The 138,079-nt window shown below is 52.5% G+C and overlaps 3 protein-coding genes and 1 long non-coding RNA gene across 4 annotated transcripts; 2 read left to right on the top strand and 2 right to left on the bottom strand.

The window, feature by feature from the left end:
* Positions 1–15,002: 15,002 nt before the first annotated feature.
* CBX8 (chromobox 8) lies at positions 15,003–20,104 on the top strand. Its single transcript, XM_067717459.1, has 5 exons — positions 15,003–15,431; positions 15,811–15,854; positions 16,040–16,105; positions 16,232–16,298; positions 16,751–20,104. Exons 1-5 carry the CDS (start codon positions 15,363–15,365, stop codon positions 17,606–17,608), a joined length of 1,104 nt encoding a protein of 367 aa, XP_067573560.1. The 5' UTR covers positions 15,003–15,362; the 3' UTR covers positions 17,609–20,104.
* Positions 20,105–23,599: 3,495 nt separating this feature from the next.
* Positions 23,600–33,125, bottom strand: CBX2 (chromobox 2). Its single transcript, XM_067714566.1, has 5 exons — positions 32,990–33,125; positions 32,875–32,918; positions 31,783–31,848; positions 29,411–29,516; positions 23,600–28,002 (listed from the first exon to the last, which is right to left on the bottom strand). Exons 1-5 carry the CDS (start codon positions 33,059–33,061, stop codon positions 26,698–26,700), a joined length of 1,593 nt encoding a protein of 530 aa, XP_067570667.1. The 5' UTR covers positions 33,062–33,125; the 3' UTR covers positions 23,600–26,697.
* A 169-nt stretch (positions 33,126–33,294) lies between these two features.
* ENPP7 (ectonucleotide pyrophosphatase/phosphodiesterase 7) lies at positions 33,295–77,057 on the bottom strand. The gene is made up of 5 exons (XM_067714236.1): positions 76,805–77,057; positions 75,374–75,519; positions 73,565–74,191; positions 72,630–72,897; positions 33,295–33,668 (listed from the first exon to the last, which is right to left on the bottom strand). The coding sequence occupies exons 1-5, from the start codon at positions 77,055–77,057 to the stop codon at positions 33,295–33,297; spliced, it is 1,668 nt and encodes a 555-aa protein (XP_067570337.1).
* A 28,833-nt stretch (positions 77,058–105,890) lies between these two features.
* On the top strand, positions 105,891–118,305 carry LOC137212070 (uncharacterized). The gene is made up of 3 exons (XR_010937342.1): positions 105,891–107,239; positions 114,239–114,698; positions 114,861–118,305. It is a non-coding gene; the product is annotated as an uncharacterized lncRNA (long non-coding RNA).
* Positions 118,306–138,079: the final 19,774 nt, after the last annotated feature.

Genomic DNA, 138,079 nt, shown 5'->3' on the forward strand with positions numbered 1-138,079 from the left:
ATCGTTCTCCGTTCCCCATCCCCCACCCGAGCCAGGTCTCCTATGCGACCCCCACCTGCGCCGGGCTCCAGGCACAGGCTTCCCAGTAGGAGGCATCGCTCAATGCCTGGGCTAGGCGGCAGCCCTAGAGGCAAGCTCGGTCCCAGGGCGCTAGGGTTGTCTTAGCCGTCCCCTTTGGTTCCCCTGGGGACAGGCGCGAGTCCCCGAGGCGGTGGCTCTGGTTGCCTCGGCGTCGCTAGGAGGACAAGCGCTTCGGAACCGGTTACCACTCGGGAGGGGTCAGCCGGACACCTGTGCGTGCGTGCGCGTGCTCGCGCCTCTGAACACGAGGGAGGGGCCGAGGGGAGCCCCGGGAACCGCTGTGCGTTTACTGCCTGAGTTTTAGGGGAACCGGAGCCTCATCTCCACGGGAATAGCGACGTCTTCTCCCTCCTCGGGCTCCCGTCCAGCGGGTGGGCCCAGCGCTGAGCACTTGACCTGCATCCCGCAACCACCAATGCACTGCGTTGTGCCTGGAAACCCGAGGGTGGCTCTATCAGTACATTTTTCTCCCGCACTCAGCGTTCCCCCCAGAACGATTGGCAGGTTTTTAAAATAAGCTTTAAATGAGACATCGATTTATCATTATTATGATTGCATTCAGAAATCCAGCCCGAAGGGACACCCTGGGGGATGGTAATTTGGTGGTACCTAGGACTGTTTGTGCTTTAGCACATCCCTAGTTCCGCAAGCACATTTCTTCGGCAGCTAATTGCTCTGATTACCTTTGGGGCGGGGGAGGTGAGCGTGTGTGTGTTGCGGGTGGAGGGGAGACTCGGACTGTTCGCAGAGCCCAGTGCGTGCACACGGTGGACCTGATGCTGCGGCAGCAACTGCAGCAGCGACGCGCGCGCCCGCGCGCGCACACACACACACACACACACACACCTTCCAGCTCCCCTCCCGCATCCGGGCCTTCCCGCTCCTCCGCCTCCGTTCGCCGAGGTTTGGGGAGGGGGTGCGTGGGATGGAAGTGGGAGCTTGCGCGAAGGGGGCGAGGACAGGCCGAGCGGGAGGAAGAGAATGACAACGAGGCCGAGGGGGAGGGGGACAACGGCGAAAAGAAAACTTGGGGAGAGGGTCAGGCAAAAATGGGGGTAAGCAAGGAGAGGGGTGCCGAGACGAGAGGCGGGGATGCTGGGGGAGAAAGAAAGGGAGGGGGTGGGGAGCGGGCGGGGGCGGCTGGCTCGTTTCCACTCGTGAGAGCCGGTTGCTGAGAGACGCGCGGGCCAATGAGCTCGCACCAGCTCAGCCCGGCGCCCTCCGCGTGTCCTTATATGGTGCGGCCGCTCGGCTGGCGCTCGCGCACATCGCCATATAAGGGCAGGAACCTAAATACAGGCTATACCTTGTTCTCCGCTCGCCCGGCCGCGGCCCCGGCGATCGATGAGCGCGCCACCGAGCGGGCTGCGGCGCGCGGGCCCCGGGAGCGGGCGGGGAGGGGGCCGCGGCTACCGCGCGGCCGGGCCAGATGTGGACTGCGCAATGGCAGCCCGGGCCAGCTGTGGCTCTCGGAAGGTGTAACCCGCTGCCGCCAGTTTCCCGACTCCTTCCCTCCCACTCCCTCCCCACTGCTTCCGAGGTGCAAATGCAAATGAACCGGGATTGAAATCTAATTGCTTTTGTTTAAAAAAAATTGTGTGAGCCAGTCTGTGTTGAGTCTGAGCAAAGGCCCAGAATCACGAGAAACCTAGCCGAACGCCTGGAAGGTGGTGGGGTGGGGAGGAAAGAGACCTGGACTGTGATTTGGAGGTTCAGGGTCCCCCTCAGCTGTCTCCCGAGGCCTGGCCCATGGTGCCGTCAGCTGAGATCCTGCGCCCCATTTCTCCGACCTCCTCGGCGCCAGGCCTGGCGGAGGTCCCAGGCCGGGTCTCGAGAAGCGGGAGCTGCGTGTGGCCCAGGCGGCGAGGACCCACGGGCTCGGTGCCCGGGCGTCCCAGGCAGCCTGGAGCCAGCCGGGCGGCGGGAGGGAACGGTGAGAGGCATCGCTGTCACACCCCTCTCAGCGTCTCCTCTGTACCTGCCTGCTCCTGGACGGCAGGCTAAATGCTGCCCAAAGTGACAGGCCCGGCGGGTCCGCGGCCCAGCTACGCGATTGGGCCCAAGGAGGCCGGATCAGACAGCTGCGAGGGGGAGGGGCCGCAAGGGGTGTCTTTGGGAGGGGAGGTTGGCCAGGGTGGAGCCTCGGCCATCTCGGGATCCTGCGTAAGTCTTTGACCCCCAAGTCCTATCTCCAGCTTGTTGCACCGCTTGCCTTTTCCCTCCTCACTCTGGCCGGTTTCCTTGCCCACCTGGAGAAGAGTTTTGGCCTCCTCCAGGCGACGGTCTGGACAAGGGAATGGCCCCTGGTCAGGTTGTCTGCCAACCGGGGAGGAGCCTCAGTGGTGTGGTGACAGTTCTCCTGCCAGCTGGGTGGGTGGCACAGCATGGCTTTGCCAGTGAATGTTGTTGGAGACCCCAATACCTCACCTATCGCTCCCCACTGTGTACTGGGCTGAGGCCTTTTCTTCCCACCGTTTGCAATGGGCATGAGACTCCCAGAGAGTCTTGCCAGAGGCTGATGGTCCTGAAGAAACCTATGCATCTGGACCAGTGGCCCCCAGAGTCTGAGAGAACGATTCCTCCTCTCACACTCCACGGGTGCCTCAAGTGCCCCTCTCTTGGCAGTTTGAACTGGGGTTGTGTCGACCTTGCCTTGGCTTCCCCAGTGCCTGGAGATGCCACAGAGGGAGCCTCTTCCCTCTAAGGAGGCCATTTCCAGTAGCATGATGCCACCTATAGAATGTACCTGGAATTAGTCCCAGCTGTGGCTATGCCTCCAGCAGCTTGGCACTGGTACTGGAGCTGGAGAGAAGATAATGCCCCCCCGTTGTCCCTGACTGAGGTTGGGACTGGAGAGGCCATCTGGTCACTCAGCGCTTCCTTCAGGACTCTTCCTCTTTCTTCCTGGGCCCCCTAACTATTTAGTAGCTCTGAGCCTGGCATCATTTGAGAAACTGAGACCAGTACCGGGCACAGCTGGGACAGGAACTCCCAGCTCTCCTCAGGAGTCCCCGTGATTTCTAGGCAGTCACAAACTCCAGGGTTGTGTGCTGGCTGAGGCAATGCACCAGTGGCCAGCCGTCAATGGTTAACAAGTATTTTCTAAAGGTTTTGGAATCCCAGTAAACCTGACCACACGACCCCAAATGTACGGAATGTGGAAACTAGACAGGCTGCTCCAAGACTACCTGCTCCAAATGACCCTTTTACAGGAGAAACTGAGATCGAGAGAGAAAAAAAAAAAAAAGACTTGTCCAAGGCAGCTCAGCCAGTCAGGGGTGGAGCAAGTGCAGGTTTGGACCCAATTCTTTCCATTCCCAATCCAATCTTTTTGGATTATGCAGGCATGTCTCAGCAGCAGCCCGGGCACTGGCTTCCATGTTTGCATGGTCTGGTGGTCCTGGAACCCTGGAGCTGGTGCATGAAGACCCATAGTGGCTGCCTGATTGGCTCTGCAAGCACTTTGGAACTGACTGCCTTTGATGGCAGCCAGTGGCTCTTCCTGGGTGGCTGGGGAGGAGGGGGGCCAGAGGCAGGAAAACTCTGTTGGACTCTGGCCCCAGGCTGCTGGGCTTCTGGTCTGGCCAAAGTCTGGGAAATCCAAGGGCCAGTGACCCCAGCTGCACCCCAGATGGCTCTCTTGTGCCAAACCCCATGGCTTGGAGCAGCAGGAGGGCGTGTCTAGCTTCCTGCCGAGCCTGGTTCCGCTACCACGGCACCTCCTCTTAGGCACCTCAATTCCTGGGTGACAGACCTAAGTCGAGCCCTGTCCTGCAGCTTAACTTGGTCACTAGCAAGTTACTTAGCCCCTCTGAGTCTATTTCCCCAGCTTTAAATGTGGTTAATAAAGTCTCCCTCTAAGGGCTGTGATGAAGAATAGAAGTGAAGAGTTCGGAAATCATCTAGTCAGAGCTTGCTATGGAGCCAGCAGCCCTTGCTCAGCGGATGGTAGCTACATCTATCCACTCCCACCACTCCTGCACACCCTCTTGTACCAGGCTGGGCACAAGACTCTGGGATACAAATGACCATAAAACATCATGTACATTTGAGCCCATGTAGAAACAGGTACTCCCAAGCACTCCCCAGCAGGCTCCCTTGGGCAGTTGGTTGGTGGGTGTCAGCTCCAGCTTCCTCCCTACCCTTGAATAAATTCCTCCAGTCAGTGCTCTCCAGTTCCAGCCTGGCTCCACCCTCTGCCCTGCCCCACCCTCTGCTGCAACTCAGAATCCAGCTGTCTATCCCTTGGCTGGCTTCCCTGAGCATCCCTGGGAACTCTCCAGTGTAGACAGCCCCGGGATCTTTCCCTCTGGGGAAGAGAATTGCCTGAACCCACAGAAGCTGGAAGAAGCACTACCTTACTGTAGGAAATTGAGCCTGGGACCTCTTTCCCCATCTTAGAAAAACAACACGTGTGTGTGTGTGTGTGTGTGTGTGTGTGTGTGTGTGTGTGTTAAGGAGTCCTGCTTTCCTGGGATCCGAAGTACTCTCCATGTGGGTCCATTATAGGTACCTGTCATAGCAACAAAATGGGGAAGAACCTGCCAATCTGGCAGGTGGGAATACTGATTTTCCAGAGAGGAGAGGAGCCTGCTCTTCTTGCAGTGCAAGTGCTGAAGGCACTTTCCTGGATTCCCCTGAGCTGGAAACCCGGGCTGGACAGCATTGAGAGCCTCATCTGGAGGGGGCACCCGGGTTAGCCTACAGGATCTGAGTACCCAATGGTGGGGAGGAGAGGCTCTGACTGAGGCTCCAAGTCACTCCCCCAAGCCACCTCTCCTCCACTTCTGTGCCCAACTTTCCTTCTCTTCCCCCACACTTGCCTCTGGCACACCCTCACCCTCAGACTCCCATCTCCACGCTCGCTGTCGGCTCACCCCTCAGCGGAGACAGGCGACTCCTCCACCCGCTTCTGAGTGGTCCAAGCGCCTTTAAAGCCCAGACGGATTGCTGAGATCCCCGCACCCACTGCCCTCACTCTCTCCATTTCCACTGGACAAGTCCGCGCGGACCCGACTAGTGCAAAGTGCGGCGCGAACTTTTCGCCTAATCAGACTTGGGAATTTGCTCTTAGAAGTTTCCGACTCCAGGGAGGAAAGCTCACCACCCTGCTGCCCCGCACTGGGGCTTGCGACGGTGACTCGCAGCCCGAAGCGTGGCGCTCGGCGCCCCCAGCCCGCGGGCGCCGTTCCAGCGGGATGGGCAGCCCGTCTCTCTGCGTGGGCTGCTCTTTGTTCTCGGTCGGTTGGGCCCGGGTTGGCTCCGGCTCTGGGGTCAACGAAGCCATTGCTCCGGACCTTGCAGGCTGGATGGTGTCCCCCTCAGGATGAGAGGCTGCTCGCGGGCCGGGGAGGTCCGACCCCTCCCCTAAGCTTGTGTGTGCAGGGGTGCGGTAGTGGGGAGGACTGTTCCGAGACCCACGGCCCGGGGCTGCTAGAACACCCAGAGCGGCCGGAGAACGAGGTCGTCTAGAGACCTTCTCCTTCAGACTTAAGAGATTTCGGAAGCAGTGGACCCAGCAACGCCTCTGGCTCCTTTCTCTACTATTCATTGGGTGTTCTCCCTACTCTCCTAAATGGAGAAATTGAGGCTGAAACCTGGAGCTATGATTGGGAGGCCTGGAATCCCAACTCTCCCTGCGTTTCCTAGCGAGGAAAAGACTTGAGAGCGGCTAGAACATTTCCTCCGGTATTCCAGGGGTGCCCTTCCCCCAGGGCGCCCCTGCCCCCAGGGAAGAAGCTGTGATATCACACCCACCGCCAGAAAAAAGATAATACCTCTGGGGTCGAGCTGCGCCACGCAGGGAGGTGTAAAAAAGGCAGAATGGAGACTGCGTCCAAAAGGCAGTGAGAATGAATGCAGAGGAAAGAGAAAGGAGATGGAGGGAGGGCCGGCTTCCTTGTCCCAACCCAGTAGTCCCAACTCTCAGCGACACCCTCTCCCGCGCCCCGCGGTCTCTTGGCGCCCTCCTCCTTTTCCGCGAAAACAGCCAGTCCTTCGACCGTGGGCTAATCCTCCGCCCATTTTCCCTCTCGCTTGCTCACTTCACTCTGCAGGTCGCTCCACTCTCAGCAATTCGTAATCCGGCTTTCCCCCTGCAACCCTGATTTTAAATGAAATGTAAGAATTATTTTAAAAGGAGTGACCGCAATGATGGCTTCTTGGTGGCTAAGCTGAACTGGCGCCACTTCCTTAATTAAACATAAAACTTCTGTCTTCTTGGAAGAGATAGGGAGTTCCTGTCCACAGCGCGATGTGGGGGAGGCCGCGGGTGGATCTCCCAACCTTTTGCACTGTGCTCTCTCTGCACTGTTTACTGGGAGAGGCAAGACTGACCTTGGAGGGGACAAGTTCTGCTGCAAAAATCTTCTGGAGCCCAGAATAGCCCTGAAAGTGGCCCCACGATGACAATTCTGGTCCAAATCCATTTGCCATATTTATTTGTGGATTTCTCCATGCCACTCCCCTTCATATTAAAAAAGATCAAAAAGATGTTTTAATGTATAAAAGATGCTTCCTCCACATAATGCCCTCCTGACTATCCACACACCCGTTTTCTGCTTTGAATCCAAGGATTTCTGCTGCCCCAGTCGTTGCGGCGACCAATCCCAGAGCAAGGAAGTGCTTCCTCTTGATCTGTCCAAAGGGTGGGGAACTGAGCCTTAGAGGGGCCAGACCAGAGGCCCAGAGCGCTGATCAGCCAGATACCTCCTTAATCCAGTCGGGCCGCTGGTCTACTTTCTCCCCTCCCCACGCTACCTTCAACATCGACCTCCGATACCCCCAGCCACAGTCCATGCTGCCCCCGTTTCCCGAGCCACTGAACATCCCTCTACTGTTGAGGTGATAGAGTGTTTTCCAGGACTCTCACGGTGGCTCAGCCCTTGACCCGTTTGGCCCAAAGTAGATAAACTCCAAGGGTGAAACTAGAAAAACAACAGAAACTCAGCGTGAACATCACATTTCCACTACTTTAAACTTCATCTCTCCCTGGTCTGGTCAAGAACCCCACACTCACAGCAAAATCAGTTTTTCTTGCCGTAAGCTTCTGTTTTCAGGATCTCAAAGACTAGCTGAAGCAAAGAAAATTAATTTTGCCTCCATTTGCTGTGTCATTCTAGATAAGCCATTATTATGCAAATGAGAGAGTGCGGCTTTCAAGATGAATAAGAACGGTGCCGGGTAGCGGCGCAGGACAGCCCCAGATGTTTGCATAATTACTTCTGCCCCAACTTCAAGAGTGCAAAATGTCAAGGGAGGAAGTGTTGCGGGTAAATACGGTACCACGTTCCCTGAATTTGATTTCCTAGAGAAGGGCGGGGAAGTCGATCTGAGGCTTTCATCTGCAGCGAGAGAAGGCGTCCCGACTCTCTGGCGAGAGTGGCCCGGCCTGAGTGGCCGTCGGTGTCCTCCCCCTGGGGGGTGAGCCATCCCGCAGACAAGGGTGGCCGGAGAGACGGGTCTCGCCCGGGCAGTGAGGCGCTTGCGCGGGGACAGAGCCACCGCTGGCCGCGCGCTTTCCGGCAGCCCCGGAACCAGCAGCACGGCTTCTGGGCGTGCGCGGAGCCGGCGCGCTCTGGTCGCGCAACCTCGACGCCCGCCCGGCCTCGTCCGGCCCCCAACAGCGCCCACCCTTGGGACTAACGCTGGGGGCGCACCGCGGAAGTCCCGACCGGGGGCTACAGGAAAAGGCACTGATCAGAGTGGAGGACGCCGAGGTTCCACCAGGGTCCATCAGAAACAAGAAGGCCGGACCCTCCCGAGCACCGTCGCGTTTCCTCCGTCGAATCCCAAACGTCTGCCCCTAGGGTTTCCCGTATGCCCCGGTGAGGGCGAACGCCTCGGCCCCCTGAGGTTCTTTCGGAGTGCTCAGACTCGCTCCCCACCCCCACCCCTCCAACATGTGCCTCGTCAAAGGACCCGGCAGGCTCCTGCACTCGATTTTTCCGACCTCTAAAAGGGGAGACTGGATTTTGGCTCTTCTCAGCGTGAACAACCTCGCGAGGAAGTGGCACTGACTGAAGGATCTCCAGTTTGGAACTAACTTGAAGTCCCCTGAGTCACATCAAAAAGTCACTTCAATTCCTTCCGCTTGGGGGCGGGGTAGGAAGTGAGAATGAACGTGAAGCGCCAGAAGGAGTCCCAGGCGTCCCTGCAGATTCCCTGGGGCGGGAGAGATCCTGTGGGGATGGACAGGGCAGTGTGGCGACCAGTTGGCCACCATGGCTGGCGGCCGAAGTGCCAATCCTGACAGAGGTCGGGTTCTAGGGAGCCAGGCGACCTCGCTGAGCGCAGGCTCTAGGGCCACCAATCACTGCCCAACCTTGTCTTCCCTTGGGAAGTGCGTGTTCCCTGCCTTCTCGATGGATGGGGTCACGAGCGGGAAGGAAGCACACACGGACCCTGTCGAGTCACTGCGAGGTCAAGGCCCTCTCCGTGCAGGCAGAATCCGGAGTCAGACTCTCCACCTGGGGCATCTTATATCACAGGCTGCAGTCAGTGGGTCGAGCCCGGCGGCCAAGGCTGACGCAGCAGCAGAGTTCGCGCGTCCGGGGAATCTCGGGGCCAGGAGGCTTCTGATAACACCCTCCTCTCGGATGGGGCGCAGAGGCCTTGACCCTTAGGCCACCCATTTTTCTCAGGCTTCTCTGCCCCCACACCCCGCTGCCCTCTTCGCTTCTCCCAGTCCCGCCCCGGCTGTGCGTAGGCCGTAGAGTCTGACGCCCTTCCAGGGACGACGGGAACCGAACACCCAGACCTATCCGCTCTCGGACCCCTTTCATCCTGCGGGTTAGGCACGGAGGTGCAGCCGCTCAGGTCTCCCGTCCACCTCGGAGCCATCTCCCCTTGCACCCCGCCAGCCGAGGGTGCCTCCAGGCTCCCGGAGCCGGACTTCGCAAGCAACACCAGGCAGCCTTCCCGGAGAGGACTTGGGGGGACCCACCACGCGGCGCGCGTGCGCGCATGCGCGCATGCGTGCCGGCCTCATCTCTGTGCGCGTGCTCCTGCAGCACCGCACCCGCACGGAGCCAGGCCTCCGCGCTGCAGGAGCCGCGGTTGCGTTTTGGTAGCGAGGCCATCTGGTGGGACGCATCCCGCGGCAGGCCGTGCTAAGGGGCGAGTCTAGACTGTGTCTGAGGAGCACACAGTTTCCCTGGGAGGGTCGGTGAGCACCCGGCTCCCTCTTTGTGGGTACCCCTCATAGGAGGTAGGGAAAGTTCGGGCTTGATACCGGGCTCCTTGGGGAAAGTCACCCAACCCAGACCCACCAAGTCCCATTAGCCTGACCTGGCCCCAGAACACTAATAAGCGACAAGTGTAACAGTAATGATGAACATTTATTGAGCATTTGCCTGTGCCTGACGGTGTGATAGTGCTTACATGACAACTCTCTGAACCTGTCCATTCACCCCCTGGGGTAAGCATGTTAATATTTCTTTTTAAATAACAGTTATAGGAGCTGAAGCACAGAGTGGTTAAGTAACTTGCACAAGGGCACACAGCCAATAAGTGGATTTGAACCACTGGCCCTAGAGCCCACAATTTTAGCCACTGTGCTCTATGATGAAGGAAAAACAAAGACTTCCACCAACATCCAGCCTCCAGCTGAGTCGACTGAGCTCTGAGAACTCCTCCCTCCCTCTGTTGTTCCAGCATCAAATTTTATGCTAATGGCCCAGAGCAGCATCTCTGCTTAGCACAACCAGGTTGCTGATTCTGGCAATAAGATCACTGTCTTCATCTATGGCCAGTTCCATGAGCCTCCATTAGCCCTTTCTTACCTTGAATAATTTCCATAAGCCCTGGAGGAAGTGAAACATGCAGAGTGTCCAAAGCCACTGCTGTAGATATTAGAGAGCATTGGGCTTGGGACTCCTCAGGCAGAACCCGTGTTGTATGTCCTTGGGCAAGTTACTTGCCTCACTGTGCCTCAAGTTTCCTCATCTATAAAATGAGGATAATAGAATTGCTCTTACCAGGTTGATAATGGAATGGCTCTTACCAATGGTAAGTGGGATAATGCAGGTGCCCAACAACAGCTGCTCAATAGATGTTGCTTGCCCCTGTGGGGCTGCTATTCCTCCTGCGATTTCAGGGGGCTGAAGTCAAAGGCTATGTGTCATCTAGAGTGTGTGCAGGCTTGTGGGAAATTATTGTAACATGGTCAGCCCCTTAGTATCCTTTGCAGCATGTTCTCGTGTTTCTCTGACACCGATGGTCTGGGTCTGAAAGTCTACTCGGGAGGAGAAAACGGGACAGGAGAAGTGGGAACTTCTTGATTCTGGGAAGGAGTAGAGGCTAGAGCCCAGGCCAGAAACCATGGCAGCCTCACCTCCAGTCACCGGCCAGTCTGCCTGGGCCGGGTCTTTGGGACCTCTTTGCCGGGTGTTCGGTCACCCCTGCCCTTCCCCTGTAGCGGGCGAACAGCGTCCCGGAGATGTCGGGCCCTGGCCCAGGCGTGGGGGCGGCAAAGTTGGAGGGCGCCCGCCAGGCTCCGGGGCCGCCGGTGGTAAGTCACGGGCCGCGACCGCCACACACGCGGCCACGGCCCACGCGGCCACGCTCGGAGCCACCCGCGCTCACTTCACAGCCGGCCCGGCTGTCGCGCCCGAGGCAAATGGTTGGGTTCCAAATCCGCCCGCGTCCGCGGCCAAGACCAGGCAGGTCCGACACCCGCCAAGCCGTGGAGTTGAAAAGCTCCCAGTGAACGAGCCAAGGCCCGGTCTCACCCTCTAGCTAGAGGACGCGCTGGGGCTTGCTGGTCTGGCGACCCAGGAGCCCAGCCCCTCATCGCGGCCGCCCTTCGCCTTCCCTCCCCTCGGACCGCGCCAGCCTCGGGCCTCCTCCCCGGGGGCTGAGTCCACGGGCAGCGGACACAGGGAGGCCTAAAAGGCCCCCTGGACCGGGGGCGGCTCCCCGGTGAAGGAGGCGGGCGCATGGAGCACAGGGTCCGGACTCTTTCCGGAGACTGGGCCGAGGGCTGGGGCTGGCTTCCAGGAGTCGGGAGCAGGTTGGAGGCCCTTTGTTGGGAAGGGAAGTGGCAGGCGCGTCCCCAGTTCACCAAAACGAGTGCAGAGTCGGGCAGGAGACCCAGGCGTTCGGGAAGCAGGTGTCCCAAGGTGGGCGGGCGTCTATAATTCCATAAACAAAGAAACTGGGCAGCTCATCCCCGGAACTAGGGGGTGGTGGGAAGACTGCTAAAAGAATCGCCGACAATTTCCTTCATAAAAATGCGATCTGAGAGCATTTGATTTCCACTTTCACTCCCCCCCGCCCCGACACACGCACTGTCTCCAAAGACACTCAAATTGCAGCCATATGGGGCTAAAGTAATAGGAAGCAGTTACCTTATTTACTGCAGTGGCGGCGCACTCGAACCTGACAGCCGCAGCCGAGGACCGCCGGGCAATGAAATTAAGAGCAGAAGGTTCTTGTTCTTTGAAACTCTGTTTTGTTTACACCCAAGGGTGCACGAGGGAAAAGCAATTATCTAACTTTGAAGGATAAAAGAGGTTGTGTGGAGGAAAGAAGGGAGGTGGCGAGAACTGAGTGATCGAGGAAGGCAGGTTCAATAAGAAAGGTGGAGAGCGGGGTTCCTTCTTCCCTTGGCTTCTAAGTGTCACCGGCTGATCACTTTGAAAGTCTCAGCGGGAAGGACGCCTCTACCACCCCACGCTAGCCCCCTCTCCCGGCAAGTACAGGCATCTTTCTTCACCCACCAGAGAGGCCCCAGCTCTGGGTCGCGCCAGACTACAAATGTATTTCTCAGACTGCCACCTCTCAGTCTCCAAACTGTCGGGGAGTTGAGGTCACCCAATGACTGGTGTTCACACTCTCTGCAGCCCTGCTCTCTCACAAACAGTTGGCAGCAGTGCGCCAGTCAGGAGTGAGACACACCCCCATCACTAAGTTGGGGGTTGCTTTCCCCACCCCGCGGGACTGAGTTTCTCTGCAGCGGACAAGAACTGGGCTTGGTCTGATTGTTCTCAGATTATTCTATGCCTCTCGTTTCCTTCTGGATCGAGTTCCACCTTTGCTATAGGCGCTGCAGGCAACCCGACGTTTGAAAACTCAGACAGCTCGCAAGCGCTAAGCTAATTTTGTTCAGAACAAGTGTTTTTGCCACCAGACATAAAGACAGGCGGGAAAATGCGACGGGGAAGCAAAAAAAAAAAAAAAATTACTAAATACCCCTCCGGAGGAGGGGGCCATGCACGGCAGCGCTGGGGTTTTCATTTCCCACTTGAAGCTTCGGAGGCACTTAGGCAAGGAAGAAAAAAGAGAGTGAGAGAGGGAGGGAGAAAGAGAGAGAGGGAGAGAGAGAGAGGGAGGGAAAGAGGGAGGGAGGGAGAGAGGGAGGGAGAAAGAGAGGGAGAGGGAGAGGGAGGGGAGAGAGAGGGAGAGGGAGGGAGAGAGAGAGGGAGAGGGAGGGAGAGAGAGAGGGAGAGGGAGGGAGAGAGGGAGGGAGGGAGAGAGGGAGGGAGGTGAGGGAGGGAGGGAGGTGAGGGAGGGAGGGAGGGAAGGAGGAAGGAAGGAAAGAAAGAAAGAAAGAAAGAAAGAAAGAAAGAAAGAAAGAAAGAAAGAAAGAAAGAAAGAAAGAAAAAGAAAGAAAGAAAGAAAGAAAGAAAAACACTGGGAGGGAGGAGCTGAGCTAACTTTTTCAGCGTGAAACTGATACCATCGACCTCTGCACGCCTCGTGCAAACTCCGGGTCTGTAAAGGCACCCAACGCAAACACAACTCCCGGGAACAGGGCTCCAGAAACCCTATCAGAAGGGAAACCACCACTCTTCTCTGGCGCAGGCCAGCTTGCGAGGGGTGGGGGAAGGCGGGGGGTAGCGAAGCCGGTCCGTTCCTCCAGCCCGATCGGGACAGGCTCCCTCTCTTCGGCTCCAAGGTGGCCCTGGGGCTGCCCGGGAATTCGGGCGGCCGGTGCGTGGCTGGGACAGCCTGGCAGCCATCGCCCACAGCGGGCAGCGGATTCCAAGCGGGTGCGGGCGGGGTGTGCAGAGCGACCCGGGCCCAGGGCGGAGGGTGGGCTTTCTCTGGGCGGGGAAACCAGACACTTATAGGCGGCTGAGGCCGACTTTATTTTTACTGCCCAAACTGTTGGAAAGTATTTAAGCTTAAACAGAAACAGCTGTATCGCTGGCACCGGCCAACGAAACTATTTGTTACCGGGAATGACTTTTTATGATTAAGGACGCGGCCGTCGGCGGCCTCTCGCGGGCAGCCCGCGCGGGTCGCCAGAGCGATCTGGGCGTCGCCAACTCGCTGTTCGCTTATAAGACCAAATGGCCAGAGAGAGGAGACTGTACACCTAAAGCCCACCTTGTAAAGTTTGAGCAAGGCCAAAAACTGGAACCCCGCGTTTCCAGGGGTGGGGGCGGGGAGTGGCAGGGAGGGTGGGCCGGGAGCCGCGCCTGTCCCGCGCTTCCAGGACGCGCCGCTCCCGCCGCGCACCTAACTTTGGACAGGAGGCCGGTTTTCCGCTCTGGGCTTTCTGCCCTTTCGAGTCAGACTCCTTGGCTTGCCTTTCCTTCTCTCTCTCTCGTTCTTTCTTTTTTCTCTCTTCCACCACATCCCTCGCCAAGGGAAACTGCTTCCAATCAAGTTTATCAGCGATGTTTTAACTAAATCGTGGGTTCCGAGGAGTAGGTGCTGTTACTTGCAGCTTGGTTGGTAAGAGAAAAGTGTTGGGGATTGCTGGGCCCGGACTTGGGCTGCTGTCCCCGCCGCCGCCGCCCCAGCCACGGGTCACCTCGAGCTGAACAGGAGCTTGTGTTTGCGTGTGTGCAAACTCGAGGCTTCTAGGGCCCGGCCCTCGCCCCCTTTCCTGGACCCCGCCATTTTCGCCCCTCTTCCTCAACCCGCACTAGACCCCGCGACGCTCCCCGGGTTTTCTCGCGGAGTGTCTGCCACGCACGTTGGGAAGAGCTGTGGACAGGAAGTGCGCGGCGCAGGCCCAGCGGGTCGCCCGGATCCGGGGGAAGCAGGACGCTCCCCCAGCCGCGCGCCCCAACCCCAACCAAACTCCAGACTCTGCTTGGTGGTCGTCCATGCCCTCCCCCAACACACCCAGGCCCGGGGCACGGAGCGGCTGGGCTGTGGCTGGCGACCCTTGGGGCCAGGGCCTGGCGGGGACGAGCAGCGCGGGCTGGCGGCAGAGGCAGGTGGCTGCGGGCGTCTGGGACGGGTGGGGGGGGCAAGAAAAAGGCGCGCGACGCCCCCCACGGGATCCCGGGGTGTGGGAAGAGTCGGACGGCAACAACGAGCCGCCACTGGGTCTGCATTCGGCTTCCAAGCTGGGGGCGAGCGCTCGAGCCCAGCCCGGCTCGCAGGGCCCGGAGGGTGGCCGAGGGCAGGGTTGCGCGACAGGAGAAGGAGACGCAGGCACATTGATTTGTTAGCGGGATGGGGCTGGCGGCAGCGGGGGAGGCCGTTGCCATGGAGACCGAGGGTCGGGTGTGCAACTCGGGGGGAGGGGGCCGGGTGGAAGAGCTGGCAAGGGGCGCGTCGCCGGCTCTTGGGGTTCGGGCGCGGCCTGCGGCGCCCCAACACCTGTGCATTGTGCATTGTGCGGCGCGGGCGACGGCGGGGGGAGGGAAGGGCGCGAGTCCGGGCGGTGGGGGTGGGGCGGGCTGGGGGTCGCTGAGGGGGCGTGGCCTGGCTGACACCACCGCAGGGGTCCCAGCGAGAGCTGTGAGGGACGCTGAGCACCGGAGGGACATCTTGGCGGCGGGAAGGGGGCCCCGGCGGGGACAGAGGGTGGACAGCCCCCCTGCCAGCCCAGCAGACTGACAGCGGCCGAGCCCGCCCTCCATGCGACGTCACTTCCGGCGGCGGCCTCCCTCCCTCCCTCTCTCTCTCTCTCTCTCTCTCTCTCTCTCTCTCTCTCTCTCTCTCCCCCCCCCCCCCACCGCCAGCGCTCTGTCTCCGGAGTCGCTTCGGACTCCGCCCCCTGGCGATTGGAACGCGGGTCACGTAGCAACGCGGGGGAGAAAGCGAGAGGGGCGTGGCCCACAGCTCGCCCAATCAGAGCGCGGGAGAGCTGGCCCTGGCCGCTCGGCTTTAGCAACGTCGTTAGCAACACGTGGGGCGGGAGGAAGAGTGGGGAGAGAAGGGAGGAGGGAGCCGCGCGCGGGAGGGGGTGGGGAGGGAGCGAGCGCGCGGGAGGGGGAGGAGAACTGACGTCAGCGGGAGAGTATTATGGTCTGTCGTGCGCTGGCTGCTGCTTTTCTGCTCCTGGAAGCGGCCAAGGGGGGAAGCGGCGAGTCAACATGGAGCTTTCAGCGGTGGGGGAGCGGGTGTTCGCGGCCGAAGCCCTCCTGAAGCGGCGCATACGGAAAGTAGGTGCCCCCAGGCCTTGGGCCGAGCCCTCCCCTCCCGGCCCGGGTTCCCTCCCCCTGCTGCAGCCCAGCTTCCCTTCCCCCAGGTCCCAGCAGCGGCCGCGGCCGTGGCGGCGGCTCTGAGCCCAAGCGCTTTCCTTAGACTTGCAGCGATGCACAGATTGCATGGGTGGGGGGTGGGGGGCGGGGTGGGGGGAATGAATGCCGGTGCATGCACTTTGTGCAGCGTTTCGTGCAGGGGTGATGCAGCGGGCGCTTGCCTTTCGCGGTGGGATTTCGCGCATTCATTCGGTGCATGCATTTTTTTGCATGTATTTCTCGTGTCCTCGTCATGCATTTTTCCCCGTGCACACATACATTTTCCTTTTTACATCCTCAGGGACGCATGGAATACCTCGTGAAATGGAAGGGCTGGTCGCAGAAGTAAGTAGGTTCTGTGCAATTCTCAACCCCAGACTGTTATTTGGGAGCTTGCTTTCTTCCTCTTTTTCCCTTTACGTTGAAATACAATACAATGCAACAAGAAAAGTTACAGACATACACACACCTACCCGCGGCTCTTTCCCTGCTCCCGGGACTGATGCCCACTTCTTCCTGATTCCTTTTAGGTACAGCACATGGGAACCTGAAGAAAACATCCTGGATGCTCGCCTGCTCGCAGCCTTTGAGGAAAGGTAGAGGCCCCTCCAAGCTTCGACTTCTCACTTAGAACATGAAGGGTGGCTCCTATCCAGCTTGAACTGGAGGCCCACTTGGTTTCTTTACTCACACACCCCTTTCTCCCTCCTTCCTTTCTGCAGGGAACGAGAGATGGAGCTCTATGGCCCCAAAAAGCGAGGACCCAAACCCAAAACCTTCCTGCTCAAGGTAGGATGGCAGTGTCCAATGGTGGGCAGCAATGTTATGTCAGTTTGTGGGAAGCGGGCCCTGAGGGCTTGTGAACCAGTGGGGTGTCCTATTCGTAATCTAGGAGGGAGTCCCCAGACAGGCTGTCACCAAGTCACTGGCACTGCTAAGTGTGTCTTGAGGGGAGGGGTATTTTAGAATTCCACACTAGAATTCCTTTATCGGACCCCCCAGCCATCCCAAATAGACATGTAATCAAATACAAGAAGTGTGCTTGGTGTGGATGGCTGCTTCCAGATAGATCGTCTACTCCTTCCTCCAGACTGCTGCCCCTAAGCTTCACCCCAACCCATATAGAAATTCCAAGGCATCAGAGAGTGTAGCAGGGAGGGTGGGGCTGGAAGAGGGGTGGGGAGGTGGGGGCGGTGGACAGGGCACTGCTCTGCTCTTGACACTGCATTCTCTTCTTGCAGGCCCAAGCCAAGGCAAAGGCCAAAACTTACGAGTTCCGAAGTGACTCGGCCCGAGGCATTCGGATCCCCTATCCCGGCCGCTCACCCCAAGAACTGGCCTCTACTTCCCGGGCCCGTGAGGGCCTTCGGAACATGGGTCTTTCGCCACCGGGGAGCAGCAGCACCTGCCGAGTGGAGCCCCCTCGGGACCGTGATCGAGAGAGGGAGAGGGAACGAGAGCGTGAACGGGGTGCTAGCCGCACAGATGACAAACCCAGCTCGCCAGGCGACAGCTCCAAGAAGCGAGGTCCCAAGCCCCGGAAAGAGCTCCTGGACCCCTCACAAAGGCCCTTGGGAGAACCCAGTGATGGCCTTGGAGATTACCTCAAGGGCAGGAAGCTGGACGACACTGCTTCCGGGGCAGGAAAGTTCCCAGCTGGCCACAGTGTGATCCAGCTGGCTCGAAGGCAGGACTCGGACCTGGCCCAGTGTGGTGTGGCCAGCCCCAGCCCGGCTGAGGCCACGGGCAAGCTGGCTGTGGACACCTTTCCAGCCAGGGTCATAAAGCACAGGGCCGCCTTCCTGGAGGCCAAAGGCCAGGGCACCCTGGACCCTGGTGGCCCCCGGGTCCGGCATGGCTCAGGCACCCCCAGCTCTGTGGGGGGCTTGTATCGGGACATGGGGGCCCAAGGGGGAAGGCCCTCCCTCATCGCCAGGATCCCAGTGGCCAGAATCCTGGGGGACCCAGAGGAAGAATCCTGGAGCCCCTCTCTGACCAACTTGGAGAAGGTGGTGGTCACCGACGTGACCTCAAACTTTTTGACCGTCACAATTAAGGAAAGTAACACGGACCAAGGCTTTTTTAAAGAGAAAAGATGAATTGCTGGGTGGGTGATCCCAGGACAAGAGAGCAGGAGAGAGAGTGAGAGTGCAAACTTGGCATAATGCTTTTTATTTCTGGGTGGGAGGTGGCCTTCTGGCTGGTCCTTTCCCATCCCTACCTTCACATAACCCCCTTCCTTTCATCCCTCCCCCTCAGTTTTGGTTGGAAAGATTATCTCTAGAGTTATATTTTCTATTAGATGTAAATATGTTATTTAAGAAAAAATATCTAAATATATATATTTCAACTCTTGAAGTTGTTTTATTTAAACGAGGAGAGAAAGAGAGACTCAGTGTGGTTCAGTTGGGGCAGACAGGCTGAGATGGGCAGGAGGGGCCTGACAGCCACCCAGGGCACTAGGGAGGATGAAGACCTGGGCACTGGGCCTCTGATGGTGTCAGGAGAGACTCAGCCAGCCCATCTAACCCCTCCTCCCTTTTCCTACAGCCCCAGGTCACACCCCTGGAACCAAGGCAGGATCTGGATTTTTTCTCTCTTCCCATTGGTGGGCCAGGCCAACAAAAGGTTGGCTCCCCAATCAGAAAGGAAGGGGGTGGGGTCAGTCTGTTATTCTTTTTCCTAATTTTTTTTTTTTTTAAGATTAAGAAATCTGTTGCGGGGAGAAAGTATTAACTGGAGTAACATTTTGTGTGTGAGGTTAAAGATAAAAAGTTGCGGGTGGTTGGGGAGCAGCAGATTTCTCCCAGGACCACACCAGAAAAAGCACTTTACGGGAGATGTGTGTGTTGTACACGCAGATCGGATCGTGTGTATGTCATGTGGACAAAATCTCCCAGTTCCCTCGATTCCTTTCCTTACTCCACAGAAAGAAAAGAAACCCAGCGAATCTGTTTACATTCCCGAAATGCCAGGATAAATTGGGAGGATTGCATGTCAGTGCCCAGAGTTCGAGGCGCTTGTTGTTTTACAAGAAAAGTGGTCGGGGTGGACTTTTCCTTTTCGCGTCCTCTAGTTACGCCAGAAGAGACGGTGGCCCCCACCTCCCAGGAAGAGTTGGACTAGCCTCCCTCCCTCGGGGAGGGCGGGCCGCCAGCTCTCAGGAGAATGTATGGCCAGACAGGCCCACCCTGCGGGACCCACAGAGGGAGGGGCGGCTGGGAGCGGGGGCCGCAGCTTGGCTGGGAGTGCGATGGAGGGTCTGGGCTTGGGGCTCGGGGCTCGGAGCCGGCAGGACTCGCATCCCGGCGGTTTCGGCTGGGAGAGGGGAGGGGCGAGGGGAGGTTTCCATCCAAGAGTGCGCATCAGAACTTTTCCTTTTTTTTTTTTTACCCCCTTAAAAGCAAAAGCTATAATTTATAGGCCTTTTCGATTCGCGGAGTGTTCTCTATTTGAACTCGACATTCAAACTCCGCCAGAGGGGGAGGGAGGAGCGGGAGTTGGAGAAGAGACGGCTGGGGAGGCCTTGCGTGGCGGCGGGTCCCGGGACGCCCCCGCCCCGGCCGACTCCTGACCACGCTGTGCTCCAGGGTCGCAGAACGTGCGCTCCTCTTTTGACTCAAAAGCACAAATTTGTCCCCCTCACATCCCGGTCCCTTCGAGGAATGATCCTGCGGCCTCCCCGCCCTCCCCCACCCTTAAAGGGCCAGCGGGGATCTAACTTCCCATTGCTAGTGGAGGGAGGGGCGAGGGGGCCCCGAGCCTTGAGAGGAAGCACAGATTCCGGGCGAGCGCGGCGGGGACCCGGGATTGAGGGGGGAAACTTCTCGATGCTGGGGGGACAGGGCGGGAACCCCAGCCTGGTTTCTCTTCCTCACTCCCCGTATTCCCACCTCCCTCTTCTCAGCCTCTCTCTCCTCCAGACTTTTGCCTTTGAAGTGAGGGGGTAAAAAAGAGGAAGACGGTGTACTACGTGATTTTTTTTTTTAATTATGAAATTGCGCCTGTAAAGAGAAGCCCCTGGAATGGGGATTTTTAAATGCTCGCGTTTGTAAAACTGGTATTTTAGACTTTGTATAAAGAAGCGCCGTTGACCAAGTGTATCTATTTAAATATCGACGCTATTTTCAGATGAAACTTCATTGACGGGACATGTCTGTTACCGAGTGGAAGGTCACTCCGGGACACGTGTCTTCACCTGGCTGCCGCCTTCCCTCCCTCCCTTCCTCCCTTCGCCCTCATCTCCCTCCCTCGGGGCTGACTTTGCCCCTTCCCCCTGACCTTTCCCGGCTAGCGTCGTTCTGCCCCACCGTCCCTCTGTCCTGCCGTCTGTCCGTGGCCATTCGCTCGTCTCTTTTACTCTCTTTTGCGACGCTGACCTGGGGGTGGGTGGGCAGGGCCGGGGCCGCGTGGCTGGGAGTCTGCAACCGCGCGGGATGTGTGCGTGTTGGGTTTATTTAATTCTAAGATTTGTACAAATCTCGACTCGATCTCCGCCTCAGCTCGAGTGAAGGTTGGCACCTATCTTCCGCGGTTGTGAATGTCTGTATCCAATACCGCTTTTTACATGTTTAAATATATACTTTGTAAATAGAGACGTGTCTCGGATTTATTCCTTTTTGCTGGCCCTCGAGAAGAGGGAACAGGCGCCTCGCGGGGGAGAGGATCCTTCCCTCCTCGCTCATTTCCCATCCCACCCCCCTCTCTCGCCCTGTCGGCCCTGGACGATTCCGTTTCCAGTAGGCCCTTCCCCAACTGAGGGGATGCCAAACCCGGCGGTGGAGAGGGGTAGGCTTGGGAGGGAGCGGGATGTGACCCTTCTTAGCCTTCTATAAGGGGATGGTCCTGGCTTTCCTCACCTACGGACTGCACTTCTCTGCGGCCTGGGCAGAACTCGGGGATCTCGGGAAGATGGGCCCGACCTCTGGGTTCCCTTTTCTTCTGGCAGGACTCCCGCAGCGCACCCCACCCCCAGGCCTGAGGTCCTGGTCCCTGACGCCCGGCGCCTCTGTGCCGCGCTCCCCCGGCTTCCCCGCCAGCTCACCAGTGCTGTCTGGGGACCCGCCCCCCAGACCCACCTAGCCTCGCCAGCGCTCCCCGAAATGCAGCGCCTCGCGCCTATTGATTGAGGAATTGAGTTCGCGGGTATTGCTAGGCAACTGGCTGCTCCGAGCTGGCGCAGAGCGCGCTGATGTGATTAGTGAACCCGGAGCTGCCGCGGCGCAGCCCCGCGCCCCCGCCCCCGCCAACCCCCACTGCCTCTCAGTCTCCGGTCTTCTGGGGGGCAACACCCCCATCGCTGGGCGAGGAACGGTCTGGGGTAGAGCAGAGCACAGGGTGGGGTGGGGGTTTCTCAGATTTTCCTGGCCGAAGACTGCAGCAATGGGGCGGGGTCGTGAAGCCGGCACAGAAGAGCCGCCCTTGGGACCCCAAAGAGGCCACCACATTGAGCTCACTTCCACCCCCATAGCCCTAGCAGGCGTCGCCCCGTGGAGAAGCGCGGATCTAGGCGTACTTGGCAGAGCCCGAAGGGAGGCGTGTGGGCACGCGTAGGCTGGCGCATCTCCTGCTCTTGTCCATCGAATCGGTGACCCCACGTTTGGCGGAGCTCTCCCCGCCTCCTTTCTCTAGTCTGTGGCCTGTGTGAGGACCCGGGAGGGAGGGCGCGGCCAGGAGCCTGGGCTTGGGGCAGTGGGTCACCCTTCGGACGTGAGGGACTGGGCCGGCGGGCAGAGTCAGAGGGCGGGGAGTGGAGTGGCTTGGCGAGGGTCGCGGCGGGCGGCCAGCCCCAAAGCCCCAAAGCCGTGGCCCCGCTGCTCCACCAAGACTCCCTCCCGCATTGGGCAGCAGAGTGGGCTCGTGCTTTGGGAGATAGGGAGATGGAGGGCACCGACTCTGCCCACTTTCCCCAGTTGTTTGGCCACCACCAGCCTCGGCTTTGATCTGGTGCTTTTTCCACGAGTTTCCGTTGCCTGGGCAGATTCTCTGGGAAAGAGACCAGGTGTGGAGGCCTGGGCCTGTGGTGCTGCTTCCGGCTGGGGCATTCCTTTGCCTCCGGATGGCAGGGCCGCCTCGTGGGGCCGCCGCCAGCGCGGAGCCTGGCCCAGCACACACACTGGTTGAACTGGAATCTTTATGGCTCTTCGGAGAGCGTCGGGTTGGATTTTTTTTGGTCCCTTTGATGCTTAACAGTACAGATGCTAGTCGAGGCCCCGTGCTGTGTGCGGGAGACCCAATGGCGAACAGGCCTGCCCTCGCACTTTGGGGGCTCGTATTCTGATTTCCTCTTCTCACCCCAAAGTCCCCTGGGACCAAAGGGGTGCTTCGGTCCAGCTGGAGTTCTAGTTGGAGCGTCTCAAGGCTTGCTCGGGCTCTACCTCCAGCCTTGGGAGCCTGGACACGGCGAAAGAGGCTGTGGCCTGGGGCCGGGGCTTTCTTCGTGAGACTTTGGAAACGGAGGCTGCTGGGGGGCATCTAAGAGCGGTTGGGTTGCGGGTCGTCCAATTCGGTTCCCCTTAGCAGCTCGGAGCCCCGGGGTGGGGAATGTTCCCCGCGCGTCCAAAGAGCCCTCGGCCCGATCTTCGCGGGTCGCGCGCGCCCTCTAGAGGCGATGGCCTCAGCCCCGCTCCCTGGCGCCCACCCCCTCCCCGGCGGCGGTGCCTTTCTGGGTCCCAAAAGGAGAAGGAAACGCCTCATCTCCCCTACCCAAAAGTACTCTAGAGTGGGCCACCGCGGGCTCCCCCTCTGCGCTCTCCCTTCGGCCAGGCCCTCCAACCACAAAGGTAGGGAAGAAGGATGTGTCCAGCCCGCCAGATCCACCAGGCGCCCTCGGGCTGGACCAGGAGGCGCGGGGCTGAGCCCCCGGGATGCCGCGGGCCAGGTCGGGCCCCTTGGCAGCCCAGCCCATTCTTCTGGGAAGGCGGTGGATTAGGCGATCAGATCAGCAGCGCAGAAACTAACAAAGGCCAGTGTGGGTCAGGGCCCCCCCTCGTGCACGTCTGCCCGGCGCTCTGTACAAGTGGACTCGGGCCCGCCACCGGGAAGGGCGCGGGCTCTTACTCCCTCTAGCCCGCTTTTTCCCGGCCATCCCCAACCCCTTTCTGCTGCTCTCAAAGGCCCAGGACAGGACAGCTAGGGTCGTCCCTGCCCACCTCCTCCAAAAGAAAGCCGCTGCAGCCACCGAAGGCACAACAAAAGAAAACATGCCCGCAGCCTTCCCTGCAGGAATCTGATTGCAAATTCGCAGGGCGAATTCTGGAGCCGGGCAGAGCTGGGGGGGATGCACTGCTGTTTGTATTGGGAATCTCCTCCCAAACTAAAACATTCAGGCCTTCGCCCCAACTAGCCTTTCAATCAGTGGTGGCCAACATCCAGGCCCAACTTCTCTCTTTACTTCAAAGGGAGCTTCATTCTCCCCAGAGGCTGAAATTTATGAATAAATTCATGCTGAGGGTAATGCAAACCTTAAAGGACCAGGGAAGGTTACATAATAAGCAAATCATCTCTTTATTATGAGCCATGGGTTAGGAGTCACAGTAGCACCACTGATTCAGTTTCTTGTGCTTCATGGCAACTCCCCTGGAATTTTATTGCTGTGTCCTTTAGAAGTGTTACCACGTGTGGTGGATTCAAGGGGTTAAGCAGCTTTCCAACACAGTATCATTGGATACTGGGTGTGTGTGTGGAAATTTTGTTTTAACCTAAAGTGTTAGTTTCTGGGAGATGTCTCAGAGTGAGTTTATAATGTATTGCAGCATCCCTGGCCTCTACCCACTAGACGCCAGTAGCAACAACACTCACCCCTGCCCCCGAGTTGTGGCAACCAAAATTGTCTCCAGGAATTGCCGAATGTCCCCTTTGGTGCCAAACTGCCGTCCCTGGGAAACGCTGGTGTAGGGACTCATGACCAACCCCACCTCTTTGCTTAGAACATTTTTTTTTTTTCCATCCCAGGAAAGTGGCTGAGCCTTTCCCAAAGCCTTTAATTTTTTCACCCCATGATTCAGTTCAAGTCCAGATAACGATTTTGCCTCAAGAAAGGGAAAGTGAAGACTGTTGTTTCCAGGTATCACTCATGACATACACCAGGCTGAAAAGTTAAGAAAAGAATTTATTGATATACTAAGAGTTAACAAAAAGTTAAGACAAAAATCCTGACACCTTTGCTAATGACTCTCCCCTGCAAAATAAATTAACATCAGTCTAAAAAGATCTGCAACCTATTGCTAGCGTTAGTTCTCCAAAAATACTAGAAGATCCACAGAATCTTTAGATGCACTTGAGCAAAAATCTGGTCCTCTAGGCACTACCTCTCCCCTCCTCCCACCCCTTTCCCCCAGAACCATTGTGGGTTTCCTGGGGGAAGCATTTCCTTTAACTGGTCCTGATTGAATATGGGGGCTGGGCTGCTGTGCTGTTTCAACAAAGATCTTAAGTTTCCCAGGGCAATAACATATTCACTTTTGTTCTCTCTCTTTTAAAAAAAGCAAACAAACAGCCACACTTTAAAGTAATTAGAAGTGGCATACATGAATAATTTGGCTTTTTTTTTAAATTAAAAAACACAAATCAAGCCAGTGATTGGCAATGGTCCAAAGCTCTGGTTCTCCCCCCTAGTTTCCCCCTAATAAAACCTCTAGGCTCAGAGCTCTCTTAGTCAGGTCAGAATCTTGAGTGTAACCAAAAACAAGGAACACTCTTTTTGGTACCAAAAAATATATATAAAAATATGCCAAATCCTCTAAAGAAGAAGATAGACTGGCCCCTTCCTATCCGTTACAAAAGCAAACAGAAAAACAGGATTGAAACACCCACTCAACATACACTGTGATGCAGTTCGCATAAGAAACCCTGCAGGATAAACAGGTCAGATGTGTGACCAATGCCTAGCCACACCCACACACACACCCACACACCCACACCCACACCCACACCCACACACACACAGCAGCAAAAAAAGTACTACTTTTATTTATTGGTAAACATGACGACCAACTCTGAGCACCTGTCCAACTCTTCAGCGAAGGCTGTCACGCCTGCACATGTGTGTACACACACAAACACACACAAACATGAACCTCTTGGAGTCACAAACACCAAGAAAGACACACAACACAGCAAGAAGGCAAAGTGGCTGGGAGTAAGGTGTTTGCAGATTCAAACTTTGGGATTGAAGTAGCTGGTAAACAGAAAGGCACCTAATCAGGGTTTGGAGACCTGGCTGCTGGGGCTGTCAGATCAGCCCAGATCAGGGTCACCCTGAGGGCTTGCAGGGGAGAGCTGCTACTGGCCTGGCTCTGCAGCCTCTAAGGCAGCAAAACTTGGAGGTTATGAGCTCCTTTGAGGGGGAGGCAGCCCAGAAGAGCCCCTTTAGTCTCACCCAGGGACATCTGGGGACAGGAGGGGAGGTTGGTGCCAGGGGCCCAGGGTGCTGGCACCCCTTCCTTCCAGACTGTGCAGTGCACTGGCATCTCGCCATCTCCTGCTGGGGCAGTGGAGGGGGCATTCTCCCCCTTTACTGCCCACTTTCCAGTTTCAGCCTGGCTGTCCAGGACCCCCAGTCCTCAGGTTTGCCAGGGTGGGCACCACTCCTGCTGCAGCCAGCATGGCTATCACGTACAAGAGTCGGAAGCTGCATCTGGATGCCCCTCAATGAGGTCCTGGATGTGATCTGTCCCCAAAGGCACACTGTTGAAATCGATTTGGCTATGCAAAAGCCATCTCTTCCTATTTGACGTGGAGGGTGAGGGACTGAGGGGACTGGAGTTCTGGCAGGCCCACCCTCAGAAACCAGAGCCCACCGTGTCCACTGCACTCAGGGCTATGGGGACAACAGAAGATCCCACACCTGCTGGCTGATGTTAACCGATAATTGAAGCAGAAATAAAGTTCCCTGCATTCCCACTTTTTTTTTTTTGGCATAAAGACCAGTGACCCCACTCACTGATGTACCTCTCTGCCCCAAATCAGTAATGGCAATTCTGTTGTTGGTTGGAATTGCCAAGACAGCTGCCGGACTCAGCCATCTGGGGGGAGGCAGTCGGGCTGGCAGCTCTGGCCTTTCCGAAGGCCAGGTGGGTCACTCAGATTTTGTCCCATTTCCAAAATGGTACAGGGATACAGCTTCTCAGCTGGGTAAGAGAACATGGAACCCCCAGAAGTGGGGAGGGATTGTCAGGGGAAGGTAGGTGGGAACTGTGGGAAGCACCTGCACAGCAGCTGGAAGCCAGCGGATGTCGGGAGGGGGGACCTACTGCCAGCAACTGCCCACCTCCCAGTGGATCTGGGGCAGTTTGTGGGGCCATGATTAGGACTAAGACAGTCCTTGAACAGGTTGACAGAAAGGAAGGCAGCAGCGGCCCCCGACACTCGGTTTAGGTGGAAGAGCTCTGGGATCAGCCCCCTCCCTGCCCATGCTGGACTCTTGAGTCATCTGGGGGCTGCTGTTGTTAATCTGAATCAAGGTTAGATCGCACCAACACCAACCTCTTCAGGGTTCCTGATCCCAACTGCCACACCTGTCCTCTTATATTAAGGCCACAGCCCTCATCTGTCCCGGGTGGGGGCAGGGACAGGGAGGTGGACAGTCCCCTCACCCTTGCCAGCTCAGGCATTGCTGAGGGGGGAGTTCCGACCAGAAAGGCCCCTTTCCTGCTCCCCCCACCCTTCTACACACTGAGCAGAGTCCTCCCTGGAGCAGCTCCCCAGGCCTTACCTCCCCCCAGCCCTAACACCTTCTCTTCCAGCAGCTGGGCAGAAACAGCCAAGCTGGGCCAGAAGCCCCCTCCTCTAACACCTGTGCTCTGGGAAATTGGGAGGCAAGGTGACCACCGTTGTCATCACAGGCCACGAAGGCAGTTCAAACAGCGAACATGGTCAGGCTCAAGAAACACAGGATGCTCTTGAGAAACATTTCGCTGAGCCACAGGCGGCCACCTAGACTTCCTGAGGCAAATGGAGAGCAAAGCGAAGGCCCAGAGGTAGGAACAAGGGCGAGGCCGGGTGGCAAGGCATCACGGAGCCTCCCCTGCCAAAGTGGCAGGCAGGGCTGGGTCCAGGGGAGTTCCCATCCAAGCCTGCCCTTGAAGGAGGCCACCGGCCCCTGGAGAGGGTTTGGGAGGCGGGCCATGTATCAAAGCAAAGCCAGAGGCCAGAGAGGGGAAGGTGAGACCCGGGCAGCCAGGGGGTGTCAGTAATGTCTCAGGTTGAAGAAGCCCACGCTGGTGGGAGACTCCTTCACCGTGACTGTGATGAGGTTGGCGGTGACGTCGGTGACGAAGACGTGCTCAATGAGGCTGCGGGTGGGCTTCCAGTCCTGGCTGGTTTGGACGGACACTGACAGGTTCTGTCCGGCACTGGGCAGGGAGGCCGAGTCAGGGTCCGAGTCAGAGCTGCTGTTCTCTTCGCCGGTGCTCATCTCAGACAGTGTAGCTGTCTTCCGCGCCTCTCCCGGAGTCGGGTGGCCCTCCTGCCCTGGGGCCATGCTGCCCTTGACAAAGTCCCTCTTGCCGGCAGGCGTGGGCAGGGCTGCTGCCCTGGAGGCCAGCTTCTCACTCTTGCTGGCGTCGGTGGGCAGGCCAGCCCCACTCACCGCAGTGAGGCCACCCCCGGCACCCTTCCCAGTGGCTGGGTGGGGGGCAGGGTTACCCTTGGTGGTTGTGGCATGGCGGGCGACCATGCCCAGCCCTGGTGTGCCGTTCTTGACACTCTGTAAGTCCAAGACCTGGAGGCTCAGCTCCTGGGTGGGTGCAGGCTGGGGGCCCAGGCACCCGGCAGGGACCTTGTTGCCACTGTGGACGTGTGGAGGCCCTCCTGTGCCCCCCACTTTCTGCTCCAGAGCACCACTGGGGGCCTTTGGGACTTTGCTTCCCGGGGGGCTTATCCCCAGCTCCCCCTTCTGCGTCCTCACCTTCAGGTCCAGCCCTAGGCTGCACTTGTTGGCAGTTGGGGCCCTGAGAGCCAGTCTGCCAGCGGCCTGGGCCTGGCTCTGGCTCATCCGGTTCATGTAGTGCACGATGGAGCTCTGCCAGCTGATACCACCCCGGCTGGGGCTGCCGGCCATGCCCTTCATCAGGCTGGCCAAGTTCTCCGGGGTGGCCATGGTGCTGGGGCCACTGCAAGCCTCCTTGGCATGGGCCTTCAGGGCTGCCAGGCCGGCCACGGGGGCACTGAGCGGGGGGGGCAGCTTGCCGGCCGGTGCCCCTAGGTCCTTCCGGGCCGTCTTCAGCACCTTGGCCAGGCTCACGGGCCTCCGGGCCGCCTTCTGCTCTGGGGGCAGGGGCTTGCGGCCCCGCTTCTTCCGGATGGGATCCTTCAGTTCGGGCTTGGCTACCAGGATCTGGGCCTTCTTTTGAGGCACTGGGTGAGTCTCACGGCCCCGGGGGCCCCTCTTGGCGTCTAAGTCGCTGTCATCCTCTTCATCTGAGGAAGATGAGGAGGACGTGGAGGAAGAGGAGGAACTGCTGGATTTGGATTTGGAGGGGGCGTCGGGTTCCTGCAACGACAAAGGGGTAGGTGTCACTTCTACAGCCTGGTCTCCAGGGGCATCAGACACCTTGGAGCCAGCCCCTCCTGTGGCTTCCAGACCCGAGAGGCAGCCAGGAGGGAGCGATCTCACTGTTTGGTTCCAGAAAGGACTGAAGAGGTCCTTATGAGGTCCCAAGAAATGCAGTTAAAAGTGAAAGAGAACAAAGAAAAATAGGTGGTTCACAAAGTGAAGCCAGAACGATGGAGGGAAACGCTCACATGCTGACAATGGACGCCGAGCTTTCCAGGGACGCACGGGGAGCTCCTGGCCCTCGGCAGACACCTGGAAAAGGGAAATTCAGAGCAGCATGATTCACGTGTCTCGGAAGGGAAGGGTGGAGTGAAGCAGTGTGTGTGAGAGCTTGGCAACCTAAAGCAACCGGACATCTTGCTTCCATCTCCCCATTTCCAAAGCTGACCCCTTCAGAACCTTCCAGCACATAGGAAAACAAACCACTGCCCTCCTCATCCTCTGGGTGTCATCCCAAACACTAATTAAGCACACCTTACTATTTCTCAGGTCCCTGTGTAAGAAGTGTACTTTAGGTAGACAGAGCCAACACCTGCTCCTGGTCGCAAAGCTCGCCTGCCCCGAACTGGGGATGATGGAATCAAACCCAGGGAGTCTGGGGCCTCCCTGCCTGGCTGGCCCCCCGCCTTGCTGATGTTCCTCAACGTACATGCCCCACATTCTCCTGCAGTAAAGCTGAATCCTCCAGCCCCACTATCCTGCTCAAAAAGAACATTTTGAAGACAAAACCAGGCCAGCGTACCCTAGCCAATAAGGCTCACGGCAGGGTTCTCCGCCTCCTGGAAGGGCAGTTTTGTAAGAAGTGACTGAGCTCCTGGCCAGTGTGTGGGTTCAGGCCCCGGGGGCAGTGCCTTCAAGAGAGAAATCACAGACACATCTAAGACTGAGGCCGGGACCCCTTCCCCATCCTGCCTCTGAGCTACTGGAAGGAGGGACTGTGCCATGGAGCCCAGGTGTGTGTGCCCCTCTTAGCTGCGCCTACCTGGCAAACCTATGAGCACCTACTGTGTACATGCTTCCTGTTTTTGTTCCCTGTAAGCCAATGGAGGTGAGAAAGTAGCAGAGTGGACGTCACAGGACCAGGAAACCAGCTTGGGGGGCTTAACCATTGCAGGGCCCTCCCCAGAGAGACAGGGCAGGAGGTGGAGAGCTGAGGTTTGCTGTTGCCCCCTGCTGGCAGAGGCTCACAGCGGCAGCCTAGAGAGAGGCAGAGTCAAGGTCTTCTGAGCAAGGGAAAGACTTGGAGGTGCCAGCTGGCCCCCTTCCCCAAAGCCCGCAACCCTCCCGCCACTGCCTTCCACTCAGCCGGCTGAGGGCCACTGCTGGGAGGGGAGCAGCCACCCACCTTAAGCTTGGAGTGCCGGCTGCAGGGGGACATCACCGTGTGCTTCCTCGGCCTGCCCCTGGGCCGCTTGCCTCTCTTCCGGTTCTGCACCTCCTTCTCGTGTTCCCTGAAGACAATCAGCAATCAGAGTCACAGACTTTCCTTCTGCCACCCTGGAACCCCGTGGTTTCAAACACCCCCAGGTAGCTTAGCACCAGTTTCCCTGCAAAAACATATCCTGTTAATTAACACATCCCAGGCAGAGGTCCAGACCCCCATCTTTGCATTAGGGTTCAGTATTATTTTTACCTCCATCTATTTCATCTACCTTTGGGTAAAGTCAAGTCACGAAATTCAAGTAAAGCTGGGAAAGGAACGGTTCCCAGTTTTCTCCGACTCCTCTTAAAACCCTGTGCGGATCCTGGCCACTTTCTGCAGGGAGATGATATTGTGGAAATTCTACAATACCACAACTAGAAGGAGGCTTTGTGCTCACGTGGTCCAACCCCCTCACTCCAAGTAAGAGAGTCCAGAGGTAGGGAGTTGAGGACCACTGCCCCCCATTCTCAGTCTTCTAATGCCCGCACAAAATCTCACGGTCGTCAGAGCACTGGGGTAACCAAGGGCTCCCGGTCCCCACACGGTCTACCCAGAGCCAGTGCCCCTGGCTCACATTTCTTTTCTGGTTTCCTCTTTCTAAGCCCTTTCTGTTCCTACACTCTGCTCTAGATGGAAGTACTGGTGACGCCTGATTCCGAGGTGGCCAGGGCTCAGGGCTCAAGGCTCAAGGCAGGACACCATTAACCAGCTCCATGACTTGGGGTCAGGGAGCCAAGAAAGCCGCCTCCACCCACCAGCCCCAAAAGCCTCTATTCCAGGCTACCCCCGGGGAAGAGGCTCTATCTGGAGCAGTTTCCTGGTAATCAAAATGGGCAAACATCATTGCATTGAGGCCTGTAAGGTGATCTCTTAAAGAAGCCAATTAGTACAACGAGACAGAGCTCATACTCAAAGCAGCCCCAACATGTCTCCTAAAAGTAGAGGAGTCTCTGCTGACACATTAACCTGTACCCGTGAGCTCTGAACCTGAGACTTCCCCTTACAGTCAAAGGTCACATCCCCACACCAAGCAAATCACCACCAGTTCCTAGTTCCCAGGGGGATCTCTGGGGTGGACAGGAAGACAGAGCACCCACTTTCCCAGTTTTCTCTCCCCCGTGATGTAAACCAGACCACCCCATGGCTCTTTGTAACTGCTGCATCTATCTCTCTGGTATTTGCTAACCTCAGTTCCTGTCTGCTGTGCTGTAAGTAAAAGTGACGTTAAGGACACACACTCTCTCGACGGTCAGGACACTGTCTTACAGAGAAAAGTATCAGCTCCCACCCTCTGCGACTTACAGGACCTGAGTTACGGAGTAAACAGCAGACAGCTTGCTCATAAGCTTCTTCAAAGGTACTGAGGCAAGCATATGCTCGATGTATTTTCTCTCACCCCCCCCACCAAAATCTATCTCTATTTTTCCCCATTGCTCTGGCCCTTCTGAGAAGACCCAAAATGTCCTGCTATAGTAAAAAAAAGTGGACACAGCTTGAGCTACCAGAGAACAGCTGGCCGGATCGACCCCGTCTGGGAAAGATTTTGAGCACCTAATTTATCAGCCTCTATCAACAGGGCAATCCCCACACCTTGCCCCCACCAGCCTGCTCTGGAATAGCACTCCCTGGAACCTTATGCCATCACATGCCCCTCACCACCCTTTCCCCTGAGTATCTCAAAGAGGTCTCTTTTAACCCAAGTCTCCTACCTAAAAACAGATATGACATCTAGAATTACAGAAGTAAATTCAGCCCGAGACTGGTAAAGGGGCCCCCGGGGTGCTCACTTGGTGCTAGCTGTTTTGCAGCAGAGAAAAATGAATGTGTTGTTCTTGGTCAGACACACCACAGTAGGCATAGCTTTCTGCTGTGTGTCCCAGCTCCCTCTCTGAGCCTTCTCTTGTTCAATGGCACCCACAAGGAGGACTGGGAGGCCAGGTCTGCAATTTTTAGGGCAAACCTGCCATCCTTGTTTTTAACCAGTGCTATTTGCAAACTAGTCAACAGAAAAGGCCAAGAAGAGAAGCCAGAACTTTTCACGAAGGAACCAAGAAGGTTCATTTTGGCAAATCTGGCTGTCACAAAGACCAAAAGCAGCACTTATTCAGTGACTCCCAAGGTCTGGGCACAGTGCTGGCCAGCCGAGGGAAGGTGGGGAGAGGACTCATCTGGGACCTCAAACCACAGCCCAAGCCTGGGACTCCTGGAGCGCCATCACTGCCCTGTACGACTGTGTGACAGGCCAGGGTCCCCCCAACAGTCTCCCCCTCCCACAGGTCTGTTAACTTTCTCACTTCTTCTGGAAAGCCAAGAGCAGCCTCGGGTCCAGGATATTTTCCTCTGGCTCCCAGCTGTTGTGTCTGGAAAAGCAAAGAACAAGGCATCTTAAAGCACTAGGCACTGACCAGCCACTTCAGAAACAAGCCCAAGTGGGGTTGCGCCATTGCTCTCCGATCCCTGTTGGCAGCCAGGGCACCGGGGTGCTGGGGAGAGTCCCGAAAGGTCTCACCCATGCCCAGGACGAGCTCCTGGACACCAAACTCTTGAAGCCAACACCGTGTCCTCAAACTCAAAGGGAAACCACAACCTCAACCCCCAATTAACACCCGGCCTCAGGAGGACTCTACAGCCTCCCTCTGGAGGAAAACAAATCCCAATAAAATGGAAAGTTGCAGAGAGGGAAGACCCCAAACCCTGGTCCGGAGCCAGGGAGGGAAGGGAAGGCTCCTTCAGGATGCAGGGAGAAGGAGGCCTAGGGGCACAGAAACGCAGCCCAAAGATGTTGCTGTCGCCCAGGCCTACGCGGGCCAGGAACCCGGAGAGTTAAGCAAAGAAAGAAAAGTGGGGTCCGGGAAGAAAGGGGAACTGGGTCTGCGCGATTCTCTGTAAATAGAGCCCCTTCCGGGATGCCAAGTCCCCTCCCATCCATTAAAAGAAAAAAAAAAAAAAAGGAGTCCTACATCCATGAATAGAAAGCTCAGGTTACAGCGGGGAAAATACGGACTAGAGTAGGGGGGCTCGCGTCCCGCAGGGAGGGCTGAGGCGGGCGGGGGCGCATGCAACAAATGGGCGCGGGAGGAACGCGCGGCGCCGGAGGGGCGCGGGCCAGGCGCGGGGAGAGGCGGCCGGGGCGCCGGGAGCGGAGCTGGGCGGGCTGGAAGGGGAGGCCGCCCAGCCCTGCGACCCGCGGGCTTGTAAACAAAGGGCACCCTGCGCAGGCTGGGTGCCCCCTCCCGCCAAGCCCGAGGAGCCCGCGGAGCCCCCACAAACTTCCCGCCCGGCGCGCGACGCCCCCCGACGGCGCGGCCGAGGAACCCCACGCCGCCCCCCCTTCACACCGAGGTGGCGCGGGCGGGAAGGCGGGCGCCGCATTGTTGGGGACTCACTTGGAGGACCAGCCACGCCACTTGACCAGGTACTCCAGCTTGCCCTGCAGGGAGAGAAGAGGCGCGTGAGCCGGGGTGGGCGGGCGCGGGTGGGCACGGGCCGGGCCGCACGCACCTTGCGGAGCCGCTTGCTCAGGATGCACTCGGCGGCGAAGACCTGCTCTCCCACGCTGCTCAGCTCCTCCATGCTGCCCCGCCCAGACCGCGGCACCCGCCGCTCCCCGCACAGCCACCGCCGCCGCGCGCCCTCCCGGCCGCACACAAAGCACCGCCCCCGCCCCGCGCAGGCCCGCCCCGCGCACGCGCAACGCTTCCGCGCCCCGCGCGCCCCAGCCCGCCACCAGCCCGTGCGGGCCGCCCTGTTCCGGCATGGGCCAATGAGCGCAAGGGGGCGGTGCCTGGGGGCGGTGCGCGCATTGTTCACGGCGGGACCAGCTTCGCGCCCCGGGCGGGGGTCCGGCGCGCCTGGTCTGGGTGGGTTGGGGCCGCGGGCAGCGCGCGTGGGTCAGCAGAGCGCGGGCGGGTCCCTCGCGGGGAAGAAGGAGGCGCCTTGCCTCTTCGGACCTGGCGATCAGCAGTCGAGTCCCGCTTGGTCTCCGGGGTGCGCCTGGCCTCCTCCGAACTTCGTTTTCCGGACAAAAAGCCATTGTTCTGCCCCGAAGCGGGGGGAAGTTGGGACGCGGCGAGGCGGCCGCTTCCTGCCTCTGTCCCCGAGGGGCGCTGCTTGGGGCGCGGAGGGCCCAGGCGCCCTCCGCATTTTTGAACTTGGTCTCCTTTGGTCTCGGGCAGTCGTACTATTTTGCGTGGGAGCAAAACGGGCTGGGGCGGGGGCGGGGAAGGAATGGAAGACAAAGTGCTGGGGGAGGAGGTGAGCGGCAAAAACGGAGCAGCCCAGCTTTTTATCTCAAAGGCGAGAGAGGAAAATGCATCTGGTGGAAATGAACGGCTCTTCGTTCTTTAAGTTGTGAAGAGTGGCACCCAACCCCCAAGTTTTAGGGCGCACGTAGGGGGAAAAGCAACTGCACCTTTTAAAAATTTATTTCATGATTTTAAGGAAATGAATGTGGAGGAGATGGGATCGGGATTTGAGGACATGGTTCTAACCTAGGACCAAGTCGTTAATGGGCCCGCTAGGATTTGGCAGTCCATGTCCTTTGGATCAATTGCATGCGGCAGAGAGGAGACTGGACCGGGTTTAGAGAAGGCGGTGGGCTGGAGTCCGGTGGGGTCATCTTCGGCAGCCACCCTTAACGCTGTTCAGATCGGTATTCCGTGAGCAACTCTTCCCTTAAATCGTTTAGATCTTGAATCAGAGCAAGTCAAACTAGTAATAAAGGGGATATACGTTAGCACTTTTTTTTCGTATCAGTACAGTTTAACTCAAAATTCATTTTCTGGCTTTGTTTTTCCCTTGGACACAGCTGCAAAGTACTCTATGGGTTGAGTACGTCAAAAAGTCGTTTCTTGTTGCAGGAAACTGTCTCAATGTAATTTTGATCATTAAAACCATATTTATAAAGGATTCTGCAGGATAAATGTATTTTTGTTGTTGTTTTAATAGGAAAGGCCTACTGTAGAAAATATGGAACTTCAGGAGCCCATCTTTCAATTTCTGGCATGTTCTTCAGTTTATTTGGTTAAATAGGTTACGTTCATACGATATCCTGGAGAGAACTTGAGTAACATTTGCAAACTCAGATATTATTTGCAAAGGAGGTGGGAAGAAGGAAGATTGCTTTTGGTGGGGGGTTGATTGCTTACTTGGGGGGGGCTGCAGCCCAGAATACCTGTTTTGGGATAAAACCTGCACTCCTGGGGTAGAGAGAACTGCGTACAATCTCTCTACAGCTCTTTTTGTATCCTCATCTTGTGGAGCCAGGCAGTAAATTGTGGAGCTGAGGCCAAAGGTGTATTTATTGTAATCCTACAAATAGCTGGATCAGTTTCAACTCACATTTCCTTGCAGAATTCATCTTGGGTGTGAGGTTTTTGCCCTGGAGGTTTCCAGTTTCCTCTTGATGATATATGTTATCCTGGGATACTTGCTTAATTTTTTTTTTTTTTTAAAGAAAAGAAAGATTAAAAAAGAGAATGTTTTCTTTCCCTAAGAAATAAGTTTGTCCAGAATGTGATCCTAACTCATTGGGGGAAAAAAATCAATTTCTTGGAAGGTTTAATACATACATTGTCTATCCAACTGGGGATGCCCAGTTTGGGTAAAATAACGTTTAGATAATTTATTGGGAGAAACAAATATGACCTATTTGACTATAATTAAATTATCAAAGTTTTGTGATCCAAAGTTTGTGAAGTGCTCCTTAAAAACAAAACCGGAAGTTGGCAGAATTGAGGAATGATTCCAGCCAATCCAATTGTGTCAAAACATGGGTTTGGGCCAAAGCTGATTCTGTTTTGACTGTCACATTTAAGAATTATTAAGACAAATTAGAACTAATTATTTTCTTATTCATTCAACAAATGGTTCCTCAGCATTTGCTGTCATCTAGACATGAGTGGATATAGTGCAGAGTCTGTAACAGCGCTGTCTAGTAGAAGTTTCAGAGAGGATGGAAATGCCTTATGTCCATGCACTTCAGTGTGTCAGCCGCCAGCCATCTGTGGCTAGTGAACACTTGAAATGTGCTGCTGAGGAATTACTTTTTAATTTAATTTAATTTTAAATAATTTAAATTTAAATAGCCACGTGTAGCTAGTGGTTAAGTACTGGGCAATACAAGTCCTTAGGAATGCAAGGACTATACTTTAGACATTTTCAATGAAAGTAATGCAATTATTGATACTTAAGTTAATCCTGGAACATGAATAGTTTATCTACATTTCCATTTATACTTTACTGTTTATGAGAATGTTTAAAACATGTACAAAAAAGATATTAAAAAATACAGGCATACAGGCAAACATAAGTACTCTGTTTAATGCCACTTTCTTTCTGTGCAAGTGACAGTGCCAATGACAAATATTAAGTAATTAATGTCTGAAATACCACCAAGAAAGGTTAAATATTTTCATGCTGCTCTTGTGGATCCGAAAGCAAAGATACCGAGACAAGAAATGAATGATGTGACGGTATTATTCTCAAGTCAATGGAAAAGTCAGAAATTGAGATGAAGCCAATACCCTGGATCTGTCAGCTTTGGCAGTTAAAACTAAATAACACTGGCTACATCTTACAAAACAGTTTCAGGCCAGCTCTTAGTTTTTTTTACAAATACTGTCTCATTGCCGTAATCAGAGTTGGTTAAAAGGAGTAACTAACACCATCCACACTGGACACACGCTCAATGGTCTGCATGGGATAAACTCAGGATGTATAATACATTGCACAAACTTGAATATTTAATGTGATGATTTGTCCCCCAACCAGGTCCGCTCACATTTGCAAGCCTGAGGTATAACTTACAGACTAGCTGTGTTATGTGATGCTGACTCTGTATATGCAATGGATAAATGTTATACATACGTGACACACAGTGTTTATGTATCAGAACTCAAGTAAAAATAAGCACAGTTAGGGCCCTTGCAGAAGTTCTCAAGCTTTCAGTTTGCCTAAGTATCCCCTGGGCACACAATGCAAATATTGAACCCTGGGCCCCACCCCAGACATCCTGACCCAGGAGACCCCCCCGAGGCCGTCTGCAGCTCACACTGTTTAGAACACTTCTTACAAAGGGCAGCCTGTCCCAGCCCTCATTTTACAGATGAGGGCAAGGAATCGTAAATTGCTTCAAGTCCTGAGGCTGTGGAGCCTGTTCCTGCCATTCCCCACTTGTGCCTGGTGGGGGCGGGCAGGCTACGTCTGGAAGTAGTGAGGTAGCCTGCACGCAGTAGGCCCTCCAGGGCTGCACGAGGCCCGCCCCAGGCCGCCTAGCCTATTGCATGGCCCCTAAACATATGCACAGACTGGACCCCCCTTGGATCCTGGGGGCTGGGGAGGTTAAGGAACGCTGTTGTAGGAGGTAGGGAACGACAATTAACCAACTCCTTTGCGATGTTGCTTTGGAGACCAGACCACAGCCCCCTATGAGAGACCTCTGTTGTAGAAGGCTTTTATTTTAAAGAGTGTCGTTTATTAATTTTGCAATCATATCAGTACATGATTCCAATTTCTTACTATTAGAAACAGTGCAGTGACGAACATCTTTATTTTTTTTCTTAATTGGAGTATAGTTGATTTTTGATGTTGTGTTAGTTTCTGGTATACAGCAAAGTGACTCCTTTATACATATATGTATATATACACACACATATATATAAATACATTCTTTTTCAGATTCTTTTCCATTATAGTTTATTACAAGATATTGAATATAGTTCCCTGGGCTATACAGTAGGACCTTGTTGTTTATCTATTTTATATAGAGTAGTTTGTATCTGCTAATCCCAAACTTCTAATTTATCCCTGACCCCCCTTTCCCCTTTGGTAACCATAAGTTTGTTTTCTATGTTTGTGAGTCTCTTCTGTTTTGTAAATAAGTTCATTATATTATTTTCTTAGATTCCACATATAAGTGATATCATATGATATTTGTCTTTCTCTATATGACTTACTTCACTTAGTATGATAATCTCTAGGTCCATCCTTGTTGCTGCAGATGGCATTATTTCCTTCTTTTTTATGGCTGAGTAATATTCCATTGTGTATATAAACCACATCTTCTTTATCTGTTCCTCTGTCGGTGGACATTCAGGTTGCTTCCATGTCTTGGCTATTGTAAATAGTGCTGCTATGAACATTGGGATACATGTATGTTTTTGAATTAGCGTTTTCTCCGGATATATGCCCAGTAGTGGGATTGCTGGGTCCCATGGTAACTCTATTTCTAGTTTTTTAAGGAACCTCCATACTGTTGTCCATAGTGGCTGCACCACTTTACGTTCCCAGCAACAGTGTAGGAGGGTTCCTTCTTCTCCACACTCTTTCCAGCATTTATTATTTGTAGACTCTTTTTGTTTTGGCTATGTTTGGTCTTCGTTGCTGCGCGCGGGCTTTCTCTAGTTGCGGCGAGCGGGGGCTACTCTTCGTTGCGGTGTGCGGTCTTTTCATTGCCGTGGCTTCTCTTGTTGCAGAGCACAGGCTCTAGGCGCGTGGGCTCCGGTGGTTGCAGCACGCAAGCTCAGTAGTTGCAGCTCACGGGCTTAGTTGCTTTGTGGCATGTGGGATCTTCCTGGACCAGGGATTGGCAGGCGGATTCTTAACCACTGTGCCACCGGGGAAGTCCCTATTTGTAGAGTTTTTGAGGATGACCATTCTGACGGGTCGAACATCTTTTTTTTTTTGGCTGCACCGTGTGGCTTGTGGGATCTTAATTCCCAGACCAGGGATCGAACCTGGGGCCTCTGCCATGAAAGCGCGGAGTGCTAACCACTGGACTGCCAGGGAATTCCCTGGTTGAATATCTTTATCTTTGCATGTGCAAGGTGCTGGCACATCTCTGGAACAGCATGTATTGTACTGATGCTGTATTGAAGGGCAATGGGTCTACTTTTTTTTTTGTTGGCTATTGCCAAAGTGTCCCCCAGGGATCGGCACTGATTTAGACTCCCACCCCAGGTAGATGGGGTTGCCTCTGTCCCCGAATTCTCAGCAACTCTAGGAGGTATAAGTCCATCTAGGGCATTTCTGAAAGTATTTGATGCTTAGCTGGTTTCAGTGGTATTCTAACACAAATTAGTCACGTCTGTTACACATCCCACATCTGCTTTTTTTCAAACCTTTGCCTGGTGCGGGATTGTTAGAGTGTAAAAATGATTTTATGAGTGCAGTTTTCCAGTGTGAAATATCATACATTATTTTCTCAAATTTAACAATAAGTTACACTTAACAAAGTTTTAAAATTTAGGGTGAAGTCCTTATTTAAAAACCAATAATTAGCTTGGGGATTCAAAGCAGTAAACAAATACACATCGTGAGTTTGCTAATTGTTCTCCCCGGATGCTAAAGGCGATCTTGAGCATCCTCTATAAATCCTGTGGGCACCATCGATAAACCCAGCGGTTTCAGGAGTGATGGACCTGAGAACTGGGTTGCAAATCCCCCTGTGAATCAAATGCATGCTCTTGTTTACTCCCTTCATTTGCTGGGTTACTTCTTGTCTAAAAGAACCCAAACAAAGAAATGTCTGTCGCTCAGGTCACATGAAACAAGAGATTTTCATTACCCTCTTTAATCCTGCTGCTTTGGTGAGATAGTACGAAGATAAGTCCAAAGGACACATTTTCTTTTAAAAAGTCATTTTCCTGCTTCTTGTTGGCAAAAATCTCAGTGATAATCAGAGGAACTGCATTTGGAGGCAAGGAATGTTAGAACCAAAAGGCACCGTGAAAATTCCGCTTTGCAGGTGAGCACAGGGTGGTCCAGAGGACGGCGGGAATGTCTAGTTTGACATGTCCAAGCCTGGGCCCCTGCTCATGCCGGGCAGCACCTTGCCAGCCCCCCAACCTCCAGCTCTGCTCCTCCATCACCATAGGCCTTTGTGGCTCTTAACTGAGCAAGGAGAGTGGGACATGCCCCGGGTGCCAAAAGGTTCAGATGGATACTGAAAAAACTCCCTCCCCTCCTGTCCCCAGCAGTCTAGTTCTCCACTCTGGAAGCAACAAACTCAACCCCTTCCTAGGTTTTCTTCCAGGGCCTTTCTGTGCCTGAACCAGCAAGGATGCGTGGAGCGTTTTCTCCTGGTGCACCCTCCCGCTGGTTTCTTCTGGTCACACAAATGGTAGTGCACTAAGGCTGTTCTGCCTGCTGCTTTTTTTCCTCTTAGTTGTATGGCTCGAAGGTTGCTCCCCAACAAGTGGATAGACCTACCTTGCTCCTTTGAATCTCTCCATGATATTCTGTATTTGCTCTATGGTAGTTTATATAAATAGATCCTGATTGACAGACGGTGAGCTGTTCCAATGTTTAGCTCTTGCTGCAAAGAGTAACATTTGTTTAAAAAATCAAGTTTTTCTGTTCTCTGGACTGTGAGAGGGATGCAGGCCTGCAGCAGAAGTGTCCATGATGACTGCAGAAACAAAACACTGGTTGAAATGCTGTTAATCTAATCACGATGCACGGCCAGGTGCTGGAGCCCGGCTCCTTTGGCTGGGCATGTCCTCACAGGTTCTGTGAGCATCTGAAATAACTCCCAGTTATTTCAGATGACAGTGGTGACCACTGTCTTTTGAGGTATTTTCATAGAATATTCCTCTTCGGGGCTGAAATCTTCTATTATACACGTTCTGGCTATGTAAGTGAAAGGGGCTGCTGTCGACATCACCATTTCATATTTCTTGGGGTTTAGTACAAGTTGCATCCTGCAGTCGCTGCTTTTTAGAGTCTCATGTCTTAGTGTGAATGCTGCTGATGGGAGCACGTGTCCCAGAATGAATGGCACCTCAATGTACCCACGACTTCAGTAGACAGAGTTGGACAAGATAGTGAGGGTGCATCCAGATAGGAATTCGCAAGGTGAATTTTGGGTTCAGAGGTGGTCATGAGACCATGCACACAGCAAATATTTTTTAGTGGCTCTTTTGGCCTGGCACTGTGTTAGGCTACCCTGTAAGAGTGAGGAACAGGGCTGGCAGGGACCCCAGCCAGCAGTGACAACAGAGCAGGGCCCACAGCCTCATTTGGGGGGTGGATTGTATCAGGTAGGATCCTCCAGAGAAACACCGATATAGAAATGCCAATACCTAAAGAGATGTATTGCAGGGAATTGGCTTATGCCATTGTGGGCTGCCTGGCAAATTGGAAATCTTAAGGCAGGCCATCAGGAAGGGCAGGCTGGAATTCATGTTCACAGGCAAGATTTCTTCTTCCTCAGGGAAACCTCAGTTCTCTTCTTAAGGTCTTTCAACTGATTGGATGAGACCCACACAGATTATCCAGGAAAATCTCCTTTACCTCTAGTCAACGGATTGTAGATGTTAGTCACATCTACAAAATACTGTTGCAGAAACACCTAGTGTTTGAGCAACTGGGGGCAATAACCCAGCCAGGTGGACACATAAGATCTCCAAGGTAGTATGTTATTATGTGAAAAATCTAAGCATGGAGCAATATTGTATGAGTTTCCTAGAGCTGCCATATAAGCTACCACAAGCTTGATGACTTAATAGAAATTTATTGTCTCAAGGTTCTGAGGGCCAGAAGTCTGAAATCAAGGTGTCAGCAGGGCCAAGCTCCCTTTGAAGGCTCTGGGGAAAAATCCTTTCTTGCTGCTATTAGCTTCTGCAGGTGGTTGCCTGCAGTCCTTAGCATCCCTTGGCACAGAGACCATTCCATTCTCCTCCTCTATCTTCACATGGACTCCTTCCCTGTCTCTCTTCTGTCTCTCTGTGTCTCAAACCTCCCTCTCCTTTCTCTTATAAAGACATTTTAAATCTTCTAAGTCCAGTCATTGGTTGTAGGGCCCACCCTAAGTGCAGGATGCTCTTATCTTGACATCCTTAACTTAATCACATCTGCAAAGACCCTATTTCCAAATAAGGTCACGTTCACAGGTACTGGGGGTTAGGACTTGGACATGTCTATGTGGGGGCCATTATTTAGCCCTCTACAAATATATATGATATTACTTCTGTTGTGCAACCAAAAGGAATTTGTGTGTTGGTGCATGTATACAAATCTTTTGAGAGGATACTCAAGACATGCATAACAGTGGTTACTTTTGGGGGGCAATGAAGAGGTGTTTTTTTTTTTTAAGATTTATTATTTATTTATTTAATTATTTTTGGCTGTGTTGGGTCTTAGTTGTGGCACGTGGGATCTTCGTTGAGGCATGCAGGATCTTTCGCTGTGGTGTGCGGGCTTCTCTCTTGTTGTGGTGTGCGGGTTTTCTCTTCTCTAGTTGTGGTTTGCAGGCTCCAGGGTGTGTGGACTCTGTAGTTTGCAGCACTCAGGCTCAGTAGTTGTGGCACTCGGGCTTAGTTGCCCTGCGGCATGTGGGATCTTAGTTCCCTGACCAGGGATTGAATCTGCGTCCCCTGCATTGTAAGGTGGATTGTTTACCACTGGACCACCAGGGAAGTCTCTGAAGAGGTTTTTAATGATCAGTTTATGACCTTGTGAATATTTGAAAAATTTTACCTTGTGCATGTATAAATTTATATAAAATACTGTTTCCTGAGTTATCTAGCTTTTAAGCTCACGGATTACTTTGATCTTTGTTATAGTTTAATGTGTTTTTTAAAACTCAAATTTTATAAAAATTTTCTATAATAAAAATATTCAGGCCCTAGTCTCCCCTCAGTATATTCTGATTTCTTTATTGTGGAGAAATATTAAAGAAGATTTAAATAAAAAAGACTGTTGGGAATTCCCTGGCGGTCCAGTGGTTAGGACTCTGCGCTTTCCCTGCTGAGGGTGCGGGTTCGATCCCTGGTCGGGGAAATAAGATCCCTTAAGCCGTTATGCGTGGCCAAAAGAAAGACTGTTTATGAGCTGGAAGATTTGCTATTTTTAAGATGTCAACATCCCCAACTCGATCTAAGGATTTACCACACTCGCAATCAAAATCTCAGCATACTTAAAAAAAAAGAAATTGACAAGCTAATTCTAAAAGGACCTGGAATCATCAAGACAATCTCAAGGGACTTCCCCTGTGGTCCTGTGGTTAAGAATCTGTCTTGCAATGCAGGAGACACTGGTTTGATCCCTGGTCGGGGAACTAAGATCCCACATGCCGCAGGGCAACTGAGCCCGTGAGCCACAACTACTGAGCCCGCACTCTTTGGAGACCGCGCACCACAACTAGAGAGACGCCCGCATACTGCAACGAAGGGTCTGTGTGCCACAACTAAGACCTGATGCAGCCAAAAGTAAATAAATAAATATTAAAAAAAAAAAAAGACAATCTCAAAAAGAACAAGGTAGGAGGACTCACAATTCAAAGTCTGGCTAGTTCACTGCTGTGGCCCCACTGTGTAGAGAGGGCTCAGGCACAAAAGACACTCAAAAACTTGTTGAATGAATGAAGAAGGTACTTCCTGCCACTCAAAGGTAAAGATGGCCAGGGAAGGACTTGGGTACAGTGGGGCTGCGGCAGGAGAGACTTAGAGGCCAGGGCTCATCCACGGGCTTGGTGGAGTTTGCCTCAGACCACCTGCCGGAGAGACAGCAGCAGATTGGAGCTGACTTCTGATGCTTTACTACATGCGGGACACATATCAACCTCATCCTCATCCTCACGTGGAGGAGACAAAGACCAGGTACAGGGTCCACGGCTGAGACAGTGGTATGAGCAGTTTATGTACTGCCATGGGACCTGCAAAAGGATGGCAGGTGCAGTGTGTACCAGGGGACAGTGTGTACCAGGGATAGTATGTACCAGGGGACTATTCACCATGGGGCACTGTGTACCAGGGGATGGCATGACCCAGGGGCAGTGTGTACCAGGGGACAGCATGTACAAGGGGACAGTATGTACTAGGGACAATGTGTATGGGGTGACAGTACATGCCAGCCTGCAGCCCAGCCCATTTACTTTGTAGCGACATTAGCATAATTTCCTTCTGATCAAAGTTTATTACTCTTTCTGGTTTGAAAAATCCCATGAAAACATTCAAACATTTTTATGACTCTGACATGAATTGCCAAAATGTCCACGGAAAGAATTACCCCAACTTCCCGCATTCCCCAGGTGTACACAACCTCCCTCTCACTTTCACAGGCTCATTCAGGCCTTTTCAGCTTGATGACCTCCTGCGAGTACATGAGGGTTTCTTGGTTTATTTAATTTGTGTATTGTTCTTTAATTGTTTCTTGATTTAAATTCCTTCCCATCAGGGTATAAACCCTCAAGGGTGGGAATGGAATTGGTACGTCCCTAAATCCACCACACCACCTGGCACAGAACTGTAACCCCAGCCTTAGCCATAAAAATGAATAATTTGAAGGTAGGCATGGGGCAAATTCATCCCAGGAAAGAGCATATTAGTGATTTTAACCCCTCAAGTCCTCAATTAAATTAAAAATCAATTTAGAAGGCCCTGGTAAAAGTTGGGTGACTATGTGAAACCAGCCCTCATGCGCCGTGGGTGGGAATGCAAATGGCTTCATTGTTTCTGGAAAGTAATTTGCTAATGCGATTCCAGATCCTTAACACCAGTCACGCCCTTCTGTTATCCATTTGCCTAAGGAAAAAAAAATCAGAGATGTACAGAAAGATTTATTTATGTCCTGATTTGTTCACTGCAGTAGAGCTTATCATTAAATTGGAAATAGCTCAATGTCCATCAGCGGGCAGCTGACTTAAATGGAGTGTGCTGTGCTCGTCCAAGGAGATTCTCTATGATCCTTAAAATACAAGTTTTAGGAGATCTTTTTAAATGACATGGTGGAAACCATGTGTAATGTTAGGTTAAAAAATGCAGATTAAATAAACAGATGCAGTGTGGTCTCAATATTATAAAAATATCTATATAGATGCATCTAAAAAACGAGTGGAGAGAAATAATAAAAATACTTTATGTGAGATTAAAATTAGTTTTTTGATGCTTCTTGTCTATATTTTCCAAGATTTCTGTGATGAGTACACATTATGCTTATAGTCAGCATTTCTGAACTCAGATGCTCAAATTTGGACAGTTGGGTGGCTGGGTGGCAGGGTGGCAGGGGTGGGAGGGGGCAGACTCGAGAAGGACAGACTTTTTGAGTAAGAGAGGTAGAAATTATGAGAGGGAAGAAAAGTGAAGAGGTGCTGGTTTGATTTTTTAAAAATCATTAAAAAATTGTGCACCAGAACAAAGAAGGCTGTGGCATCTTAATAAGTTACAGCCCGTCAAGGTTTTCTTTTCATGAATTTTAACGCAGGAGAGGTAGCATTAAAATGCAACAAGTAGCAGGACTTCCCTGGTGGTCCAGTGGCTAAGGCTCTGTGCTCCCAGTGTAGGAGGCCGGGGTTCGTTCCCTGGCGAGGGAACTAGATCCCACATGCTGCAACTAGCAGATTGCGTGCTGCAACTAAAGATCCCGCACGCGGCGACAAAGATTCTTCGTGCCGCAACTAAGACCCGGCATAGCCAAAAAAAAAAAAAAAAAAAGCAGCAAGTGGTAAGTATCACAACTAGAAGAATTAAGGAGAGAACAGTTGCCGCTGAGACTCTCAGGTATCTTTCTGAGAAATCACAGACCCAGCGGGCATGAAACGGTGAGGCCTCAGAGGACCAGACCCTGGTACTTTTGGTGTCCTGATGGAGCATCTTGTTTCCCTGGCAGGATGTATCTGTATGCTTGGCTCCCTAGCCCTGGTTCTGGGGAGAGCACCCACCTCCCTTTGGGGTGCCAACCCTCACTCTCTCCGTGTGGTTGGGTGTGCGTTGGCTGTGGGGCTGGACATGCATCCTGGGAGTTTATGCAGCTCCTGGCTTGGGGATGGCCGTGACTCAAGTTGGGGCAGTTACAGCCCTCCCCCGGCCTTCACCTAAGGACCCTGCGGGAGGGTCTTGCTTCCTCTGAGGTGGCTAAATTGGAGGGATGTTTGTCATGCCCTCCCCCCGCCACCCCTTGATAAGCGTTTCTACTGAGAGACACTGAAGCCAGCACACAGAGAAAGGCAGGCTAAGAAGGAGAGAATGAGAAATAGAGAAAAATAGAGAGAAACCTGGGACAAACCCAGAGTATCCGCCGGGGCCTTCCTAGTTGGGACATCCCTCTGGTGGTCCAAGCTAGTATGAACTGGGTTTCTGCCCCCTCCTGTCAACCCAAGACTCATTTCAACTTCCCATCAAACATTTGTAAAACTTGATGTTCTAGGCCACAAAGAATATCAAATTCCAAAAGTGGAAACCATATGGGCCCCATTCTCTGATCACGAGGTAATAAAACAGGAGACTAACCAAAAAGGGGGGCTGTCCAGAAAGAATCTAAACAAACACATCACAGAAGCAGACATCACCATCAACAGGCACCTCAGAAGATGCTCCATGTCACTGCTCATTAGGGACACACACGGTAAAACCACACCTCTGCCGAGCAGAAACAATTTAGAAAACTGACAATAGCAAGTTCTGGTGAGGGTGTGGGGAAGCTGGAACCTGCACACGCTGCTGGGGGGAAGGCAAAATGGTTCGGCCGCTCTGGGGATCAGTTTGGCGGTTTCTTAAAAGTACATAGACACTTACCATATGACCCGGAAATCCCCCTACGTATCTATCCAAGAGAATTGCAAACACATGTCCGCATGAATCCTGTATGTGAATGCTCAAGCAGCTTCATTCGGAATGGCCAAATGCCCGTCAGCTGGTAAATGAATAAACACGTTTTGGTACAACCATCCTAGGGACGGCTGCTCGGCAACTGAAAGGAAGGGATTACTGATGAAAGAAATAACACTGACACGTCTCAACGTCTGACGCTCAGTGAAAGAAGCCAGACACAAAGGACTACATATATATGCTTTCTTTTCTATGAAATTCTAGAAAAGGCAAAACTTACAGACACAGGAAGCAGATCAGTGGCTGCCTGAGCCAGGGGTGGGGGCTGTCTGCAGAAGGCACGTGGGATTTTTGGCAGGATGCTCCCCAAACTGGACTGGGGATGTGGTCCTAAAGTCTTTCTTCACTGTCCTAGGATTTCCTCTGCCTCTCTCATGGGACAGCCATACAACAGAATGCCTTATGGTCATAAAAAGTGCTGTAGAATTTTTTTTTTTCTTGTCCTGGGCAGACAGACGTGTTAAGTTTTTAAAAAAGCAGACTATAAAGCTATATACACAAAATGATTCCATATTTGTTAACTATGTCCACAAAAGGCTGGAAATACATTTGTCTAATTTTTGCTTATTTTTTAAAATCGCGTCTGCTCAAGGAATGTGTATTGCTTACATAATGAACAAATAGAAAAGGTATTTGTAAGGAAGCCTGGAGAGGGACTTCCCTGGTGGTCCAGTGGTTAAGACTCCGTGCTCCCAATGCAGGGAACTAGATCCCTCATGCCGCAACTGAAAGATCCCGCACATGGCAACGGGGATCCCGTGTGCCGCAACTAAGACCCGGCGCAGACAAATTAAAAAAACCCCAGAAAGTCTGGGGACCCTCCACTCTGGTCTTTTCTTCCCTCATCTTCTGTATCCTAAAACTTAATTATGGTGGTGGTTGCACAACTATATACATTTATCAAAACGGGTAGAACTGTTTAAAATGGGTGTATTTTACTGTATTTAAGCTATATCCCCCAAAGCAGAAACTAGTGAAACTGGAGAAATCTGAATAAGGTTTGTGGATTGTACCAATGTCTATTTCCTGGTTGTGATATTGTGCTATAATTATGCAAGATATCAACTTTGAGAGAGGCTGGCAACCACCAGAAGCTGGAAGAGGCAATGAAGAGTCCTCTTCTAGAGCCTTCAGAGGGAATGTGCCCCTGCCGACACCTTGATTTCAGACTTCTGGTGTCTGGAGCCGTGAGAGGATAAATTTCTGTAAGTTTTAAGCCATGTGGTTTGCTGTACTTTGTTATAGCAGCCCCGGGAAACTCATACAGAGGACTTTGAGCCACTGATGGTAGTGACATATGAATCAGCGTGGAGGGATGGTTAGGCAATGAGAGGTGTCAGACTAATTGGTAATCTTTTAGGAAAAAAAATAATAAAGTTGTACACTTTACACTGACACAAAAATTTTAAAAATATCAGATCGATAAAAGCTTAAATTTTTTAAAAAAGTAAGGCTATGACAGAAGAAAATATAGGAAAGATAAATTTGTTTACTCATGGAAAGTCCTTTCTAAGCATAATACAAATGTCATTAAAATAAAAAAGATGAGTAACTATAAAGATGCATTAAAAAGCAAATGCGGGAATTCCTTGTTGGTCCAGTGTTTGGGACTTGGGGCTTTCACTGCTGGGGCGCGGGTTCAATCCCTGGTCAGGGAATTATGATCTTGCAGGCCAGGTGGTGCAGTCAAAAAAAAAAAAGAAAAAAGCAAATGCAGTGCTGAAGCTTGGTTGGGTCTTGCTTTGAAAAAGAAATTTTGGGGCTTCCCTGGTGGTGCAGTGGTTGGGAGTCCGCCTGCTGATGCGGGGGACACGAGTTCGTGCCCCGGTCTGGGAGGATCCCACGTGCCGCTGAGTGGCTGGGCCCGTGAGCCATTGCCGCTGAGCCTGTGCGTCCGGAGCCTGTGCTCCGCAGCGGGAGAGGCCGCAGCAGTGAGAGGCCCGCGTACCGCAAAAAAAAAAAAAAAAGAAATTTTGGGGACAGCTGGGAAAATTTGAATCTTGATTGAATATTAGATGAGATGGAGAATTATTTTTCATTTTCTCAGGTGTGATAGTGGTTTTGCAGCTAGGTAGGAGGCAGGCCTGGTTCTCAGGCAATGTATATTGAGGTGTTTAGTGGGGAAATGCCATCAACACCTACAACTTCTTTTCATATGAATCGGCAAAAACAAATTGATAAAACAAATGTGGCAAAATGCAGAGAATTAAGTGGAGAGTACCCAGGTGTTCATGAGCTCTTCCTTCAACTTTGCTGTATGTTTGACATTTTTTATCATAAAAAGGTAGTGAGAAAAATGAAATTATAAGTGGACAGGATGTTAACATCCATGCTTTATTCTTTATAGAAATAAAAACAGATATACACTATAATATGTAAAATAGATAAAAAACGAGGACCTACTGTATAGCACAGGGGACTATATTCAATATCCAGTAGTAACTTATAATGGAAAAGAATCTGAAAAAGAATAGATATATATTTTTATGTATAACTTAATTACTTTGCTGTACACCTGAAACACTGTAAACCAACTGTACTTCAATTTAAAAACAGAAATAAAAAAAAGAGGTCCTGGGGATTCCCTGGTGGTCCAGTGGTTAGGACTGTGTGTTCTCACTGCCAAGGGCCCAGGTTCAATCCCTGGTCAGGGAAATAAGATCCCACAAGCTGTGCAGTGTGGCCAAAAAAACAAAAACAAAAACAGAGAGACTCCAAGAAAAAAATGGGCAAAGAGACAAATAAAGAGGCAATTTGCAGAAGAAAAGTTAAGAAAAAAAGTTAAGATGGTAAAGAAATACATGGAAAAGATGATCCCATCCTAGTAATAATCAAATAAATGCAAATTAAAATATCAATTACAGCATCTATTTCACCCATCAGATTGTCAACAATTTTTTTTTTTCGGGCCCACTATGCGGCATGCAGGATATGCGGCATGCGCACTGTGCCCACTGCATTGGAAGCACAGAGTCTTAACCACTGGACCACCAGGGAAGACCCAACAGTTTTTTTTTAAAAAAATAAATTTATTTATTTATTTATTTTCGGCTGCGTTGGGTCTGCATTGCTGCGCATAGGTTTTCTCTAGTTGCGACGAGCAGGGGTTACTCTTCGTTGCAGTGCGCGCGCTTCTCATCACGGTGGCTTGTCTTTGTTGCCGAGCATGGCTACCTGGGCCGTGTGGCTCACGGGCTTAGCTGCTCTGCGGCATGTGGGATCTTCCCGGACCAGGGCTCGAACCCGTGTTCTCTGCATTGGCAGGCGGATTCTTAACCACTGCACCACCAAACAAGTGCCGACCCAACAGTTTTTTTTCTTTTTTTTGTGGTACGCGGGCCTCTCACTACTGTGGCCTCTCCCGCTGCGGAGCACAGGCTCCGGACGCACAGGCCCAGCGGCCATGGCTCACGGGCCCAGCCGCTCCGCGGCACGCGAGATCTTCCCGGACCGGGGCACGAACCCGTGTCCCCTGCATCGGCAGGCGGACTCTCAACCACTGCGCCACCAGGGAAGCCCCGACCCAACAGTTTTAAAAATTGATACTACAGAAGCATTTAAGGACAAATGGTGAGGATATAGGGAGGGATACAAGCTCAAGCGTGGGTTGGCTGCGTGCAGTCAGCCTTGGCCATTAACAGAGACCCCGAAAGGAGTGAAGAAAACTTTGTTCCAGGGGCCCCATTTGAAAAACAAACACAGTTTTCTTTTTAAAATTTTTATTTATTTATTTTTTAAAAACATCTATCTTTATTTATTTACTGGCCGAGCCATGCGGCATGTGGGATCTTAGTTCCCTGACCAGGGATCGAACCCACGCCCTTGTCAGTGAATGCACCGAGTTCCAACCTCTAGACCACCAGGAAATTCCCCACATTTTTCCTGATTATGAAAGTAAAACATATTCCATAGAAAATACATGAACATTTAGATAGAATAAAGATCACCTAGAAAAAGGGCAATATTAATATACTTATATAATTGCTTCTTCCTTACTATTTTATATGGTTTATAATCTTTATCCTTTCTTCACTTAACGTTACACCAGGAGCATTTTCCCATAAAAAGAAAGTTCTCTGCAAACGTAACTTTACATGATGGCACAGTTGTCCCTGGATAATTGTCATTATTGAGCACTTACATGCCAGGGACTGTGACAAGAGTTTATAGAGATGATCGTGTTTAATTCTTGTCTCACACTAGTGTTTAATTCTTGTCTCACACTAGTCCAAGAAGCAGGTAAAATTATTATTATTTTTTTAATTTTTTTTTATTTTTGGCTGTGTTGGGTCTTCTTTTCTGTGCGAGGGCTTTCTCCAGTTGTGGCAAGCGGGGGCCACTCTTCATTGTGGCGCATGGGCCTCTCACTGTTGTGGCCTCTCTTGTTACGGAGCACAGGCACCAGACGCGCAGGCTCAGTAGTTGTGGCTCACGGGCCTAGTCGCTCCGCGGCATGTGGGATCTTCCCAGACCAGGGCTCGAACCCGTGCCCCCTGCATTGGCAGGCGGATTCTCAACCACTGCGCCACCAGGGAAGCCCAGGTGAAATTATTATTCCCACTTTAGCAACTTTAGATTTCCTACTTTGGCTTGTGACCCCTTCCTGTATCTTCTGGGCCAGCGGTGCAGCATTGTCTGTTGCTTCCTCTGACCCCTGGTTCCCCCCTCACATCTCCTCCTCTGACTCCCACCCTCCGGCCTTCTTTGTTCACTTATAAGGACAGCTGTGATTACATGGGCCTGCCCGGATAATCTGGGATCATCTCCTATCTCAAGGCCCTTACCTTTATCACGTCTGCACAATCACTTTTGCCTTGTTAGGCAGCATATTCACAGGCTCTGGGCTTTCAGGTGTGGACATCTCCGGGAACTGTTATTCTGCCCACCACACTTGCCCACATGACACAGTGTAAGCGATGGAGGCCAGATTCCTCCCTGCTGACACATTGTGATCTATTCAACCTCTGCAAATTGTTGGCTGGTTAGATTATTTCCAGTTGTTTTAACATTGAATAAATAATGCTGGATAAGCATTTTTGAATAGAAAACATTTTGTAATTGGAATTATTTCCTTATGGTATGTTTTCTTGGAGGGAATCTTGGGATCAAAGGGTATAATAATTTCTGTTGCTCTTGATACTAAGCGCTGTCCAAAAAGATTGGCCACTGCCCACAACCAGTAGCACCATATTTATCAGAGAATTCTAGCTCACATTTTTGTCTTAGAGCAGGAACAGCAAAAAGTGAATCCAGTTGGCATGGAGACCAAGTGCCGAGGCGGAGGGCTTCTGCTCAGGTTGCGGGCTGAAAATTGCTGTTCTCAGGTGGAACGTGGTCCATAGATCTCCTTTATTTTGCTTGCACACTTTAAAAAATGTATACATAATTCACCAAGATAAAATTCACCATTTTAAAGTATACGATTCAATGGTTTTTAGTATATTAATAAGGTTGTACAACCATCATCACAGTCAGTTTAGAGCATTTCCACCATCCCCCAAAGAAACTCTGAACGCGTCGGTGGTCACTCTCCATCCTCCCCCACCCCCGACCACCCAGCCCCTGGAAACCACTAACCTACTTTCTCTCTCTATGGAGTTGCCTCTTCTGGAATTTCATATAAATGGAATCATACAGTATGTGGCCTTTTGTGTCTGGCTTCTTTCGCTGAGCACCATGTTTTCAGGGTTCACGTTTGGCGTGTGGTGTGTCTGCTTCGGTGAGTAATATTCCACCACCTGGATGTGCCACATGCTGCTTATCCACTCATCCACTGATAAGACCTTTGGGTTGTTGTCACTTTTTAGCTGTTACAAATAATGCTGTTGTGAGCCTCTGTGTGCAAGTTTTTCTTTGAACACCCATTTTCCATTTTCTGGGGTATACACCCAGGAGTGGAATTGAGGGATTTTGTGGAATTCTCTGTTTACCTTTTTTTTTTTTTTTAGTATGAGGGCCTCTCACTGTTGTGGCCTCTCCCGTTGTGGAGCACAGGCTCTGGACGCACAGGCTCAGCAGCCATGGCTCACGGGCCCAGCAACTCCGCGGCATGTGGGATCCTCCCGGACCGGGGCACGAACCCGCGTCCCCTGCATCGGCAGGCGGACTCTCAACCACTGCGCCACCAGGGAAGCCCCCTCTGTTTACATTTTGGAGGACCGCAGTGGCTGCACCATTTTACATCCCCACCAGCAACGCACAGCTTCCAATTTCTCCACATGCTCAACGCTTCTTATTTTCCGTTTTTTAAATTCTAGCCATCCTAGTGGTTGTGAAGTGGTGTCTCATCGTGGTTTTGATTTGATCTCCCTAACGTACACATGTTCTTTTTAATTGGAGCTAGTCATCTCTTGAAAAACTGTAAAAGTCAGGTAACCCTGGGTGGATTCCCCCCGACAGGCTCCTGCATGCGCCTGCTTTCTCTCTCAATCCTGTTTGCCATTCTGGACTTAGGGGCTTACCCAGCCTGGATGGAGGGTGGGGTGCTGCTTGCTCGGTGCTGTCTCCAGACACTGGATGCCCAGCCGGGAGTGGGTCTGGGCCCCTCCCCCTGGTGGCTCCTCTCCCTGGCGGGCTCCTGATTCAGCCTCTTTGGGTGCTGTGTGGTGTTGATTGTTCTGCAGGTTTCTCTCTTACAGGCCGCGGGAGATGGTGAAGTAAGGCCTGGATCAATGAGGCAGCTGGGAGACGCATTTAGCTAAGTGGCTGCGTTAGTCCACTCAGGCTGCTAGAACAGAACACCATAGACTGGGTGGCTTATAAAAAACAGACATTTATTTCTCACCGTTCTGGAGGCTGGAGTCCAAGATTGGGGTTCCAGGGTTCTGGCGAGGGACATATTCGGGGTTCCAATTTGCAGACTTGCTGTTGCATCCTCACATGGTGGAAAGCGGGTGAGAGAGGGCTCTCAGGTCTTTTATATGAGCACACTAACCTTGTTCATGGGGGCTCCACCCTCATGACAATATCACCTCCCAAGGCCCCCTGCTCCTAATACCATCACATTAGGGGTTAGGATTTCCACATATGAACTTTGGTGGGGACACAGGCATTCAGTCCACGACACTGTGATTGGTTCAAAGTTCAGTGACTCTTGTTTCATGAAAACCTGCCCAGGGCCAGGGCAGGTGGCTTCTCTGACAGATGCCCTCTGAACACTTTTGGAAAGGCTAAACCACCTAGCTGGCCGGCAGGGTTCAGCCCTCAGAGCTACGAGAGTGGGAATTGCTTGTAGGAAATGAGCTAGTGCTCACTTGGAGGCTGGGATGAGGCCTGGGCCTCCAGAGGCCGGCACATCTGGATTCAGGTTCAGAATTCGCCCCGAGTTGGGAGGGATTTAACAGTAGATGCCGCTTGGGGTGACGTCAGGACTGAGAGTCACTCGGCCTCAGTGAATGTTAGATGTCATTACGACATCTCATTATTACATCATTGTATGCCTGCTCCAAAAATAACTTGTCAAGGTGAAGGCACAGAGCAGAATATAGTAAAATGTCAGAGAGTAGAATAGAGCTGGAGGAGAGGCCCCAGATATGGGAGCCATGGGGTCTTCCACACCAACAAGTGGGGCTACCACATGCTCCCCGGCAGGCAAGGGGGCTTTCTGCCACCTCTCCCCACACCCAGAGTTGGAGGGATTTCTGCCCAGGCCTTGCCCAGGGTCGGTGGCAGGGTGTCCACTCTGAAATGAGCACAGGGCTGGAGCAGGGCCCTTCCCATCTTCTCTGCCACCTGAAAATGTCTGCTCTGGGGATGGACACGCAGGCAGCATCGATAGTAGAAGCGGCAGGAGGGGGATGGGTGTCCACTGTGCTAGTTTCTCTGAGATGGAGGAGTTTCCAGGGTAGTGGGTTGAATCGTGTCCCTGATGTGTCCAAGTCTTAATCCTGGGGGACCTATGAATGTGGCCTTATTTGGAACAAGCGTCTTTGAATATGTGGTTAAGTCAAAGATCTCGAGATGAGATCACCCTGGATTTGAGCTGGGCCCTAAATCCAGTGTCAGGTGTCCTCATATGAGGAAGGAGAGGGGGATTTGGGACACAGACACAGGGAGAAAGCTGTGTGCCGGCGATGCAGAGATTGGAGTGATGTGTCTACAAGCCAAGGATTGTTGGTAAACCCAGAAGCTGGAAGAGGCAAGGATGGACTCTCTCTCAGCCTCCAGAAAAAAACAACCTGCCAACCTTGATTTCAGATCTCTGGCCTCCAGAACAATGGGTTTCTGTTGTCTTAAGCCCTCCAGATTGTGGTAATTTGCTACGGCAGCCCTAGGAAACTAACACAGCTTGTGTGAGGGCCTTTCAGTGCTAGAACTGGGAGAATCCTGTACAAATAGAAGGGTTGGTCAGCCTGGTGCTGGAAATATCCACCATGTTTTTTATTTAATTTATTTTATTATTACTTTTTTATTGTCTTCTCTTTTTATTTATTTACTTATTTAATTTTTGGCTGCGTTGGGTCTTCGTTGCTGTGCGTGGGCTTTCTCTAGTTGCAGCAAGTGGGGGCTACTCTTCGTTGCTGTGCGCGGGCTTCTCATTGCGGTGGCTTCTCTTGTTGCGGAGCACGGGCTCTAGGTGCGCGGGCTTCAGTAGTTGTCGCACATGGGCTTAGTTGCTCCGCGGCATGTGGGATCTCCCCGGACCAGGGCTTGAACCTGTGTCCCCTGCATTGGCAGGAGGATTCTTAACAACTGCACCACCAGGGAAGTCCCAGCCACCATGTTTTTTAAACTTGAGTCAAAACACATGAGACAGCTCTGGCTCAGATGGCATTTTGAGTTTCTCTTAGATCGGGACTGGTCACTTGTCTACATCTCAGCTCCCGCTTCTGTCTGTCTCTCTGGTATCCAGCTTTAGGTAGCATTTGGGGCCTCCTGTTTAGGTTGGCCATGGCTTCCAGGGAGCAGGAATGGGCAGGGGGTGCCTGTCACGCCCTCAGTAGCCCTGTATGTCTTTGGGAATGTGCAATCTCACCGTGTCTCAGCTTCCCTCCTTTGAAAAGAGGAGATTCTTCCAGCCTGGGTTATATAGATGATCCGGCTTCCAGCTGAAAGTTGCAGCAGATGACAAAGTGCCAAGTGGTCCTCATCTTCCTGGGGCTTGTTTCTGAGCTGGGAGGCACTGGTGGTTTCATTTAGGAAAGAAACAGCCAACATCTGGTGGCAGCGGGAGCCCAGAAGCCCCGTCCTGGGAGGAGAGCTGAGCTGCCCCACAGAGAATGTCTGCTTGCTTACTTTTTCCTATTTCCTGCCTGATCAGATCAGCAGACCCACTGATTATCTAACCAGCGAGACCGCCTGAGAGAAAGGAAGTGTTCCACACTTCCCACCACCCAGACCCCATCTTCCTGGTTGTCCACACAGGTGCCTGGGGGGACTGCAGCACCCACCCTGGGGCGCAGCTGCGGGCACCTCCTCCCTGCCCCCTAGGGACTGACTTTGCAGCTGTAAAGCCAACAGCCAGGAGAATCATTTTGCCCTCGACACAGGTGGGGTCTCGCTTGGATTCATCCCAAACTCTCCTGCCCTTCTCACTATAGTCGATCCCAGGAAACCTCCTCTGATGTTCTGGAAGCCTCCCAGGAACCCCCCAGAGTCCTTTATCTCCATCTGCAGCAACACAGAGTTGTTTGTCTGGAGATGTATTGATAGTTACACCTGGGCCGAGGCCTTCCCCTGGACGAGGCCTCTTGAACACAAGCAAGAATTCCTTTTGATCTCACAATTTCTCAAGTGCAAGTATTTAGAAATGACTCTTGCCCTGAAGCAGGTGGCCAAGTGCCAGGAGGGCAGGCAAGACAGAGGAGTTGGGCGGGCTGGGGAGGGATGCAGATTCCCCCCGAGGCTGGGTGCAAAGGAGGGGACTAGTTTGCACGTTGGGGGTTGGGCGGCGAGGAGATTTACTCTTTCAAGAGTCTGGTCTTATATTTTCCTTACATCTTGTGTTGTCCATATATACAAAAGTAATGTGTGCTCACCATAAAAGATATATTTCTATTTTGTGTATTTAATATATACATAAAATATTTCAAGTGTGTTTTTATATACTGTGTTTTCCATATATATATATAAATACACACACACACACACACACACACACAAGTAATGCATGCTCATGGTAAAAATATATTTATAGCTTGTCTTTTTGAGTATTTTTAATATATTGTGATTTTTGTACATATAAAGTAACATATGCTCACAGTAAAAATAACTTGTAAAATTGAGATATAGCTTACATATACTAAAGAGTACAGATCTTAAGGAAATAGTTCAGCATATTTTCACATTATGTATATATCTTTGTAATTACCACTCAGGTGGAGGATGCTGAGGCAAAGTGTCCTTTGGGGCCCCCCCCGACCCAAGATGTCACCTCTATTCCAACTTCTAACACCATAAATTAGTTTGCCTGTTTTAGAATTTCATGTAAATAGAATCATACAGGATGTCCTCTTTGCTGTCTGGCTTTTTTTTTTTTTGGCTGCACTGCGTGGCTTGCAGGGATCTTAGTTCCCCCGACCAGGGGTTGAACTGGTGCCCCCTGCAGTGGAAGCGAGAAGTCCTAATCATTGGACGGCTAGGGAATTCCCTGTCTGGCTTATTTCACTCAGCATTAGTCGGCAAGGTTCAGATAGTTCACTTTCCCATTGAATGTCTACCCCACGAATTTACTCATTGTCTTGTTGATGGAATTTGGGTAGTTTTCAAGTGTTAGACATTGCAAATAATGCTGCTGTAAACGCCTCATAGAAAGTATTTTTGCAGGCTTATGTGAAGTGTGTGGGTCAAAGGATATATAAAATCTTCAAGTTTGATAGATGAAGCCAAATTGTTCTTCCAGAAACTTTCACCAATGCCCACGCCCACCAACATTAGGTGAAAATGCTTTTATTCAACTTTAAAATAGATCCCCCCACCCCCCGTCCCCCGCAATAGCATCTCACTTTGCTTTGTGTTGCTTTAGTTATGAGCGAGAGGCTGAACACCTTCTCTTGGATTTGCTGGCCATTAATATACTTCTTTTTTGAGAATTGTCTAAATATTTTATTCAAATCCTTTCTATTACGTCATTCATCTTTTTAAAATTGTATTTGCGACCACTCTTTGTATATTGAAGAAATTAGGACCTTGTATTTGAAAAGCATGGAAAGGAAATAATTTTATACCTACAGCAAAACACAGGAGTTTCTACTGATGTTAGTTTCGAAACTCAACTGTCGAGCCACACTCTTCCTTTGCTTGTATACCTTGATCACACAGTATCAAAATGAGGAGTTTAAGTTTAATTTTGGTAAGTGCTTTAGAATAAAATAAACCCAGAACTGGGAGGCACCATCATTTCTCCATCTTATTTCCAGGGATGACTTCACCAATTTACCACAGCATGGTTTCCCTTTGAGCCTAGACTGGGTCTCAGGATCCTTCCTGAGCTCCATGTGGCCCGTGGTGTCTTGCGTTGGCATGAGTTGAAACCTCTGTGCCTCCACGATGGAATGTCACTGACTCCTGCAAGTTACCTGAATGCAGTGATGCACAGTAGAGGTCGGGGTAGTACCGGTTTCACCAGGCTGAGGGCAGGAGTTTGGAGTTCCGGGCAGGGGATGCAGGGATTTTGCCTAGAAAGCTGTGCACGGCCATAGTAGGTTCTCACTAAAGAGCTGATGGAATGTTGGTGATGAGTTTATGTGTGCATTTTGAAGGTGAGGACGGCGAGAAGGAGAGATTGGTGGCCTAGGAGGGTTCATGATAAATGTAAAGGACCCAGTTTTGGAGCAAGAGGTAGGTTGATTGTGTTTGTTGGTCCTTGTCCCTGCTTGTTGCCCCCACAGGTGTGTTTACAGAACTGAAGGGAGGGAAGCCTGGCTGACAACGGGGACACCTCCTACTTCCCTCCTCCAAAGTCTTTGCTGTCCTTGTTCTAGGCTGGGCTGGCCAGGTCTCGGGTGTCAAAGGCAGACTTTTTAAGCACCTTGTGTTTCAGGCTGAAGATCTTGGAAAAAAATGTATCCGACTGGGCATTTTGCCTGTTCCTTTTCCTGTACAGAGAAGCCTCCCCCATCTGCCTCCAGCTGGCTTTGCAATTTAAACTTGAAAATGCTGAAGCCTTTTCCCACAGCCACTTTGGGATGACTTGGTTACTTTCCACATCCTCCCAATTAGTTCACTGGCTTTGTGTATCCCTCAACATTCTTTCTCATTCCACTGCGAAAGAAAATGTATTTATGTAATTTGAGGGAAACGTTTTACCATCCAGACCATCACAGGTAGCCTGTCTGGGCTTCTTCGTGGAGCTAAGTGGATGGCGTTAGGTACCCTGGATGCACCTCCTTACCAACCCACCCCTCTGTGCAGGTGTGTGCAGGTGTGTGTGTGTGTGTGTGTGTGTGTGTGTGTGTGTGTAAAGGCTCACCCAATTCTCTGTGTATACAGTTCCTTTGTATTGTGTATATTACCAACATTGCATTGAAAAACCAAAACACCAAATGACATATTTTAAACCTACTAGGGGACAGACAGGTGGTGGGCTGGGTGCTGCGCAAACACCTGGGAATAAGGCTTGCTGCCATCAAGAAACTTTGCTCAACCCCCAGACTGGCAGTCAGTGGGCTTCATTTGGCATCCAGATGTGATGTGTGGCCCATGCTGGGTCCAAGCTGGGTCTTTTAAACATTTTTTCAATTGTACACTTAAACTGTAAATTGTTAAACATAATATTAAATTTACCTTTTAACCACTTTTAAGTGGACGATTCCATGGCATTAAGTACATTCACGTCATTGTGCAACCATCACCACCATCCATCTCTGGAATGTTTTCATCTCCCAAGCTGAAACTCTGCCCATTAAACACTAACTCCCCATCCATCTCCCCCAGCCCCTGGCACCCACCATCTACTGTCTGTCTCTGTGAATCTGACGGCTTCAGGTCCCTCACATGAATGCAATCAGAATATTTGTCCTTTTTTGACTGGCCGATTTCACTGAGCATCATGTCTGCAAGGTTCATCCACATTGTAGCAGGTGTCAGAATTTCCTTCCTTTTTATGGATGAATAATATTCCATTGTATGGGTAGACCACATTTTGTTTATCCATTCATCCTTCGATGGACACTTGCGTTGCTTCCACCCCTTGACTTTAGAGATGGTGCTGCTGTGAACGTGGGCGTACAAGCCAAAAAGTGCTGGCAGCCACCAGGAACTGGAAGAGGCAAGGGAGCATTCTCCCCCAGAACCATCAGAGGGACCCCGGTCCTGCCGACACCTGGATGTCAGACTTCTGACCTCCAGAAGTCTGGATTGTTTGAAGCCATCCAGTTTGTGGTACTTTGTTAGAGCCGCCACAGAAAACACACATAGTAGGTAGCTGGATTGTCTCTGTGGATGAAAGAGCACGTATTGGTCGGTAACTTCAAGATATAGTTGAAGATACAAAATGCAGAAATGCTGGGACTTCCCTGGTGTCCAGTGGTAAAGAGTCCACCTTACCATGCAGGGGACGCGGGTTCGATCCCTGGTCAGGCAACTAAGATCCCACATGCTGCGGGGAAACTAAGCCCGTGCGCCACAACTACAGAGCCCATGCACCCTGGAGCCTGTGGGCCACAACTAGAGAAGAGAAAAACCCACATGCCACAGCTCAAGAGAAGCCCGCTTCCACAACGAAGAGCACGCATGCCTCAACGAAAGATCCCACGTACCCAACGCAGCCAAAAGTAAATAAAATAAATAAATAACTAAAAAAAAACGGAAATGCTTTTGGCATCACATTGGCCTTTGTGGTCAGAATAACATGACAGTGAGGTCCTGCTCAGTCTATGTAACTTGCACTCCCTAAAGTGCAAAAAGGACTTCCCTGGTGGTGCAGTGATTAAGAATCCTCCTGCCAATGCAGGGGACACGGGTTCGAGCCCTGGTCTGGGAAGATCCCACATGCCGCGGAGCAACTAAGCCGTGGGCCACAACTACTGAGCCTGTGCTCTAGAGCCCACGTGCCACAACTACTGAAGCCCGCACGCCTAGAGTCCGTGCTTTGCAACAAGAGAAGCCACCACAATAAGCTCGTGCACCGCAACAAAGAGTAGCCCCCGCTCGCCGCAACTAGAGAAAGCCCGCGTGCAGCAATGAAGACCCAGTGCAGCTGAAAAATAAAAAATAAATAAAGTGCAAAAACCACACAGAACCCCGTTTTAACAGAGGAAACTGGGCACACAGGTGTGATGATTTGCACAGGGTCTCATACATAATTAGTGGCAAAACTGGTGGAGGAGCAGAACCACAGAAAGAGTGAAAAGGTGGGTGATGACAGTTGCTTCCCATCTGGGTGAGTGGTGGTGGGAACCTGCCTTTGTGTTTTATCTTAAAAAGCAATGATTAGGTCCAAATAGCATCCCTCTGCTGTTGGCTCTTTAGAAAGGATGAACATCCTTCCCTATGCTTGCTTATTGGTCCTTTGAATTTCTTTGCAGAATTTATTTACCCATGTTTCGCATGAGAAAAGCAAACCTTTGGTGAAAATGACTTAAACGGAAAACGTTAATTTTCTAATAAAGTCTTAAGAGTAGCCGTAGCAAGAACTGAACAACCAGAGCCTTTTCTGGGAGGATCCTCCCGTAGGGAGTGTGCAGCTGCGGAGGGATGATCGTTCTGGACAGACACTGGGTCTTTCCTGTTCCCTGGGCTGGACATTTACAAATTATGTGCCGCTGCCCCTGACCTGTTTGTTTAGCAGAAGTTTCCATGTAAAACACTGGACTTCCAGAGGGGTTTTCTCTGTGGCGTGGTTTGTCCAAAAACATTGGCTCTTACATTTGTTCTCCAGAATGAGTTTCTCCCAAGGAACTGCCGGTTAAAAGAACCACTTCCCTAATTAATTCCAGATGTGGAATACGTCAACCTTAACTTTTTATTGAGAGGGTGGGAGGTATCTGTTAAGGTGTGCTCTGTTTAAAAAAAGAAAAACAATCTGCTGATGACTTGAATCTGATGATTGAAAAATGTCATTTTCCACATTGAGCCACCAGGAATCAATTCACTGGGACTGATACCCCACAACTGGAGCCCAGAGCAGCCTTGAGGAGGAGTTTCCAGGTGCTCCCTGGAGTGTCCTCGTCCACCTTCCCTGAGCTTCTCTTATGGAGGAATTGGGGCTCCAGCCAGGTTCTGATGGGAGTTGGGTTGACCTCTTCAGAGCGGGGACAACCCAAGCTGCTCCTCCTGGCTCCCTTGTGGGTCCCCGCAGCAGCATTTATCAGCTAAGAAGAGGACTGGGGCAGCTTTGTTGGAAGCGGGCTAAGCAAACTGGGTCCCCCGTGTTTCGTGGCCTGAAACACGGCCACTATGCAGTCTCCCTGCTTTTTTTTTTGTGGGGCCCCAGAACCTGTTTTTTTTTTTTCTAAAATACACGTAACATAAAGCATATCATTTAAGCTAGTGTATAAATCAGTGGCATTTAGTACATTCACAGTGTCGTGCAACCATCACCACTATTTAGTTCCAGAACATTTTCATCACCCCAAAAGGAAACCTGCATTCATGAAGCAGTCACGCCCTGTTTCTCCCTCCCCTCAACCGCTGGCAACCACTAACTGCTTTCTGTCTCCAAGGATGTGCCTATTCTGGACATTTCATATAAACGGAATCATACAATATGTGACCTTTTGTGTCTGGCTTCTTTCACTTAGCATGTTCTCAGGGTCCACCTGTGTTGTAACGTGTGTCAGTGCTTCACTCCTTTTTATGGCTGAATACTACTTCACTGTATGGATACATCACATTTCATTTTTCCATTCTTCTGTTGATGGACTTTTGAGCTTTTTCCACCTTTTGGCGACTGTCAAGAATGCTGCTATGAACATTTGTGTACAAGTTTTTGTTTGAACACTTGTTTTTAATTCTTTTGGGTATATACCTAGGAGTGGAATTGCTGGGTCCTTTGGTAATTCTATATTTAACTTCTTGAGGAACCACTAAAATGTTTTCCATAGCGGCTGCACCATTTTACATTCCCACCAGCAATATATGAGTGTTCCAACTTTTCCATCCTCATTAACACTTATTTTCCTTTTTTGAAAAAAATTATATTCATTTTATGTGGTGAAGTGACATCTCACTGTGGTTTTAATTTGCATTTCCTTGAAGATGGTGACATTGAGTGTCTTTCCTTGTGCTCCTTGGTCATTTGCCCAGCTTCCCTTGCATTTTACCAGCACTCTGTAACAGTGGACAAGTCTGTCCAGAAGGGAGTTGAACTAGGTCAATGGCCTTCAAGCTGCTTTGTCCACATAACTCCTAAAAGAATTTGGAAAAATCATGCAACTTCGGTACCTTTTCAGGTTGATATCTATTGTTTTTCATCACGAGGTTTACAAGGTTGCAAACGATGTGATTTCCAGTGTATTGTAAACTTCGACTCAAAAATAAAATGGTTCCTCACTCTGGAGAAGCAAAATCTGACATTTTGTCCTGCTTCCAAGGTTATTGAGCAAGTTACATTCCTCCGCTAAAAACAAACCAACCGGGAATTCCCTGGTGGTGCAGTGGTTAAGAATCCGCCTGCCAATGCAGGCGATGCGGGTTCGAGCCCTGGTCTGGGAAGATCCCACATGATGCGGAGCAACTAAGCCCGTGCACCACAACTACTTAGCCTCCGCTCTAGAGCCCACGAGCCACAGCTACTGACCCCGCGTGGCCACAACTACTGAAGCCCGCGTACCTCAACGAAGAGCAGCCCCTGCTCGCCACAACTAGAGAAAGCCCGTGCCCAGCAACAGAGACTCAACGCAGCCAAATAAAACAAAAAACAAAAAACCCCAAACCAACCCAGCAAACCACTTTGCACCTTGAGATAAACGTAAATCACAGTCTCTAAATGATCCAACCCTGCCTATTTCCTGTGAACTTCGACTCTATTCGATAACAACAAGAATTTTAGCCCCGACCTTTGCTCTTCCTGTCACGTGTCCTGACCTGTAGGGTTAGCATTATCGCAGGAGAAAGTGGCTGCTGACCCACCCAGGACAGATGAATGTAAATTTGGTGACCTTAGTTCTCTCATGATTTTTTTTTCCCCTTTAAATACTTGATGGCTTTTTGGATTTGGTGAGCCAGTCCTTCTAAAGTCTGCCTCTTCTGCACTCTTTGCAAGAAAACTTTCTTTTTCTAAATGCATCTGCCTCCAGTTTTCCTTGGACAATTCTTTTAAATATATCAAACAAAATGTCATTTAGGCAGCAATGTGGCCTCATGATACCAAAGACATGGGCAGATTCTTCTTCGTTCTTTTCTCCTCCACCTTTCACTTCTTCCACTGAATTTTATTTTGATAAAAACATTTTTACGTTTGAAAGTAATTCACTAACCACTCAAGCATAGGTCTCTGCAACAAAAACATGTATGTAATGTAAATTTTAAATATTTTATTTCCTGTGACTCTAAGACTCTATTAAAAAAAGTTTCTCTGGGTTGAGTGATTTATACAATTAATCAACTCCTCAAACCAACAAAAATGTATTAAAATTGTGGTATATGTTTATGATATACATATAAAAGTTAAATTTTTGTTGGACTGCATCTCTTAACGAGATAGTTGGGGCTGTATGTTTTCAAATGGTTCATGTGTCATTGGACGAATATCACTTATCTGAGATGTGGTTCAGAATCAATTCCAACCCCATTTTTCATTTTTATTGGTGTAGACTATGAGAAAACTTGCTCATATAAAATTTATTCATGGTAATGGGATAGTTTTGTTAGAGCTATGTCGCTCCACTTTTTGAAATTCTTTGGAGATTTAAGCTGAAAGTTTCAGTGATTTATCACCAAAAGGAAAACAAAAAATTGACCAGAGTAAATTCTCATCCGGATGGAAAAGATTCCGGGTCTTAGCGACTTGCCTTCTTGGCACTGGGGTTATGTGAGTGGCCTAGCTCTCTCCTCCTGGGAGATTCACCACCTTCAGCCTCCTTCTGCCTTGTGGGATGGAGGGGCAACCTCTGGAGGTGCGATGGGGTTAGGAGGCGGCATCCCTGCGATGGTGGTGGTTGGGTCCCCCAGGCTCAGGCCCTGGCAAGCTCTCCCTGGAAGCGCGCCCCCGGGCGGTCCGACCGGGACACCCTCGGGCTGGCCCGCTGGGCTTTGGTCGCTAGGAGACGCGGGGTCAGGGCGCTTCCGGGCGGGATGAGGAGTGGGGGGTCCGGGGCCACCGCGCTGACCGTCCAGCCTGGGGGTGCGCGGCCCTCGGTGCTGCCCCGTCCCTTAAATGACCTTCAAGGTCGAGCTGCAGAGAGGGCCAGGGAATCCGCTGCCCGCTGATCACAAAAGGAACGGGCGCACCAGTTTGCTGCGCGTGCGCGGGCAAGGGTTCTACCCGGCTGCGGGCTGTGCCTTCGGAGGTAGAAGTCGGCGCAGGGCCAGCGGGGGGCGCCTGTTTAGGGCTGGTATCCTCCGGCGTCCAGGTCCCGAGTAGGGGCGTGTGTGTGTGTGTGTGTGTGTGTGTGTGTGTGTGTGTGTATCTGTATGTGTTGTACGTGTTTTTATGCTGTGTGTGGCTGGGTGTGGAGCGAGGTGGTGTAGAGCGTGGGGTGCATGCAGTGTGCGCAACACGTGTGGAGTGTGCGTGCATGTGGCGTGTGTTTTGTGTGTATGTGGTGTGTGTGGGGTGGGATGTGGTACGTGCCGAGTGCGGGTGAGATGAGTGCGCGGCGTGTGCGGTTCGCGTGTGAAAGTGTACAGCGTACGTATGCGGCGCGTGAGGTTCGCGTCCCGTCCTGCTTGAGTCCCCAGCTCAAGCGGGCTCAGCGGTCCTCTGCCTGCGGAGGTGAACCTCCGGCTCGGGCTGCAGGGAGTGCGGCGGGTAACCATGGCAACAGATGGTCCCGTGGCGGGGGTGGGGAGGCGTCGGATGAGGCGCCCACGTTGGAGTCTGGACGCGCTGCCCTCCTTGGTGACCCTGCTTGCCTGGGGGACCCGGCGACCTGAGTCGGGAGCTCTGCAGGCCTGGGGCGGGGGCCGAAGGATTCTTGCCGTCTCGCCTCCCAGCGACTCCGGTGCGCAAAGCGCTTGCTTCTGTGAGGTGTGAAGGCGCAGCAAGGCTTCGGCGCTTCGGTTCCAGCTCGGGGGAGAGGAACCCGCGCGTTCTGAAGGTCGCCGGAACGCGTCGCAAGCAGTGGTCGGGTTTTAAGACTCGCAGGTGCTCCTGTTGAGTCCCAGGACAAATGAAAAGACTGGGAAGGGCTGAAGGGAGGCTTCTCTTCAGTGGAGAGGGGAGCAGCTCGCTGGGTTCCGGAAAGCACAGACTTCTTTGCCAGCAAGTAGAGCCTTCTCGGGAAGAGGCTGGCCAAGCCTACCAGGATTGAACTTGGATATACCTGTGCTCCCCTCCCACCTTTGTCCAGAGCAAACTGGTGGGTGACGCCACCTTCTTATCCTGTTTAACACGAGGAGGTTGGTCTAGGCCATTTTTCTTCCTCCCTCCCTCCCTCCTTCCCTTCTTTCCTTCCTTCCTTCCTTCCCTCCTTTCTCTTTCTCTCTCTCTCTCCCTCCCTCCCTTTCTTTCTTTCTTTCCTTCCTTCTCTTCCTTTCTCCCTCCCTCCCTCCCTCCGTCTTTCTTTTCTTTTCTTTCATTCATAACCTTTATCCAGTGCAAAGATTCTCACATGTGGTGCCAGGGGCAGCAGCATCAGAATCACCTGGGAACTAGTGAGAAATGTAAATTCTCAGGCCCACTTCCGGACCTATCAATTTGAGAACCACTGATCCAGGGTGGCCCTTGTGCTAAGCATGGGGCTACATGATCCCTTCCCTCATGGGATCCTAAAACAAATCTAGTGTAGAAAGTTCTAGTTTTCTCTGAACGCCCGGTATTTTGCTTGGGGCTCCATCTAAAGCCAGAGGAAACATAAATACTGCTTGACCACTTCCCCAAGGCTGGTCTGAGGAGGAGTGAGCTATTTCAGAGGAGAAGGAGAAGCTGGAGGAACAGGAGGTTCTGAATTCCTCTCTACTTCAGAAGCTGCTTGAGAAAGGCTTCAAGGGCTGTTGAGGAGCCCAAGAGTGCTGCCTCCTGGTGACAGCGTGCAGAGCTGGCTCTAAAGAATAGAGCTTCTTGACAAAGGGTGCTTTCAGTGTCCCAATCATACACCCAGCCAGGCATGAACTACCCAGTCTTTACTCAGATGTTTCATCCATTACTGCCAGCAGTGGGACTGGCCAAATTCAACAAAGGCTCTGAGCTGACAGGCAGTTGTGTGTGGATGATGTGTGAGTCCCCAGTCATCTCCATTGGCTCCAGAATGCAGTGCATGGCTTTGTTTCAGCTGGGGTTTTCTCCAGACTCTTTTAGTTGGACTGATAGTAAAATGAACTTTGTGCAGCAAACTGCAACATTAGTTTTCTGTGGTGTCCTGAACTCCTCTGATAGGTAGCCGAGAAGGGTGCAGGGCATGTTTGAAATATAGTGTATTTCTGTGGAGGGGCTGGGAGGGGGAATCTTTGGACATTGGCCATAGAGAGGCCGAGTGCTGCCCTCCAGAAGTGTCCTGGGCTGGCCACACTGTGGGGGTGGGAGGGGAGGCAGGAGGATAGTGGACAACCTCCAGCAGGTGTGCTTCCGGATAACCTCCTTTATTATTTATACGTTTTGTTATGTCCACCAGTCAACATTTTTCTTTAAATCAACTCATTCTTTTTTACTTGTTACTTTTAAAAGGAAAAAATTTAAAATAACAGACTCAAATGGAAAATCAGTAGCACTCATCCAGGCTGAAGATGATCATAAAAACAAATATAATGCAAATAAAACAGGGTTGTAACATTCCACCCTTATACAGTTGCCCGCCAGAGCTCTGAGCCTGGGTCCTCTCTCTATGCTACAGAAGGAAGTGTTTTAAGATTTAGTATCACCAACCAGAAGCTTTCTGCTAGAGAAACAAGAAGGCTTGGAGATGAAAAGGGAGCCGTTGTTACTTTCTCACTACGTGATACCCTGTCTCTTCATAACTCCTAAAACATGTAGGCCTTCCGTGGGCCAGACCCTGTTCTAAGCAGCTTGTAGATATATATATTTTTTAAATAAATGTATTTATTTATTTTTGGCTGTGTTGGGTCTTCGTTGCTGTGCACGGGCTTTCTCTAGTTGCGGTGAGCGGGGGCTACTCTTTGTTTCGGTGCGCAGGCTTCTCATTGCGGTGGCTTCTCTTGTTGCGGAGCACGGACTCTAGGCACGCGGGCTTCAGTAGTTGTGGCACGTGGGCCTCAGTAGTTGTGGCTCGCGGGTTCTAGAGCACAGGCTCAGCAGTTGAGACGCACGGGCTTAGTTGTTCCGTGGCATGTGGGATCTTCCCGGACCAGGGCTTGAACCCGTGTCCCCTGCATTGGCAGGAAGATTCTTAACCACTGCGCCACCAGGAAGCCCAGTTTGCAGATATTAACTCAGTCATCAGGCCCACCCCATGAGACAGGTACTGCTATTGGTCCTGATTTTACAGGTGAGGAAACTGAGGCCCGGATGTGAGAACTTGCCCAGGGCTGCAGAGTGTTGAGTTAGTGAGTGTTGGAGTTCGGGAGCTGGTTTGAACCCGCCATGCTGCTCAGGGCAGTGCCCCTACCCCTGGTCCACCCCCAGCTGCACAGATGGGAAACAGCCCACAGCTCACTGCCCGCCTTAGCTCCTGTGTTCCCGATAAAGGAAGCTTATTCAGTAAGTCAGTCAACTGCCTGGAATTTCTTTTTGGGTGCTCTGGTGACGCCAGACATCTGTACTAGCAGGATACTTAATGTGGGACAGACCAGATTATTTTTCTCTCTTTTCTCTCTCTCTTTCTCTTTTCTGTTTGAAAGAGCCAATCAAGAGTAATTCTCAGAGTATCTGTTGGCCCGTCCCTGGAAAGTAGGGTAGGCTGACCATGATAATCGTGGGCTCTCAGTTAAAGGTTGGGTGTCTCTTGGAAACCCGGGGGTCGTGGTTGTTATGCCGGCCCCTGTGAACTCTCACTGCTCCGTGGACGTGGATGTATAGGGATAACCCCCCGGTCTCCTCCAGCCTGATTTGGGCCTGTCCAGAGTCAGAAGGTGGTACGGGCAGGCAGGAGGGTCTGGGTATCCTGGTATGGCTGCAGGCAGTGGGGGCGGGGTAGTCCTTCCAGGACAACTATGGGATGCAGGGCCAGGGAGCCGCAAGGCCTTTCCGGTCAGGCAGGACTCCAGCTCTAGGCTGGTGGTTAGGCAGCTATGGAGGGCAGGTTGGGATGGATGGATCGTGCAGATGGAGGTGAAGCTGAAGCTGCAGGTAGAAGTGAGAGGCCCGGGGAAGGGAGAGGGGGATTCATAGGTGAGGAACAGGCAGATCCTGACAAAGCTGTCCTTCAAACAGTGCGTCTCCCATCGGTACAGCTGGATTTATTTGTTTAGGAGCTGAATTTGGGACTTCTCTGGTGGCGCAGTGGTTAAGAATCTGCCTGCCAATGCATAGGACATGGGTTCGAAAGCTGGTCCGGGAACATCCCACATGCCGTGGAGCAACTAAGCCCGTGCACCACAACTACTGAGCCTGCGCTCTGGAGTCCGCGAGCCACAACTACTGAGCCCGCGTGCCACAACTACTGAGCCCGCACACCTACAGCCCGTGCTCCACAGCAAAAGAAGCCACCTCAATAAGAAGCCTGTGCACCGCAACAAAGAGTAGCCCCCGTTTGCCACAACTAGAGAAAGCCCGCAAGCAGCAACGAAGACCTAACGCAGCCAAAAATAAATAAATAAATTTTTTAAAAAGAAAAAGAAAAAGAGCTGAATTTGACAAGTCCAGTACCTCCCACAGTAGGGATTTAATCATTCCCATGGCTACCATCTATGAAGCATCTGCCCCGGTGCTTCATCCTGGGGTAATCTCAGGGAGGCAGGCACCTCCTTATCATCCCATTCTTTTCAGATGAGGAAACTGAGGTTGGAGGAGGTAAATGACCCCCCTAAGGCCACAGCCTGTGGGTGGGGACAGACTGGAGCAGGAGTTGGTCTGACTCCAAAGTCTACGCTCTTGAAAGTAGTTGTGAACGCACAGTCCTTGAAGTGGCTCAGTACTGACAGTGTCCAAGGCACTAGGTGGTGGACAGTGTCTTCCCTGCTCCTGGCCTGGTCACCCAGGTCCTCTCTCTGGACCCAGTCAATGCTCACCCTCTCTTGAAACTTCTCCAGGGACATGTCTTATGTCTAGACTTATCCCACCTTTCTCCCCGCCCCAGTGGCATTCTACCATTTGCAGTGTTTTCTTTTTTGCTGAACAATGTGGCATAGAGATTCTGGTTCCCTGTCAGTTCTCATCCCCCCTTTCCTTTTTTTTTTTTTTTTTTTTTTTTTTTGCGGTACGCGGGCCTCTCACTATCGTGGTCTCTCCCGTTGCGGAGCACAGGCTCCGGATGCGCAGGCTCAGTGGCCATGGCTCACGCGCCTAGCCGCTCCGCGGCATGTGGGATCTTCCCGGACCAGGGCACGAACCCGTGTCCCCTGCATCATCGGCAGGTGGACTCTCAACCACTGCGCCACCAGGGAAGCCCCCCCCACTTTCCTTTTTAACGGGGATCCCACCCTTTACCACCTCTTGCTGGCTGTACCTCTAGGGCCCATCCCCAACAAGAATGAGTGGGTTCCCCTGTGTTTGTCAGCCTCCTAAGGAATTAGGAGTTTATTATACACTGGATCCAAGTGGGGAGGCTGTAAGGAACCAGCAGGCTTTAGAACAAAAGGTCACACCCACACTGGTCACTGCGTTTTAGTAACGACCAGCCCGGTCCTTTATTCCCATCCATGCTTTCTGCCTGGCGGTACCCTCCCGGTGGCCTGGGTGCAGGACCTGGTCAGCCCAGATGGAGATGGCCCCAGGCTGGAGGCATGTGGACTTGGGACAGGGAACTCCAGGCAGAGCCTCTTCGCCGCCCATCGGAGGTGGAGGTGGAGGTCCGAGCATCTGAGGGTTTGGTCCTATAGCTCGACCACCATCAGGCCTGCGGCGCCTTCCCGAGCAGGCTCCCGACACCCCCCCCCGTGGCCACAGATAGTGGCACCTCCACGGGACAGTTCTGCGGTGGGAGGAAGTGGGGAGGCAGAAGAGGGCGGTGAGAAGGAGAGGGAGGGGGAGGGAAGGAGTGGGGGCGTCCTGCGAGTCTGGGAGCCGTGGACCGGTGAGTGGACCTGTGCCTCCGGAGGTCTAACCTGGGCAGGTCGTAGTGCCGGCACCATCATGGCCAAGCATGGGCTGGGGCTGTTGGGACAGGGAGGCATGGCCCCAGGTCTACTGAGGAGACAGGCCCATCCGTGTCCAGTAGGCCGTCAGAGCAGGCTCAGGCCCTGTGGCCAGCTTCTGCAGGCTTCCTAGAAGAGGCGGACCTGGAAGAACAGGTGTGTGTTGGGTTGGGAAGAAGGGATGCGGCAGGGGAAAGGCGGGTCTGGTGGAGGAGATGAAGCAGACGTGCCCGGAGGGAGGGATAGAGGGAATTCGCTGGCCAGGGTGGAGCACAGAGGCACCCATGGTGGGCGGAGTCTGAGGAGGGCCCCTGTGGGAATTCCTGACCCTCAGCTGGACCTGGGAGGGCACAGGGTGGGTGAAGGTGGGGCATGCGGGTACAGAATGACTCTAGCCTGCTCACTTCTCCGTAAGTGGCTCCGTCCTTCATTGGGCAGCTCAGGCCCCGATCCTCAGACTCATCCTTCACCTCTCCATTTTCTTCACCCTCCATCTCCCACCATCTATCCGTAAACCTTGGAGGTCAGGTATACCCTTAAAGGTATCTTGAATCTGTCCGTTTTGCCCCATCTCCACCCTGCCACTGAGATGTCCTGCTTGGACCCCTGAGTGACCCCCTCACTGGCCGCACCTGCTCTTGTTTCTGTGCTCCTGCCCGGCAGTTAATGTGCCACCTGATCACTCGTGTCAGACCACGGCACATCCCTGCGTGACCTCAGCTGGGGGCTCCCCCAGGGCCTTCCCATGGAAGCCCATCGCGTACCCATGCTTGTATACCAGCCTCTGAGCACACTGGCTTCCTTTCTTTCCCAGAAGCACAGGAGCCAGTCCCACCTCAGGGCCTCTCTCTTGCTCTGCCCTGCCTGGAATCTCGTCCCCTGGGGCTTGGTGCGGCCATTTGGTCCTCATCATTCAGGCCTCATCCCACATCCCCTCCACCCCGCAGAGGCTCTTCCAGGCGAGGCCAGGTGACCTAAACAGCAGTCCCCTCTCCCCCACCCTCTCTATGGCCTGCTCTGTGCCATTATTGGGTATGTATTTGTTCTCTTCGTATTATCTGCCCTCCCTGGCCCCTAAATTACAAACTCCAGGGTTCACTGTGTGTCCCCAGAGCCCAGGCCAGAGCCTAACACCAAGCGGGCTCCCGCTGCATAGTTTTAGAAAGAACGAGTGACCTGCTTCTGCTTTGGCCAGGGGCTGTCACCCAGCAGCTAGCTGAGTCCTCCGAGCTTGCTTCCCGCATATTCCAGGAACACTGCCCTGCAGTTCTCCTCCCAAACCTGACCCACCGTGGCTTCCCTTGTTCCCAGGGAGAACAGAGACATTGCAGGCAGGAGGGAAGGGGCCGGGGAAGTTCTGTCTGGGCTGTCTGCTTTAGAAAGAATTGCTCCGAGTCTAGAGCAGAGAGGCTGGCAGGGGCTGCCTGGGCGCCCGAGGACTGACAGGGCGGGGGTGTCAGCTGAAGTTGCAGGGAGCATGGTTCCACCCTCCCCTCTACCTCCTGGGCCTCTGACCTTGAGCAGTGGGTATTATGCGACCTTGACCAGGAGAACTGCAGCCACCAGCAGTCCTGTCACCAAGGGGGGCCAGCTTCTTGGCAGGAGGGCAGACCCTAAGGAAAGTCGGAGGAGCCAGTAAATGAGGGAAATGGGAGCATGTCCCTCACCCCGACTGCTTAATGGCGGGCGAGATGCCACCAGGCTGCCCCCACAAGTGCCCTGGTTTCATCACCGGCCCCACCCGCCCCCTGGCCTTGTTCTCCTGCCCCAGCTGCACTGGCTTCCTGGCTCATTTCAATGTGACCCCTCACAGCCCCTGCTCGGCGGGGCCTGCCCACCTCCAGCCAGGCACCCACGGGGGCTGCCACCTTGCCAGCTCCCAGGTGACCTTTGCCCCTGAGATGGGTCAGGGTTGCGGTGAGGGTATGTGTGTGGGAGGCTGGCAGAGGAAGACTTTAGGAAGAAAGGAGCCCTCATGTGGCCATGGAACCTGGAGGTGGACTTCACCTGGAAGGCCTGTCTTGTGGGCAAACTGCCGGCTCCTCTGGCCCTCAGCCTCCCCGCCTTAAACAAGGCTGCTTACATCCACCTGCTCTCCTGTCTGCGCGGCCAAGATGCACAAAGTGCACTGTAGTATGTCAGGGCTCGTGGGAATGTCAGGGACTCGAGATGTTCCCAGGAGCCAGGGACAGGGAAAGAGAAGATGACACCTAGTGGCAGGCTGGGCACCCTGGTCAGAGCTGTGCACGCACACATCACCTGCAACTGCCTGGAGGTGCAATGGGTGCAGGTGGAGGGCAGGGGTGCACCTGAGGGGGTCGTGGGCAGCCGGGTGCTGAGGGCCCCGTCGCCGGCCTCGGCGCTGAGTGTGGGCAGCAGGGTGCTGAGGGCCCCGTCATTGGCCTCGGGCACGATGCCCAGCAGTTTGCACATGAGCTCGTACACGTGGATGCTCTCAAAGGGCTCCACCTCCAGGCCCCTCTTGAAGCTGGGGCCCACGGCCCGGAAGATGGTCTTCATGTCCATGACACTGTTGTCGAAGCCGTGCTCCCCTTTGTTGAACTGCACGTTCACTCTCTGCGGGAAGGGAGGACCCCGAGTGAGTTCTTGCTGGCCCTCGCAGCCCACCCCACCCTCTCCACCAGCACCCTCTGCATGGCCCTGCATTGGCAGAGGACCCCCGGAAGGAGTTCAAAGCGGGGGTGTGGGTGGGAAGGATTCTGAGCCTCAGTCTCTCTGAATTCTCAGCCCCCAAAGATCAGTGGCCTAAAGAGGGAGGCTTAGCGAAGACCCGGTGACATGAATGGAGACCGCCCAGTAAGTGGGGTGGAGCTTCAGCCCAAGGATGCTTGCTGGGCTCCTTTCCATTGCTGGGCGCCTCAAACCTCAGTACTTCGTCTCCCAGATTTCCTGCCCTGCTCTGCGTCTTGCTTCCCACTCAGCCTCCCTGGGCTCTTTGCTCTCACCTCTTCCGTGTCACTTTTACAGCTAATCTTCCTGCACTTTACCCTATACACAAGTGCACACACAAACACATATATGCGTGCACACATATGCACACACGTACACACAGGTATGCAATGCACGTACACCGCCCCCCGACTCCTGTTACACAGTGCAGGTGTGTCCCTTTGGTGGCTGACACTCCTCAAATTAGGGTCTGGCTAGAAACAGAGGGTGCTTTTTACAGAACTGGAAAGAGACCCAGCAGCCCAGGGAAGCACCTGCACCCCCAGGAACTCACCCCATGGATGACGTAGCCAGGGTCACTGTACATAAGCAGGGGGGTGACCCTGGGGTGGCTGGCGTAGTGGAAGGACTTGGGGAAGAGCTCCTTCTTGTAGACGTGGAGTCTGGGGTGGGCGTCCTTGAGGACCTTGTATACCTTCTCCAGCTTTCCCTCCTTGGGGAGCAGCATCCCGTTTGGTCCGTAGTCTAGGAGCTCGAACTCAATGTCCTTGAAGGTGAAGTTGGCGATCTTGTGGAACTCCACCAGGTCACTGGCCTTCTTGTTGACGGTGCTCATGCCATGGTCGGACACGATGATCAGGTTGAGGCTGCCCTCCAGGCTGCTGTTCCTGATGCTGTCCCGGAGGTAGCCCACGGTCCTGTCCACCTGCCTTACCATATCCTTCCTCTGCTGGGACTCGGGGCCATACTTGTGGCCCGTGGAGTCTGGCTCCCCAAAGTAGAGGGTGACCAGGTCCAGGCCCTCGTCTGTGAACCACTTCATCACAGTGTCGATGTTGGCTCTCCATTCCTTCTCGTCCTTGTAGTTGTGCAGGATGCCTTCCTTTCGGCTCAGCGTCACGGCCTCGCCTTGATAGGTGACATTCCCGCCCGGGTAGAAGAAGGAGCCGGTCTTTAGGCCCTGCCGGGGAAGGCTGTGTCAGTGCCACGGGCCTCCTGCCACTTGTCCCCTGCCTGTCATGAGCTGCTGACGCTTCTGCCCTCACCGCCTGCCCTTGCTCTGCCCACTCACCCATCCCTGCTCCTTACTGCAGGCACGGGACTTTGTATTTTCTGAAAGGCCTTTCATAGCTCTTATGTTATCAAGGCTGATACTGATTTTATAGAGGAGAGAGCAGGTGCCTAGTGGACTCAGCACTAATGAGATAGTAGGTATAAAAGTATCCCAGATATGCTGCATCCTCATCGACACTGTAGCCCTAGGTCACAGTGCTGCCCCAAGAGCCCTCCCCTTCCGGCCTGCAACCCGGCTTCTGCTTGCTGTACTCTTGTCCAGCCGTGTGTCCATCGGCCCCTCCACACACCGCCCATGACCTGCCCTTCTAGTCTTCAACCTGGCCATCCGTCTGTCTTTCCATAAACCGATTGCTGTTTTATTTACAGATCCATCTGTCCTCACAACCATCTGTCCATGCATGCCCCGTCTGCCTGGCCACTCCCTCTGGCCATTCTTCCTCGAGATGCCAAGTTCTTGGCTACACTTTCTGCAAGTCAGCCTGGTGTCTGGTAGCTCCTTCCAGAGCGAGGGGACTCAGATATGAGTGGATGCCTTGCCTATGGGTGGGGGTAACCTCTGAAGTTTATTCTGGGCTCACCTTGAAAAATTTGAGTTTGTTGCCAGGAAGCCCAGAACATTGCAAGATGCTGGGGTCCTGGGCTTTTCACTAGGATGACCCACCTCTTTAGAATTAGCTGCCCGGCCCTGAGAGGCGTGCGACAGGGGAAGAGCACAAAGCCGTTTCATTGTTACCTGCCTTTTTGTGGAGTCACATTATTTTCCCCGCGGCCCCCTTCCCACCAGTACCGAAGTCCAGGTTTCACTCCGGTTGGGAGGGTGGAACAACCCCTCTGGGTCCCAGGGCTCCAGGGAGGACTGGGCAGGCTGTGTAGCTGCTGGTGGGTCCTCATGGGCATCAGGCTCCCACCTCCCGTGGGACCCCACTCAACACCCCTCTGTGCCGGGATTGTCGGACTCCCAGGGCGGGGACTGGGCCTGCCATGGATGTCACGTGGTCATGGCCTTGTTGGCTGGGTCCCCCTCCCACCTCCCCCGTCTGTCCGAGTGGGTGTGGGTGCGGCATACCTGCCTTTGGGCTGTGATCCAGATGGGCAGGCTGCCGTTGTCCCACCACGTCTGGATGCCCAGTGTGGCGTGGTAGGGCAGCTTCACCTTGCTGGTCGTGTTGTAGAACATGTTGTGAACCACCCCGTGGTTCTCGATGTATTTGCCTGTGGGGTGGGTGGGCGCGTAGAGGAAGTGGTGGGAGGGCAGGAAACAGCCAGGGCAGCGGGGAAGCACACACCGCCATGGGAGCCGGGCTGGGCCGTCACAGCCACATGCTCTGACTCAAGAGATTCTGCTTCCACTTTGAGCAGCTTACCCTGCAGCTAAACGCGCACGAAGGCGCAAATACACACGTGCCGGGATGTTGTTTGCAGCCTCGTTGGTTTTAGCAAAAGGTTGGGAGCAACCTGGCTGGCTATCAGGAGGGAGCTAATTAAATAAATTATGGCCCAGCCGTGAAATAGAATCCCAGGCAGGCAGATAAATGAACCAAGAGGAGGCAGGTTTTACAATTTATTGTTTTCATGGGCAAAATGCCTGTTCAGAAGGTGGAAAAGCGGGGTGATGAAGAGCTCGCCTCCTTTCTCCACATCCCCATTGTGACATGTTAAGTAAGGAGGTGACATGCAAAAGGGAGCACCAGGTGCCTCCGTTTGTGTGTGGAAGGGTCTATGGTCATGGGAATGCTGGTGTGAGAATAAGCTGTCTGTACCGGATGATGTGCCCCAAAGTTGTGTCCACCCGGAGCCTACAATTGTGACCTTGTTTGGAAATAAGGTCTTTGCAGATGTAACTGGTTTTGTTAAGATGAGGGCATTCTGCATCAGGGTGGGTCCTAAATCCAATGACAGGTGTCCTTATAAGAAGAGGAGAGATACACAGAGGGGAGATGGCCATGTGACAAGGGGGCAGGGGTTGGAGAGCTGTGGCCACAAGTTGAGGAACGCCTGGGCCACCACAAGCTGGGAGAGGCAGGAAGGATCCTTCCTTACAGCCTCCGGAGGGAGTGTGCCTCTGTGACACCTGGATTTTAGGCTTTTAGCCTAAACAGAGCAATAGTGGGTTCGAGGGTGGCTGAGAGGGGTGAGCGGTGGAAAAAGCAGGAGCCTCAGGCTCATTTCTCCTGCCTTTCTGAGTCCTGGCCACCCTCACCTCTACCAGAAGCCCTCCCAGGTTGCCACCCTGGCTGTGATCACTGTTTAAACTGAGACGCCCAGGTGTTTTTATCTGCCTTCTATCCGTTGCCACCAACGGTAAGGGTTGCTGACCACCCCGTTGGCCGTGTCATGTCTGCCCAGTGACAGTGTTCCCTCCTTGGTCTTTCCTTGGTCTCTGGCACCACGAGCCCCATGGGTCAGGGCTCCATGCATGTGCTCAGTTCCCTTTGTTGGTTCCCTGGTTTCTCAGCTCTCCCTCCACCCCCAAGCCCCACCTGAGGCCAACACTCACCGGTGACCAAAGTGAAGTGGCAGGGGCTGGTCATGGTGACAAAGGCCGGAGTCACGTAGCGAGCCTTCACCCCATCGAGAGCCATGGCGTCCAGGTTGGGGGTGTGCACGTCCTGGTCATAGTTCCAGCGGAAACCATCGAAGCTCACCAGGAGTAGCTTGTTCCGGGACCCCTGCCGCTGGATGGGCGCCCCTGATGCTGGAACCAGGAGGGTGGCCAGAGCCACGGCGAGGAGGACAGCCGGGCTTCGCATGATGCGTTCTCCAGACATGCAAGAACGCAGGCAGGTGCCTTCTGAGGAGCAGAGCAAAGTCCCAGGGTCACTGGGCAAGTCTTATCCTGTGCAACTGAAATGAGACTGTGCACGTACCTGTGCCTTAGAGAGTGGTCCCTGACCGCGTGTCCTTGCCTGGCCCTCTTGCGCATCTGCCTTTATTGCCAGCGGATCTCTCTGGGCTCCATGCCCTGCCCACTTCGTGAATAAGTGTCTTTACAGGAAGCATGGGGACCATTCCTGAAGGCTTGGAGAGCAGAACGGGCCTACTCCATTGGGAAAGCCTGTATCCCCGCCCCAGCTCTCATAGTAACTCTCTGTCCCTGTGCCCTGCTTACTGTGCTCCCAGAGCACCTGGATGGGAGCCCCTCCTCCAGACCATACTTTGGGGAGGCCTTTGGGGTACGTGGGTCTCAGGCCTGCCTGGGCCAGGGCTGTGGGGTGGGCTGGCCGGGGTCCAGGGTCCAGGAGGATGACCTTGTCCACAGGGAGCCCCAGCTTGGGAGAGTGCCTCTTCCCCTCCCTGCCTGTGTTAAGGGGGCTCCTGGGATGCGGTGGGCAGAGATCCAACCTGATGGCCCAGATTAGCACCTGCTGTGCCCTCCTTCTCGGGCCCCAGGGAGCCTCAGAGGGGTGCACAGGCGTGGGCAGTCTCATCGTTGGAGTGCATCAACAAGGTGGTCAGAAGGGGGGCCTCCCTTTTTACCTTGTGCTCATGGGGAGGGTGGTGAGGGAGAGGGAACCCTGAGTTCATTGTGCAGTTTTCTCTCTGTCTCTGTCTCTGCCTCTCTCACTACCTATGAAGCAGATTCTGTGAGCCAGGCCCCGTTCTAAGTCCTGGGGACACAGCAGTGAACGAGATAAACGGTGTTCTTGGCTTCTTTCATCACGGTTGGGGACACACAAAGTGAATAAACAAGTAAAACAGTGAAATAGAGTCAACAGAAAGAAGTAAAGCTGGAGATGAGGTGGAACATCTGTCTGGGGGGTGTGGGAGGGAGCAGCACCAGATTGGTGGTCGGCCAGGGCCCGGTGGCTGGGAGATGAGATGGAGCATCTGTCTGCGGTGTGTGGGACAGGGCAGCACCAGATTGGTGGTCGGCCAGGGCCTGGTGGCTGGGAAATGAGATGGAGCATCTGTCTGGGGGGTGTGGGAGGGGGCAGCACCAGATCGGTGGTCGGCCAGGGCCTGGTGAGAGGATGATTGTGAGGGAGTGATTCCAGGGATCGCCAGCCAGGGGAGTGGGTTGGGGCAGGTGGGAGAGCGGCGGGGCAGGTGGGAGAGCGGCAGGGCAGGTCCTGGGGCGTGTGGCTGTTGTACGGAGCCTGGCATTCTTGTGCAGTGCAGGGAGGATGCCATGGGATTTTTTTTTTTAAATAAATAAATTTATTATTTTTGGCTGCATTGGGTCTTTGTTGCTGCCCACGGGCTTTCTCTAGTTGTGGCAAGCAGTGGCTACTCTTGGTTGCGGTACGCGGGCTTCTCATTGCGGTGGCTTCTCTTGTTGTAGAGCACGGGCTCTAGGTGCGCAGGCTTCAGTAGTTGTGGCACACGGGCTCAGTAGTTGTGGCACACGGCCTCAGTAGTTGTGGCGCAGGGCTTAGTTGCTCTGTGGCATGTGGAATCTTCCCAGATCAGGGCTTGAAACTGTGTCCGCTGCATTGGCAGGCGGATTCTTAAGCACTGCGCCACGAGGGAAGCCCCCATGGGATGGTGTTTTAAACACGGGAGTGACATAAACTGATTTAACATTAAAAAAAGAAAGAACACACAGGCTGCTCCATTTGCAGGACGGTCAGCATGACAATGGAAGGGAGGTTGGGTGCTCCACAGGGAGGGGACTGCTGGTGTCTAAACCAGGGTGGTGGCAGTGTGAGTGACAGATGCAGAGGGAGTTTGGAGGTTTTCCTGGAGGGATTTGCTTCTAGATTGCATGTTGGGCGGGACAGAAAGGGAGCAATCAAGGGAGACGTTCGGGTTTCCCGCCTGGGCAGCCAGGGTGATCGTGTCTTGCGTGTATCCCATTGGGCGATCAGAGGTCAGAGGGCAGGTCGAGGGCAGAACATTCTATTTTGGCCACATCCAGTTGGAGGTGCCCATGAGAAATTTGACGGGAGGTGTCGAGTCCTTGGTATGTCCTGGTTTAAATTGTCTTCCGCTGCTGACCTGCTGAGGGCGGTCCTACCTAGGACTCTGCTTGGCTGGCCAGAGGGATTCTCATCAGGCGATCCCCAGCGTCACAGAGCCGTCAGCAGCCTCCTCTGGGGTGAGGCGGTGGGGACCCCGGGGTGCAGATTCTTGGGCCCTTCCCCCCATCTGCAGAGCCATACCCTGGGGGGAATCCACGCACGGTGCCACCCCTCATGATTCTCTCGGATGCTGGAGTCTGAGAGCTGGAGATGGTCCCCCGCATGGACTCGTACAACCAGGGCATGTGGGGGCTGCTGTGGGCCGGTGTCACGCAGAGCTGGGGTGCAGGAGGACCAGAGGGCAGGCCTTCCCTCACTGAGATCATGGCCCGGAGCTCCGGCCGGTGGACCAGGTACCTGTGTGAGTAGCCACCGAATGTGGGGCAGCACGGTGGAAGTGTGGGTGCCTTAGGAGAGAGCAGCGGGGACCACATTCACACTAGTGCTGGGAGTGGGGACCTGAAGCCTACTCTGAGGATCCAGACCTACAGGATGGATTTAGCAGGGAGAAGAGTGGGCAGGAAAGCCTTCCAGGTAAGGACAGACAATGAGGGTGATGAGGTGGAGGAAGGGAGTGATCAGGCTTGAGGCTGGGAGGCAGGTCTGGGGGAATCTGGATTTTATGTTAGTTGTCTTCTAATATCAGTTCTTATATCTTCTAATATCTATTCTCCCTTTCTTCCATAATAAAATGTCTGCCAAGAAAAAAAAGACTACATTTCCCAACATGCACTGCAGTGTGGTTTGGCCATGTGAGCATGTCCTGGCCAATGGGTCAAAAGAAAAATGTCATGTGACAGCCTCCAGTCTCCTCCCAGCGCCAGCTTTGCCCTTCTTTTTTGATTCTTTCTCCCTCTGGTGCTTCAAGCTCAGAGGCTGTCCCGAGGACTGACGATGATGAGGGGCTCCCCGGGGGAGGGTACACAGAAGGAGCCTGGTCCCCCAAGGCGTCCTGGGCAGTGTGGCCGAGCCAGCCTCGAATGGCTCAGCCCCTGGGGCACCCTCGAAGGGAGAGTTACACAAGCTCTGTCTTTGCTTCCGTTGCCGTTATTTGGGTTTTCTGTCACTCTCAGCAGGACCTATCTTAACCTAATCCAATAGGATAATGGCTCTGGGAGGCCCTGCTGGGTTTAAGCAGGGTGTGTGTGACATAATATGCTGGCTGCTGTGTGGGGGGTCGGGAGCATGCTGTGTGTGAGTGAGGGGCTGATGCAGTGGTCCAGGGGCAAAGCTGGGGCTAGGGGCAGAGGGGCACAGACCTGGGGTATGTTGGTGGCGGGTGGTTGTGGGGTGTGGTGAGGGAGGAGTCGCTGTTCTGCTCTCACTCTGCACATCCTTCTGCTGGTCCTCATCGGGGATATGGGAGTTCCCTGGCCCCCTCACCCTGTCCTGCTGGCCTGGCTCTGCCCTGCAGGTGGCATGAAAGGTCTGCTTCTGGCTCTCAGCCAGACTTGGGGGAGCTCCCCTCCTTTTTTTGGCTCTGTTCCTCGCTCACCTTTTGTCACAGGGAGCTGCTTGGCTCACCCCCCATCAGATTCCTTTTTATTCCCTGGTCTCCTAGAGCATGTCAGCAGAAAGATTGTGCAGTTGACTGTAGCTAACAGTGACAGGGCATCTCTGCAGATCAAGCCCAGGGCTTTATCCACGATCTGATTCAAGCTTTGCAGCAGCTCTTGGAGGCAGGAGTTAGTAATACCCTCACTTTACGGGTGAGGAAACTGAAGCATCGGGAGGTTTAAGGTCACTGAGCTAGTGGAGGAACTGAGACTTGCGCCCAGGTGTTCTGGCCACAGAACCCCCCTTGGAACCACTTCTAGATCCCATTGACTTACCAGCCACTTGGGATCTTCTTGTCCAGCTTTGGGGGCTGTTGATTTTTTTCTTTAAAGAATAGTGCAGCTGTGAATATCTTGGTATCACTGACTTTTTTCTTTTCTTTCCCAGTCACATTATTTCCTTGGGGTACAGTCCCTAGCGAGGGGTTATTGGACAAAGGATGTAAAGGCTACTTGGTTCTTACAATCAGATTGCCATCAGGAACGGGTGAAGTGGATAGTTGCTGATACCTCCTCTGCCCCACTATTTTCATTGGGTTTTATTTTTTATTCCTTTTGGGTAGCTTGGTAGGTGTGTAATGACGTCTTAACGTATTAAGCCAGAGAGGCCAGGAGAGTTTCATGTCACGATTTCTTATCTCTAGCTACCTGCATGCAGATGCTTCATCATCTTTGACTGTTGATTGAGTGGTCAAAGCGGTCATCGAATCTTAGGGCTTTATTAGTTCTTTGTGTAATTTGCGGCATATATTTTTGGGAAGATATACTTCTGAAATCTATTTTCCTGTCATTTAAGTTTGTCACCTGTAACTTTCCCCACCCTCTTGCATGGTGGTCATTCTTCAGGTAGACTCAAAGCTCCCTGCAGGCAGGGCCTGCTGTATTGTTGTTTGTTATGTCCCCAGAGCCTGGCATGATGCCAGCCCAGAGTAGGTGCTCAACGCATATTTATTGAATATGAATAAACGCATTTAGAGGGAAAATGTGTGCAAGTATCTACCATACTTTCTGGTTAGGCAAAACATTTAAAAAAATAAACTTATTTTGCAATAATTTTAGGTTTATGGAAGAATTGCAGAGATAGTAGAGAGTTCCCATACACCCCATGCCCAGTTCCCCCTATTATTAACATCTTACATTATGTGGTATTTTTGCACAGTTTATTAACCAGTATTGATAAGTCTTTTTTTTTTTTTTTTGCGGTATGCAGACCTCTCACCATTGTGGCCTCTCCTGTTGCGGAGCACAGGCTCCAGACGCGCAGGCTCAGCGGCCGTGGCTCACGGGCCCAGCCGCTCTGCGGCATGTGGGATCTTCCCGGACTGGGGCACGAACCCATGTCCCCTGCATCGGCAGGCGGATTCTCAACCACTGCGCCACCAGGGAAGCCCGATAAGTCGTTTTAAACTCGAGTTCCTATTCTGTTCAGATTTCCTCAGTGCCTGCCCCAGTGTCCTTTCTCTGTCCCAGGATCCCCCATTACACTGAGCTGTCACATCTCCTTACGGTCCTCTTGGATGTCTCAGTTTCTCATACTTTCCTTGTTTTTCATGACATTGACAGATTTTAAGGCGTGCTGGTCAGGGCTTTTGTAGAAAGTCACTCAGCTGGGGTGATATGATGTTCTCCTCTTGATTAGACTGGGGTTATGGCTTCTTGGGAGGAAGAGCACAGAGATAAAGCATCTTCTCATTATGTCCTGTCAAGGGTACATACTGTCCACGTGACTCATCACTGTGGATGTTGACCTTGACCATCTGGCCAGCAGAGCGTCTGCCAGTTATCTCCACCATGAAGTTACTCTCCCCGCCCTCCTTTCTCATGCTCCGCTCTCTGGAAGGAAGTGCCGCCCACACTTAAGGAGGGAGCGGTCATGCTCCACCTCCTTGGGAGCATTTACATCCATTTGTCTATTCTCCTGCTTTATTAATTTATTCAATCATTTATATCAGTATGAACGCATGGATATTTATTTTATACTTTGAATTACAATTCAATACTACTTACTTATTGTGTTGCTTAAATCACTCCAGCTTTGGCCGCTGGGAACTCTTTCGGTTGGCTCCTGCATCACTCTGACACACCCCATTGTTTGTCTCCTGGAGCACTCCCTTGCTTTTTGGAGCACAGGATGCTCCAGGTTCATCTTGTACATGTTCTACCTCAGTCCTGGAATCAGGTGTTTCTCAAGGAGCCCTGGTTCCTGTTATTGGAGGATGATATTAGATCTGGGTGGTGGGTGTGCGCCTTGCTACTGGGGTGTTGATAAAACATTTAAAAAGTCACCGTCTTAGCTGTTCTTGAAGCCAAGGACTCCCTAGCTGAGTCAGGTGCATGTGCAGCTTTGAGAGACAGGGCTGATGTGCTCCTCTGGGTGCAACGTTTATGGGCAAACCAGGATCCATGATGGAGAGAGGTCCTGGAGGACCCCTCCTTGAGGACACAGAGGGATGCATGAAGTGGTTTATTTGCTGCTTTTCTTGTTTAGGGGGCCCTGACCCAGAGGCCTGGGGACCGGGTGGATTTGACACATGTACAGGTGGTGGTGTGCAGCACACATGTAACCCTGGGCAGCTGAGCAGTGCATGGGGCTCAGGGTGGGGAGAACAGGCCTGCCCAGCCCTGTGCTCGGTTTCTGCTGGGGAGAGGGACATACCAGGCATTGTCCCCATAAGGTCAGCTTCCCGGGTCAGTGCCACCCTGTTCTCATTCACAACCTGGTATGAGTGAACTACATTGCAATTGTTTCTGTGTCTCCCCTGCTAGGCTGTGAGCGACTCTTTATCCCCGCCTCCTGACACACAGTAGGCATTGCATGATCTTGATGCATGAATGAGAGAGTAGGTGGATGAAATTAGCAGGTCGGGACCACTGCTGTGGCCATCTGCTCCTGACCGATCTCCTTGCTTCTCCTTTGTCTCCTTCTAAAAATGGGAATCTCTCTCTCCTTCTCTGGTCACCGTGCCCCCTGGGCTGTGCTGCCTGCCAAGGAGCCCTGGATGTCCTGGTGGGGAGTGGGTGTGGAATCAGGGGTCCTCCAGCCATGGGCTGTCCCCTCTGTTGGATGAGCCCTGGAGGTCAAGGGCCCACCTCCCGAATTTCCACAGTGATGAGTGCAAAGTTGGGTCTGGGTGGGTCTCTCCCAGCTGCCAGTTCATGCTCTTTCGGGGAGATTGTGGTGTTGCCGGCACACTGTTTGCTTCTGGGGAAGCAAACAGTTATACAATTTAGCTGGAGTGGAAGGTCACCATCAGGCGGGACCTGGACAAAGAAGAATTTGACTTGGGGACACGGTGATGACCGTTCCTAAACAGGGACCAGGATGCAGGTTGTTGCTGCGTTCGTCATCTTGGGAGGTGGTCCATGTGAACTCCTGGCTTGGGGGCTGGACTGGGTGCTTCATCCTCATGTCCCTGGAGAGGGGTGTGTGGGATGAGCCATTGAGCCTGGAACAAGTGCCTGGGGGGCAGTGGGAAGCCACCAGGAGCCACACACAGACAGGCCTGGGCTTCTCAGGTGTGCCGCCCGGAGTGGCCACAATCTTTACAGACAGTGGTTTACGTGGGAGGGAGACCGTGGTCCAAGTATGGTGATTCCTTCTCAAAGGGCTGCTTCGGCCCAGTGGTGCTGTGGAGAGAAGGAGCAGAGAGAACTGGCTTCCTGCCCTCTCTCTCCTGGAGACCTCCCACCATGGGCACCCTCCAGTGTCATGGGAGGCGGTCACCCCTTCCTGCTGAGGCCGGGACCTGCCTGCTGATGGTTGTCCTGATTAATGACTTGACCTTCCCGACTGAGATTTTATTAGTGCAACAATGATCCACTTTATCAATTGCTATTGCCTTTTATTACTTCTCAGGGCCTTTATCTCAGCGGCCACCTAGCCTCCTGGCTAAATGAGGATTAATATTTGAACAGGATTATGTGCTGTGGTTAGCAGGACTCTGGGCACTCCCCTCGCTCAGAGCTTCTCCCCTCCCCGCAGGCTTCCCTCTTGGTGTGCAGGGAGGTCCCCCCGGAGATGGGGCCGCTTGTTCCAGAGCCTGGGATGGGATGGGACGGGGGAGGTGGGTGGGAAGGCTGGGTGGGGGACGGTTTGTCTTGAAGAGCAGGTAGTCCTGGGGTGGGGACAACCCTGCAGGGTGAGGTCCCTGTAGAGACTGCAGACTGTTTCCTGGGATCAGTGGGCTTGACCACCATCGGGGAGAAAGGAGGAAGATGGAGCCAGAGCTGTGGAGGGAGTAGACAGAGACAGAGATGGGGAGAGAGAGAGAGAGAAGGAGAGGGGGAGAGGAAGGGAGGGAGGGAGGGAGAGGATAGGAGGAGGGCTGCTTTGCTGACGCCCACTTGCCCACGGATCTCAGCCCGCAGGGTTGGAGTGGATCACAGCCTCTAATTTGCCAGCATCAGACCTTGATCTTTCTCCTGAAACAAGATTTCACTTTCCACCCAAGTTTTATAAAAGTAAGTCTGCCCCCTCTCCTGTTTCTGTCACTTAGAGGACAAAGCCCAGGTTCCCAGGCAGGGCTTTCAGGACCGGTGCTCAGACCCCGAGGGTCCCCCAGTGTCATGTCGGCATCACTGTCCTTCCCCAGAGCCACCATCTCCTTCATAAACCGAGGAAGGGCCTCTTCTCTGCTCAGGGCCAGCCCTGGTCCCCCCACCCACATCCCCACTTGGGGAGCTTCTCCCCGTTGCCCCAGGCAGAGTCGGGAACCTTTGGGGCTGTCCTTTGTGGTTCTTCTGTTGAACCACTTGTCACCTTTTCTGAAATTATGAGTTTGTGGGTCTGATTTCCCCACCACTGGGCAGTGGGTCCCTGAAAGGACATGTCTGTACTGTGTTCATATCTAAACACGTGGAGATATCAGAGTGTTCATGGAGAGAGGGATGGATGGGTGGATGAATGGTTGAGGAAAGGAGCGGGGAGGTGTGCCGGCTTCCCTTGGGCTGGCCTTCTCCCATTGGACTGGAGAGCCTGACAGACCCAGCGGGAGACCCCAGACTCAGCTCCCACGGGGCCCTACTTGAGGAGAGAGGGGCCCATCACCCTTCCTACCTGGAGGTCCAGCACTGGAGGTGTGAGGGACATGGAGTGGATGGGGGACTCAGGAGGGCTCAGGGCCTGGGGCACCTCCAGGATTTGACTAAATGGCCCCAGACATTAGGTACTTGCCTAAGACTGTAGGTCAGTCTAGAACTGGGCCCTTACATCGTTGAATTGAGGGACAACACCTTCTCTACCCCTTTCTTACTTTCCTCTCCTCCCCAGTCTCCTACATGTATGGAGGGTATATTTTAAAAAATAAATAAATAAAGATTGTTTTAGGTTTAGTCATTTTAGACTCACAGCAAAATTGAATGGAAGGTACAGAGATTTCCCGTATACCTTCTGCTCCCACTCATGCATGGCCTACCCATTATCAACATCCCCACCCACCCCCCGCCCCACCCAGCTGAATCTGCATGGACACCTCATCCTCACCCGAAGTCCATAGTTTCCATTATGGTTCACTCTTGGTGTTGTATCAATACATTCTATGGGTTTGGACAAATTTATGACATGTATCCACCATTATAGTATCGTACAGGGTGGTGTCACTGCCCTCAGAATCCTCTGGAAGGCAGTTTTCATTCCAGTTTCTCTATGCTGACTCCTGCAAAGAGAGTTTAGGCACCTTGTACCCATTAGGCTGGCTGCATCGAAACCAAGCCAGACAACACCAGGAAACAAGTGTGCACCGCTGCTGGGAATGTGGAATGATGTGGCTGCTGTGGAAAACAGTATGCTGGTTCCTCAAAAAATTAAAGTGGAGTTCGCATGTGATCCAGAAATCCTTCCCCAAAGAATTGAAAGTAGGATCTCAAATGGATACTTGCACACCCATATTCATAGCAGCACAATTCACAATAGTCAAAAGGTGGAAACAACCCAAGTGACCATCAATGGATGAATGGGTAAACAAAACGGGTCCAATATTCAGAAATAAACTTAAAATGGATTAAAGACCTAAATATAAGACCGGATACTCTAAAACTCCTAGAGGAAAACATAGGCATATCACTCTTTGACATAAATTGCAGCAATAGTTTTTTGGATCCGTTTCCTAAAGTAAAGGAAATAAAAGCAAAAATAAACAAATGGGACCTAATTAAACTTAAAAGCTTTTGCACAGCAAAGGAAACCATCGACAAAACAAAAATACAACCTGCTGAATGGGAGAAAATATTTGCAAATGGTATGACCGATAAGAGATGAATATCCAACATATATAAACAGCTCATGTAACTCAACATCAAAAAAACACACAACCCAATTAAAAAATACGCAGAAGAACTGAATAGACTTTTTTACAAAGAGGAAATGCAGATGGCCAACATGCACATGCAAAGATGCTCAACATCGCTAATCATCAGGGAAATGCAAATCAAAACCACAATGAGATCTCACCTCACAACGGTAAGAAAGGCTATCATCAAAAAGAACACAAATAACAAATTCTGACAAAGATGTGAAGGAAAGGGAACCCTCATACACTGTTAGTGGGAATGTGAGTTGGTGCAGCCACTGTGGAAAACAGTATGGAGATTTCTCAAAAAACTAAAAATAGAACTACCATATGACCCAGCAATTCTACTCTTGGGTATATATTTGAAAAAACCAAAAACGCTAACTCGAAAAGATACATGCACACCAATGTTCATAGCAGCACTATTTACAATTGCCAAGATATGGAAGCAATCTGAGTGTCCATCGACAGATGAATGGATAAAGAAGATGTGGTAAATATATATACACATACACACAATGGAATACTACTCAGCCATAAAAAATGAAATTTTGCCATTTGCAACAACATGGGTGCACTTGGGGGGCATTATGCCAAGTGAAATAAGTCAGACAGAGAAAGACAAATATTGTATGATATCAATCATATGTGGAACCTAAGAAGAACAACAAACTAGTGAACATAACAAAAAAAGAAGCCAACTCACAGATAAAGAGAACAAACTAATGGTTACAAGTAAGGGGGGGTACATACGAGGTGGGAGGGGGTGGGAGGTACAAACCATTGTGTGTAAGACAGGCTCAAGGATGTACAACATGGGGAATAGAGCCAATATTTTGTAATAACTGTAAATGGAAAATAACCTTTAAAAACTGTATAATTTTTTTTAATAAAAAATAAAAACAATCAAAATGAAACAGAACAAAACATGATCCATCCACACAATGGACTCTTATTCAGCCATAAAAAGGAAGGAAATTCTGACACAGGCTACAACATGGATGAACCTCAAAGACATTAAGTGAAATCAGCCAGTCACAAAAGGACAAATACTGTATGATTCCAATTATATGAGGTCCCTAAAGGGGTCCAATTTATAGAGACTGAAAGTAGAAGAGAGGTTACCAAGGGCTGGAGGGAGGGGAATGGGTAGTTATTGTTTAATGAGGACAGAGTCTCTGTTTTGCAAGATGAAAAGAGTTCTGGAGATGGGTTGCAACAAAATGTGAATGTAAATTTTATGTTTTGTGTATTTTACTCCAAGTGAAAATTAAAAAATAAAAAGATCTTGGAATCTGAGGTGTCAAGAACATTAGGGGTGATTTAACAATAGGTTTAGAGAATTCTAGATTCTGTCTTAGAGGCAGAGGGATGATTCTCTAAAACATGGGGAACCCCAGAGAGGCCCAGCTCTGTGTGGGGGACTTCAATACAAAGATAAGAAAGATGGGGTCCTTGCTGGAGGGCAGACACATAAAATGAAATCACAATAATAAAACCGTTGTCTCCCCGAAATTTAAAAATGATTAAAACAATTTTAAAAGTTCAAAACTAACTTAGGAGATCATTTTGAAATCAATTCAAACATATTTCCGAAAATCTGGAAAATACAGAAAAGCATAGAGAGGGAGATAGGAGTAATTATAACGCTCATAGCCCAAGGGGCCACAGCCACTAACCGTCTTTGCCATGCACATCATAATGTTATTTTTGATGCTGTTTTTCTCCTTTTTTTTAAAAAAAGAATTTATTTACTTCGTTGCGCCAACTCTTAGTTGCGGCAGGCGGGCTCCTTAGTTGTGGCGTGTGGAGTCTAGTTCCCTGACCAGGGATCAAACCCAGGCCCCCTGCATTGGGAGTGCAGAGTTTTATCCACTGCACCACCAGGGAAGTCCCTGTCTTTCTCCTTCTTAATAGTGTTTTGTGAATGTTAAGTGATTAAACAGAGCATTTGCAGGCCAGTGAGGCAATGTGTCAAGGACTGTGATGAGGCCTGCAGGATGGGGTGTGGGGTGTGGGGTACAGGAAACGATTCCATAGGTGCAGCCCCCATGCTGAGCTCTGAGGAGTCTCGCCTCCCCCAGGCTCCACTGGTCCCGCAGGCCCAGAACCCGGGGTCCTGATTCCCTTTCAGCAGACTTTCTGTGAGATGGTCAGCAGCTGCAAAGTCCTGGATCTAAGGCAGGATGTGAGTGGGGGAGCCCCAGCCCTCCTCATCCATCAGGGCAGGGCTGTGAGGGGCAGCGACCATATTTGGGGGGTGCTGGAGGATGCTCGGTGCTCTCGTGGCTGTCTCTTTTCACTGTTCGGGGTTGCTTCTTAAGCCTCCAGAGTCTGCCAGCCCCCTGCCCCGCAGACCTCTGCCTGTCTGCAGCCCTCACCCGGCTAGAGTCTTCCCCTCCTTGGCCCCTTCCCTTTGCTGGCTCCCTCGCTGGGCTCCAGCTGTTGAAGTCGAGCCCCTGTCTCCTTGCTCTCACCTTCCCCGCTTCTTCCTGCCCTCCGTTAGCTATTCCACACCACGCTCCCCCCTGCTCACACATCACTCCATCATTTGTTCCGTGACAGCAGCTGCCCATTAAATGAGAATTAACTCCCAGGTCCTGGCTGATGGAGGCGATCAGACGGTGAGGTCTGCTCACCTTGGAGAGGGGTCTCGGGCTGGCAGGCCAGGCGCCCAGACTCACCTCTGGGACTCTTCATTCAGGGGCCCAGGGAGGCAGCTGGGAGCTGCCAGGCAGGGTTGTGTGGCTCTGTGACCTCCCTGTGCTCTGGGTGATGCCCGATGGTATCCAACGCTTATTTAAGAAGCTTGCTTTCTACGGCTCTGGTTGGCATAAAGGAAACTGCCGTGTTCGTGATCCCCCCCTTCACCGATAGACTGTGGCTCTGAGAATCTCACAGGGCCCGGGACACTGGCCAGGATTGGGAGCTTGTCTGCTGGGAGGTTGGGGGTGGCTGGGGTCGAGGTTCTCTCTGGAACAGGCCAGCCGCTCCGGCTTCCTCCTGCATCTGTGAGGTGCGGGGTGGCTGGGGGGGTCGGCCAGGCATTTGCCCTGCGTTCCCACTGAGGACGGACCAGCAGGGAAGGATGTGGTCACCCTGGAAAGATGCGGGTGGGACCTTGGGCAGGCAGCTCTGGGCCCAGCGCCGGGGTCTAGCCCGACTCTCTGGGCTGGCGGTCAGCTGTGTGGGGAGGAGACCTTGCTTGTTAACGCAGGCTGCCGGCCTCCGTGGCCTTTGGGTCTTGGGGGCACAGTCCCCTCTGGACACATTTTCCAGTGATTCCTCCTGCTGCTGCCTTTATCTAAAACTGCTGATTTGTAACCGCTGGGGAGAGGGGAGCAGCAGAGCTGCTCAGCCTGTGACCTGGGTCACGATGGGCCAGTCCTGCGGTGGACAGCTAGCTGGGGAACCAGCTCTCTCTCCACCGGGGACCCTGTAGCCCCCAGAATCTATCTCAGGGTCTACCTCTGCTGGGGTGCCAGCAGCCCCCGGGGAGGCCCGTTGTAAAGGGGGGACGATGAGACACGAGTGGTTCCTGCCTCCGCTGAGGGGTTCCCACATCAGAGTGTCCTTGGACCAGTGGCCTTCTCCCAGACAGCAAGGCCTGAGTGGGCATCTCCCCTCCCGCCTCCTCCTCCGGGTGTCAGCCTCACCTTCTCAGAGTGCCCCCAGGAGATGCATCAGGGTGGGGGGGGATGGGCAGGGGGTCAGCAGCAGCCTCTGCTAGTTGGGACAGGAAGTCACATTTGCTGGCATCACTCCTCCCTTCCCACCTGCCCCCCCCCCCCAGTGACCCCGAGGCTGCTCTGTTCCTGACTGCCTGGGGGGCAGCTAGGACCCTCCCCCCTTTTTTTTTTTGGCGGTACGCGGGCCTCTCACTGTTGTGGCCCCTCACTGTTGTGGCCTCTCCCGTTGCGGAGCACAGGCTCCGGACGCGCAGGCTCAGTGGCCATGGCTCACGGGCCTAGCTGCTCCACGGCATGTGGGATCCTCCTGGACCGGGGCACGAACCCGTGTCCCCTGCATCGGCAGGCGGACTCTCAACCACTGTGCCACCAGGGAAGCCCCCAGCACCCTCCCTTTTGTGGCCCCGCTGGCCAGGTCTGATCACATCCTTTGTCCTGTATTTGGCTGAGCGCCTCCCACCCCCCAGGAACCCACTGCCTGGGACCCGCTCTTCTGATAGTCACAGCATCATTCAGAGCCCCTCGGCCTCCATAGAGCTCATCTACTGGGTGTTTTTTTCTTCAGACTTGCTTTGTCATTGTCTCCTACTTGTTTTGGGTATAAATCTTATTCTCTTCTTAGAACTCCACCTGGTCTGGTCCTCTGCCACCAGCCGTGGTCTCCAGCGGCACTCAGGACTGAGGCCTAGAATTTTCCAAAGGGGTTTTTCCTGAGTGTGTTGGTGTAAACAGTTTTCCCCTCTTGCTCCAGTGGCTGAGATCTGATGGGCAGGGGGAGAGAGGAGGTGGCAGCTCCAGGGGGCTGGGCCACGGGGCAGTGTTTGAGGTCTCTCTATCTCCTTCGCTGGCTCTCAGAAAGCACCTGGCCACCTTAGTGGGGTGGGGCAGCGGCTCTAAGAGGCACAAAGATGGTGGGGTAGGAGTGGCAGGTGCTGAAGTCCGGAGTCAGCTGTGGACTTTTCCAGACACTGTGGGCAAAGGAACACGACAGATGACGTCTCTGTTCATCAGGCTGTTATCACAGAACCTTCTCCCGTAAGACTTTCAGAGAACCCGCCATCTCCAGAACCATCTATTTTATAACTATTTGGATGCTGTTTATACCCTGATCATGAAGAAGGGACGTATCATGACAGATAAGGGTCTACCTTTGGCCATGATGGGCAGATAGGGGCTATCCAACATGTCACTACCAGGCCTGCTCCTCCCAACTCATCATCCTTATCTGGGGACAGGAACGGTGTCCCTTTCATGCAGTGCAAGTCCTTGGGCAGGTAACCACCTTTGTGTGGTCCCGTGATCATCCCTACCTGCCCTCCTGCCATCACAGCATTGTTGATAGTAACGGGCTCCATGTCACGGGACACTGGGTGATGACTGGAGGTGTGTGGGCTGAGCTGGGGATGCAGAGAGATGAAATCAAGAGCCTGCACTCCAGGCAGGGAGGCAGGGCCAGGGCCAGAGAAGGGAGGAGAGCATATGTGCGGGGCCCTGTCTCCCACGGGCTGCCCAGGCCGGGCCTCTCGGGGTCGGTGGAGGGGCTGGGGGGGGGGAACAGCTCTGTCTCACAGAGAATTAGTGCAGCCTACCCAGTGGGGCTGATTCACTGAGGGTTTGCCCCTGCACCCTGTCAAGGGTGGAGGCCAAGGAGGAAGGGGGGAGAGGAGCAGAGGGAGGTTGCTGATGCATCACCTGCCCTCAAACCACCAGGGTGACCTTCTCAGCCCCTCTAGCTCCCTTGAGTCCAGCATTCAGATGAGCCTTGCAGAGTGCGTGAGCTTCCTGTGGTCGCTGTAACAAATGATCATAAACTCAGTGGCTTAAAATAACACACATCATTCTCTACAGTTCTGGAGGTCAGAAGTCTCACTGGGCTAAAATCAAGGAGTTGGCAGGGCTGCCTTCCATCTGGAGGCTCAAGGGGAAATCCATTTCTTCACATTTTCCAGCTTCTAGGGGAGGCTGTGGTCCTGGGCCCATGGTCCCCAGTTATGTTGCATCCTTCCAACCTCTGCTTCTGTTGTCACATCTTCTCTTACCTCCCGACCTCTTAGAAAGACCTTTTTGATGATGACACTGGGCCCACCTGGACCATCCCGGATATCCTCCCATCCCAGGATCCTTAGTCACACTTGCAAAGTCCCTTTTATTATATAAGGTACCATATTCTCAGGTTGCAGGGATTGCGATGAGGACATCTTGGGGGTCATTTTTCTGCTGGCCACAGAGAGGGAGTGTAGGTGCTATAGGACCTCTGGGTGAGCTCCTTCCCCAGCACAATGTTGAACTGGTTCTGAAAGTCCATGAGGGGTGTGGAGGGGATGAGAGGCATCCAGGATGCTTGGTGGGGGCCCAGTAGGAACTCCCCCCTCCAGGTGTCCAGCCCTGCAGCGAGAGCCCCATAGACTTGTGGGTACAGGAACCATAAAAGAGCAATGATGACACCATAGACTTTCCCTCCCCCAAACGAATATTCCCTGAGCAAGAGAGAAGGTGGGGGTCAGGGATACAAGATGAGTCAACTTCTGCAACTTCTAAAATTTCTACAATGTCAGGTGAGGTTTCTAGGAGACAGGACATGTTTTTCTTTCAATTTTTTTTATAATGTAAGTTTTCAAAATACTTAAATATAGACTAGCACAATAAATTCTCATATGTGCATTCCCCCAGTTTGACAATTATCAAGAATCATCACATTAACTTCATCTATTGCTGTTTTCTTGTTCTTTGCTGTTTTCTTTGGCTGAAGTATTTTCAAGCCTGTAGCAGACATTCTGTAACTCTGCTCCGTCAAATGTCAGGATGCAACTCTCCAAATATGGGAAACTTTGTGACATACTTACAGCTCCATTAACGCAAGGTCATAATTAACAGTAATTCCTTAGTATCAGCTAATGCCCTATTTATAACCAAATTTCTCTGATGGTCTCAAAAATACCTTTTTGCAGTTGGTTTGTTTAAATCATGTTCCAGACAAGGACCACAAGTTAATTTAATTGTTGTGTCTCTTAAATCTCTCTTAATCTAGATCAGGACCCCCTCCCCATTTCCACCAGCCACGACTCGCTGCAGAAACCGGATCTGCTGTCCTGCTGAATGTCCCACATATTCTGGACCTGATCGCATCCTACTGCTGTCACTTCATCCCCGCCCTTCCTGGAAATGGGAGTTTAGCTCTGGAAGCTTCATTCAGGCTTATATTTCTGCCAGAACCCTTTGTGGCTGGGGCTCTGAGTTTCACTCAGAGGCACACCTGTGATGCTAAGACTGACCAACAGGTCCCAGAGCTCCTTGGTAAAGTCTTTCATCAATGGTCTTATCCATTCAGGACCATTTTGAGAAATAATTATTTCACGAGAACTTTCAAAATGGTGATTTCCTCATGGTATCATCGTTTTACAGTGAGCAGCTACAATTCTGTTAAACCAATCTTCCCTTGTCAACTAGAGTTATCAGGTTATCCTGAAATATAGTTTAACAAGGGAAATCATTAATTCTTTTTCTTTTAGTGAACAATTTTTGGAGTAGCGAGTTGGGCCCTACTTAGTTCCAATGAGTTTCCCATGAGGTTTTGCTTTGTTTTGTCTATTCCCCCTTTTTCTGTATATATTTTCTATTTTATGTGTTATGTTTGTTTCAGCCAACTGTGTTCACTATACTCTTAGGCTTGATTTGCCCCTCTTTGGCCAGGGATTTCTGATTTTCCCCCTCAAAAGGCAGGCCACAGGTGCCTGTCACATCAGTGGTGGGAGGAAGGGCGATTCGCTTGGACAGTGGATGACAGACGTGCCCGCGCTGGGGAGGGGGCTTGCTGACCAGAAGCTCTTTCTTTGGGGGGTTTATTTTCCTGCCTTGTTTGAAGTGCCTGGGTTGGGCCCTCTGATAACGAGCCATATATAAGCAGAATCCGATTAGAGGGCAGGGGGTTCTGATAGTCACAGAGCCCCCTGGGAAAAGGGGAAGAATTCCCCAGACTAAAAATCCCAGAACCAGAACGAAAACGCCGACTGGCTTTGTAGTCTCCGATGTGTCCACCAGGTGGTGCTGTCCAGCCACGGCTCCACCGGCTTTGGTCTCAGCAGCCGGCTGGGGTCTCCCACATTTTGTCCCCACTCAGTGCCACTGCCCACCCTCTCCGGCCAGGCTGGGGGAGCCAAGGGAGGACAGAGGCTCCTGTGCCCTGCAGGGTGTGCAGAGGTGGGTTTGGTGGTGCTGTCTCTAACCTCGTGATGGTGACAGCTGCAAAGCTGGTTTGGCTCCCTGGCCCCTCTCCTCCCACCCGGCTGACTCGGGCTCTCCTCCACCTGCTCCTGCACGGAAAGCAGACGTTTGCGTGGTTATCTGACTGAGGCTGGTGGGGACAGATGGGTGTCACTGAAGTGAGGTGACGAGTTGGTGGGTGCACTGGGGGTTTGAGGCTCTGGGCCCAGACTCCTGCCCCGGGAGGGAATGGGGAGTGGTCCAATACGGTGGACTTCGGGAAGGGCACCCACCTGCTCTGGGATGTCTCGTGGTGAATGGTGTGTCAGCTGGAAGGCATCGCGCTTGGTAAATGGAAGCTCTTCCTGGGGGTCCCGCAGGAGGGTCGTGAAGGGGGTGGTGGTGCGGCAAGGCCCCATTGGCTGCTTGCTCCTGGGGTGGGGGAGGGGACACAGCAGCAGTTGGCGGCTCTTATCCTCCGGTCCCTCGCCGTCCTCCCTGCTGGGTGCTCGCCTGGGGGCTACTTCCAGGCTGGGAACTGGGGAGCTGTGGGAGCAGACAGAGCGGCTGACCACCTGCAAGGCTGCCCTCTGTGGCTTGCAGTGTCGACCTGTCTCCGTGTCTGACCCACCAGGAAGAACCCAGGCACAGCCGGGGGCTGACCCTCCAGCGGAGAGGAGGGTAGATGGCCGAGCCCTGCTCATGAGGGTGGGGGGCGCGCTCCTCCCCTCCCCCTCCCCACTCCCCTAGGAGGAGCCAGCCCCTCTCACCAAGGACAACTCGCCCGCCCGCCATCTCATCTGTGGAGGAGCAATCATGTCACACAGTGAGGGGAATCCTGGGAGGAGGCGGGGGTGGGGTTCACGGACAGGGGGTCCTGAGGCGGAGGGAGGCGCTGAGGTCTCATCTCATCACCCGATCTGACCTCTTGGGGTGTTCGTGCTGCAGGTGACACTCCCGGGCTCGGCTGCCGTCTCCCAAGGGCCCAAAATGCCCTGTGCCCAAGGTGGGTCCCCATGGGAGGCCCTGCCATGGATGTTGGTTTCCTCTGAGCAGATGATAGGGGGGGCGGGTTGGGGTCCACGATGGGGCCTGCACTTGGCTGTGGGCCTTGGGGGCAGAGCTGGGGCTTCTGGTGTCTTGCTCCCTCACCAGCCCGGACTGGGCCCTGGATAGAAGTGGCTCTTCTTCCTTCTCAGGCCCTGGGGGTCCTGGGGAGGCGAAGGTGCTGACCGGGGACCTGGAAGGGCGAGCTGAGTGGGGGCTGAAGGTCTGGGTGAGGGCTGCGGTCAAGGCCTCTCCAGCAGGGACACCCGAGGAGCTGGACCCGGCCGCGCGGGCCTCAGGGAAACAGGAGGATGAGGTGGGGTGTGCTGCCTCCTCCAGGTGCAAAGCCCTCTGTCCTCCTCCCTCCGCCACCCCAAGTCGCGAGGCAGAGTCTTGGAGGTGCCCCCTGCCCTGGTGGGGCTCTGCTGTCCCCTTCCCCTTAGGGGTGCCAGAGGGGGCTGGTCCGAGGCAGTCAGGTCTGGGCTCTGGCTCCTGCCCTTTCCCCTCCTGAGGGCCCTGGTAGAGCAAGGAGGAGGGCCCAGTGGGCTGGGCAGATGGTGGGCTGCGAGGAGAGGCTGCCCGGGCAGACGGGCAGACTGTCAGGACAGATGGTGGCCCGGGCAGGGGTCCGGAGCCCGGCCCTTCTGTTCCAGGCCCCTGGTGGGGCTTTTCTCGTCCACCTGGGGCTGAATTGGGATGAGGCCGAGGGGTGGCTTCTGCCCCTGTTTGCTCGTGTTCTGCTGGGTCATCTGTCCCCGAGGCTCAGGGCTGGGGGTCCGCTTCTGGTGCGGATCCTCCTGGCAGCCAGCACGTGGCTGTGCTCACAGAGCTGGCGGGATTCCCAAGGGTCCCGGGGGCGCTGGGCGGAGTGTGTGGCCCACCCTGGGAACAAAGCTGCTCATGGCGGACAGGCTGAGAGGCTCCCGAACCCGCAGATGAAAGTCGCGTCTGTGCTCAGTTGTCATCCTCAGCCAGCCCCATACAGCGGAGGAGTGGGTGGTGGGAAGAGGGGCCCTGCAGGCGGAGGGATCGCCCTGGTCGGGGGTCAGGGCTGCTTCTCGGAGGAGGGGGAGGTGGGGCTCACGCAGGCTCCAGGGTGGGGAGGAAGCAGGCAGGCGGGCAGGTGGGAGGGCCCCTGGTGGAGGGAGAAGCCAGACCGGGAGGCGGAGGGTCCGCTGGAGTGTGGTGGGCGGGAAGGCCCCAGGGGTCCCGCTGAGGTGGTGGAGTCACCTCCCTGACCTCAGTCCTTAGAGCCCTGGGTGGGGGCGTCACAGCTGTGTCCCGAGGCCTGCGCACACCGGGTGAATTTATCACCTTATATTCTTACGCTGATAATGATAACCCAAAAATATCTTCTTCTATTTTTTATTAACCAATTACAAATAGAAATCTTTGCGGCCACTGTGTGCCATCAGCAGCTGTTTCCTGGAGCGAGACAGGGCACTGCTTTCGTGCTTTCATCACTGCTGCGGAGCTGCTCCTTTAAAGGCCAAGGGGCAGGGACAAGGGAGGGGCGTGTGGGCCTCAGGGGGTGAAGGAGAGGGTGTATGACAGGGTCAAGATTGCCCTCCAGAGGTCACTCTGGACGCCGGGTGGAGTGTGGTCCTGGTGTCTGCTGCAACGGCCTCTCCAAGGAGCCAGCGGAGGGCTCAGGGCTTGGGCGGCGCCTCCTGCCCGGCCAGCGGGTGTGATGTCCTTCCATGCCCAGCTCTGGGGGCCCAAGATGCCCCTTCAAGGCTGGGGCTATGACAGCTACTTCTTGTCCATTGCGTGATTCCTGTCATGCTCTTTCCTGAGTTCCTCCTCAAACACAGTTATCCCGGAGACCTTGGGTATGTCACTCACTCTCTCTGAGCTTTGATTCCTTCAGCTATAAAAGGGGGATAGTAGGGTTCCCAGCTACACCCTTGGAACCCTGTCCAGCACACAGCTGGCACTCGGTATTATTATTACTATTGTTGTTGTTATTGTGAAACTAGCACCTCTATCTCGTTCCAGAACGTGTCATTGTCTCAGAAAGAAACCCTGTGCCCATTGTCAATCACGTCCTACTTATTCCCCTGCCTATCCCCTCACCCCCACCCCCCGACAGCCACCAATCCCCTTCCTGCCTCTGTGGATTTGCCTATTCTGGGTAATTCCTATAATGGAATCATACGACACGTGGCCTTTTTTGTCTGGCTTCCTTCGCTTAGCACCATGTTTTCAAGCTTCATCCATGTCGTAGTGTGTGTCGAACTTCCTTCCTTTTTATGACTGAATAATACTCCGTTGTATGGAGGGACCACATTTTGTTGATTCATTCATCCGTTGATGGACATTTGAGCTGTTTCTACATTTTGGTACGAGGTTTTGAACACCTGCTGTATCTTCCTGTGAAGCCCTTCACGGATTTTGCAGTCCTCCTCGCGGGGGCCCAGGCTAATTTCTCCACATCATTCCAGTTTTGGTTTATGCGCTGCCGAGGCGAGCGCCCGTTGCACGTTTTCACGTCTATTATCTGGGCCCTTCCCAAACATAATGACAGCATCCAGGCTGCCGTGTTGTTGCGAGGCTTCCGCCTCGCGGGCTGACTCCCTGCTGCCTCGTGCTGCAGATGGGGAAACTGAGGCGCGGAGAGGCTCAGTCACTGCCTACAGCTTCTGCTTCCCCTTGTGTCTCTGAGCCCTCTCCCCTGGGCCTGGGCCTGCCCTGGTGTCGCGGGATCCCCATCGGGCACAGGGGCCTTGGATCACGCTTTACCTTCTTCCTCTCCTCTCTCCACCTCCACTCTCCTCCTTCTTGGCCTCTGTGTCCTTTCTCTCCCTCCTCCTCCTGCCTTTGCTGAGACCTTCTGGGATCATCCTGGAGCCCCCATGGGGGTCCCTCGTCCTGCAGGTGTCTCTTTGGGCTACAGATGTTGCCCATACCTCCTTTAGACCTTTGGCTCCCAGAGCAGATGCAGATCCTATGTCCGGCCTGTAGGTGCTCCAATGAGTCTGGCGGTCGGGGGTGTGTCTTGTCCCCACAGGGAGGAGGCCCAGGGCCCTTCGTGCCCAGAGAACTCTGCAGAGCCTTTCCCCTAGGGACAGTCTGGGGACAAGTGGCCTGGTGCTCCTGTCCCGTGGCCTTGCTGTAATTGTAACTGCTGTGATAACTCATGTTCCCATTTTATGGTGAGGCCCAGAGTGGCCCAGGATCCCTGTAAGGTCCTCACAGGGGGCTGCTACCTGACCCGTGTCTCTGTGGTTCCAGGCCTGGGCTGGGTGGAACCGAGACCCTGAAAGTGCTGCCTGGGACTCGGAGGGACCCGGTGGGGGCATAGAATGGGTCCAGGGGAAAGAGGCCCAGGGGCTCGGCTGGCTCTGCTGGGTCTGTGAGGGAGGGAGGGAGCCGTGTGGACGAGCTTCAGCAGCCGCTGTCCCCGACCTCTCTTTTTCGTGTGGACTGAAAGAAGGTGACACATTTTTCTTGCTGAGATTCGGAAATCCTAGTGTAAGTTCTCACTCGCTCACGAGGGTCTTTGCAGTTCCCTGGGAACAAGTGAAACACGCACGTGGTCACCCACACACCCCAGGTGACAGGGAAAACGGTGCTCACTGCCTGCCAGGCTTTGGGCAAGGCCTCTATTACTCGCTGCACTCTCATGGGACCCCCCTGCAGGGGGCGCCCAGAGAGGTCACACGGCTGGCATGTGTTCTCGAATCTCTAGGAATGGAAGCTCGGGGAGCTCCATCCCTCCTCTTGTGGGAAGGCCCCTTCCCAGCTGGCAGACGCTGCTGGGGATCTGCCCCACTCCAACGGGCCCCAATACCTCTTGTGGACTCTGAATCTTAGGCAGAGGGTGCCGCCTTGACTTGTACCGGCTGCTGCTGCCACAGCAGCCGACCTCCTGGGGACACCTGCACACGTCCTTCCTTCGGTGCCACCCGCACGTCCACCCCAGTGTCTGGCAGTCAGCAGTTCTTCCGGGCCACGGGAAGCCCAGACCATGGCGGTGACAGCTGGTCCCTGGACGGGGAGAAGGGACACCCCAGCTGCCACCCGGGGTTGAGATGTCCGTTGCTGGCCCTGGTGTCCTTTCCCGGGCCCTTTCCTGTCTGTCCTGCTCACCCCACATTGATTGCTAATTGGGCCCTTTGCTTCCATCCCATTTTCGTGGCTAATGGCTCTGCTGACATTGATCTGCGTAAGGGAGTGTCTCAGTCAAGCGCCTGCTTACGTGCCTGATGGCGGCTGAGGCTTCGCTGCGCCAGTCCCCTCCCCCGCCATGTCCCTCTAGTCCTGCCCTTTCCAGCACCCCCCTCCCTGAACTTTGCCCTCCCCCACACCTTGTCTCCTCTCTTCAGGCCCCTCCAGAAGGAAGAAGGAGTATCCACGAGCCCCCCCCCCCCCCCGGGAGGGAATTTCTCCCTTCCCCTCACACGCTTCCCCTCACACGCGTCTGGCTGGGAGGAGGACCTTTCTAGTGGAAGCCTCAGGGGAGGGAGGGTGGGTCCTGCTATTTCATGGGCCGCCCCTTAACCTTGGCCTCAGCCTCCCACCTACAGACTTTGCACCACAACCTGACCTGGGAGGGGAGACTCTGCCTAGGGCCTGGCTCCAGGAAAGTCCCGTCCCTTGGATGCCCCATTATAGGGCCCTGGGGCAGGGTGGGGAGGCCCCCCCGAAGATGGTGCCAGGTGGCCCAGGGGGCTGGGTCCAGGCTGGGCAGGCCGGGGCCAGCTCCTCGCTGAGGCTGCAGTCCCTGGACCGGACACAGCTTGTCTGCGGGCCTGTGGAGCTCCCCAAAGGAGTGGGGAGCTTCAGTGTTCCCCCTCCTCTCCTGCTTCCTGTCTAGGAAAGCTGGATTCCCTGCCCCAAAGGAACCGGCCAAGGAGAATGTCACTGAAGGACACAGTCCAGTAAAAGTGCCCGGCCAGCAGGCCAGAGGCCTCTGCTCCCTCCCACCCTTAGCCGGGGACCCCTGCCTGCCGTGCTCTGCTCTGATTCCGGGGCCTGAGATGGGGTCTTGGGGCTCTGGGAGTCGGGAGGGGTAGTAGGGTCTCCCAGATTTGGGGTTGCAGTTGCCACCTGGCCCTGTGCAGCTGTATATCCTCGGCCCCTTCCAGAAGCCTCTCTGCCAGGGGGACACCCCAGCCTGTGAAATACCCTAAGGATAGCATTGCAGGGACAACACCTCTGGCACTGCCTCCAGCCAACACGCTCAGTCCAATCCAGGCAGGGAGATACCGCAGCGAAAACTGTGTCCCGGAGAGGGCGAGTCCAAGTGAGTGTGGCCCAGAGTGTCTGATTCCGTGGGGTGATGGGTGGGGCCTGAGATTCTGCATTTCTAACGTCTGCTGCTCCTGGGAACCCCACTCTTAGAACCACATTAACTGAACTCATAGAGCGTGCTCATGGAAAGTTTTGCCTTTTTAGTAAAGACATCAGGTTTCATGTTTTTCTTGTTTCAAGCTCTATTGGAAATAAGCCAGTTCTAAGGCGTCGGAATGGGCGGCAGGGGCGTGGGCTCTCTGCCTTGGGGAGGCCTGGGGTCTCGCCCTCACAGGCAGGCTGAGAGTCAAGGGACATCTGCTTGCTGCTCGCGGGGGCCTCCCTCGGTGCCCTCTGCGCATTCCGTGGGGCGTGCTCCCCTCACACGGCATCACCAGCCCTCACATTAACGGGCATAAAATATTTACGTAACTCAGCTTTTTGTAAATATTCCTTCAGTTATTTCCCCTCTGCTGGGAACATAAACTGTGCACATGCTGCAGCGCACGCTGAGATGGTTGTGTGTTAAATAATACAATAAAAAGCCTGTGAAGGCCAGACAGCTCCGCGCGGGCAGCGGCTGCCGGCCTGGTCGCTGCACCGGCAGACAGGCCTCCGTGGGAGCTGGACGCGGCCCCCTTGAGCCGGGCGGGGAGGGCGCAGCCCTGGGTGTTGTTCAGCAGACAATTAAACTTACATTTCCAGTCTTCCCTTAACCCTTCCAGAAGCAAGTTGCAAGGACCTTGGGGAGAACCAAGTGAGAAGCGTTTAAAAATGTACCATTCCTTTATATATGAATACCTTTTTATTGAAATGTTTCCTGTTTTGTTTTTTATTTTGGTACGTGGGCCTCTCACTGTTGTGGCCTCTCCCGTTGCGGAGCACAGACTCCGGATGCGCAAGCTCAGCGGCCATGGCTCACGGGCCCAGCCGCTCCGCGGCATGTGGAATCCTCCCGGACCGGGGCACGAACCCGCGCCCCCTGCATCGGCAGGCAGACTCTCAACCACTGCGCCATCAGGGAAACCCGGAATGTTTCCTTTCTTATGGCTTTTTCTGACAGCCATTTTGCTTCCCGTCTCTCCTGGAGCTGCTGCTGCTTGTCTCTGAGGCTTTGCCCAAAAGCCCCCAAATAGAAACCTGTCCCAGTTGGTCCAGGGGCTGCTGGCTTCTCTGTTATTCATGAATTGCTACCCTTCCCCATCCTTCTTGTGAAGCTGGTGATCTATAAGCAGATGAAGCTGGAACTCAAACTTTGGGGGGAACCGACTGGGGAAAGGGGTTTTTCCAGGAACTTGGGGGCTGTTCTGCCCTGACTCAGGAGGGAACTTGAGGGCTGTTCTGCCCTGACTCAGGAGGGCATCTTCCTCCTTTCCTGACACTTCTCGGGTGGGCAGAAGCACTGTGTTTTCTTTTTTAAAATAATTTATTTATTTTTGGCTGCGTTGGGTCTTCGTTGCTGCGCGCAGGCTTTCTCTAGTTGCGGCGAGTAGGGGCTACTCTTTGTTGCAGTGCGCGGGCTTCTCATTGCAGTGGCTTCTCTTGCTGTGGAGCACAGGCTCTAGGTGCACAGGCTTCAGTAGTTGTGGCACATGGACTCAGTAGTTGTGGCTCACGGGCTCTAGAGCGCAGGACCAGCAGTTGTGGCACACGGGCTTAGTTGCTCCGCGGCATGTGGGATCTTCCCGGACCGGGGTTCAAACCCGTGTCCCCCGCATTGGCAGGCGGATTCTTAACCACTGTGCCACCAGGGAAGCCCTGTCACTGTGTTTTCTTGTCATTTCAGAAGGTTCTGTACCCTGGGAACCTGCTGTGGACAGGGAGGGTTGTGGGGAGACCGAGCCAGATAGAGAGATGAAGAGAGAGATGGAGAGACAGAGACAGAGACCGAGAGGGATAGAGAGACAGAGAGAGATGAGACTCTGGAAAGGCAAGGGATTAATCTGAATCACCAGCTGCGAGGCGATAAACGTGTGCTATTTAAACAAAGCAAAACGGCAACTCTGCTTTCGCAGTAAGATAACTCCATTGCGTGCGCCTCTTCCAGCAAAGAAGCAACATGGATTCATAGAATATTTTAGGTCTTCATCTAAGAGACATCCTGGCTTGACTTCTACCCATTGTCCTTCTGCCCATGGACCCGTCACATTCAGGAGTCCTAGGGTCCTAGGCAGGTTGAAGATCGGGACAGAAGTGGGGACCGAGGCAGGAAGTTCCTGGAATTGTTGATGGATTCTTGGAGCCCAGATCAGGCTGCAGGAGAGCGTTAGGAGCCAGGCGGCAGCCAGAGCCCACTCCTCCTTCGTCTGCCTCCTTGCCTACCGGGTGGCTGTCGGGACCAGCAGACTGGTGGTGGCGTCGTCTCACTGCTGGGGCAGTGGGTAGGTGTGGACCGGGTTCTGGTCTTGTCCATTTCCACTCCTTGCCTAGACTCCAGTGGAGCTGTAACGGCCACATCCGTCAAATCACGTCCAAGAGTGAAGAGGTTTCCTCTCACCCACTTTCTGTGGGCGAATATCGCCGATTGTGCTGGTGGCCCTTTCTGGTCCTGCTGAGCTGGGTCCAGGGGGCTGAGGGGGCAGCAGGACTGTGCCTTGTGATGTCCTCACAGGGCCAGACCAGGCTTGGCCGCAGCGAAGTTGTACATACGGGCATAAAATGAAGGAGATGGTGAGTTTATGATAATTTAAAATAAAAACTTGAAGCCTAGTGTCAACGTACAACTGCCACCTTCGACAGCCCCCAGGTGGGATGGACTCAGAGCTATCTGGCCTGGGCCTAAAGTCCCCAGTCTGAAGTCCGGAGGATGCTGCGCTGGGTCTGAGACCTATGTGAGCGTTACTTGAACTTCTCAAAGCTGCTGGGGCCGAGGAGAGAGTGGAGGATGGTCAGGAATCCACAGCAGCCCCCCGAGCCTGGGGGGACAGTCACCCAGGTGACCTGCGGGGTCCAGAGCTCGGGCAAGGTCTGAGTTCAGTGAGGGGAGAGCCTGCAGACTCAGGTCCCTTTGTGTGCATGCTCTCTGAGTGTGTGCTGGCTCTCAGCCATGTGCCTGCGAGGTTTTACCTCCCAAAAGACAAAAGCAGGAGGGAGGGAGCTCTGCGGTGGCTGGGGCCCAGGAGGGGGGGCTCTCAGACCCACAGGTCTCCCCGCATCCCCACTGCTTGCATCACCTCTGCCTGGACCAGGGTCACCTGCAGAGACACACAGGATTCATCACCCCAGTCATCCGGTGTCTTCGTTAACCTGCTCCTGTGTGCGCCCCACGCTGGGGCCTCCCCTTCTGCCTGCCCAGCTCCTTCAGGGCCAGCTCACATCCGCTGTCATCCGTATAGCTGCTCCCAACTGCTGGGCCCTCCCTAGCATTTCCCCAGTCTGCCTCTGGCCCCCTACTTCGGGGCCTACCCCTACATCTGCCTCGTCTCTCAGTGAGATGACAAGGTTGGTGAAGGTCATGGCTGTATTCCCCATAGCCCAGCATGGCACTGGCCTCACACACAGGGTCATAGGACTGAATGTCACGAATGTTTCTTCCCTGCCTGTGACCTCTACCTCCTCATGATTCGGCGACAAGCCACTTGCACGAGGGAACAGTCTCACTGATCATTTATTATTTAGCCACCGTCTGTGACTCTCACAGATGTTAACTCCTGCGATCCTTGTAGCGGCCCCAAGGAGGGAGGTGCATTTTGCAGATGGGGAAACTGAGGCCTAGAGATGTTTTGTGAGCGGCGAGGACCACGGAGCTGGGGAGGTTTGGGGAGGTTTGAACCCAGCGGTCTGCGCCCAGGTTCTCCCTGATCCCAGTGCGTCTCTGGCGTGAGCGAGAACTAAAGAATGTCTTATTTATTTTCCTGGCTGGACATCTTTCCGAAGTTTTTGCTTTTTTAATTTCCTGCTTTCTCAGAGGAGGCCTCTGTGCCCGCCATCTCAGAAACGTGCCCTCAGCCTAGGGACACCATCCTTGATGGTCAGAGCCCTCAGGTCCCCCCCGCCCCCTATCTGTGCGTTTCCCTGGGTTTGCAGCCCAAACCAGGAGACTGCTGTCCAGGAGGAGGACGGGTGAAGCCAGGGGTGCCTAGCTCCTCCGCACAATAAAATGCAGATTTCCTATTAAAAGCAAATCTTTATTTCAAAAGGTTGAATAGGATGCGACTTAAAAAAAGATTTCCAGCTGGTTAAATTTAGGGCAGGGGATGAGGTCCAATGCACCAGCCCTCCTGGCCGCAGGCCCGCGGCAGAACCTTTGGATGGGAAATTGGAGCATTTTCACTTTCAGTGCTTGAGTCCTGGTATTTTTTTCTCTCCCCCTGAGTTAGGCAAACAAATGTTGATAGCCGTGTTGGCCAGGGCTGTGCTTACTTAAAACACGCTATTTCGGTTGGATGATGGCCAGTTCGAGATGGCCTCGTCCCAGCTCTCACCCTTGCCACACCATGGGCAGGAAGCATCCATTACTGATGGCTTTCTCCTTCCAGTGACCGCCAGCACCCTGACCCAGCTCTGTGCTTCTTACCAACAGTCATATGTTCCTGGCCCATCAGGGCTCCTGGGGGCGGGAAGAGTTGAGGAGTCGTCCCTGAACCCAGTCCCCCAGACAGGCTGGTAACCATGGGCCAGTCACACGGCTGCTTGGACCTTGCTACCTGGTCTGGTGGCAGAAGAGCTGGATTAACCCATCTCTAAGGTGGTGTCCATCTCTGACATGCTAAGTGGGCTTCCATTGTGGGGTCAGCCCAGATGCCAGCCCACAGAACCCCAGCAGTGGAGGATGGCCCATGGGAACCTGGATGGGGCAAAACCCTACCGGTGGGACACGAGGCAGGTGAAGCTGTGTGAAGGGGGAAGCTAGGGCAGTGTGCATGTGTGTGCGTGTGTGCATGTGTGGGTGGGGGACTGGGTGATGTGGGAAGACTTGTATTTGAGGGTCTCACAGCTCAGAGCCTCAAGAGGGAAGCAAGTGAGGAAGGGCCACCTGCCTGGGGTGTTGGGAATAATGCAGCCTTTTCAGAGCAGCCAGCCAGAGGGAACGGGCACGGCCAGGTGGCTTTTCTCCCTCCCCCCTCTCCCCTCCTCCCCTGAGTAGTGCTGTGTAGCAGCACTCTGCTGGTTGCATTAGTGACCCGCCTCAGAGACCAGAGGCCCAACTCAAAGGAGTTCTGAACTCTGCACGGGTCTGGGTCTGGGAGCCCCACCCTCTCCAATGCCCCCCACCTCTGAGTCATGCTGGGTTTCTCCTGGGGGGTCCAGGCCTTTTCCCCTGTGCCCTGTCTCCCATTCCGTGTTCTCTGGACTGGAAACTCCAGCCCGTGGGCCCCAGGCCCTGGCCTCCCGGTCCCACCTGTCCTGGCCCCTTTCCTTTAGTCTCAGTGCTGGACATGAAAGCAGATGGATGGGCTCAGCATGATATTAGCAACAGAACCTAATTTCACAGCATTTTTGTGTAATACTCCATAAAACTGAACAAAGGAGCTGTTGTCCAAATCCATCTCATTATGTGAGAGGGGCCAGCACAGGCAGCTGAGCATCCAGATTTGGGGTTGGTGCTGGATATCGGGGCACTAGAGGTGTCGTCAAGGGGGAGGGAAACAGAGCCTGAGAGGCAGGACCCCGTGTTATCCGAGGGGCAGGTGGCAGGGCAGGAAGGGAGGTGGAGCCCACCAGGCAGACTGATGGCTCAGCCCTCAGGACCACCTGCAAGGAGCCTTGTCCTTGGACGATCTGTCCAGACGGAGAGGGGAGACTGGCCCATGGCACCCTCCTCCCTCTGCCAGAGGTTAGCCATCCTGAGCTGGTGCACTGTGGGTGCCGAGTGGGGACCCAGGCTGTCCTCCTGGGCCAGGTGGAGGGGGCACCCAACAGGCTTTTGCCAAAGAGGACTGGACAGCAGTGCCACATGCCTGTCGTCTTCCGGTGGAGGGCACCGTGCCCAGGAGAACATTTCACTGGAAGAGGAGGTGAGTCTCCCTTAGGGCCTTGGGGCTGCTGCCCCCTCCATGTGGAGGGGGCACAGCAGGGAGCCCCACCTGCCCTGTGGGTCAGATGGGAAGGAGGGAAGAGGGGAGGTGCTGAGTAAGGAGGGTGAGTCCAGGTCCGGGGGGAAGTTGAATGGCAGGCGAACCTTCCCACAAGCAGCTGGACCGCACACCCCATCCAGCCCAGGTCAGCCCAGGGGAGAGCAGCGTGTCCCAGGCCACATGAGCCTCTAGGCGGGAGGACAGACGCTGCAGCCTGAGATGCTGTTCTGGTAGGGTGTCAGACGCAGAGACGGTCTGCAGGATGGGCCTCGAGGCAAAATTGGGCGGATTGGGGGTGGACCCCCATCAGCTGGTTGGGGGGCACCTTCCTGGCTCTGAGGACAAGCCTGCAGCCCATGCCCTGCCCTTCCCCCCTCCCCCTCGCTGCCCTCTGTCCCATTGCATTAGCTTCTTGCCTTCCCCATTTGCTCCTTTCTTGCGTGATGAAATATGCATAGACATCGAAGTGTAAATAATAAAGAAGCAAAATGTGCCTGTGGACCCACCACCGACCCAGAGGCACAGACAGGTATCCTGGCCTTGGGTCCTGCTGCCCCCCCACCCCCGTTTTATTCCCTGTCCCCAATACAAGAACTCTGCCCTGCGTTTGGAATTGTTCATTCTCTTGCTTTTCTTTGTGATTTGAACTCTTCGGCGTCTAGGTCTAAGCAGCATATTGTTTAGTTGTGGATTTCTGAGCTTTACTTGAGCAGAGTCTCGCTGTGTGATTCCTCTGCACCCTGGCTTTTTTATTTTTTTTAACTCTACGTTGTTATTTCTGAGATTCATATATAAATGCAGTCCATTTCTTTTCAGTGCCGTGTAGAATTCCAGTGCGTGAGGGAACGACAGTCCTCCATTCTCCAGTTGGCGGATATGTTTTTAATTATTTCAAGCAACGTTGCTGTAAACATTCACGTTTCCTGGTGAACCCGGGCAAGAGTTTCTCTAGAAAATTGGCTAAGAAGGGGGGTTTCAGGGTCTTAGGGAGGTGCGTTTTCAGCTTCATGAGATGATGACGAATTGTTTTCAGCATGGCTGTGGCATGTCCGACCACCGGCAGTGTCGGATTCATCAGTGACCCACACCCTCGCCAACTCTTGATACTGTCTCATTTAAAATTTTCTGATGATCTGATGTCTGTAAAATGGGACCTCACTTAGGTTTTAATTTCCATTTCCGTTACTTGAATATAGCATCACGTTTTAAAAGACATTCACATTTCCTCTGATGAAATGCCTTTTCTGTCTTTGGTCCATTTTCCTATTGTCATGTGTTTTTGAAAAGTTGATTTTTGTGAATTCTACACACATTCTGCATAGGAATCCTTTGTCACTTATGCATGGTGTAAACACCTACCAGATTGTTGCTCATATTCTCACTTTCTTTTTTGTATAAAGTTTAAAATTTTAATGTAGTTAAAAATTCTTGATTATCTCCTTTATGGGTTTTGATTTTTAAAATTTTTTTTTAAATCTGTTTATTTATTTATTTTTGGCTGCATTGGGTCTTCGTTGCTGCACACGGACTTTCTCTAGCTGCGGCAAGCAGGGGCTACTCTTCGTTGTGGTGCACGGGTTTCTCACTGTGGTGGCTTCTCTTGTTGTGGAGCATGGGCTCTAGGTGCGTGGGCTTCAGTAGTTGTGGCATGCAGGCTCAGTAGTTGTGGCTCTCGGGCTTAGTTGCTCTGCAGCATGTGGGATTTTCCTGGACCAGGGATCGAACCCGTGTCCCCTGCATTGGCAGGCGGATTCTTAACCACTGCGCCACCAGGGAACTCCCTGGGTTTTGATTTTTAAGAAAAGACTTTCTTATTGACTACAAGATCATAAATCTTTTCTTTGAAAAATTTTAAAGTTGTGTGATGCACACTCGTGGTGTGGGATAGGTGTTCAATTTCATTTTTGAAATAGGGTAACTAGGGACATTCCCTGGTGGTCCAGGGGTTAGAACTCTGACTCTCACTGTTGAGGGCCTGGTGGTGCAGCCAAAAAAAAAAAAAGATCTAGGGTAACCAGCCATCCAAGCTCCATTTCCTGAAGAGCCCACCCTTCACAGCTCATCTACTTGTGAATTCTCATGACCAAATTTGTATCAGGGTGGGGGCCACTCAAGCTTGAAGGCATCCCCTGGGCTCTGCTTGGTGTTTCTGGGTCAGTGTGACAGTTCTCCTATTTCCAGATTGGGAGAGTCTTACTCTATGGGCAACTGTGTACTTTTTGCTTTTACTCACCTTTCTATCTCTCTCCTTCTCTCCCTCAACTCTCTCTCCTCTTTCTGTCTGAATCTCTGTCCTGCATTTCCATTCTCTCTGCCTCTCTCCTTTCTGATTCACATATTTCAGATCCCTGTTTAAAATGGGACGTCTCTTTAGTTTTAGATCCAAAAAAGTTCCCATCCCATTCATGGGAGATCTGCTGCTCTACAGCCTGGAGTCTAGCTTGTGGGATATGAAGCCTGAAGCAGAATCCCTCTGCTGAGCCATCTTCATCCAGCTTCCTGAGATCAGCCGTAGACCTGTCAGAGTATGAATAAATTCTTTCATAAGCTGCTGACTCTGGGGGGTATTTTGTTACACAGCATTAGGTCAGCAGCAGCTGACTTATACACTGGACCTAGAAGAGGGGTGGCATTTTGAGAAGTTGACATTGGGGAGAGGGATGAGAGTGTTCTAAGGACTTGGGGAGGGAGAGGACTATGCAGAGGTGCAGATGTAAGGAGATATGAACTCTGGGTGGGGGGGGTGGGTAGGAGGGAGACTGGAGAGGGTCAAGCAGGGAGCAGTGGGGGGTTGGAAAGGCATATTGGAAGCAGGCTGTAAAAGCCAGTGGTGGTTTCAGAGATGACACCCTACCTCAGGCATCCTCCTTTTTTATTCTTTTAATTTGAGCTTGCTCCTGAATTGCTAAATATTTTCTCTGGGATGGTTACGGTGCCTGCTGCTTGCACCCCACGGAAACACCTGGAATGTTTCAGTGAGAGAGAGATTCTTAGCACATCCAGGCTCTGAGCTTTAACTTGGTTCTGGTGCCTCAGCCTTCAGTTCCTCTACATGGGACCCATCCAAGTGGTCTCTTAGGAGCCCCCTTCCCAGATGCCCCCACTAAAGAGTGTGAACACAGAAGGAGTTGCCAGTATTGGTCAGTCGCCCAGAGGGAAGCAGGAAGGGCTGGAACTCTGGGCACGTGGCCTGTGAAATCATGACTGATAGGGACAGAGTGACCGGATGCCATTGGACCATGGCCTGGGCACGTGTCTGGGGTCAGATGGCTGGCTGAAGGCTAGAGCTGGGGGTGGAGGCCCTCCCTGCAGTAACAGCATCATCCAGAGGAAGAGGCTGGGAGGTGGGGGGAGGAGGGGAAACAGCTTCTTTTACTATCGGTTTCCCAAGACTCCTGATCCAACCTGAACATCATTAACCCAACAAAAGCAACAACTGACACAGTAAAAATGTTCCAAATATAAACAGCGCACATCCCCATCAACATGTTAATTAGGGCTCATTAACTGCGAACAAGCCCTGTGCAGCCCGAGGAGACAGCAGCCGCTGGGAGGATGTCTCCAGAAACTTCTTTCTGCCCCTGGAGACCTGAGTGCGTTCCCATCTGCTGGGACCCCCGGGCTGCCCAGCCTTCTGCCACAGTCTGCACAGATACCCTGCACATCCCCTCCTTTTGGGCCTTCTTGTTTGGTAGCTTGGTTTCTGTCCATGCTGGGGTCTGACGTGGACATGGGTAACACAGCACCACAACATAAAATCCACTGGAATGGTTTGCTAAAGTGGCAGCAACAAACCGGAAGAGTCAGCTGCTCACGGCCGCCATTCCCGGGTCATGGCAGGGCCTGTCACCCAAGCCCCTTGCCGAGCTCATGTCACCAGATGAGGGCAAAATCTATTTGGAGGAGAAAAAAGGATGTAATTTTTTCCTGCCCTAGCCACTTAAATGCTAGCTGTAAGATTAGCTCCACTTAGAGCAAAACAAAACAAGAGATCAGTGCAGCCTGGATCACCTGCGTTTTAATGATTATTACCATTATTTGCACCTCTAAATGTGTCGTGATCAAAGACGCCTTCCAAAAGGTTCTGCACAGCCTGGAAGGACTGGTGGTCATTGTTCTACAGGGCCGCCAAGAGATGCTGGCCAGAGGGCCCAGGCAGAGCTGGGTTTAGGGTCAGCTCTCAGGCCAAGGAGAGAATTTTGCTGAACTCCCTTCTACTGGACTCTGTGGTTGCTGCTGCTGCCCCCTAAGATCTGAGTCACCCCCTCCCCAGCTCTGCCAACTTGCAGCAGCACCCTCTATAGAGAATTAACCCCCCCCGCCAGCAGTGACCAGAGCAGGGCAACAGGAGGTGCAAAGGGCTGGTCCCAGGGAGGGAGCGACTCTGGTGGTCCCGCAGGACCAGGCTGAAGCTGGCCTTCTGCCGAGACCGTGACTTTCTCGGCCCCACGTGGTTCCCTCCCTCTTGTTTTTTCTCCTGGGAACCCTCCCTCAGAATCCCACTCCCCACCAAATTGTGAGGGAAAACCCACCTTGGGCATTCCTTCTAGGGCACCCCACTGAGCACCCCTCAGGGACCTCTCTCAGTTTCCAAGCTGCACGCAGTCCTCAGTTTCCCACTCCAGGTAATGGGTGAATGGCTTCCTAAGGAAAAGGGATGCTAGCAATAGTGATGATCTCTGTGATTAACCATAGTGATACAGGAATTTAGGGCTTACTGGGTTGGCTCAGTGCAGAGATCAGTTGTAATCAGTGCAGTGCCCTGCAAGGTCAGCCCTTTACAGGTTGCCACGCCTGCTGCCTTCTCTTGGGCTGTGAACGTGTGGCAGAATTTGCTATTTTTCCACCTCAGTTGCAGTTTCTTTTCGTATTAATAAAAGATTGAAGTCAACTAATTTTATTATTATTTTTAATTTATTTATTCTATTTATTTTTCACTGCGTTGGGTCTTCGTTGCTACGTGTGGGCTTTCTCTAGTTGTGGTGAGCGGGGGCTACTCTTCGTTGCAGTGCGTGGGCTTCTCATTGTGGTGGCTTCTCTTGTTGCAGAGCGTGGGCTTCAGTGGTTGTGGCTCGTGGGCTCTAGAGCACAGGCTCGGTAGTTGTGGCACATGGGCTTAGTTGCTCCACAGCATGTGGGATCTTCCTGGACCAGGGCTCAAACCCAAGTCCCCTGCATTGTCAGGAGGATTCTCAACCACTGCGTCACCAGGGAAGCCCCTAATTTTAATTTTAATCCAGAAAGATGTATTTAAATTTGATACACAGATGGATTTTTAAAAATTGGGGTGAAATTCACCTAACATAAAATTTACCATTTTAAGGTAAACAATTCAGTGGTTTTTAGCGCAGTCACGATGTTGTACAATCAGCACCTTTATTTACAAAGCATTTTCATTATCCCAAAAGGAAACCCCATCCCCATCAGCAGTCACTCCCCATTCCTGCCTCCCTCCAGCCCCTGAAACCTCTAATCTGCTTTCTGCCTCTGTGGATTTATCTGTTCTGGACAATTCATGTAAATGAAATCATACAATGTGTGGTGTTCTGTGACTGGCTTCTTTCACTTAGCATAATGTTTTCAAGATTCATCCACATTGTAGCATGTATCAGTGCCTCATTCCTTTTATGGGCTATGTAGTATTCCATCGTATGGATGGACCGCATTTTGTTTATCCATTCATTGGTTGATGGACGTTTCGGTTGCTTCCACCTTTGGGATATTGTATATAGTGCTGCTGTGAACAAGCATGTGCATGTGTTTGTCTGAGTATCTGTTTTCAAGTCTTCTGACTCTATACCTTGGAGTGACATCCTGGGTTGTATTGTCATTTTATGACTAAGTTTTTGAGGAACCACCAAACTGTTTTCCACAGTGGCAGTACCATTTCACATTCCCACCATCAATGCATGAGGGTTCCACTTTCTCCACGTCCTCTCCAACACTTGTTTGTTTTCTTCTTTCTTCCTTTCTCTCTCCCTTTCTTCCCTTTCCCTTCCTCCCTCCCTCCCCCCCCCCACTTTCTTTAATCCTAGGAGGTGTGAAGTGGTGTCTCACTGTGTTTTTTGATCTGCGTCTCCCTGATGATAGTGATGTCTTTCCATGGGCTTCTTGGCCCTTCACCTGTCTTCCCAGGAGCTGTCCTTGCTGTCTACTTCTCTCTTCCTGCTTCCTCCCCTCGCTCCTGATCCACAGGCCTTTCCTTGAGCCCACTGGCCCTCAGTGCCCCCTGTGTCGTGGGCTCAGCCTTGAGTGACATAATGTTCATTTCAGGAGGTTTCATGTTCCTGGGTCACACGTCCCCTCCCCTTCCCAGCTCCTCCCATCAGAGCTGAGGGTGGGGGCTTTGATAGGGTTTCCCCAGAAGCAGACCCTGAGATGCAGGCAGGTAGTTTACCTGAGGTTGCAAAGCGCGTCGGTCAGGGCGAGAGGAGGAGAGGGAGGCAGCTCCTAAGGGGGATTATCAGGTCAGCTGCTGACGTGTCTCAGGGTTATTCCACCAGAGGGGAGGGGAGCTGGAGGTCTCCTACACCAACCCTCAGTCTCTGAGGGCTGCTCCCTGGGGGTGTTCAGGCCTGCTGCCTGGGATCCGAGGTGGGGAGGATGTGGACACAGCGGCTCTGAGGGCTGGAGAAAACCCTCAGGCAAATAAAGGCAGGAGTTGGCATTTAGAGGCTGGGCCGGCATGCCCTGAAGCTGTGGGGCGAGGGTGGGGCATGCAGAGAGTCTGCTATGTGGGAGGCAGATTTCAAGCAAAGTGACGCGAGTGAAGATTCAAACAAGGTGTGTTCAAACCTAGTGCCATCACCCCTTTCCTGGCCCTGCCCACCTGTGTCCAAGTCTTGCCCAGGACAGGAGCCAATAAGAACCAGACGCAGCTTCCACTGGGGGCTACAGCTCACTAGCCGGCGGGGCCTCACATTCCTTCTTTGCCCTCAGGCTCAGAGGATGGGGTGTCGTGGCCGGGTGGGAGCTGACCACGCGGAGTTGGCCACAGCTCTTCTGAGTCAACCACATGCCTGGACGGTGAATCGTGACAGAGCGCCCGGCTTTCGAGGACGCATCCCGGCCTGTCAACACCCTCAGAAATGGCTCTCTGGATGTGATCGAGACAGAAGCGATTTCCAGGCACCCGATGTGGCTGGCCCAGCTGCCTCAACCAAAAAACGTTTTCACCTGTGTCTGTTTTATTCCCAAGGGAGCACGGCTCTGAGGCTGGCTGGGATAAACGAGCATCCAGGGGCTCTGGTCTCTGAGACTTGTTCTGCTGCACAGGGGAAGGGATACAGAAGCGCAGGTGGAAGATGCTTTTTAGAAAAGCAAGAAGCATGAAGGCCGGGGACAGGGGCCTCGCTTCTTCTGCTGCTGACACGTTTCAGTTGGTGCAGCAACATAACCGGTATGTGTGTGTGTGTGCGCGTGCGCGCGCGCGTCCCAGAGTTTCAGGAACCGAAGGGGTGCCTGCGGGCTGGGGCATCTGTGGGTCTTAAGCAGCTGGCTGGCATGAGCCTGGCCGGGCAGCACTGAGCATTTCTCTTGACCGCCTGGCGCTCTCTCTCAGGCCACAGCCTTGGCTTCCGTCCTCGTCACCATTGACTGTGCTTCAGGAACCTCCCAGGGATTTAAATTTGCAGAGCTGGCTGGACATGTTACAAAGCAAGTGGCTGGCAGTGGTGAGCCCTGACTGTGACCTTCACCCCAGAAGGAGGCTGCATTGAGCTGAGAGCGACCTTTTCTCCCCCCATGAAGAGACTGAGATCCCTAAATGCATCCTGGCAAAAGGGCCCGCTGCCTCTTTATCCTTAAAATGCAAGTCTGAGAGGAGTACACTCTGCGGGGGTCCCTGTGGCAGGAGACCGTGAGGGTGGGCATTGCCACTGCCTTGGGGTTGGAGGATGGCCCCTGACCCCTGCCCTAATCCCATCGATTTCTCCCAATCTGCATCTGATGAGATCTGTGCAGGGATCAATACACCTTCAGTCCTGTGAGTGAACGCGGGGAGGTGGGGGTTTGGAGGCAGAGAACCCATGGCTTAGGGAGACTAGCACGCAGGCCGGCCTTGCAGTCAACAGGAAAAGCCGCCCTCTGGCCAAGGCTGCACCCCAAAGACAGGACATGAAGGGCAAAGGTCAGCCAGGCGCAGGTCACTGGAGCCCAATGGACCGAAGGTGGGTGTGATCAGTAATTCACATGGGTGGGGACGTCACCCGCAGTCCCTGGAGCTGGGCTCCAGGAGCCCATCAGCCACTGAAGGGGGTGTTTCTCCCACATGCTGGACCTGCAGTCCCCAGGGGAGGCTGGGCTGGGAGGAGGATTTGAATTCTCTCCCGAGGAACCACCAGAGTAGCATCTTCTTCCCACGGCACGGGTTGACCCCACTTCACCTCTTGTCCAGTGTCTCCAACAGCTGCCCCTGGAGGGCTCTTTGCAGTCTGGCTTTGACCCTCAGTCCACTCAGCCCTGGGTGGCCAATTAATGTTTGTAGAATGACTAAGTGAATTTCTGGTGAGGCAATCCTGTCCCCCATGCCTGTCATAGCCCCATTTGCATCTTGTCACCATCTGAGCTTCTGCCTTGGCCTAGGACCTTTGTGTGGGATGTGCACCTGGGTACTTCCTTCCCCCTTTTGAAATCCTCCTGCACATCCTTCAGAACCCCACTGAAATGTCACCTCCTCCAGGAAGACTTCTGTGCACCTTCAGTTAGAAGTGGTCCTTCCCTCCCTAACCTCCTGGAACTTTCTGTTGTCTCATAGCCTTCCAGCAGTGAGGGGCTCCTCCCTCGAGCCTAGACCCACCCATTGGTTAATGTATTCCCCATGCTGTCTGGAGCGGGGCTTAGCCCCAGTCAGGCAGATCATAAGCATTTATTCCAATGATTACTTAAAGGAAAATCTTGTATTCCTGGGCAGTGCCCCATGGCTAAGGCAGAGCCCAGCCCCTTTTCAGCTTCGCCAGGGACACACCTGCAGCCTTGGGTCCTGATAAGGATGCTGCCATTCAGCTGCGTGGTGTGGAGTCTGCAGCTTTCCCAGTTCCCTCCTTGGGTCCACCCACCCTGGGATACTTGGCCTGAGCCCATCCCTCCCCTGACAAGTCCCATCAGGAATGAAGACCAGCTTTCCTGGGGCCCCCTCCAGCTTAGAACATGCATCTTCCTGGACGTCTGCCTCCGGCTGAGCACAGGTAAGCCCATATGCTTCGCACCTGTGAATCTGGAGATGAGCTTCCTGGGTGTGGGAACCTGGGTCAGTGAGAGGAGGAGCAGATGTGGGGGCTGGCGGGACAGCGGAGCCGCGTCGGCAGAAGAATGAGCTCAGGAGAAGGAGGCAGGAGGGACACGTCCTGATGGGGTGTGTTTGCCACTCAGCGTGCAAGCTGCTGCTCAGGTGGGGGCTTAGTGACCCCGGACGTGTCTCCCTGACACACGATGGCTGCTTCTCTTTCTCTCTCCCTCAGTAGGAGTGGTCGGCAGAGCTGTGGCTGGCTGTCCCTGTTCTCATCTGGGGTTTCTTTTTGAGAGGAAGATGGATTTTGAGTCTTTCAATTTCTGTGCCTTGGGTGGCAATAATACTGCTGTGTCAACATTTTGAAGTTAAGTCTCATATGTGAGCTAATCTCTCTTTTTTCCTTTGGGCATCTGATGCCGGGTCTTTCCCTACTGCCCACCCGTTAAAGGTGTGGGTGTTTTCCATTTTGTCTGGATCCCAAGGGGCTAGCAGGACCAGTGGGGATCTCCCCATGGTCTCCCAGCCTCTGGCCTTGTCCCCCTGGAGCCACACTCCCTGCTGCTGAGGTGGACTTTCCTCCAGCAGCAGGGACGTGGCAGAGACCCCGTGGGTGTGGTCATTATGAACAGGCTTGGAAACGGCCCACGGCATGAGGGTGCTCTCCGTCAGGGCAGAGGCCTCCCTCTGAAACCGACGCCTGGATCCCAGTTCACCAGGCCACAGGGCACCCCAGGGTTATGTGGGGAGGTGTATCAGTCAGTCCTGCTGACTGCCATAGCAAGTGGTCCCCAAGCCCCACTGACTTAACACCCTGCACGTTTATTCTCACTCTCACCAGTAAAGAGGCCAAATATGGCCAAGTCTCAGTAAGATGATAAAAGTCTGTGTTGGATATTTCCCATGTGCTTGTCTGTCAAAAGCTATTGCAAAATGACAAGTAAAATTGATAAAAGGGGATATAGCTGTTGGGTTTCCTTGTCTATTTATTTATTTGCCTGCGTTGGATCTTAGTTGCAGCCTGCGGGATCTTCTTCATTGTTGCATGTGGGTTTCTCTCTAGTTGTGGCGCACAGGCTCTAGAGCACACAGGCTCAGTAGTTGTGGTGCATGGGCTTAGTTGCTCCGAGGCTTGTGGGATCTTAGTTCCTTGACCAGTGATCGAACCCGTGTCCCCTGTACTCGAAGGCGGATTCTTAACCACTGGACCCCCAGGGAAGTCCCTCCTTGTTATTTAAAGAGAGAGTAAAGCAGAGATTTGGGGGATTAGCACAGAGTCCTCTCTAACCTAATCTTCCACCTGAAGACTCAAATAACTCAAATAATAAATTTTCCTGTTAGTTCAAGAAATGTAAGTATTCCCCACAATAGCCAAAAGGTGGAAGCAACCAAAATTTCCATCAATGGATGAACAAACAAAAAGTGGCCCATTGACATGATGGAATATTATTCAGCCTTGAAAAAGAAGGAAATTCTGACACCTGCTGCAACATGATGAACTCTGAGAACATGATGCTAAGGGAAATAAGCCAGGCACAAAAGGACAGATACTGTCTGATTCCACTCATATGAGGTACTTAGAGAAGTCAAAGTCATAGAGGTGGTATGGTGGGGGGAGGGGGAGTTAGTGTTTGGGAAGGTGAGAAAGTTCTAGAGATGGATGGTGGTGACGGCTGCACAGCAATGTGAATGTACTGAATGTCACTGAACTGTACACTTCAAAATGGTTAAAATGCTAAATTTTATGTTATGTGTATTTTACCACAATTAAAAAAGAAGAAGTGTGACTGTTTCCACTGGTTTCTGAGCTTCCCCATGCCTTCTCTGACTCTGGCTGGGGTGTTTCTGGTAGCACCAGGAACCCCCAACAGCAAATGCTGGGGCTTCTCAAGTTGGCAAGTCTTGCTTGTCAGGACCTGCCTTGTTCCGTAGACAGCATCTTTTCCTCGACCCTAAACCTTTCTGGATTTCAGGTTTCATGTCTCTGTTCTCTCCCGAACTTTGTGCTCAACACACGGCTTTAAGGGAATCTTGTATTGTTTTACGTAAATTCAAACTTCCAAAAGATACACTGGGGATGATTAACCAGTATCATCGAATCCTTTTTCTCCCTGCAAGATTTGCTGCATAGCTGACGTCTATAGATTAACTTCAAACGCAATTTACTCTGAGCTGTGTCCATGTGCAGCCACCCAAACTTTCTCTTTGGCTGAGATTCCGGGGAGGCTGCATGCATCTTTTATTGGGAGCAGATTACACATGACTGGTATTCTGTTTTCAGAATAAAACCAGAGCTGCATCAGCATGGTGGGAGGTGTGGGTAAAGTAGAGAAGAATGAGGAGAGGTGACACGGGGCATTAGGTGCTTGCAAAATCTGCTCTGGGGGAGAAAGTCCTGTTACTCTCGCATCCCAGAAGTCCTTGGCAAGGTCTGAGCCCCCCACAAAGGCCTTGGGAGGGGACAGCCTCAGCCCAGGATGACTTCATTGTGGAGACAGAAACTAATTCCTCTCTAAGTGGGAAAAGGCTCTTTAGCTGCATTAAGAGGCTGAAATCTGATGAAAAGGTGAATACATTCAATCTTCCTTGCATCAGTCACCTGGGACTTCATCAGCCTCAAACCGATTAGAAAAATTCACACTGAAAGCATCATTTATAATAGACCAAAATTATAGAAAACATTTGGCCTGGAGGGAGGGAGAAATAACATTTCCACCTAAGCCATAATCTTTCATTATCTCCGCCGCCTCCTTTATGGGGTTTGACAGCCCTGTCTCCTCCCCAAGACTAATCATTAGACTAATTAGGAGCTAATTAATGTTTAATTAAAACCTAGCCATTAATTACAGGAAGTACCATGGCAACTTGGGAACAAAATGTGGTTGCAGGAGGGATCAGATTTCCTCAGGCATGGCCGGTGGCCCAAGCAGAAAGCTTTCCTTCTTGTGTTTGTATTTCCTTCTTTGCACTTTGGCTTCAGGGGATCTGGAGGTCAGAGTGGGAAGAAGAGAGGGAGTGGAGAGGAGGATGGATTGCTATTTTTCCTCTAAAAATCTTTTATTGGGCATCTACCTATTTGCATTTGGACTAACACCCAAACCTCTCCCCATGAACTGCAAGGCCCCAGATGAGTGGTTCTCAACCGTGGCTGCATGTTAGAATCACCAAGAGAGGTTGAAAAAATTCGAATAGAAGGATAGACAAATAGACAGATGAACAGAGCATCCAGAAATAAACTCAGCACATATGGGCATATGATATATGACAACTGTGGCACTGTTGAGGAGGGGGCATGAATGATATTTGCCATAAATGGTGCTGGGCCAGTTGGAGAGCCACTGGAGAAAAAAACAGGAAGCTTGATCCCTACCTCACACCATACATGAAAGTCAATTCCACTTTCTAGAAAATAACGTAGAAGAAAATCTGAATATCTTCATGATACAAAAAGTGCAAACTGTAAAGGAAAAGATTGACAAATTGGGTTATATTAAAATTGAACACTTCTGTTCATCAAAGGCGCTGTTAAGAGAGTTAAAAGGCAAGCACAGAGCAGGAGAAGCCATTTGCAAAATACATGACCAAAAAAGGGGTTCATAGAAAACTGGGAAAGAGACTCAAATAATCACTTCATAGAGTGCTTTATGGTCATCAGGGAAATGCAAACTGAGACACTGCTCTAAACCCACCAGGATGGCTAGAATAGATTGGCGACCTCAAGGTTTGGTAAAGACCTAGAACAACAAGAACATTCATACGTTCCTCGTGGGAATGAAAACCGGAACAAGCACTTTGGAAACTGTTCAGCAGAATGAGCTAAAGCAGAACACGTGCCTGCCCACGACCCACAAGCACGGTGTCCGGCAAACAGGAGGGGCTCGGCAACTCTCTCTCGAGGTGTAAGTGATGCAAGGACCCAAGACAGGACTTCCCGTTCTCAGAGGAGGAGGGGTGTGAAGGAGAGAGCCTGGACCTTGGGTCCCAGCTCCGCACAAGCGACAGGTTCACCTTTCTGAGCTGTGGTTTCTCCATCTGTACATGGTGCCTACTATGTGGGCTTGCAGAAGGACTACATGTGATCATGCTTATAAAACACCTAGCACGTGGCATGGCAGATAGTCAGTATGTAATCCCTTTTATCACCCTAGGGGTTTACAACCAGAGAGGGGCACCTGAATGCAGATGTAGAGGGGCAGGAAGCAGGCACAGGGGAATCAAAGGCTGAGTCAGGAATGATCAGCTAGCATCTGCATTCAGTGGATACTGCTGCACTTTCATTCGGGTGTGGGGTCGGGTGGGCTCATCGCTGGGTGGGATCTGGAAGAGATACCAGGCCCTCTGCACTCACAGCAGGCGGCAGTGACGTGACATTCCCTGTTCAGGGAGGCAAGCCAGCGTCAGACACACCTCAGACAAAAGGCAGCCTTTTCACCCTAGGGTCCTCTGTCAGCCTCCCCTTTCATGTTCTGCTGCTTCCGTCCCCCGAAGCTCCATCTTCCTCTACCTGCGACCTGGTCCAGCCTCACCTGTCGGCAGATTCACCTTGGTTACAGTGCTGGATTTCACCTCTCCCGGGACATCTACATTTTTAGAGATGAGTCCTGGAGATCAGAGAGCCTTCCACACCGAATGAAAACCTCCAAGTGTGTGGTGATAAGGGGCACACTTGGGGTTTTGCCCTGTCTGTCTACTACCAGTCCCGTTAGCAGTGAAAAGCAGGAGGAAACCAATGCTCCGCTCTCACCACAGGCAGCACCTGGGAAGCCACCGGTTTCTCCACACAGTGCCAGGATGGGCCTGGGAGGGACCAGGAGCCAGGACTGCACCTGTCCAGGTAAAAACAGGTACAAAGAGTGGGCCGTGGAGGGCTTCCAGTCCAGGGGACCCCAACCTTTTTATACCAAAGAGCCTTTGGCATCTGGCAAAGCCAATGAATTCCTTCTCAGAATAATGGTCTTAAATGTATAAAAGAAACTTCCTAGGGTTAGAGTATTGAAATATAATTATCAAAGTATTTAAAAAACAAGATATTATTATATACACTTTTTTAAATTGAGATATTCACATATAATAACACATAATTCACACATAACAAATAATGAACCATTTTTTAAATACAGAATTTATTTATTTATTTTTTAAATGTATTTTTTAACATCTTTATTGGAGTATAATTGCTTTGCAATGGTGTGTTAGTTTATTTTTTAAATGTATTTTTATTTATTTATTTTTGGCTGCGTTGCGTTTTCGTTGCGGTGCTTGGGCTTTCTCTAGTTGCGGCGAGAGGGATCTACTCTTCACTGCGGTGCGTGGGCTTCTCCTTGCAGTGGCTTCTTGCAGCGGCTTCTCTTGTTGCGGAGCGTGGGCTCTAGAGCGCAGGCTCAGTAGTTGTGGCCCACGGGCTTAGTTGCTTCGCGGCATGTGGGATCTTCCCGGACCAGGGCTTGAACCTGTGTCCCCTGCATTGGCAGGAGGGTTCTTAACCATTGCACCACCAGGGAAGCCCTAATGAACCATTTTAAAGTGTGCAATTCAGTGGTATTTGGTACATTTACAACGTTGTGCGACCACTAATTCTAACTAGTTCTAAAACCCTTTCATCAGCCCAGAAGGAAACTTTGTACCCAAGAAGCGGTTGCTCTCCATTTCTCCTTCCCCCTCCTGCATGGCAACCACCTATATGTGTTCTTTCTCTATGGATTTATCTATTCTGAATATTTTATAAAAATGGAATCATACAACGTATGGTCTTTTGTGACTGGCTTCTCTCACTCAACATAATGTTTGTGAGGCTCGTCCGTTTCGTAGCACGTGTCAGTGCTTCCTTCCTTTTTATGGCTGACTTTTGTTTATCTGTTCATCGATTGATAGGTATTTGGGTTGTTTCTACCTTTTGGCGATTGTATGTGCTTCTTTTAAGGCATTAAGTAAGGCGGCTCTGAGAAACACCTTAATTTAGAAATAATGATCTGGGTAAGTGAGATTTCAAGATGTCTGCAACAACTGTCACGTGACAGGAAAATGCCTGTGATGTTGTGGCAGAGACTGCTTCACTGTTGTGGCTGGGGCCTTTATTCACAATTGCAGGAATTGTCAGATCAAGGTGTGCATGGGAAAAAATGAGATGTTTTCCTGTTCAAGTTCACAGACCCTCTGAATTCTCCCTAGGTTCTGAACCCCTGGTCTTGCCCAATGCACCCATTCTTGTGAGTCTGAAGGAGTCATCTGCTTTGTCCTTCACGGTGGGAACCAGGGCCAGGGCTACAGGTTTCCTGGCTCCCAGGCGGCCCTGCTTCTCCAGCTCAGCAAGACCCACGTGTTGTCAGGTGGGAAGACTCGAGCGGCCACTGCTAATTCTCCAGTGTCCCTTGGCCTGCTCTTGGTCCCAGTGGGGTGGCCCGAGCTGCTGTGGGCAGATGTCAGGCTCAGACGAAGGAGCCGTGTTCTCGGAGCTTCTTTCCAGCTGGCAGACACCTGTAGCTGTTAGGCTCCGTGCAGGGTCTTCAGAGCACAGCTGACTTGCTGGGACCACGTGGAGCTGGGCAGTGATGGCCTCAGCTCAGGGGGCTCAGTCCCTTCAGCAGGCGACACCTGGCTGCATCTGAGGTGAGGCATGACCTCTGGGCTTCCCCACACGCCCGACCCTCTTAAGTGCGTGAGGTTTCCCGGCTTGCTGCTCCCAGGCCTCTGGCCCCTTCCTCACCCTCCCCTGGTCCCTCTTCTTGGCTTTCTCATTCATCTGCTACTTTGAGGGGGAAAACGGAAGGTATGAAGGTGGTGATGAAGGAGCTGTTCTTTTCTTGCTTTGCCTCAATGTTTTTGAAATGCTGCAGCTGTAGAACTGGAGTGACAAAAAGTTAGCCCATATTATTTCGTCATAAAAAGGAATGAGCCCTGATGACGTCCTATAACCGGGATGGACTCGGGAAACATGCTCAGAGAAAGAAGCCAGACACAAAAGGACAGAGTTGTATGATTCCACTTGTACGGAGTGTCCAGACCAGGCAAATCCATGGAGACAGCAGATTGGTGGTTGCCAGGGGCTAGGGGGACAGGGGAGTAGGGAGTGACTGTTAAATGGTGTGGGGTTTCCTTTTGGGGTGATAAAATATTCTGGGACTAGATAGAAGTCGTGGCAGCACAACATTATGAATGCACTAAACGCCACTGAACTCGCAGACTTTAAAATAGTTAATTTTCTGTATGTGAATTTCACCTAAATTAGAAAATATTGTTAGTCCAGCATTTCCCTTGGGCCGCTGGGAGACGTGACTTAAACACATTGAGTCGTTACTTTTAAAAACCCACCTATGATTGCCTGCTCTGAGATGATGGGCAGCAGGCTGGATTCATCTGCCCCCTTCCTGATTGCCCTGCTCACTCTGGACCCAGGGCCCTGCAGGTGTTGGGAGCAGTTACGTCTACAAACAGTTTTTATCCCGAGGCCAAGAGCTGGACATTGCAAGGACACCAATGCAAGGACACCCATCCCCACTTCCCTGACCCTTGGGTGCCTCTCCAGGTGCTGGTAGGGTTTCAGCTTGGCCTCTCTGCCCCCATCTCCTTTTGCTTCTAGAACAGGAATACACACGCCTGTTGAGTGGATACTGTTGCCATGTGCACGCACCATTTAAAAGGATGTGTTGAGCGGCTGACACAGAGATAAATGGGGATGGAGTCACAGGAGGGGGAGGGAAGGCCTCAGAGCAGGAGGGACAGGTATCACCGTCCCCCCTGGGTTGGCGGGGCTGCCGACCTCATACTGCTATCTTGGAGGGGTCACCGAGTGCCAACCTGCAGGTCACCTGTGTGTGTCTGGGCTCCCTGCCAGTGCCGCCCTCACCAACCTCCAAGGGCATCTGGAACCTGGAGCAGCTGAAGGTTAAGGGGTGCAGGCAGGTATTGGAAATGATCCAGGAGTGCAGGTGTGAGGGATCACATGTTGAGAGAGGGAGAGAGAGGAAAGGAGAGAGGAGGTGTGTCTTTGCCCACGTGTAAATCAGGACACAGAGAACAGAGCCACTGCTGACTCCCTTCTAAGTCTTCTGTCTTCTTTCTCTTATGAGTACTACGAGTCCTTCCCTTTTAAAACAGTGAATTGTCAATTCAAAGAAAAAAAAAACCCATGAGTAAATTAAATCCTTCCCCTGTGCTGCCTGTATTGGGGCCACTGAGAACAAAGGGTCTCGTTTGTCACTTTTACAAAACAAAGTGTTCTCACCCTTTGTCTCATCCTCTAAAGCATGGGCTCATGTGGGCTTGAGGGCCTCTGTCCAGAAAATGCCGTCTGTGTCCCCTGGAGGGACCAGGCCCCACTGAGATGTGCTCCTCAGTGTGGCCTCGATGCATTTATCCGAGGGAGCTGAGTCTCCTTTAAAACCCCGGGAAGCAGACCCTTGGGGTGCTCATTTGGCCCCCGCATTCTTTCCTAAGTGTTCAAGGCTGATTGCTATCGTGACCCCAGAGCGTTCCATGGCATAATAGTGTGGGTGTTGGTATCCAGCCCTGTACTATGTGGGCTTCTAGAATCCATCCAGGGTTGGTATGTGTGGCTGGAATGTTGAGAACCTCCTAAGAGTATGTGGGGGTGAGGCAGGGTATTGGAGGCTTAAAGACCCCCTGAGAACCAGGGTCAGAGGAGGTTTCCAGTCGCTGCGTGCATGCTTCCTCCTCCCCCACCTTCCCCTCCATCTCCCAAATCATCCCCCCATTCGCCGCTCAGCACTTGCCACCAAGGCACTGTGTCAAGAGCCCGTTTCCAGACAGATCTGCTCTTGTGCTCCATGCCACCGTCAGCACGAATATGTGTGTATGTGTGGTGGGGATGGGCTGTCCTGGCCCAAATGTATCTGGACAGGGTGGAGCCCTCCAGGATGGCAAAGGACTTGGGCACAGTCAGAATAAAGAAACCCATAGCAGTGTCTTCACCAAGGCCAGGAAGTTAACCTCGGTCCAGGGGATGTCTTGCTGCCTGCCCGGCATCCTCAGGGCCACCCGCTTGCCTGGCCTGCTGTGCTTTTCTAGGGGGACCATTTGTCAAGGCCCAAAACGCTTTGATGGAGGAAGTGGTTATGGGATCAGGACTGTGCTCTGATTCTTGCTTTCCCCCCACGTTCCCACTAATGAAGGGCGGCCGCAGGAGGAGAGCATCCTGGAGGGTTTGGGATGTGGTGGGAGTGGAGGTCCTGCCCCAACCTCCTCCTGACTCCCAGGACAGTGTGTCACATCCCGCATGCCTTCCCATCTCAACATGTGGTCACCTGTATTTTATGTAGACTACCTACCTGCATGGACCAAGAAGCAGAGGCATGGGAAGCCCGTCAGCAGCTCTGAGCCATGAATTTCCAGTCAGATTTAACTCAAGAGTGAAAGGAAGGGGGCTCAGCCTCCCTTGGCCTCCATGATTCTTCATCTTGGTGCCCATGATACACGTGGTGGGGCCTCTCGCCTGTTTGCCACAGTCAGGGCTCCACCTGCAGGGCCACCTCCCACTTCCCTGTCTCTGCTCTTTCTCCTCTACACCCCTCGCCCTGCTCGCCTCACCTCCTGTGTTCTAGTTTCCAGTACCTCCTTATCTCCCACCTGGACCACGCCGAGACCTCCTCTTCCCCCCATCCCTGACATTCCCGGCCTACATATCCCATTGCTTTCAGAGGTGTTTTCTAGGAACAGAGCTATTTCCGTCATATGCCACTGCTCGAGAACATTCAACCCTGTTACCTATAGAAGGAAATATGTCCCAGGGGACCCAGACTCCTTAGCAGGGCATTGGAGCCCCTCCAATTTGACTCTGACAGAATTTATGGGTCTGCCCAGCCTCATCCCCCCACCCCTCTCCTCATCCCCACATACTCCTGGCTTGAGTTAAACAAGATGGCCCATTGCAGTTACCATCTGTGGCCACCCAGCCTGGGCTTTTTGTTGGAAAGGTCTGTGTATAAGAAGGAATCGCAGTGATTTTCCAGCCCACACTACCTTCTCTTTTCTCTGAACTTGGGGTATTCATGGTCTGGGTCACGCTGCGTGGAAATTCATTTATTCAACAACCACACTTTCCATTGACATGATTCTTTGGTTCAGCACAGCCTCATGAACTCTTCAAGCTGTTTGAGGGGGAACTTTTCGAGGCAACATCCCTCAACCTGCTCCTAATTACTTGGCATTTTCAACTCATCTTTGTATGGTATCAAAAGCATGTCATTGTATCATTTTCAAAATTCCATCATAAGGAACTTACAGTTTTCTTATCCTTTCGTCCTTTTATTCTTTCATCCACCATGTGTTTATTGAGTTCCTGTTTTGTGCCAGGCGCTGTGCTGTCGTCAGGTGAGGCAGCACTGGACCCCCCAAGCACACAAGAGAAGCACTATTGTGATGAGCATGAAAAAGGTGCAAGGGTGCTAGGAACGCAGGTGATGGGAGCTGATGTGGTCTTAGGGGTTGTCAGAGACCCCCTCTCTGGAGAGGGGACATTCAGCTGACATCTGAAGGATGGGTAGGTGTTGGACACAGAATGGGGCGGGGGAGCATCTGGAGGGACTGAGAAGCAGGAAGACGTGTGAAAGGCAGAAAAAATGTCTCAGGTGACCCAGAGTGGCCTGAAATCAAGCCAGAATATTCAGGCAGAAAGGGCCGTAGGCCAAAGCAAGGGGTTTGCATTCTATCCAGGGGCAATGGGAGTCCTGGAAGAGCTTTGAGCTGGGGAGTGACACTATCAGACCTGCCTTTTGCAAAGATCAGTCTCTGCCTGCTATGCGGAGACACTACTGGAAGACGGCAGAGGGGCGGGGTGAACCAGAACAGGGGTCAGCAAACTAGGGCTGTGGGCCAATTCCGGCCCACGGCCTGTTTGTGTCTATAAAGCTTTATTGGCACACAGCTGCGTCCAGTAGTTTATGTATTGCCAACGGCTGCTTTCAAGAGGTGGAATAGTTGCCGCAGAGGCCATATATATAGCCCTTGATGCCTAATATATTAACTCTGACCTTTTACAGAAAAAGGTTGCTAACAGCTCTGTTAAAAAGCTGCCTTAATTTGGTTTGTCCTGGAAGTAGAGCTGACACAAGGATGTGGGCGCAGGTATAATAATGCTGGGTGGGTGGAGGTCAAAGATTTAGGAAGTGGGGCTGACAGGACGTGAGGATGGATGGGGTCAGTCAGGTGAGACAGTAGAAGTGAGGATATTGATGGAGACCCCGCTTGACGTCCAATTCAGATCTGAGCAGGCCTTGACCACCCCAACTGTTCCGGAACCTTCATTTTGTTTCTCTACGAGATGACCTCTAGTTTCTGCAGCTGAATAATGTTCCACGAATCTTTCCCACCATGATCACTCATGAAACTGAAAAGGCTCTTCACCTTCTTCCCAAACATGACCCATGATTCCTGGGAGTGTCTCTCTGAGAGAAGCATGGGTACCATCCTTTCTCTCTCCGGTCAAGAAAGTGGCTGTCTGCCTAATTCCTAATTATGCCCTTCAAGGTTGCATTAAATCATTGTGCCAGGGCACTGCATTGTGGGTAATCAGCTGCTGTTTTAATATCTTTAGCTGCTCTGCATTTCCACAGGCAGAGCCTGTCTGAAGGGAAAATTGTGCCCCTGTCTGTCAGGATCTCCACTGGAAACCGCAGAACAGAGGATAAGTCTGGCATGGCAGGTGGATCGTGTTTCTCCCCACAGAATAAACCCTGCTGAGGGCACGGGCTGGAACTTTCACTTCTCACCCTTAGACATAGCTCAGAGCCCACGGTCATCCCAGCTGGAAGATATCCAGCGGGAATCTGTTCTATGAATTCCCTGTGTCCCTTCACTTCTTTTTAAAAAATAGCTTTATTGAGATGTAATTCCCATGCATACCCATGGAAATCTACCCATGGAAAGTGTTTTTGGTATCTTCACAGAGTTATGCAACCATTACCACAGTCAATTTTAGAACATTTTCATCACCTCTAAAATTGATAACAATAACTATCATCTGCCCAGGCCCCCCAACCTCTGTCAACCACTAATCTACTTTCTGTCTCTATAGATGTCCCTATTCTGGACATTTCATATAAATGGAATCATATAACACATGGCTTTTGTGTCGAGCTTCCGTTACTTAGCAGGTTTTCAAAGCTCGTCCCTGTTGTAGCGTGCGTCAGTACTTCATTCCTTTTTATGGCTGAATGATGCTCTCGTGACACTTACTTCCTGTGGCCCATCAGTCACCCCACCCTGGGCGCTTCATCTTCTAGTCCACATAGAACCCCATGCGGTCGGTCCCTGACCTTCACTTGATGGTCCCGGAAGCTGAGACTCAGGTTAAGTGCCTAACTCAAGGTCTTGTGTTTGCAGTGAGGGAGAGGGTCTAATCCTGGTCTCCCCACACAGGGCTCTCTCAACCACACCTCATGGCATCTTTCCAAATCTCCTGTAATTTTCCTAGAGTCCAGAGCAGATTAGAGTGAATTAGGGGAGAGGGCCTCTGAATCTGATAAGGCCCACGATGGGCTGAATAACGGCCCCCAAAGATATCCAGGTCCCAATCCCTGGAACCTGTGAATGTGACCTTATTTGGAGAAAGAGTCATTGCAGATGGGATTAAGGATCTTGAGGTGGGAGATTATGGTGGATTATCTGAGTGGGCCCTAAATGCAGTCATATGTATCCGTATAAGAGGAAGGCAGAGGGAGAGCTGCCACTTTTGACACTTTGACACAGAAGGCCACGTGAAGACAGAGCAGAGAGAGATGTGAAGACGCTGGCCTTGAAGACTGAGTGATGCGTCCACAAACCAAGGATGGCCAGCAGCCCCCAGGGGCTGGAAGAGGCAGGGAACGGCTTCTGTCCTAGAGCAGAGCCCTGCTGACAGCTTGATTTCAGACTAGTTTTGCTGATTTTGGATTTCTGGCCTCCAGAAATGAGAGAATCAATTTCTGTTGTTTGAAGCCCCCTATGTGGCATTTGTTAGGGTAGCCCCAGGTCACTAGCACAGGGCCTCATACCTGATTCCCAGGGCTCTTTGTGCCTGAGACAGTTTTCTGCACGATCCTAGCCCGAGCATGGTGGTACGGCCGGCTGTGCGTGTTCTGTATACGCTGAAAGTTGGGAACAGCATCTAATGCTTCTCACGTAAGAACTTCACATAAATGAGCCCAATCCCCACAACAGCCCTGTGAGATAAGCTCCTGTTGTTATTCCCATTTTACAGATGAGAAAATAAGGCTCAGAGTGGCAGGCTCACCAGTGAGGGGCAGAGCCAGGCAGCCCTGTTGCCCAGTGGGTTTCCACTGCTCTGTGCAGCCTCTTTAAGCTACATGGTTTAGAGAAGCAGATAAGAGGCCAGGCTTGGAGGGCATTTATTCATTGCTTTAACAAATATGTATCAAGATCCCACTGGGTCCTGGAGAATCAGCTGTTAACAAAACTCGTGCCCTCCCTGCTGGGCACACATGTCCTAGTGAGACAACCACGAAAAGTATAATGTGTTTGGTGGTGATAAGAGCCCTGGAGGAACACTGGACGGGGCCAGGACTCTTCCTGGGGTGCATGGGTGTGCATGTGTGTGCATATGTGCAAGCATGCCATTTTACACAGGGGATCGGGGAAGGGGGCTGAGCAGGTGGGAGTCCAGTGGAGCCCTGCAGGGACCAATTGTGCTGGAGGAGCCCATGGCTGGCTCGGCAGAAGCAGGTGGAGTAGGACCAGAGGAGACTGGAGCAGGCCGAGTGGGCTGGCTGGGCAGAGCTGTGCCGGCCAAGGTGCAGAGGCCCTGGGCAACACTGGGCTGAGAGAACACGTCAGTTGTCCCATCGATGTCCGATGACTCTTGGTCATCTTGTGGCAGGGGAGACCCCCTCCCCCTGCCATAGGATGCCCCATTTCAAGGACCTCCATGGTACCATTAGCATACATAGTCTCTCCTTCCTCTGGAAACTTATTCTTGGAATTTTCATTTTTTTCCTTGGTTCTAGGGGGCTCCTGGTTCTGGAATTTAAAATAATACCGATCCACATTTCCTTCTCTGAAGCCCTTAGAACTCCCTCAGAACTAGGCAGGTTTTGGAATTCAGGCTTGTTCGGATTTTAGAAAAGATAACGGGATACATGGACTTTATATTGTGAGAGAGGCTTCTCGGGCCTGGGGTGGCACTGCCTCATCGGAGGTCACTGAGAGGACGTGACCGCCGGGTGACCCCGAGCTGGCCCCGGGCCACACGAGGCTCCTCGCCCGCCCCCCGCCCTCTCCCTCGGAACTTCCGCTCTGCCCACGGCGACCACAGCCCATCGCCGGTGCCGCTTGCAAGGGCACAGCCGTAAGAGAGTTGCCAAGACCGCCCGGGCGGCCACGTGCCCGGCCCGCGAAGACCTCAATGTAAACGTTCCGGATTTGGCGGCGGCCCCTGGGCGCCCGCGACCAGCCTCGCGTGGCCGCTCCCCCTGACGGCCCCGCCCCCCAGCCCCGTGGCTGCCTCACCCTCCGCCTCGGTCCCCCTGCCTCCGCGCGGGGGCTTCAGGCTTCACCCCGCAGCTCTGAAGAGTGAGAAGCTACGCGGCTCCCGTCACCGCGGTAAGTAATGGCCGCAGGTCACTTCTGGTCAGATTTTGGCGCCAAAATTAGACAAGAAAACGTTAGGTTTTCGGAGCTTTCTGGATTTTGGAATTTGAGGTAAGGGGTTTGGACACGTGGGCCCAGCTCACGTGGACAGAACTTTCTATGTACCGGTCAGTCACTGTGCCTATTCTGCGCCTCTTCCTCGGGTCCTGTCAGTCACTTCCGGAGGCGTCCAGGGAGCTGCCTGGGGTCGGGGGCCGCAGGGTCGCAGGCCGCGGGGTCGCAGGGCCGCCTGGCTGGGGGGCTGCCCCGCGGGCATCAGGCCCTCGTCCCCTTTGTTCTGGTCGAGGTCGGGGCTCAGGCTGCAGCCCAGGGCCGGGCCGGCACGGAGGCTGAGGCCGAGGCCGCAGAGCCTCCAGGGAAGCCAAGCGCCCAGACCCAGCTGCGGCCCCGAGCATCACTGTGGTAGAGCTCTTGTTTCACGATTCCCTCCGGATTCTGAGGTTCTCTCTTGTTTAAATCGTCCGTGGAGTTAGGTCTTAGTCCTCGGAGGGGAGGCCTGCTTTGTGCGGACAGCCAAGAGGCATTTGAATAACGTGGCTTTAGGGACAGGGGAGGGAGGGACACCCGCGTCCCTGTGGTGGCTTTACATCGGCTCTGAAGGCCACCTCCAAAAGTGGGGTCCCCAGGTGTTTTAAATAGGTAGCATTAAACAAACAAAAGAGAGCCCTCTCCAAGGTGACAGAAACGCTCCGAAGGGCAATATTCATTCTAGTACGTGTGGAAGTCCAGTTATTTTCATTTGAAAAATGGGTCGTCATCGTCAGAGTTCACATAACAGGATGGACTCCCTCACACCGAGGGCCTTGTGCCCAGGGCTGGATGGCCATGGCCACGTTTATTTGAACTCCAACCTGAGCTATAGACTTTTGGGGCTAGATCTATAGAGTTAATTTTTGAAAAAGGATCAGGCATGGTACTGGGCCTTTTAGATGTCGGATAGCCAATGTATGTCACTCTGTGACACCTAAAGTATCTCTGGAGCTAATTTTCCCAGTGTCTTCGTTTTCTCTCCCCCTCCCCTGCCCCCCATGCCAGATCACTTGTTCTAGAAGACTCTTCCCACTGTGCATAAAATCTTTGGAGGGTGGTCTTGAGGGGTTCAGGTGCTCTGGCTACATAAAGGAGAATAGGTCCTTGAGAGTCAGAGACCTGGGTTCGAGTCCTGGCTGTGCTGGTTGTTACCCACGTGCCTTGGGGTAAGCACAGCCCCTCTGGGGCTCAGTTTACAAGTCTGTACAGTAGGTGCTTTGGGCCAGGAAACTAAAAGATCTTTGCAAGGTGCACAATTCCACAATTCCATCTTTCTTTTTTGCCCTTGCTTATCTTGGCAAAACCGTTAGTCTGCTCTGGATTACCTACTTTGTGAAGCTGAAAAAAGAAAAAGAGCAGTATTTATTTCAATATCATACTGCTCAGATGTTTTACTCATTTATACAAGCCACGAGACTTGTATGAATTGGTGAGACTTCCCTGTACAGGTACTCCAATACTTATTCTCAAGAAACTAAATGAACCTTTTAAAAAAAATCAAGGTGTATAACAAGACAGTAGTTTTAAAAGTCAAATAGTGCTCCAAGATTATAACAAACACCCTCTCAGCCTCTTTCTCCCTCCTTATCTCTGCATACTCTTAGCTGTCTTTTCTGGAATTTACTTCTTGTTTAGGCTGTTGTAACAAATTATCATAGACTGGGTGGCTTAAACAACAAACATTTATTTCTCACAGTTTTGGAGGCAGAAGTCCAAGATCAAGGTGCTAGCAGGAGAGTAAAGAGAGAGCAAGCTCTCTTGTTTCTTCTTATGAGGGCACTAATCCCCTTCATGAGGGCTCCACCTTTGTGACCTAAGTACCTCCCAAAGGCCCCATCCCCTAATAAAATTACATTGGGAGATAGGATTTCCACAGATGAATTTGAGGGGGCACAAACATTCAGTCCATAATAACTCTCTATTTCTAAACATTACCTATACATTGAAATTTCTTTACTCATCAATTTTAGACTTTGTCATTGAGCTTTCTTTTATGGTAGATTAGGTTTTTAGCTTACTTACACTCCTTCTTCCCTCTTCTCTGTCTCCCCAAATAACTTCTTATATTTTGGTTAAATCTACGTACAGGTTTTCTTCATCATGACTATAATAACTACAACATTTTTTTTGTACAGCTTTTTGTTTTATCCTGAAGTTAATAATTTCTTACGCTTTCACAGGCCCTCCAGCGTGCCTTCCCGTGCAAGCGCCCATGAGGTCAGTCCTGTCAGATAGTTGATCAGCCCTCTGAAGTTGCCCTGGAGCCTTCTGACACCTGCCCCAGCCTACATGGGCTGCTCCAGGCTGCTGCATGGCTCTTGTCCAGGACTTCCCTTTGCTCACTCCTGTCATGGAGCCCACGCTTCTTAGATCTTACAGCTTCATCCTTCTGTTTCCTACCTAGTCTTAGTGGAGCTCATTCTCTTATAACATCTTAGATACCATATTCTGTTCTCATGTTCAGTTTGAATGTAGACTCCTTGTTTTGAAATTATTTTTACCTAGAATTTTGAAGGCATTTTCCCACCAAATTCTGGTTTCCATGCTATTGTTGAGAAGTCTGATGCCATTCAAATATTTGATCCTATTTTATGACCTGATTTTCTTCTCTCTGGAAACTTTTATCCTGGTGTTCTAAAATGTCATAAAGATGTGCCTTTGTTCTTTTATTGTTTGGATACTTTGTATGCTGTTCAATCTGAAGGCTCATGTCTTTCAGTTCTGGGAAGATTTCTGGTATTATTTCTTTGATAATTTTATTCTCTTGATTTTCTCAGTGCTTTCTTTCTGAAACTCTCATTTGTCAGATGTTGGACCTCCTGGCTTCATCATGTAACTCTTCAATTAGAAAAAAAGATCTCCTATTGTACATTTCTTTGACTTTTTGTTCTGCTGTCTGGAAACTTTGACTTAATTTTCCAAGGCTCCTATTGACCTAAATTTATATTATTATATTTTTTTTCCAGGCATTCTTGTTCTCTAATTGCTGCTTCTTTTTTTATGGATGGCAATAGCTTGTCTCATCTTTGTGAAGATATTAATGATACATTCTTTGAAGTTTTCTTCTCTTTGTGAAGTATATACTTGTACTAGTTATCTAGTGCTGTGTAACAAATTACCCCAAACACAGTGACTTAAAACAACAAATATTTCTCATCTCACAGTTTTGTAGGCCAGGCGTCTGGTAGGACCTAGCTGGGTGGTTCTGGCTCAGAGTCTCTCATGAGTTTGCAGCCAATGTGTCACCCAGAACTGGAGTCATTTAAGGCTTCGTGGAGATGAAGGATCTGCTTTTAAGCTCAGTCACTTGGTTGATGGCCAGAGCCCTCAATTCCTTACCACACAGACCTCTCCATATGGCTGCTGGACATAGCAGTTGGCTTCCTCCAAAGTGAGTGATCTGAGATGGAGAGAGAGAACCAAGATGGAAGTTTCAGTGCTTTTTATAACCTAATCTCAGAAGTAACCATCATCTCTTCTGTCGTGATACATTGTGAGAGGGTAGACACAAGGACGTGAGTACCAGGAGGCTGCCGTCTTGGAGGAGGCTGACCCGCCACAGCACTTATTCTGAATTTCCCCATATTTCTTGCTTTGGTCTCTGTTGTCCATGCTGGAGGCTTTTCTTGAATATCTGGTGATCTCTCTTTCTGTCCCCTCATATTTTCAGCCCACAAGCTGATTGGAGGCTGTGTGTATGTGCCTATGTGGGGAGCTTGTAGACTGTCTCTATTTGATTCCTCCAGAAGCCAATCCTGTTATGAAAATCTGAGGGCAAGCAGTTTATTTGGGAGGTGAAGGAAACCCCAGTATGGGAGTGGGGTTTTGGAACATGGAAAGGAAGGTGGCCAAGAAAGGGTATGATATTAAGTCAGGCACTGCAGTGCATGTTTGGAACTCGATCCTGCGGAGAACTCTGAGAAGTGGTGCAAAACACATACCTCAGAGTGATTCCACCTGGATGATGTTGATGGCTCTAGGGTACTTGTGCCCTGACTTGGTTGAGTCATTGGTTGAGGGCTATGGGGGAGGGGGAGGGTAAATGTCAGGACCTGTCCACCTGCTGCAAGAAGGCAGAGCAGTCTTCTGAGGTTTTAGGGAAACCTTCAGGCACAAGATGCAGATACCACTGTTGGAGTCTAGAGCACTTGGACATGGCTAAGGTCTGAGGGCCTGGCAGGCACGGACATTGACCATGCATGGGCTTCGCTATAGAGTGATGGGAGGACAGCCTGCTTTCCAATATGACTCAGTATATTTGTAGGTCTTTTCCCTGGGACAGCTTTTAGTCTCTCCAGAGAATGTTCCTCTGATCTCCTGCCTCGGGTGGGGTAGAGGTGAGGGGATAGGTCTGGCTTCTGGTGCTCTGGGGCTGGTAGGGGAGGCTGGCTGGGTGGGGCTGTCACCCTCAGAGTGGAGACTTCTATTCAATCCTCTTCTCTTCAGCGCTGTGCTTGACCTCACCCTCTCTGAGCTGGCATCCCCAAGCCTGGGGGTTCTCTGATTCACTCCCCACAAGAATGAGTATCAGGTCTCTGTGGGGCTTGGAGAGGGTACCTTGTTGTATGGAGGTGGGCAGGGCCCACATTTCTCATTTAGATCTTGCTGCATCTGTGCCTCACCCTGGCCTTCATAGTAGCCAACTTCCATAATTTTGGGGGAGGAGTCTATGGAGCACATCAGCTAGGCCCCATTCCCTGGCCCCATCCTGGAGGTCGCTAGCTTTGCCTCCTCTGTCCCTGGGTCACCCAGCCTTCCTCTCTCAGCTTCCTGGCTTCATCATGACTGGGGATTCCACATTGCTTGTTCATTGTGTTTCTGTTTCTCTATCTACTTGTTTTGGGGGATTGTTGAGAAGAAAAGGGATCAGAAAAGTCTCATTCCCCATTTCAAATTGGAATCACTCACAAGAGTTCTTTAAATCAGTCTTCGGGAACTTGCAGCAAAGGTGTTTTTATAAAATATAAAAGAGTTGTTGGATTAATCAACACAGAATTAGACCAGACTCTTCTGTGCTAACAAATAAACTCAGACATCTCGACGGCTCATGCCAGGAAAGATTTATTTCTCACTCACACCAAGGCTGAGGTGGGCTGAGCTGCCTTACTCCATTGTGACTGTGCATCTGGAATGTAACTCCATGGCCGTGCTGGGGCATACGGACGGGTTGGGGAAGTTGAGAAGGACAGTTTAAGAGCCAGAGCTGCAAATGGCTTGTACCACTTCTCTCCACCGGCCACATGACTCCAACCTACTGCAAGGGGGTCTGGGAAACCTTGATGGCCCACACAGGCCTGGAGAGCTTGCACAGACCCTGTCGGTTATGTCCCCGCCTCTGGGAGCCCTCGAGCCCTAGAATCAGGAAGTGGGGTGGGGCATCTGGCTGGCTCTGGGAAGTCTGTGAAAATGGAAACTCAAGGGTGGAGGTGCCCTGTCCCTACTGCAGACCCAGGCAGCTGTGCCCTGCCCTAGCCCCCAGCCCCTGGCAGGGCAGAGGCTCCTGTGAGGGTGAGTTGTTTGGGGGGCATCATGGGATGTATACCCTTCAGCTGTGGGGAGCCCAGGTGTGGCCCTAGAGGGCTTGGTGGGGAGACCCCTGGGAGAGCTCTGTCTTTTGGGCTAGAGGGAAGTAATGGAAGAGATTGTGGAATATAATAATATTGTATTAATAATGTGCATTCTGATTGTGGCTCGTGGAGCGTCTGTTTATACTGAACACCATTTGGGGGCAGGGTTGGTTCTGAGTTAATGATGATGTGAGCCATGTGCACTCCTCCTTCCTTCCCTGGCCTCCGGCTTGGGGGGCTTCCCATTGCCCTCCCCCACCCTCTCCTTTTAGGTCAGCCTCAGGCTCCTCCCTTCGTGAGTCCACCAGAAAGGCATGGGCCCCACAGCTGGGCATGGGCTCCCTGGCTCTTCTGTGGGTTTCGGGAGGGGTCCTTACTGCTCCAGCAGTCTTTTTTTTCAACAACTTCATTGAGATAGAATCCACATAGCACACAATTCACCTGTCTGAAGTGTACGATTCAGTGGTTTTCAGTATATTCACAGAGCTGTGCAACCACCACCCCAGCAGAATTTAGAACGTTTTCACCACCAACCAAGAGAAACCCCATACCCACTAGCCATTGATCCCATAGACCACCCCCTCCCCTGCCGCTGCCCCAGCCCCTAGCAACTACTCATTCACTCTCTGTCTCTGGATTTGCCTAATCTGGAAGTTTCACATAAATGGAATTGGCCCCTCTCTCACCTCAATTTCCCAAAAGAGGATTGGGGGTTGTCTTCCCTCCTCCCTTGGCCCTGCAATCCTGCCCTGGGAGGCCCCCACCTGGGAAGACTCTGGTCCAGGGGAGCCGGGCAGGAGTTGGGGACCAGGCAGGGTGGCCCAGGTGATTGGTGAGCAGGGTGGAGGGTTGAGGAGGAGACTGAGGTCAGGGTGAATGAACCCTGAGGTCACTAGACCCTGGTCTGTGCCAGTGTCTGGAGGCCCAGTACGGTTGGGGGAGGCAGGGCTGGTGGGCTGAGGTGCTCTGGTGGCCCGTGCCTGTTTGGTGCTCCCATGATCCCGGGCTCCTGAGATTGGGGAGGTAGCTGGGGGCTGACTCTGGATCAGACCTGCTAGCATCTGATAGTGACAGCTGGGGAGGTGGTTATGTTTAGAAGTAATTACTCTGTTTGTGCAGAGGTATTTGGGCGTCCTCCTTGGCAGTGGCAGGAATTAGCTCAAGGCATCACTGCTGGAGCAGCAGCAACTTCATTGCTGGCCTTGTGCTGCCTTCCTTACTGGGAGACATGAGGCTGCATTGAGGCAGGGAGAGGGACGGGGTGCTGGAAGTGGTGGGAGAGAGAAACCTGCCCACATTCAGAGAACTGGGTTATTCCTGCAAGCCATTGTTACGCATATGATAGACGATACCCACCAG

The sequence above is a fragment of the Pseudorca crassidens genome, chromosome 19 (assembly GCF_039906515.1).
Source record: "Pseudorca crassidens isolate mPseCra1 chromosome 19, mPseCra1.hap1, whole genome shotgun sequence".
Classification (NCBI taxonomy): domain Eukaryota; kingdom Metazoa; phylum Chordata; class Mammalia; order Artiodactyla; family Delphinidae; genus Pseudorca; species Pseudorca crassidens.

Bases quoted from the DNA above. Each gene is read 5' to 3' on its own strand.
- CBX8 (XM_067717459.1), top strand. From the start codon at position 15,363: ATGGAGCTTTCAGCGGTGGGGGAGCGGGTGTTCGCGGCCGAAGCCCTC. The intron at 15,432-15,810 runs GTAGGTGCCCCC...TTACATCCTCAG, and splicing joins TGAAGCGGCGCATACGGAAA to GGACGCATGGAATACCTCGT. The intron at 16,106-16,231 runs GTAGAGGCCCCT...TCCTTTCTGCAG, and splicing joins CTCGCAGCCTTTGAGGAAAG to GGAACGAGAGATGGAGCTCT.
- CBX2 (XM_067714566.1), bottom strand. From the start codon at position 33,061: ATGGAGGAGCTGAGCAGCGTGGGAGAGCAGGTCTTCGCCGCCGAGTGC. The intron at 29,517-31,782 runs GTGAGAAAGTTA...GATTGTCTTCAG, and splicing joins CTCTTGGCTTTCCAGAAGAA to GGAACACGAGAAGGAGGTGC. The intron at 28,003-29,410 runs GTGGGTGGCTGC...TTGTCGTTGCAG, and splicing joins GCCGGCACTCCAAGCTTAAG to GAACCCGACGCCCCCTCCAA.
- ENPP7 (XM_067714236.1), bottom strand. From the start codon at position 77,057: ATGCGAAGCCCGGCTGTCCTCCTCGCCGTGGCTCTGGCCACCCTCCTG. The intron at 72,898-73,564 runs GTGAGTTCCTGG...CCCTTCCCGCAG, and splicing joins CTGGCTACGTCATCCATGGG to AGAGTGAACGTGCAGTTCAA. The intron at 33,669-72,629 runs GTGCACCCCTGC...CACGCAAAATAG, and splicing joins GCTGCCCACGACCCCCTCAG to TACGACTGCCCGAGACCAAA.